This window comes from Mesoplodon densirostris, chromosome 8 (assembly GCF_025265405.1).
Source record: "Mesoplodon densirostris isolate mMesDen1 chromosome 8, mMesDen1 primary haplotype, whole genome shotgun sequence".
In the NCBI taxonomy this organism is placed as follows: Eukaryota; Metazoa; Chordata; class Mammalia; order Artiodactyla; family Ziphiidae; genus Mesoplodon; species Mesoplodon densirostris.
Genome location: NC_082668.1, coordinates 11,226,204 through 11,370,382, shown reverse-complemented (window position 1 = coordinate 11,370,382; position 144,179 = coordinate 11,226,204). Strand labels below are relative to the sequence as shown.

At 38.3% G+C, this 144,179-nt stretch overlaps 1 protein-coding gene across 1 annotated transcript; it reads right to left on the bottom strand.

Moving 5' to 3' along the window:
- Positions 1-29,138: 29,138 nt before the first annotated feature.
- On the bottom strand, positions 29,139-141,373 carry SPHKAP (SPHK1 interactor, AKAP domain containing). The gene is made up of 12 exons (XM_060105920.1): positions 141,198-141,373; positions 140,981-141,086; positions 105,929-106,036; positions 69,587-69,646; positions 67,270-67,404; positions 63,149-63,404; positions 57,435-61,203; positions 42,873-43,058; positions 40,949-41,035; positions 38,739-38,791; positions 38,467-38,651; positions 29,139-29,282 (listed from the first exon to the last, which is right to left on the bottom strand). Exons 1-12 carry the CDS (start codon positions 141,371-141,373, stop codon positions 29,139-29,141), a joined length of 5,265 nt encoding a protein of 1,754 aa, XP_059961903.1.
- Positions 141,374-144,179: the final 2,806 nt, after the last annotated feature.

The following is a 144,179-nucleotide window of genomic DNA, read 5'->3' as shown; positions in this document are numbered from 1 at the left end:
CAATGCTCTTTATACATGAAAGTCTTACATTGCCACTTAAAAACACATATATAATCTTTAAATTACAAGTGAATTTATTATCCTATGTTTTTCCACTGCTTCTGTTACTCTTAATTTACCTTTTTGGGTCTCAAAAGGGATGAGATTTGAAGTAAAAAAAAAAGCTATTTCGATGTTAAAAGACATATTCCTTTTCAAAAACAGGTTTGTAAACTGACTCAGAATTCCTACAATAATTTTAATTATCTTACCAAGACTATTTTATGTTTTGTTTAACTTCACTGTTATCTCGGTTTGGTCTGTAAGTAACAAAACACGTGGTTAAAACAAGGTTAGTTAGTCCCATAGCTGGCTATGCAGTGACATGATGACACAAGGACCCGGCATTTGGGGGCTTTCCCCTCTGCCATCCTTGTTGGCTTCTCTCCTATGTATTCTTCCTAGTTGCCAGATGGCTGACACTATTTTCTTAGTTTAAGTATCTTGCTATCTCTTTTAATTTCATCAAATCCAGAAGCAAATTTCTTACTTCTCTCCCTGTTATTTCCACATGCTATATACCATCTTAGCAGTTCTATTTCTGCTAACGATGGAATCATCTCTCGCTTTTTCTCTTTATTTTCTCTATCCACCCACCCAATCATAAACACTTTCTTCAATTAAAAAACAAATCCTAGCTGTCCAGTCTTACTGCCATTTTAATCTGTAATCTATAATCTCATTACCCCTGCACTAGAAACGGAAACAGTCTTCTACTTAATTATATTGGCTTCCTTTTGCTCTATCAGATTATTCCTTTCTAAAATAAACAGAAAAAATTCCAAATGTTTATATGTTTTACAGTTTACAAGACTTTTGCAAAACTCAGTTCATTTCTTGATGAGGAACAAAGTAGGAATAATTAGAACCTAAATTTAGAGCTGATAACACATGTTTAGGAGAGGGGAAAGGTGGCTTGCCCCAAAATCATATGATAATAATTGAATAATGACAGGAAAACATTCTCTTACTATAACATAAAATATGAACTAGAAAGGGAGTTGTATTTGATGCTCTTGAAATTAGAAAATCTCTCAAAAACTTTCTCATAAAAATTTATGGCTTGATGTTTTATGATTTTGGTTTGGTTATACGAGGGTAGTCTATGTTTGGGAATGCCACTTTTAGGATTCCCCTTCCCTTTTAGGGTAAATCCAATGGAATTTCACAGGCCTCTGAGGTCAAGTCATCATAACATCTAGAAGACTCTACCAGGGAGTTGGTATAACTTTGAGTCTTTTACCCCTTTTTATTCCCCTCCCACACCTTCTTCTCCTTCCCTCTTAAACACCCTGGTATTTATAAGGAATCCCCAGGGTGGATACTGGCTTAGAACATGGAGCAGGATTAATAAAGTTGTGTGTGTTTGTGTGTGTGTGAGTATGCATGTCGGGGGCTCCTTAAATTCTGCAAGGCAAGGCAAAACCATCAGTTTCTCTCTATTCCTAAATTTCCTCCTGAGTCTGGAGTTTTAGGCTGTATTACGTAGAACTGAAAAATGAGTTTATCTGCAGTATGCAAGAGATGGAAATCCTAGAAAAGTTATATGGAAGCTGTAAATACAATTAGGACAAAGACTTATCTATTCTACCTTTTGGGAAATGTTGGCTGAATCTCTTTGAACAAAAGTTGCCTTTGCTATTTTCTTGGGACTGTGAGATCTAATCAAGTAATCACCACCACAAGTCAGATGACCTTGTATTTTACTGAGAAATGAAGAACACACTTTCTACTGCTCTCACTAGTGAAAAGTAGGAAATGCTGAGTTTTAAAAGTGTACACACTTTTATTCTCTTATCTCAGCAGGTGGCGGTGTTTATCTTTTGGCTAATAAGTTCTTTTAGCTGCAAATGAAAAGTATAAAAAGTAAACTTTTTATTCTTCATTCTTTACAGATCAGGTTATATGGGGATATATAACAATGCTCAGAGTGTGGTGTGGCTTAAAGCTTAGGACCATGTTTGCATATCTGAGGCAAATGACATAGCTCATTGATCCTGATGCAGTGTAGGGACATTTTTCCATATATTTATGAGAACACAAACCAGTACTAATAAATAAAAGATAGTTCTATTTTTTTCTCTATAGATCCCTCTATTGGAAACCAAGTTATAATTATTTATTTTATAATGACACAATCTATCAAGGAATCCAACATTCAATTATGACTTTTGATAGTAATACTTGATCTATTGTTTTAGGTTTTAATAAACTTGATTGTAATTTCAGTGGGTTAAGAGCCTAAGGATTGTGAATACTTTGAATTTTATTATTTTAATGTAATTGTACATCAAAAGGGTCAAACTGGTTTGGCATTTGGTTATCAAAGACAAAAAAGTCTGAGACTAAATTAACAGAGGCTAATTATTAATGATGGGAAACCATCTGCTGTCACTTTCATTTCAGAAGGAGTTCCAAGTTTCAAAGGAGAGTCAGTTTCACAGAGTAGAAAGATGAAATACTGAGATAGTCTCTGGTTGACAAGTGCTCTATTAAGGTGGCAGCTTTGGAAATGGGGTGACTGTCTAATTGGTCTTCAGGTATGTCTGGCAGCCCTTGGCTAGCTGCAAAGGCGACAAGAAAGCGGTCTGGGGACATGTCCAAGGAAAGAAGGATTACTCAGTGATGCGGGTGGAGGGTTTTCTGTGGTGGCCACTTCCTGGAAGATGTTGGGGGAGCAGGTGATTTGTTGCCATTTCACTGTCATAAAGGTTCTTATTTGGTGGGGTGAGTGGCTGCCATTCGAGCCAGTTTCTCATGAGTGACAGTATTTTGGTGATTAAAAACATAGACTGCAATCAAAATGCCTGTTTTAATATCCTGCTCAACCACTTCTTGGATGTGGGACCTTGAGAATTCAAACACTCCTTGACTCAGCTTTCTCATCTAGAAAATGGGACTAATAATAGTGTGTGAGGAGTTTGTGAGGATTAAATAAGTTAATAGACACATAAAGAACCTGATACATCATGAACATTTAATTAATGGGTAGCTAATATTATCTGTAAACACTGCTTCAGTGACTTGGATTTAAAGGACTTAAGAGTTGAGAAAGAATTTGCATATTCAAGGCAAATTTTCTTATGAATTTATTATGGTTTGGAGCATCTCTGCAATAGATATAAAAATCTTCCAATTTACCTTCTCCTAGGAAACTGATGGGGAATAAAATAAATGCAGCAAATATTTTGAGTGTTCATCTCTCATAAATTCTTATGGATTCAGGAATGAGAATAAAGTTTTAGTTCAGCTTGATAAACATGTATTGGTCATGGCTCTGAATTAGCCCAGTTTTTCAGTATTTTTCCCTCTTTGCAAAGCTGTAAACTTCTAAGTGAAGTTTCATCCAGCATTCACAGCCATAGGAATCACTGTTGAGGAGGAAGAAGATGCAAATGCCATTAATTAAGTGGAATTTCTAAATTCTTCTTGAAACTCTCCTCTCAGTATTTGGCAAGATAAGACATTTGTATTAGAAAAATTAGAGGAAATTTATTAAATACTTCTTTCTTAAAAATATCTTAAAAGTGGAAATATTCTCCCAGGGTGTTCTGATATGCTTATTAAAATTTCAGTGATTCATACATATTGGAGGAGTTGACAAATGCCCCTAAATTTGAATTTTAATTACTCATAGTAATTTACTCAAAGAAGCCAGCGCCCCTTCATTAAGGGTGATCACAGACACACTTCCCACTGGCATCTCCAGTGCGTTGACCTGTAATATTTTGGGTGTGGGTTTATGCTGCACAGTGTAATGATTCCCTTGGAATTTTTGTGGTGTGGTTCCTGCTCTAGCACTTTTCTTCATCTTATACACCTTGTTATTTGCAACTATTTCTAGGACACACTCTCATCCTTAATTATGGAAATAGCAATTCAAGGGGGAATGCCTGAATTTCTGTTCAGTGAAGATGTGGTTTTTTCCCTGTTTTCCCAGAGGAGTGCATATCCCTGGAGTGGAGGATGACACTGGGTGTTTTCCCCCAGTCAGGGGAAGACTTCTTTTCTAGGCGTGCCTGGAGCAAAAGAACAGGTAAAAGAAGAAAAGAACAATTCTTCTCTAGGTTAGAAAATCTCCAGCATTAAGTAGAGTAGCAGTTATAGTTATTACCTCTTGGGTTATTACCATGAATAAACAATTAGTTTGAACCATATGAAATTTTGACAAATTTTGATTTACAAAAAGTAATTTCATATGGTTCAACCTAATAAATTGCTGTATATGTGCAGGTTAAGAGATTTTTTTTTGTCCAGGTGTGTCCTCAAACAGATCCTCGATAGTGGCCCACAACCATTGTTGCATCCTGGGGTCCTCCTGCAGAGGGCAGATGGTGGGATTAAAACAAAGGCTGATGATACCTTAACCTACATGGTCGTGGTACAGAAGACCCACTTAACATGGTGTGTGGCAAAGAGAGTGGACTTTGGAATAAGACAGTGTTCCACTTGTTATTCTCTTCTTATGAGCAAGTCATTTTACCTTTCTGAGTTTGTTTCCTCATCTATAAAATGGAAAGAAAATAATAGAATGAAATGAGATAATGCACATGGAGAAAAACTAGCCCAGGGCTTGTGGTATAGTTGGCAGTTAATAAGTGTCCTTGACCTTCCATTTCTCCTTTGAGAAATGCAATCAGTGCTGCCTTGTGTGATGGAAAAAGTGATCTTGCATGAATTGTCCTTGGTGAGAGCAAGGGCAGCCTCTCTGCCTTTGTGAAGGCCCTTTGCCCACATTGCAACACAGAGATTTCCCTTCTAAATGTGCTTCTCTCAGCCACTCACTCAGGTTTTACTGACTCCCTTGGGAGAAGCAGTTGGCCTATATTTAGAATAGCCTCAGCTGCTTTCTTAAGCATTTGAGCTAATGCTTACTTACAAGTATTAATCAAAAACATTTTAAAGCATTGGCTATAAGTCCACATTTTGTTTCAAACAATCTTTTAAATATCTCTAGGGTCTATTTACATTTGGTTTGAAGGAGAAAGATATAAATAGAAGTATATGAATCTATATATCTGAAAGCAAGCCTCTTTATAGGGAAGTCAGTTGCTACAAAATATACCTTATAATATATAGAAATAATTATTAGTAAATGAGTCATATTAGCGGGTTTTGCCTTCAATTTTGAACAGTCCAGTGAGGTAAGGATATCAGGTCAGGCATTCATATAGTTCACTGAGTAAAAACTGGAAGTTCCGATTTCTTGTTCTTATGTTCCAAGGCACCTATGTGTTGGCCTCAACCTACATTCCTGGCCTTAATCTTCCCTGCTCCCCGATACCCCGGGTGTTATGGACTGAATTGTGTCCTCCAAAAATGTGTATGTTGAAGTCCTAATCCACTTCAGAATGTAATCAGAATGTAATTGTATTTGGAGATAAAGCCTTTAAAGAGGTGATGAAGTTAAGGTTTTTAGGATTGTCCCTAATCCAATCTGACTGGTGTCCAAAGAGGAAATTTGGACACACAAAGAGATACCAATGCTGCTCATGCACAGAGAAAAGACCATGTGAGGACACAGCAAGAAGATGGTTATCTGCATGCTAATCTTGGGCTTCCAGCCTCCAGAACTGTGAGAAATAATTCTCTGTTATTTAAAACACCCAGTCTGTGATTTTTTTTGTGGTAGCCTGAGCAGACTGATACAGCGGATAACTAGACTACTCATCAGGTCTCATAGATGTGCCAGACTTTCCGTTCCCTGTGATTTTACTTTTACCTACTGTCTTAGCCCATTTGGTCTGCTATAAGAGAATACCATAGATTAGATGGCTTATAAACAACAGAAAATTATTTTTTAACAGTTTTAGAGTCTGGGAAGTCCAAGTTCAAGGCTCAGCAGATAAGGTATCTGGTGAAAACCTGCTTCCTGGTTCACAGATGGCTGTTTTCTTGCTGTGTCCTCGCAGGGCAGGAGGAGCAAGGGACCTCTTTGGGTTTGCTTTTATAGGGGCACTAATCTCATTAATAAGGGTTCTACCTTCATGATCTAATTACCTCTTGAAGGCCCTACTTCCTAATACCAATCACATTGGGGATTAGTTTTCAATACACGAATTTTGGGGAGACACAAACCTTCAGTCTACAGAAACTACCTACCCTAAACTTCCTCTTCCTGTATCTCTAGCTGGGAAATCCTCCCTCCAATGCTTCGTATATACCCCAGATATTATTTTTTTCTTGAATTATTCTTCCTACCCACCTTCACTCCTCCAAGGTAGAAAAGATCTTCCTCCCAATTCGACTCATGCATGTTTATTTTATAATTTTAAGTCATATTATTCTTGAAAATAAAGACCAGAGTTTCCAGAACATGTGCTGGAGATGAAAAAGATGAAGGGGCCATGGGATCATTGGAGGTAACTGTGGCTTGTTTTTAGGATGAAGGAGGCTTATGCCTGATTTTAGACTGGGGAAATGATTCTAGTGGAGAAAGAAAGGTTGAAAAATTAGGAGAAAGTTTGCTGGATCCAGGTATCAAAGGAGACAGAAGAAGTGGTCAAAGAACAGATAGAGGGAAGTGTTGACACTGAAAGGAGAACCAGCTCCTGTTCTGAGACTGAGGAGAAGATGTGGGAAAGAGAATGGTCTTGCTAACTTTGTAGTTTGTCATTTCTAAAATCATTGAGATTATGAGCTCCTGAGCCGCACTCCTGAATTCCTTCACCCATTATGCTGGATCTATGACCTGGATGGCTTTTAAATTTCATTCAGTCTTAGTGTTTTCATGTCTACAGTGGATACAATCATCACTGTCATCAAAGAATTAAAGGGATCACTCATGTAAAGCACATGTTAGCACAGAAACTAACAAAAGTGATAACAATAAATCTTATTACTGTTGTCAATGACAAAGACCAGCAAGGATATGCCTGTATTTGAACAATTTGGGATGATTGTTCCTTGGAGAGAGAAGACACTCCCATGGGGAAACATGGAGTGCTTCAGAAAAAGAATGTTAGAAAGGATTTATTATAAAATTTGGCCTGTGTTAGGTTCTTTTGGGAAGTGTTAAGGGACTTTTCTCTGGATTGGATGCTGTCAGGAAGTGGGGTAATTCTATGATTGGATATCTTCATAAATTTTATGCAAGGCTAAAGTTGTAATTGGTAAAGGAGCAGCTGTCATTCATATAACCTAGGAGAAGGGGACATTTGCTTTGCCACATTTTTGTGGCTCGAACAATGCTCATATTTTGTCTGTGTTCAGACAAAATAGAGTAGTTTGTTTTTTTTCATGAGCCACCCTGAACACAGAGTGGCCTTTTCCAATGTTGATGTTCTGTGAAGTTGTTTATGAGAACAACAAGGCCTGGCTGTGAGTGTCACGCAGTAGCAACACAAAGACCTAGCTGATTAATGCCTAAGGATCTTGGTTCCTGTAGGGCATCTGCTGAAAATGAGGTGCTTAGAGACTGAGATGGACATTGACAATTTCTTTTTTTTTTGGATAATCAATGAAGAGACTCACAAAGGGCTGGTGGGCAACACTGAAAGCCGAGGTCAGAGACGGTGGATTTGTTGTAGCCATTTGCATTGTGATTGTGTGATTCTCACCCTTGGTGCTCGGCCACACAACACAGGTATGCAGAAGGCACATCCTAAACTGGTCCTGGCCTGGGGTTTGCAGAAAGACCAGGACACAAGAACAGGAGTTCAAACTCAAGAGTGCAGGCGAAAATAATTGTGTTAGTTTGCTGTGAGGTATGGGCAATGCAATGAATAAAGACAGACGATGAAGAAATTAACCACCAAGAGAAGAGAAAACTGAAAGTCTTTTAGAGGACTTTCTTAGTAGAAGACCTTCTGGGTAGTGAGAAGATCTTTGGCTGTAAAGAGTCCAGGGTGTTGGAAATGAAGGGGTTGGGAAAAAAAGCAGAATGCCTGCACTTCAAAATAGACAAAGCAAACAGACTTTAAAGTCTCCTTGGGCCATTTTGGATTTGTCAGACTTTCTGATTCTTTCAAGACAGGATGCAGGCAAGGTGACAAGTACTCCTGGCACCATGACCCTCACCTTTCTCTCATCTGATAGATGATATTCTCTTATCTCCCATTTTTAGAATCTGTTCCACTTCACGTGAAGATGCTAACTTTTGGCACTGCCTCAGTGTTGCAGTTTGCAGCGTGGGCTATGAAGCAGCTTTGTCCTTGCCCCAGTGTTTCAGATATTTCTATGATGGAGCACTTTATTTTTGCCTCCTCTCCCCAGGGCTCTGGTACAAGTTCAAGGAGGAGAAAAATCTAGTAAGCACAGAGCCACAGTTTTTACAAAACTCTGTCTCCTCTATCAGAGACAAATTGTCTTTGGAATAAACCTCTAAGTCCTTGGAAGGCTGCCTCTTAGGACCTTAGTCATGCCTGGAAAGATCTCAAGCTGGTTCCACCACCAGAAGACAGGTCTCTTTTCAACTCTGAGCTTCTCCAGAATGTGGTGTAGTAGAGTGCTCTAAACAGTTAATGACTGATTGATTGTTGATGGATTAATAGAGTGAATGAAGACTGATATGGTCAATTGCTTTAACACTGATTTTCAAATGATGTTTGTGAACATTAGTTGTTCTTTAGAGGTTCTGTAAAGGCATCCATGGCAGTGAACAAGGAGCTGGGCACACAAAACCCTGTCTTCCACATCTTTGTGTAACCAGTCTGTTTTTTCATTAAAAAACAGACTCACATAGAGAACAGACTTGTGGTTGCCAAGGGGGAGGTGGGTGGGGGAGGGATGGACGTGGAGTTTGGGATTAGCAGATGCAAACTATTATATATAGGATGGCTAAACAACGAGCTCCTACTGTATAGCACAGGGAACTATATTTAATATCCTGTAATAAACCATAATGGAAAATAATTTTTAAAACCACTGTTTTTCTTCCTGATATTAGCCTACAAGTAAAGGGCATTTGGAAGAAGGTTTTCTTATCTTTAAGGGAGAGAGAGAGATCATCAGCTGAAAGAATAAAGTTCTGCATTTAATCATGGAAATCTGGTCATGATCTATTTTTCAAAGCTCATGTTCATCTGTTGCTTACATGATTTTTTTGTCTAGTCCAGCTCATCTAATGTGTCGGAGGATGCCATTTCCAGTCTTTATACTTCTGCTGCCCCAATCTCCAACCTGCAAAATCAGCTCATTGCACATCTTCCTTGCTCTCCATGGCGGGATGTTCTTGCTCCTTGGGCAGAATTCCACAGCCTTTATTATGCTTCATGTTCCACTCTTTATGTTGCCTGTTTTATTTCTCCAACCATATTGTTCATTCATTCAACAAGTGTTCATTAGTGCCTGTTATGCACCAAGCATGATGCTAGGTTCTGGGATTCATAATGAATAACACAGATACCTCTGTCTGTAGAATGTACAATTTAATGGGACTTGGGGAGTATATTAGTCAAAGTTCAACCAGAAGGAGATATATATTAAGAGATTTATTACAAGGAATTGGCTTATATGATTGTGGTAAGTCTGACATCCTCAGGGCAGGGCATAGGATGATCAGTGTGACACTCTCAGGCAAAAACTGAAGCTGCTGTTCACAGGCAGAATTTCTCCTTCTTCGGAGAAGCATCAGTTCTGCTCTTAGGGTCTTCTAACTGATTGAATCAGGCCCATTCAGATTATTTAGGATAATATTCCATACTCAAAGTCAGCTGATTATGTCTTTAATCACTTCTACAAAGTACCTTCATAGCAACTGCTACATAGTGTTTGATTAAATAGCTGGGGACTGTTGCCAAGCCAAGCTGACACATAAAACTGACTGACCATCATAGGAAAGAACAGGAAACAAATCACTGAAAGTATCATGATAAGATTCAGGAAGGAGAAAAAAATATTTCTATATTCCTTTGTCTAGCTGAAAGCTTAGATTTCAATTTAATATTTAATTTTAAGGCTGAACTTAAAAGACAACCTATCCCAGGAGCTTAATGCAACTATCAAATTCTTGAGTGTCACACTCAGGGTCTTTAAAAAATAGCAATCACTGGGCCCTCCTATGGACCAATTAAATCAGAATTTCTGGAGATTAGGGCCCTGGAACTGATGTTTTGAAAATGTCCTGCCAGGCAGTTCTACTATGTAGCCAGAGTTGAGAAAAACTGCTTTAAATAGATTTGACTTTTTTAGCTGTCCTGTTTTATATGTGTTTTGATATTGAAATGATCTTTTCATCACTTTTGGAAGTAAAAATAATAAATTAGAAAGAAATAATTATTTTAGTTAAAAAAATGGGTTCTTATTAAAGCCACTGAAATACTTGACATCACCTTCCTGGACTGCAAGCCTACTGAGGGCAAGTATTATGCATTAATCATTAATTAGAATTGATACCGGTGTGCTACAATGAAATAAAAACCCTCACTTCTCAGGAAGTTAATAAAACAGAGATTTATTTCTGTTTTATTTATGGGTCTAGGTGACTCTCCAGGCAGCTGTTCCCTTTGGATGGCTCATTAATAAGATCTAGTTGATTTGGTTTCCTATCTCTGCCTTGAGCCCAATAACTGGCATATAGTAAGGACATACTAAATATTCAGAGAGGTACTTCCCTGACGGTCCAGTGGTTAAGACTTCACCTTCCAGTGCAGGGGGTGCAGGTTCGATCCCTTGTCAGGGAGGCAAGATCCCACATGAGTTGCGGCCAAAAAAGCACAACATGAAAAACAGAAGCAATATTGTAACAAATTCAACAAAGACTTTAAAAATGGTTTGTAGAACTCACATACCACGTTTTCTTTGCTTTTCTATGTGTGTGTGTGCATGTGTGTGTGTGTAGTGGGTCAAATCCTTCTTTCTGGGCAGGTGTTTCTCAGCTCATTAGCTCTGCAGGTCTATAGCTCCACAGACTTGTGACTTCTGGGTTGCAGGAGCAGAGCTGGGACACCCACATCTGCAGCCATGAGAGCTTTGTAATTCCAACCACAATGACAGCATCAGTAGAGAAAAGCTCCTTTGATACCACAGAGTACCACTGACCCTTACCTCTTCAGAGCCAATAAAAAAGCAAAAGGACCTTTTAGAGATTACCCAGTTAAAAAGTCAGTTTGCAAATAACCTGGCCAAGTTCTGTGGAGAAACACTAATGCAGTTCCCTAGTCAGATAAATACCACTGGCCAGCGCTCTCCCAAGCAGGTCCCAGATCTGCATAGCTCTGAAGAATGGAGGCTTACCTGGGAAAGGGAAGATAGCCCTGAGGTCAGGGCCTCTCTAGAATCTTACCAGGGATCTGCAAGCTTCTGCAGGTCTCAAACCCAGGTGTGTGAGGTGTCATTTAATAGTATGTTTTCACTTCAAGATAAACTCTTTTTCCTTTGAAACTACCCATCCTATATGGAAATGCTGGTGCTGTAGATGTTTGTATACTCAGCCGAGTATCTGTTATCAAACACATTTTTCCTAAGCCTACATTAATAATTTCCAATATAAAAAAGCATTCTTCTTTGAGTTCAGAATTTCATTAATTGAGGGCATTTTGAGAGGGTAACTTGAAAAATGTATTTTTCAGTATTTAAAGTGTATTCTAATTCTAAACATAACACATTGATGCTGAATTATTATTTCTAGGGATGCCAGATAAGCACCACATGTGGTATTGCAGAGGTAAATTAAAGCACTATTGTTCTAGGAAGATTTGTTTTGTGAATTATGTTTTTACCAGTGATTATTAATAAATATGTCTGAACTGGTTAGAGTGGGAATATAGGAGAAAATTATATTCATATTTTGGCATTTATGTCATCTCTAAACAATAAAACTTTTTGATCAATTATGCTTACCACTTTGCATTAAAAAGAATCAGAGAATTACCTACTTTGAGGCTATGGAAGGATTATCTTTTCCATTGGTTATTAAATAAGAAAAAAATTATTAGTTAATTATCCCAAGTCTGTTTATATCAACTTTGGAATGGTGTGACCAAGTAAGTCACTGCTCCCAGCCTGGTGCATCAGTTTTCTAAAAATGGAGTGAAGAGAAGAAAGAGAACTTACATTTCCAATTGCTTTGAATTCTTATGCAATAGTGTTGTTGATTTTCTGAACAACTCTTGTCCAAATATTCCAGATCGTCTATCATCACAATCCTAATTGGATAAAACTGTGATCGGGATTCAGATACATTTTTAAGTTATTGGTAATAAGGGAAGGAAAAAATAAAGATATTTAAAATTGTTATTAAATATCTAATATGTGGCAAGTAATTTGTAAAGGTTCTTGCTTTTAGTCTTCACAGACTCCCTGGAATTTATGAAGCTAAATAACTGGCCCAAAACGACTCTGCTAGTAATGACAGAACAGGGTTTTTTTTTTTTTTTTTTTTTTTTTTTTTTTTTTTTTTTGCGGTATGCGGACCTCTCACTGTTGTGGCCTCCCCCGTTGCAGAGCACAGGCTCCGGACGCGCAGGCTCAGCGGCCATGGCTCACGGGCCCAGCCGCTCCGCGGCATATGGGATCCTCCCAGACCGGGGCACGAACCCGTATCCCCTGCATCGGCAGGAGGACTCTCAACCACTTGCGCCACCAGGGAGGCCCCCAGAACAGGGTTTTGAACACAAAAAGACCTGCTTAAAAATCTTGTACACTTTCCATTACACCATACTACCTCCATTAGTCAAGAATTACCCCTCAGTTTGAAATTTTATATATATGGCCTCTAGATGCTGAAAAAGGAGGTTTCAGATAGATAGATAGAGATATAGAAATAGAGATATCTCAAAAACCTCAGTGTTAAGAGTAATTGCTCAAATTCCACTGCATTTTAAAAAAATCTTATATAGAGCTTGCATTTATTATTTATTTATTTATTGGCCACACTGTGCAGCATGTGGGATCTTATCTCCCCAACCAGGGATCGAACCCACACTCCCTGAAGTGGAAGTGTGAAGTCTTAACGGCTGGACCGCCCGGGAAGTCTCTCTATTGCATTTTTAATCTTCATTTGAATCCTGAGTGCCCTCCATTTAAAAGTTATCCTAATTATTTCTAGGAGTCCCTGGAAGTGTTTCTTGCCGGCTGAATTTACTCATGGTGTTTTGTTCTGGACTGCCTTGAATATGTCCTTGAACTTGAGGGGAACCATCCACTCTGCAAATCTGCCTACTTGGTACCAATTAGTGAGGACAGGTCCAGAGCTCCCAAAGCTGCGAGGCCTGATGATGACAAATGGCCTTCTGCTTATAACCCCACGCATCACATAGTTCCCTGTGAAAACAGTTCCTTCAACTTTAATCTGCAGACTCACCCTCCACAGGCTTCGACATCTGATCATGGGGCTTAGTGTGTGGACAGATATCATACTACTCTCTGTTCTCTTTCTCAGTCCAGCTCATAAACCTCTTACTTCTTGCAGATCATCTTTACTGAAATCAGAGTACTGCTGAGAGGACTACTGCATCAGGAACTGTCGAACATGCCCCAATTTCTCCAGTACCTGTATATCTAATATATTATAAAGGAAAGGTTCAAACATGTTTGATTTTGGCAGCTTCTTGTTTAAAGAATACATTTGGAATGTTCAGTTATGAGTTTTAATCTTCCCAACTCCCACTCAATATTCCTATCCAGCTTTATGCATGTTATGTAACTTTTTTCTGTTCAAATTTTAGCATCTCCATCATCTGCAAACTTGTTAAAATGTAGAATTCTGGTCCTCACCCTAGGCCTACTGAACCAGAATCTGCATTCCTGTTGAAAATCCCACTATTTAACAAGGTACCAGATGAGTTGTATGTGTCTTAAAGTTTGAGAATTCTGACCTCTCTTAGCCTACCATCCCCTGAATTTATGATTTAGGTAATGCTGAGCTGGGTAGTTTGAACCAAACCACCACTGAAATAAATAAAAAGAACTGGATAAGATACAAAGTGAACTTAAGGCAGTCTGGACTGAAAAACTTAGAAGTCTGACAGAGCAAGAAACAAATGCTTAGTGAACAAGCTAGAAAAATGGAAAAATAAAAGCAAATAAGCCCATTTATCTTGATACATCTAGAGTAGTTAGACCTTAATAGTCAATCAACCCCTGATTAACTCTCTAGGCTCAGTTGTATTTCAACCCCTAAGTCAACCACTGGTGCCAATGAAATAGAAAGCAGTGATTGGTTTAGCCTAGGTCATATGCCAATCCCTGGAGGCTGGGCAGGTATTAGTTTCTCTTTAAACAAGCAGATACAAGGATGGAAATTGGGAGTCAATGGCATGGGAAAAATAGAGGCTAGAAGATCCACTATCAAGAATCCATGATGGGAGAATGTATGTTCCAAACAGAGAAAAGAGTTGGTGTAAGGTTCTCTAAGATCATGGATCACTTGTGGGGTAATGGAAAGGAACTGTTATGGCTGGAATAAATAGTGTCTAAAAATCCATGCCCACAAAACCACAGGAACCAGACCATAGCTGTGTCACACTGAAGGATGATTACATAACTGATTCATTATCAAATTTCTTTCAAAATAAAATAGAAACCTGTATTTTCATGGAGCTGAGATATGAGACTTGGAAAATATAGGGAATAGGAGAGTATAAATGCAGAAATGTTACATAAAAGTTTTATTAAAAAAACTTGGAGACTTATGCTCTCCAAGATCTTAGCAACTGTACTTCAAGCTAAAGTTGACTACCCTCAATTATGGGTTCTATTCATGGGCCCATGGACTTGACACTTGAAAGCTTCCCCTGAGAATCACCTGTCAAAGTATACTTTGCCCAGTTGAAAACTTGATTTGTAAATACTTTAGCCTGTTTGAACTCTGTCTCAGCAGACTTATATGTCATTTTCAAGCAGGCATCAATTGATGCGAACTTTGCGAAAGAGAATCAAGGATTCAGGAATTACATTGACACTGTACCTTGGATAGCGTCTTGCTGCTTACAAAGCGTGTTTGTGAGTGTTGTCAAATTGAATATTTACAACCTTGTAATGAATGTATATTGATGCTCATTTTATAGACAAATAAACTGAGGCTCAGAAAGGTTAGTGATTTTCCCAAAGATACACAGATGATCAGTGGCAAATGAGTCTCAAGCCTAGACTCCCTTATTCCAAATCCAGCACTCCTTTGGCTGTTGCCCTTTCCTATCATGAATAAAGCAGGCATTACCAGAAGCTTGTCATTTATTAAAGTATGACTTGAATCACAGAATCCATATCTTGCTTTAAGCAACTGGAATTTCAGCAATAATTTGCCTATAATCAGAATACTAGGATAATAGAAAATACAAGTAAGCTACTTTCAGAACAAATGCACATAAAACACCACCTTGCTTCGTTGGATCCTACCTCTTAGTTGTACATTCAAGACCTTCCAAATTTTGGCTCCAACCACTTCCAAATCATAAGTACTCTATTCACCCATCTCTGTGTCCTATATTGTCTTGGCTTTGAGACCCCATCCCATTGCCTACTCTCTTCCTTTTGCTTAAAATTATTTTCCCAATACCACTTCCATTTCTACCTTTCCAAATCTGATCTGGGATTTAAGGCACAGGCCACATGGAACCTCAAAGTCATTATTCTCCAGCTGAACCCTCAAGCTATCTCACTGTAACTCTATTCCTATCCAATGCTATCTCTCTTTCTCAAAATGTGTGGGTGAGTGTGATGATAGAAAGGCAGATGGGAGCATAAAAGTCCTCTGAAATTGTATTAGTCAGCTTGGGCTGTTGTACCAGAATACCATAGCCTGTGGGGCTTAAGCAACAAATATTTATTTCTCACAGTTCTGGAGGCTGAAAGTGTGATATCAAGGCACCAGCAGGTCTGATGTCTGGTGATGGGATGCTCTCTGGCTGGCAGATGGCCATCTTCTTGTTATATCTTCACATGGTTGAGTGCAGAGAGAGAGAGATTCTCTCTCATGTCTCCATTATAAAGACACTAATCTCATTCATGAAGGATTCATCCTCATGACCCAATTAGCTACCAAAAGACCTGCCTCCAAGTAGCATCACATTGGGGATTTAGGCTTCAACATATGAATTTTAGGAGAACAAATATTCAATATGTAGCATTTTGCCTCTAGCATCCCCAAATTTATGTCATTTTCTCATGGAAAAGATATCCATTCCATCCCAATAGACCCAGAAGTCCTAACTCATTTCAGCATCAACTTTAAAGTCAAAAGACTAATATCGCATCTAAGTATCATCAAAATCAGATATGAATGAGACTTGAGGTAAGATTCATCCTGAGGCAAAATTCCTCTCCAGCTGTGAACCTGTGAAACCAGACAAGTTGTATGGTTCTAAAACACAATGTTGGGACCTGTATAGTATAGACATTTCTGTTCCAAAAGGGAGAAGTAAAAAAGATCCTTTTTGAACAGGATCATGTTCAAATCATGGGTGTGATGGGTCCCAAGCAAGGTCAACACCTAACAAGGCAAGCTCCATGAGATACTAAGGCTCAAGAATGGTCCTCTTTGGCTTGATGCTCTACCTTCTAGACCCACTGGATAATGTAACCTGGGCAGTCACACAGGCCTCACATTTAGAAAGGACTTGCACTTGGTTTAAGACTCTGCTGTTGCAATCTTGACATTTTTAACGATTTTTGAACAAGGTGCCCTGCATTTTCATTTTGCACTGAGGCTTGCAAAATATGTAGCTCGTCCTGCTTCTTTGGTTTTAAATATTCCAACAAGTTGGTGGAAGGGAGGGAGAAGGAAAGGAACAGTCATCTCCTACTTAACTGGCCAATTTTGAAATCCTGTCTCTAGAAATGAGAAGAATTGATCTCTAGAAATGAGAAGAACATGGCTTCAGAGCTGTATTCCTCAAGCCACTTCAGCTATCCCCCTTTGTTCTTGGCTGCATGAATAATGGGTCATCAGCTTGTGCTTTTTTCCATGTCCCACTTGTGGGGAGGGTATTTTTCCTTCCCTTTCCTTGAAATCATGAGAGGGGGCAGCAAGATTAACCAAGATCACCCTGTAAGGAAGGGATTCTGATTTACTTACTTTTGATTGGCTGCCTGTTTGGAAAGCTGACTAGATGATTTTACCCTAAGCACATCTGAGTGAAGAAGAAAATTCCAGAAAAGACTCAGCTTAAATGAAAGAGGAAGAGGAACAGCTTCGGTGTAGATAAGATTCTTACTCTTTGGCATGATGAGTTCGCCTAAGTTTATTGCAGACATAGTGGTAGGTGACTGTGCTTGAGCTGTTTTGATGGTACCCTACCCATGGGGTTGTCTATTGGGTAAGAGGTATTGGGAACCAGGAGAAAGAGGCTTGGATGGGGGTCAGGGAGAGAGAGAGAGAGAGAGAGAGAGAGAGACCACATGGGGGAAGGCCACTGGCTACAGGGAGAAAAGGTAAAGCTGAAATTATAATTGTGTCTTCTATTCAGAGGCATATTCACAGTGGCCCCACAAGGCTCTCCAAAACACTCACACATGTATCCTATAGGGAAAGGAGATGTTTGCATTCCTGCCCCAAAAAGGGTATTATCAATAGGGTGATATTAACTAGAGAAACAATCATAGTCAACATAGAGTTGCAGCTGAACTTCCAGATAAAGAGAGAAACACTTGCCCTGCTTCCTCTCCATCCCCCAGTGCCCAGCATGGGCAAAGATAGAACCAGAAAAAGTAGGGGAGGAAGAACAAAAAAATAGCAGACATATCCCTTTTCTAAATTCAAGCTCCTCAGGTCAAAGCCTAGCTGGTGCTTAGCAGAAGGGAATAAGAGCTTTAAATCACACACAAGAGCCAGGCTACAAATTGGATTAGACTGGCTGGAGATTTTAGTAATGAAAGAGAACAGAAACTGTGGGATCTGCCTTAGATTTGTAATAGGATGGCAAAAAGATATTTGACAAAACACAGTTGGCTTAGTGGTTGAAGAAACTTAAAAATGCATCATGTTTTTGTTTGCCTCCTGTAATTCAGATTGTTTAATAAACCATTTACATTTGCATGTTGGCTGCCAGAAGCAACCAGGGAAATGCTTTCCTGTTCAATTTTTCTTGGGAGCTGGAGAAAGATAGAGAGAGAAAGAGAAAGAGAACCCTCTATACAATTGCTTCCCTTCAGTTTGGGCGATTTAGGTCCCAAATCTACCCTTGAACTGATAAGGATTCTAATAAGGGAAGGCTGGCCCCAATGGACTTAGTCCAGCTTGCATTCATCCAAGCCCTGGGATGGAATGTGTAGGAACATGAATTCCTGCATATAGTCAGGTAAGAAGGAGAGGAATGCTGCTGACTAGGCCACCAAAACTCTCCACTACATTGGGGTCACCACATGTGATAATCATCTGCTTCCATTTGACGATGACCCAGGTTGCCCTGAGCAGTGTGGACCAGTTTTCTTTGGGCTGCTCCATGCCAAGGATCTCCTCCATTCCTCACAGTCGGTGGAAGTTGCTCATGCCCAGATAAGGAAAGGACAGCTGTCACTTCCAGCATGTAATTGGTGACCAGTAGGACTGTACGCTGTGGTCACTTAATCATCCCTACCCTTCTCTTCATGGCCTGCCTTAAGAGAGATTCCTCTAACTCCCAGACCCATCATGAGTCAGCCTTGGCATCTGTTTCTTTGAAAACACTCTTATTTATTTTTTTCTTTTTTCTTGTCATCTTCCGGAGTCAAGCTCTAAAAACAGAATTAAAAATTCATCTCCCAGTGTGTCTCTGTGATGTTCATTCTTTCCATGCTGAAAATTTGGCTGGCACACAATTCCTCTGGGCTCCATTGGACAATTCTGCTCTTTAGTTCACTAACTTTTATTTTGAACAGATGAATGATATAGCATTATTTGTTGAGAATGTTTAATATAACAGTTTAAAAAGGTAACTATAACATAACATTTTAAAAATGCTTCTGAAAGCATTGTGAGAGAAGCCAAATACTTTTTTTTTCTTTTTGGTGGTTGAAGAGAAAATTTTATTACCATTTTAAACTTTTGGAAAACATCTTATAACCTGGTGTTTATCCAGATTGAGGACATCTTTACATTTTGCAGTAAATGACGTCTTTACCTGGAGGAAACTTGTGTGAATGATCTAGAAGTACAGTCTCCTTGCATGGGGTACTTTAAATAGTTAACCCAGATTCTTGAATAGTCATCAACTCCACTTTCCCAGTCTTAATTTCTGTCAATGTCAAGTAAGTAACAAGGAGTTTTGTTCATTTGTTCTTTCTTTATTTGGGGGGCATAATGGTAGCTGAGAAAATATATGATTGAACTAATAAAGGATGACTTGTGGTTTGTGACTCTGCTTCTTTTTCCCTCTGCCTTGTCTATCTTTTGACCTTTCTCACTTCTCATGCCTCCAGTTTATGCCAATTTAAAACCCTGCAGCAGAAGTTGAGTGCAGGCTCTGGAGTTAATCTGACTGGGACGAATTCTGCTCTACCCGTTTCTAGTTCTGTGACATTAAACTAGTTAATTCTTCTTTCCATGTTCCAGATTCTTCAATAATGAAATGATAATAACAATACCTACTTCATATGGCTGTTGAGGAGCTTAAATAAGTTAATATATGTAGAGCACTTAATGTGTGTCTGGCACATGGAGCAAATGCTTAGTAAATTTTAGTTGCTGTTGTTATTTTTCTTATTGTTCTTTGATACCTTGATTAGGTCCCCTCACACCTCTGAATCTCAATTTTCTCACCTGCAAAATTAGGGCCATAATTTTTTTCCATGCTCAAATGATTTACATGGACCTGAACAAGAAACAGAGAGGGAGGAGTCATTAGTAAAATGTTGGTGAATTAACACCGGGGAGCTTAATGCCAAGGCTGCCCTCTGTTTCGAGAATCATAAGTTGAGGCTCAGACTTCAGTCAGATGCTAGTGGATGTCTATCCTCCAACTCAAGGGCTTACCCAGACCTCCAGTGTTGAGTCTGGAAAATTTATTTTCTCCCAAGGATAAATTCATTTATTTTTAAATGTTATATATTCATTAGTCAGGGAGTTCTGAGGATGATGGTATTGCCCTTGACATTCTAAAAGAGGAAGCTCCATGCCTCAGGCAACAGTGTGCTTACGAGTCATCCACCCATGGGCTCCTGAAGGGCAAGTAAATATGGGGGTGTGGGGGGGGCGCAGCAAGAGCTGGAGACAGGTCAGAAAACGTCAGGGTGGAATGTACTGAGATCTTAGTTGAAAGTGGAAAAATACATAGTCTGAGAAACATGGGGATGAGAGGAAAAACTGTCCAAAGAATAGGGATATATTGGCTTCCATCAGACTTCTGCTCTTTTTTAAAAAAAATTAGTTTTAAAATTTTTGTTGACATAGAGTTGATTTACCATGTTGCGTTAGGTTCAGGCATACAGCAAAGTGATTCAGTTATACATATATATGTATATATATATATATTCTTTTTAATTCTTTTTATTTTTTTAAATTTTATTTTATTAAAAAAATATTTTTGGCTGTGCCACCTGGCTTGTGAGATTTTAGTTCCCCAACCAGGGATTGAACCCTGGCCCTCAGCAGTGAGAATGCAGAGTCCTACTGGACCTCCAGGGAATTCCCTATATATTCTTTTTCAGACTCTTTTCCATTATAGGTTATTGCAAGCTATTGAGGATAGTTCCCTGTACTATACAGTAGGTCCTTGTTCGTCATCTATTTTATATATGGTAGTGGTATATGTTAATCCCAAACTCCTAATTTATCTCTCCTCCCCTCTCACCACCATGCTATCCCCTTTGGTAACCATAAGTTTGTTTTCTGTGTCTGTGAGTCTATTTCTGTTTTGTAAATAATTCCGCTCTTTGGAGTAAAGTTAACTCTTCAACCCTGTTCTCACCATCACCCAGTAGAGGCATTTGTCAACATTGTGATGGTGACAGGTTAGCTCAGTCTGTCTCAGTTGCTGAGGTGTAGACAACAGCTGACTTTGTCACAACCTCCTTACTTAGTACAAAAATTACGTGTTTATATTGACCAGTGAGTAAATAAATGGTGAGGGAACATTTCAAGTGATAATATTCAACTTCTTTAAAAACTTGCAAATTTACCTAAAGAGGAACTTGGAACCTCTGGGGTTAAGCATGATCCAAACGGATACTTTCCATCACTCTTTAACTCTCACTCTACTTTTTAATTATGCTTTTCTGGCAGTTTTCACTGATGTTATATGTTCAATTAAATTTATTTTATATTGCTTTTTTTTTCTTTTTTTGCATACATGGGCCTCTCACTGTTGCAGCCTCTCCTGTTGCAGAGCACAGGCTCTGGACGTGCAGGCCCAGCGACCATGGCTCACGGGCCCAGCCACTACGTGGCATGTGGGATCTTCCCGCACCGGGACACGAACTCTTGTCCCCTGCATCGGCAGGTGGACTCTCAACCACTGCGCCACTAGGGAAGCCCTCTTTTTTTAAAAAAATTTTGGCTGCTTTGGGTCTTTGTTGCTGTGAGCCAGCTTTCTCTAGTTGCGGCGAGCAGGAGCTACTCTTTGTTGCGGTGCGTGGGCTTCTCATTGTGGTGGCTTCTCTTGTTGCAGAGCACGGGCTCTAGGGCGCACGGGCTTCAGTAGCTGTGGTGCGTGAGGGCTCAGTAATTGTGGCTCACAGGCTCTAGAGCACAGGCTCAGTAGTTGTGGTGCACAGGCTTAGTTGCTCTGCAGCATGTGGGATCTTCCCATACCAGGGATCAAACCCGTGTCCCCTGCATTGGCAGGGGGATTCTTAACCACTGCGTCACCAGGGAAGTCCCAATATATACTGTATTTTTATCATGGCTTGTCATCTGTAATCCTTGTTAGAATGGAAATTCTAAAATGCCAAGGAACTGGTCTTTCTCTGTTGCATTTCCTTGTGTCATGTCCAGTCCCAAATAAATGTTTGTGGAATGAACACCTAGCAGAATGCCAGACATTCTGCTGGATTTCTTTTCTTGGCTTTCTTTTCTGTGAGTTGGATGCTGGGTCTAGAAAGGCCTATGATGGAATGTCAAGAAATGCTTAGTTAGATAATAAGAGGCTGTTACGGGCATAAGAAGTTGCAGCTTATTATTTTTTCAGAGCTATGTATAGGAGTTCTGTTGTAACTGATACATTTTTTGAATTTTTTTATTATGGTAAAAAATATTAAATTTACTATCTTAACAATTGTAATTGGTACATTTTTAATGAAAAGTAATACATTACATCTGCTTTGAGTGGCAGGTGGTTAAAACTGTGATCACTGTTTTCAGCAAATTTACATGAAGGAAGAACAAATTCACATGATTTGATTGGGGGATTAACATCAGGCCTTCATCCCATAGGAGCTGAGGAGAAACTAGAAGCTCTTGGAGTTGAATGGAAACCTCTATAGGAGCCATGAATGGGGCCCAGGGTTTTCGCTGAAGCATGAAACAGCCAGTGTGAACATTTATCTTGTTGTGTATTAGCCATGACATATGTTATGTAAACTCAACTCTGTACTTCTGCTGGATTTAGAATTTTTGTACTTTAAAAGTAGTATATTTCTGGGGCTTCCCTGGTGGCACAGTGGTTGAGAGTTCACCTGCCAATGCAGGGGACACGGGTTCATGCCCCGGTCCGGGAAGATCCCACATGCCACAGAGCGGCTGGGCCCATGAGCCATGGCTGCTGAGCCTGCGCGTCCGGAGCCTGTGCTCTGCAATGGGAGAGGCTACAGTGGTGAGAGGCCCGCGTACCGAAAAAAAAAAAAATTAAAAGGAGATGCTGATGTCAAAAATTAAGAAAGAAGGAAATAAGTGAACTAATTCGGTGAAGCTTTATTAGACATTTCTGTGGGTTTCATGAAAGGTCAATATGTGGTCTACTGTCTTTTTCACTAAAAACGTTGCTAGGTTTAAATTAACTGTCCTGTTGTTTGAAAGAGTAGGCAAGAGTAACCTTCACAAATGGCATACGTGACCATGGAGAAGAATCCAGTGCACTGAAAACTAGAGGCCCTCGTGGTATCATCCATCTTTATTCTCTCTCAACAAATGGTGACTTGATTCATTCTGCTTCCCTCTGTAAGAAGGAAAACAGAATGTATGCTCCTACGTTATCTGTGCCACATGCTACTGTTTGCGATGTGACAGAGAAGGAAGGGCTGTGTGTGTATAAAGATCTGGGCCAGGGGTTCAGCTCAGACATAACACAATCTACCGTGAAACAATCTTTGCACCTGGGTTTTTTTGGTGCTCAGAGCATCATGCTAGAATCTGGAGTTCCTGCAACCTTCTGTACCAGAAACAGGCAGAGCAGGGAGTAAAGTAGAAAATGGGACAGAGTTCAACAAAGCAGTGGGAACCTTCCAAAGTCAAACAAATAATTGTTGATACGTATTTAATGAAAAGCCATTCTAAAGGACAGAAGGGGAAGAAATAAGAAGGAGATAGGAAAACTGAAAAGAAGTGAAACTGGATATGAGGCTTTGAAGGGGCATTTCTGAGGGGATTATTTCAGGAAATGAAAAACTTAAGTGGTCAAACGATTCTTGCAACAATAACAGTGGATTAGCATTTTGTTTGTTTGAGCACAGACACTATTTCTTGATAGGAAGGGAGGCCCAAAGATTCTTCCTCCTGTGCATTTTGTTCAGATCTCTCTGATCTCAATTGGCCTTCAAGTCTTGCTGATAATGCCCTGAATGTCACTTAAATTCATCCCAAAACCACAGAAGGAAAACAGTCTCCTTTCTGTGATCAAATGTTCTAATGCAACTAAAATAAAAGGCAAGTAGTTTTAGAAAGTTTCACTTGCATAAGTCCAAAAGTAATTTTATAAAAAGTTTTGAGACTCTTAATAAACCAGGTCTCTGGAAAACTAAGGAGAACGTTATAGTAAAATTGTGTTTCCTGAACAAATGATTAAACATCACTAGATGTAAACCAAAGCCTCAGTTACCCAAGGCCCGTTAGCTTTATCAGTTCAATTAGACATCTACCTTGGACAAGGCATTGTGATAGAGACTGACTAAATCCACAAGTGAGTTAAAGATGGCTCCATCCTCAAAGAACATACAATCATCTACGGAGACACAAGTATTCAACTTATCATGCTAGAAGGCATATGGCGATGTGCTAGTACAGGAAATGGTTAACCTAGGAGGCCTGGGTGCTCACACCCTGCACACCTCTTCCTAAAAGAGGTCTGTTTTCAGGTCTTGCCTTTGACTGGCTCCTAGGAGTTGAACTCTGAGCCTCGGACTCATGGACGCCCCCTTTGTTCACAAAGACCCTCCAAATTTCCATTCTTTGTCTCATAAATGATTAGCTGAAATATTTGCACCCACTGATCAACTACAGCAAAACGCTTGTTAACCACACTTTAGTTAAGTTTCTCCCCTTTCTCCAGGCTGTCGAAATTTAACCCATCTTCAGCTTGGTCCAGCATACAGCCTCTCCTTAAAGAACCCCTTTGGGAACAGGCTGAGCCCAAGATAACATGTTCTCTGATCTACTGTCCCATCATGCCTGCCACCTGCACTGGTTCACCTTGTTCATCTCACTTTCCACCCCTGGTTCTCTCTAGTCCTTTACTCTTCTCTGTGAAAGAAAACCGCTTTTTTGCCAACCCCGAGACACTCTTAGATCTCACAGCTGGAGCTTTCTTATCTTTACAATAGACACCAGTCCTCCTTCCTTCCTGCTGCAACAGTCCCTTTCCCCTTCTTGTAATAATCCTTTCCAATAAAGTCTCTCCTTATTAATGTCCAGAGTTTATTTATTTTTATTTTTATTTTATTTTATTTTTACATCTTTATTGGAGTATAATTGCTTTACAATGGTGTGTTAGTATTTCTTTTTATTTATTATTATTTTTGGCTGCGCCATGCGGCTTCCCCGACAAGGGATCAAACCCTTGTCCTCTGCAGTGGAAGTGCAGAGTCCCAACCACTGAACCACCAGGGAATTCCCAGTTTTATTTTTATTTGACATTGTCCTCTGGCTGACTGGAGAATTCTTTACCTAAGCATATCCACACCTTCTTATTAGTGAATAAAATAAAGTGCTCAGGAATCTCAATACTTTCTTTCTATAAAATCTAATAATTTTTGAGATTGAATATGTTTTTATTTATGTGGGCTGGTGTTTATAATGAGTGGTTTTGTTTGCAAGCATAATTATCCTATAGAAAAAAGAAAATATATTTGTTTTATTGTCTATGTTTCTGAATATCAGTACACACATGCTTATAGTCTCATACATAAATTAATCTCAATAAAATAATTTTGATTTTAAGAGATGTATTGTGATTTTTACCATATATAACTTTGTACTTGGAAAACCTCAGATTGTAATGAAAATATTGACACAATTGTTCAGCTATTTCTACGATATCTTCCAGTTTTCATATAGATATTAGGAAAACAGACTCCACTTTTGCCACTCATTGTTTTAAGCATTGTATGGATCATTTAAGTTCTCTGTATTTTAGTTCTCCCTTTTGGAAAATCACCATAAAATTGCAATTAATAAAACTGTTGAGAATAGTAGATGTGCTGTTATCCTTACTGTTAATTACCTGAATAATATTCCTTCTTCTCTTTTTTTGCTCTACAATATATCCTTGTTGTAATAAATTCTATCGAGTTCAAAGAGCACTGGTCCATTTACTTCTAAGACTGAAAATGTACCTCTAGTTTACTTGCATCTAGGTTGGTTCACCCCAGGTTTGTAGACTCCTTTTTGTCTTGTGACTTGTTCTCCTGTTGTTAAGACTTACTGTAAAGGCCACAGCCCATCAGTCTTGGGAGGGTAGGGGGAGAATGCCTGGTTTTCATGTTCCTACTGGGGTTCTCCACACTAGGGGCTACAGAGACCTCGTCCTTTACCCTAACTACTCCTAGAGCCTCAGGCTCTGCCTCTTCAAGGCATTATTTACACTAAAGGTCCTCAACCTGTGGTGATTTTGCCCTGCAGGAAATGCGATATTAGGAGACTTTTAGAGGCTAAACATCCTACAGTGCTCAGGACAGATCCCCACAACAAAGAATTATCCAGCCCCATATGCCAGTAGTGCTAAGATTGAGAAATGCTGATTTATGTAAATATTACTGATCCTAACTAATTTAGTCAAAGAATATTTTCTTTCTTTTTTTTTTTCATTTGTTAGTTCACTTTATTATTCATTCAACAAATACTTATTGAGTACTATGTGCCAAACACTCTTCCAAGTGCTTGGGCTAAACATTATTTACACAATGGACAAAATTAAATTTCTTCACCCACTCTGCCTAGGTGGCAGCGTGCCTCAGTACAGTGGGGTGAAATATTCTGCTAAGTGGTGTTCCTGCTATCAGCTTTGCGCAAGATAGCCCAATGTCCACAGAACAGAAAAAGTAAGTTTTAAAAGTCAAATTAAAAAAATATTAGTCCTTTGCTACCTTCACCTGTAACTTAGCCATCTACAAAGCTCCCAATAATTTGGCCCTTCTTAGCTCTTAGCCTTACTCTTTTTTTTTTAACATCTTTATTGGAGTATAATTGCTTTACAATAGTGTGTTAGTTTCTGCTTTATAACAAAGTGAATCAGCTATACATATATATATGTTCCCATATCTCCTCCCTCTTGCGTCTCCCTCTCACCCTCCCTATCCCACCCTTCTAGGTGGTCACAAAACACTGAGCTGATCTCCCTGTGCTATGCAGCTGCTTCCCACTAGCTATATATTTTACATTTGGTAGTGTATATATAGCCATGCCTCTGTCTCACTTCGTCCCAGCTTACCTTTCCCCCTCCCGGTGTCCTCAAGTCCATTCTCTGCATCTGCATCTTTATTCCTGTCCTGCCCCTAGGTTCTTCAGAACCATTTTTTTGTCTGTTTGTTTGTTTTAGATTACATATATATGTGTTAGCATAGGGTATTTGTTTTTCTCCTTCTGACTTACTTCACTCTGTATGACAGACTCTAGGTCCATCCACCTCATTACAAATAGCTCAATTTCATTTCTTTTTATGGCTGAGTAATATCCCATTGTATATATGTGCCACATCTTCTTTATCCATTCATCTGTCGATGGACACATAGGTTGCTTCCATGTCCTGGCTATTGTAAATAGAGCTGCAATGATGACTGTGGTACATGACTCTTTTTGAATTATGGTTTTCTCAAGGTAAATGTCCGGTAGTGAGATTTCTGGGTTGTATGGTAGTTCTATTTTTAGTTTTCTAAGGAACCTCCATACTGTTCTCCATAGTGGTTGTATCAATTTACATTCCCACCAACAGTGCAAGAGGGTTCCTGTTTCTCCACACCCTCTCCAGCATTTATTGTTTGTAGATTCTTTGATGATGGCCATTCAAAGAATATTTTCTTATTCAAAAATTGAAAGTGGAACTGTAACACGTGTCTAAGGGATAAATCTATCTTCACCCAATTACACTGTGACTATTTTTTTCTCTGAGGCGCTTAAGCTCTTGGAGAAAAAATGATCAACCATTTGGCAACAAAAATTTATTGATTAGTTTGCAACTTTAGGTACAACAAATATAATTTCATCACATGATTACAATCCAGTGTTTGTGCTTTGTAGGATAAGTAAACATTCATTTGAGCACAACAAAAATCTACACACAATATTCTGGGGTTGTGTAAAAAATAAACATACCCTTTTCCATTTAGTACCATGAAGAACTTTCAGTTTGAAACGGTGGATAAATGTTAAAATTTGACATTTGTTTGTGTCAAATTAAACATACAACCTAAATTTGGACTATTTTTTAATAATAAATGCCTAAAGAGTCCTGGAAAGGATTCCTGGGGTGGGTGGTAGGGAGGAAAAAGAGCTTCCAATGAAGCTTTCTTGACATTTCAAGAAATGTCAATTTCTTGTCAATGTGGATGACACACAAGGCCAGCATTGATGGTGTGGGGTCTTGTTCACATTTAAAATTACTTCACAATCTTAAAAATAGTGTAAGAGCATAGTATCTCAGGAAATCTTTAATAAACACTTTCTTTGATCAAGAAGATAAAAGCCAGTCTAGCTCATTTAGCTGAAGGGAAAGAAGACTTACTGGGGAGAAGTTAGATACCTTTATTTTTCAAAAGAGTAAATCCCTGTTTTTAAAATACTTAAATGTGATAATATTTTCTTTTTCTCAAATTAAATGCTAGTATCCTTAAATCAGGAAGTCTATGACCCTAACTGGTTATGTTGAATCCTGCATCCATCATTATAAATGTCATAAGACTAGCAAGTATGCCATACGGGTACTTTTATAATGAAACCACAGAGCTCGAGTCAATATATGACTTAAGACTATAATCTCTTCATATTTTATGAACTTCTAAGGCTAACTCAATATATTATTTAAGATAACAATCTCTTCATAATTTACAATAAAAATAAAATGAAAGTTTATATTTTATATAATTTAATATACAAGCAGATTTTATCTCAAAAGATGCTCTTTTGTTAGAAAGCTTCTTCCCTTTGCATAAGAGTTCTGTAATCATTTTACTCATGTAATATATAGAAGGAAACAAGACAACCTTTGATCTTTCTCTCTCTCAGCTGAACACCAATAGTTTTCTGATTAGCTAGGAACCCAGATATTATTGGGAGATGTGGAATATTTTTCAGTGGGCTGTAGTGGATAAATGAAATCACCTTTGTAGAGGACACTGATATATTCTTGCATTTCTGTTAATAACCACTGGTAACGGTCTGAAACTGGAAAGCTTTTATATCAAAGTTTTGGAAATGTCTTGCCCATATCTTAAGTATTTACCTGCGCTGACAGACCCCTTAATCTGCTCAAAAAAATAAAATAAACATTACAGCAGAGTTTATAAAATGATTTTGACCAGTGACTTTGTTTCCAGTTGATTCACATAATTGGAGACATTACATCACATTTTATATTATTAAAAATATGTAAGTGCAACTTTCCTGGAGTTTGGGCCTAGTTATAAGTTTTTCATTTGGGCCCATTAAAATTTTTTCCAGCCATTCTAATACAAGCTCCTTTGAACTCACCCACCGGTTGTATTGATTTGTACAGACTGATATTTTGCTTTTCCTCAGATTTACTCTATGTGCAGCAGACTTGAACAGCAGATTTTTTCATAGCTCTGTTAATGTGATGTGATGTTTTGAGAAAGTTTAGAGCAAACCACTGTAATCTAAGCTGGAATGAAGGAAGGGGTACTCTAAAGGCATAGCCGCCTTATCCCAGTTCCAAGAGCCAGTCAAAGAGACTCGGGGTCCCATCCTTCTGCTCCTCACGCATTTTGTAGTACTGAACAACTGCATGAAAGATATCTCCCACTTTCCAGGCCTTCTGATGAACCAGCTGCACGACATCTAGAAACTAAAGTAAAGCACAGGGTTAGGCTCACATATCACAGAGGGTCCTCAAAGTTATATCGTTCAACCACTCTTCCAAAGCCAGTGGCTCTCCAGGTTATTTTTTAATATCTCTAGTGATAGCAGACTATATTCTAGGACAGTCTATTTTCTTTTTAGACAGTTCAGATTATTAGTGAGTTCTTTCAACTGAACTATAATGTTCCTCACAGCAGTTGCCATCCTTCGATTTGGGGAGACTACAAGGAATTCTTCTTTCCACAGTCTATCTTTTAGATATTTGAAGAGTTTCCTCAGATCTGCTTTTCTCTGGGTTGGACTCTCTCTAACAGGACTGTAGAGCATGGTTCCCAGTCCCTTCTATCGGTGTCACAGATAATTTCTCATTGGATGTATACATTTATGCCAAAAAAATTGTGTTACACTTTTGGGTAGGGTTATTTACTGGTTCCTCATTCCATCTTGAAAATTTCCCTCCCTCTTCATCAAACTTTGAGAGACACTGGCTTTCCACTGGAACAGGAAAAAGAAAGATTGAGGAAACATCCTAGATTCGTCACCTGGTTAATGGTACCAGCTTCAGTTGGCCACAATGTAGAAAGTTTATGATTACAGGTGAATTGTGAGTTGGAGCATTGGAAGGTGAGAAAAGCATTATAGATGGTTTCCTTCGTGAAACTGTGGGATGAAGCCCAGAATGAAGGCTTCTCAAACTCCTTAGTCAGATACGTATAAAGAAAAGTAATGATTATAGAGCCAAAACCTGCAGGAAGTATTTACTTTCATGCATGTAATCTCATTTAATTCTGTCAACAACCCTGTAAAGCAGGTATTTAAAGATGAAAAATTGTGGGTTTGTGAGATGAAAAGTTGGCAGTAGGATGCATGGTCTTCTAACACTCCAGCCCAAAGCTCTTTCTACTATTGCACCCCATGCATTTTGGTCGTAGGAGAATAAGCTATTGATATTTATTTGGAACACTGGGAGAAAGGATAAGCTGGGAATCTGGTATCATTTAAGGAGGAAGAAAAACCTATTTGTTAAAAAAAGATGAGGGCTGTAGTTTAGTTACTATTTCTTCAATGTTTCCTTCTAGGATTTCTTTCCTCTGCTCATTTCGCATTTGTTCATACTTTCAAGATCAGCCAGAAAATGGAATGCTAATTTTTGTCTGTGTGTGTGGTATGTGGGCCTCTCACTGTTGTGGTCTCTCCCGCTGTGGAGCACAGGCTCCGGACGGGCAGGCTCAGTGGCCATGGCTCACGGGCCCAGCCGCTCTGCGGCATGTGGGATCCTCCTGGACTGGGGCACAAACCCGTGTCCCCTGCATCGGCAGGCAGACTCTCAGCCACTGCGCCACCAGGGAAGCCCCGGAATGCTAATTTTTTTCTGGTCTTTTCCTCCCCCCTCTTCAGTTTGAATTTGCTAATTCATTTCAATTGCTGAGAAGTTGTCTTATAGAGAGCTACTATTAAATTATGTTTCTTCTCCCAGCTGTGATGGCACCGACTACTACACAGTTACAGAAATCAATGCTTTATTGTACTCACTCGCCTTGTGTTGGCTTAATCAGAATAAAGCAATTTTCTAGGCTGGAAAATAAAATGCTTAACTTTTAATACATGGAAACATAAACATCATCTAAAAGATGATGTAAAAAGGGAGACCAATGGGAAGCCGATGGCAACTCTATTACAGATAATAAATCTCCCAGGAAAGGACATCATCTTAGCCACCTCGTTATATCTAGTGCCTGCACCTAATAGGGGCTCAATAAATATTTGCAGAATGACAAAAGGAATGAAGAGCAAAATGTGAGTCAAATGCAGCAAATGCATTCAAAATGATAAAGAAGGCTATTTGAAATATGGAGTGACATCCAGAATCATTGAAGATGAACCTTGTCTAAATATTCATTCTTGAGTTTTATATAATGTATTTGCACATATATAGTTAAAAATTAGCATGCACATCTTGGGGCTTCTTACTCAATAATTTTCTACTGATAGGACACTCCAAAAAAATGATTGGGGGGCCATGGATCTAGGCAAAGGCCGGGCAGAGCCTAGTCTGGTGCAATGGTAGTAAGCAAGGAGGAGAGTCAAAGCTGGTCATGGGACAGGTGTCTCATCACACTGTGCCTGGGAGTCGGCATGTATATTGTGGGGGTAAGGCGCCTAGGACCTTTCTTTACTGGTCACTGTAACAGCCATGGAAGGTTAGTGCCAATCAGCTCCATCAGTCTCAGTGATAGAATTTCAGAGACTATTAGCTGTCTGTTTTCCCTCACAATTCTGCCTAGCTTTCTGTCTGTTAGATCTGAAATTTTAGACAGCTTAATCCTTTAGGTTAAGGCTTTGCTCAAAACACAAATACCCTCAGAAAGGGGAACATTACAGGAGGTTACTAGTAATTTACGGAGAGGCGTAAAAATAATTTTGTGAGCTGTTACTTGTTTCTTGGTGTGTATGAAAGATCCCAGGCAAGTTTTCTATTGGACAAAGTGGTAGAAACATAAGGCCTCAGGGAAAGGGGGAGAAAGGCTAGGATGTCTTTGCATGATTTGGTTAATCAGACTTTCCCAGCTCTTACTGGAGGTCTAGAAATTAGATGCTCCTAGTGGAGAAGACTTGAACATCAAGTTTCTGAGGTCTCACTGAGAGAGGCTCATAATTCATTGACTTCAAGATTTCCCTCCAGGGTCATCAGTGGTCTTAGGCTAGACTCATCCCTTGAGGGTATTTGCTCTTCCTTAACATGTCTTATAAAGAAGCAGTCAATATAAAGTAAACAGAAATAGAAAATTAGCCTTGGCACCTCTCTTTTTTCTTTCTATACATACTGGTTCACTGGACCACCATCTTATTCCCAACTTTTATCTCTCAAGTATTGCTCTGAGAAAGAATCAAAATTCTAGAGCTGATGTCAATATTGGCTAAACCTTTCCCAGAAGGCTGTCTGTTTCAGACCTTTCTGGAAGCCCAAGATTAGCTACTTTCCATCTATTTGGGGCTTGCTGAAGCAGGGTCCCCCACTGTGGTGATGACCATAAGATGTTGTTGACTGGCCAAAGTTGTCAAAGTGCCCCATCACCTAGGCCACTCTGTCAGTAGTTTGTCGAATGGTCACACACTAGAATCTGTCTCATGATTTCTAAATCCAGGCCAATATCCCAGTAAAGCAACTTTTAAAAATGATCTGGCCCCACTAAATATAGCATGTTTTTAGGCCATGATGACTTCATCTCAGACATCGAGACCTTGAACCATCTGTGGGGCTGATGAGCAGGGAAGGTCTTACACTTTCTTTTCTTTCTTCATTTAAAAAAAGTTCTAGACAAAAATGAAGCTAAGATTGTGAAGAAACCAGAAAAGGACATTTCTAGCTCATTACTACAGCCTTGAAAAACTGCATTCTATTTAGCAGCTCGTTCTAGATCTTTCACTGTATCTGTCCATGTTTTTGACTTGGGAATTTCATAATCAGCTTTAGTGTATCAGAGATCTGAGTTTTTCTTTCCAACGCACTGAAATATAAAAATCAAAAATTTTCATTTCCTGCTATTTCACAATCAATAATAATTAGCTTCCCTTCCTATGTATCATAGTTGGCATTTACTTGAACAAATGTTTTGTCTTAGGTAACTAGAAGAATTTCTGTCCTGTGATGGTATATCATTGGTAGACTCGTTTGAAGAAAAGTATCACATGGTAGATGCCTTGTATATTCTCAGGTGCATTTTCTAAATTAGACTAATTGTTTACCAAATCATATGGTGGGATCTATGGGAGTTGTTGCAAGTCATATGGGATTTTGAAAACATTCAACTTAGATTTCTGAAAGCAGATACCTTCTTTTGCTCCAAGGTGAATTCCACTTCATTAAGCACAAGTGAGCTGGTCTTTATATTGCTCCTGCAATTATGGCCTGTAGAGTTGTGATTCTCAGCCTTGGTTATACCCTAGAACTCCCAGGGACCTCGAGAAAACCCCAAAGCCTGGGTTTCATCCCAAGAGGAGAGTCTGATTTAATTGGCTCACGAACTGGGGTCTATAAAAGCTCTCCAGGTGATTCTAGCACACACTGAATTTGAGAGCAATGACAAAATATTCAGTTCAAGGCAGACAGTTTCTTACATTCACAAAGGAAGAGACAATATCTGTTATGGACTGAATGTTTGTGTCCCCCCCTTCCCCACTTCCATTCATATATTGAAGCCCTAAGACACAAATATGATGGCATTAAGAGGTGGGGCCTTTGGGAAATAACTAGATTTAGATAAGGTCATGGGGATGGGGCTCCCATGGTGGGATTTATGCTGTTATAAGAAGAGGAAGAGATGCCAGAGCTCTCTCTCTGCCACATGAGGGCACAGAGAGGAGGAAGCCCATCACCAGGAAATGCATCTGCTGGCACCTTGATCTCAGACTTCCTAACCTTCAGAACTGTGAGAAATAAATGTCTGCTGTTCAAGCCACTCTCTATGGTGTTTTGTTAGAACAGCCTGAGCTAAGACAATATCTAATTCTTCCTTATTTTTCCTTCCTTTGTCATGTATTTTTTTCAAAACTGAGACTTAAAATGTATTTTGGGGAAAGTTAGGTTAACAGTAAATGCCATCAACATATTCTCTGTCATTCTCTTCCCACTGCTTTGCATATGGAAAAGAATAAGAAATTAAAGGCGAGGCCACTCCTCTTCTGACTCCCACTTTCTTAGGAAGGTAAGTTTACATCTGTTTCCTCTTTGCACGTTCTGTTCTATGCACTGCCTTCAAGAAAAGGAAGTAATTCTCAAAATGAGCTTAAAGATGAGAAAGGCACCTGATTTATTGCGGGGCCAGTCATCAGCCCATTCTAGCTCACAGAAGCTCATTGAATTTAAACAGAAATAAAAGAGCTAGAGAAAATAATGCTTTGGCTTCAAAACAGCAGAGCAATTAGCTGGTTGATATCTATTTTTAAAAACAATTGCTCTCAAGATTCCCCCCCCCAATCCCTGCTTTGAATTAAGTAGATTAAATTTAATTGATGTCAAGGTCATTGTGAATTAAATTCACAAACTGTTTTAGATTTTCAGGTGTTGGAATTCTCAACAGTCTTTCCTCTGGAATTTAGCATACTTTAAAGCCACCTCAAATTCTGCCACTCCTTCAAGATATTTCTTATGGAAGGGAGTCTCAAATTTTGGTGTTCATTAACATCACTGTACTTGAGCAAAGCTGTTAAAAATGGATATCTCTGGGCCCCACTCTTAGAAAGTGAGTTCCAAGAAGGGGTCTAGGAATATGAATTGTAAATAAGTGTCCTAGGTGATTCTGTGCATTTGGATCCTGGTCACAGGGTGAGAAGTACTGTCTCAGTGTGCTTCTTATTTTCCTTGTCCAGAACAAGCTCCCATCACTTTCACGTTTGGTCTTTACAACCTGAGCCTCTTGGTTTATGTTCTCCCTACCTTGGGTCCTTCCTAGACTGGAATATGAACTCCAAAAGGGTAGGATATTTTGTCTCTTTTGTTCCCTGAGTCCCCAGAGCCTACAACAGAGGCTGGCATGTTGTACGTATTCGATAAACTTTTCATGAATGTTCCAAATGTACGACATTCAAGTGGACTTGGAATTTTAATGATTAGACAGAACACTAAAAGACAAAGCTTGAAAAGGTGTCATTTATCGGAGAGGAGTGACAGTACATTGGGCACCCAGAATGTTTGGAATTTGCCTTTTTAATAGAAATAAGGCTGGAGGTAGTTAGAAGCTGACATTAGGTGTTCTTCAACTCCAAAGCCAAGTTCACAGGCAGTGGTGGGAAGGATGAGCTGCTTCAGTGTTCATTCATGATATCCTCTGCTATTTTAGCTCATGCTTGAGACCACCATCAAGGGGGATGTGTTGGCTAAATTAGTTTATCCAAAAAATTCAGAATTTTCACAAATAGGGACTCAGAGTATGTATCTGTGAATGGTGTTTCATACTCTAGTGACAGTGGGGGAGTGTCATTGATGAACTTAACAGAGACATTTCTCTAATCCTCTCCAAGCCGATGAGGAGTTAATGAGACACTGCTGCTCTCAAGTGACACAGCCTCCTTGGTAGGAAGCCACAATCTCTCTTCCATACCACTTGAAAATGGCCACTTAACTTCCTGGCTAATTTAAAAACAATCAGAATGAGGTCTTCAAATGCGCTATCGATAAAAGAAAGGATGTCAAAATTTTGCATAAGGTTTTGCTTTTTTTCACAAGTTCTGTCATAGAACTGGGCACAGGCAGTGCCCTTTTATGGAGAAGCCACTATGTGGAGAGAACCCTAACTGACTCGGAAAAAAACTGTTAGAAGATTCAGTCCTTAAAATTACATTACTTGGAAATAACCTCCTTGAACTAATGCTAAATAGGAGTGAAACATCATTAATGTTTACCTTGATAACACTAGTGGAACATTTATATTCTCAGAAAAATAGTTATGAGCAAAGACAGGCATCCTCTTTGAGAACTGAACATCAGTGGGGATAAATAAATATCGTGTCAAAGCATCACGTACATAATTAAGGTGTTAATGACATATTCCTTGTCCTTTCATCTAAGGGGAATTTATGAGATATATATTCACACAGAGTGTTACATTGTCTCTTCAAAATGGTGGATTGTATAAAAATCTACTTCATTAAGAGACCATCTGAAAATGCACGAGGTAATGCTTTTATTCAGGGAGAGGCTCGAGATAAATTTGGAAACCAAACTGCCTTTCATTTTTCCAGGAAACTGAGAATGTACTCTGGCTGAGAATGTTCTTGTTCTCCTCCCCATGGCAGGGGGTCTTGGGATTGTGTATGGCAGGAGGGAGGGGTCAAAAGTGAAGTACTCTTTCACTGCATTCTTTGCACTAGGCAGGCTGGATGGTAAGGTAGAAGGAAAATTTATTAAATAACAAATCACTCATCACCTTGCAAATAAAGGTATGCCAAGCATAGGATCGTATCTAGATTCAGAGAGCGTAGAGCTGTAGGCAGTTCTAGGCCTGAAGAGAAATATGAATTACTGGCTGGAGAGAGAGGCTGAAGAGGAAGAGGGCATGGAAAATAAACTAGGTCTCCTTCTCGATTTTTTTCAGTAGCCAATCCCATTGGCTGGGGATGCAGAAATAGATACGCTCTTCTAATTACCATGTGCCTGAGCAAAAGGGTAGAGGCCCTTTAATTTCAGGCTGTAGGATTCTGGCAGTGAGGGTTAAAATGCAGTTACACATTTAAAAATGTCTAGATTGTAACTCAAAGGCAATCTAACTTGAGAGAGACACACTACTGACAGGTATCTGTGGAGAAAGTGGGGTTCTACCACTAGGCTCAAATATCACTATCTGAGGACTCTCTCATGGACTAGCTTCTGAGTACTGAGTTGCTCATCAGTAAAAAAGGGACAATAATATCCATTCTGCTCTTTTCACAGCGTTGTTGAGAAACAAGTATAATGACTATGTGGAAGTGACTATTAGACATTAAAAAAGGCACAGTGGGGGGCTTCCCTGGTGGCGCAGTGGTTGAGAGTCCGCCTGCCGATGCAGGGGACACGGGTTCGTGCCCCGGTCCGGGAAGATCCCACATGCCGCGGAGCAGCCGGGCCCGTGAGCCATGGCCACTGAGCTTGCGCGTCCGGAGCCTGTGCTCCGCAATGGGAGAGGCCACAACAGTGAGAGGCCCGCGTACCGCAAAAAAAAAAAAAAAAAAAAAAAAAAGGCACAGCGGCAGTGATAGGCAGTATCCTGAAGCAGCTTCCAAGATTTTCTGCCCTAATCCTCAGTACTATGAATAGAATGAGATAATTATGCCCTTATTATGTTATCTTAAATGGCAAAAGGGATTCTTCAGTTAATTTTGAGTCAATCAAAAGGGAGACTATCTGGTGAACCTAATCTAATCCAATGAACCCATTAAAAGCAGAGAGTTTTCTCTGGCTAGTGACAGAAGAAGTAAGAGAGACTGACAGCATGAGAGCATGAAGGGACTGTGTGGCAAGGAATTGGGCAGCTTCTAGAAGCTGAGAGTGGACCTCAGCCAATAGTCAACAAGGAAATGGGGACTTCAGTCCTACAACCACAAGGAACTCAGTTAGGACAACAACCCTAACAAGCTCGGAAGCACATTTCTCTCTACAGTTTCCAGATAAGTGCCCACCCAGCCAGGCTGACATGTTGATTTCTGCCTTGTAAATCCCTCAATAAAGAGCATGGAATTCACCCAAACTTCTGACAACAGAACTGGGTATTGTTGTTTTAAGTTAGTAAATTTGTGACAGTTTGTTACACAGAAATAGAAAACCAATATAACAACATTATTATTAATTTGAATTTTTTAAAAAACATACTTTTAAATTATGGAAAATTGAGCTTGAAGACATTGGTAGATGGATTCTTGCTTTAACCTTAATAACTGAGATTCTGTAACAGTAAGTGGTTGGTTTTAGAGAAAGGGAGTTAGAGTGAGAGTTGCTATTAATTTAGATGTTGGCTAGGGATCTATTTCTTAGCTTTATATTTCTAGGTGGAGAATAATAATGAGAAAGCCCATCCAATGCAAATCTGTCCCATAGGGAATTAAAAATGCCTTCTCTTTGACGTCATGCCATAGTTTAATTATCAGGGTGGCCTCACATTGCTGATTATTGGCTGAGGTCCACTCTCAGTTTCTAGAAGCTGCCCAATTTCTTGTCATGCAGTCCCTTCATGCTCTCATGCTGTCAGTCTGTCGTACTTCTGCCACTAGCCAGAGAAATCTCTCTGCTTTTAATGGGTTCATTGGATTAGATTAGGTTCACCAGATAGCCTCCCTTTTGATTGACTTAAAATTAACTGAAGAATCCTTTTTGCCTTTCCTTCTCTACTTTTTATTTAAATGAATGTTATGAAGAGGTTGGTTCCAGAGTGAGGAAACACACACAAAAATAAGACTCTTAGAAAAATATTCCGTCTCCTCAATTTACTTTCTCATCATCACCAACTAGCTAAGACAAACTGATGGTCAAAGAATTATCATGATTATATTTATGCAGGTGGAAGGTTTCAAAGTTCTAATCACAATTTTAAGGTGAAAAGTCAAGGAAAAAATTTAAATGGGTTAACTGGGCATTTACTGAGTTTTAAGCAGGGATAAAAAAATAAAGCATTATGATATACAAGCAGGAAACACGGTACCTTTTCGATTCTGTTTTCTTGAGATTTCTTAAAGTAGATAGTGGGGATCCCGAGTTCAGAGGCGGCTATCCACTGCAGAGTGGCTCGAAGCTCAGTGTCAGGACATTCTGGCTCCAGGTCAAAGTTGATCACCAGCAGGCTCCCCTGGCGGCTGGCCTTTCCCACTGGCATTCCAGAGGCACGTTCTGAATACAGACACAACTGCCTTATTATACTTTCCATACGAAGATCACAGGCAAATTTTGTCTCAAAATTATGGGAACGTGGCTTACCCTCTATGTTTTCTGCCTGTCCTTTAAGAATCTCGTTTTCTTCTACTAATTCACTTTGGGAGAAAACAACAATATATGGTTGGTAATGTTTAAGGAAGAGCAAGCTGTAAATGCTAGATGAGGTGATGGGTCTTATTGATCTAAAAGCTTCTGAAGTTTCATATATTTATTGTTTTGTGGAATAAAGTAAACAAATACTAGGGAAATGTCAACGTGGCTATTAAGTAGGACTACTGGGTCTGCAATGAATAACATTACCCCTAAAATAAAGGCTAGATAAACTGCATGATTTTAGTTGGGATAATTGGTGTGGGAGACTTTGAGAGATGCAAACTTTTCTTCTTCTCGACCTCCTTTCCATAAACCTTCACAGGTTTGAACAGTCAAGGAAGGATTTTGTAGGTAACTATATCAGATCTGAGGACTTATCCTTCTTCTGTATTTGCTTGTCATTTACAGAACCATATATTTCCATCTTGAGACAATGATATTTTTCTACACCATGATAACAACATAAACTGGCATTTTCATTTAGGAAAATATTTTTCTACATATACTTGGTTCTTTGACCTGAAATAAGGGAAAAGACAATCACAAAATTTAGAACTTAAGAAGGGTGACAAAATATCTCAATTAGTTGAAAATTTTCTTTTTCTTTCTTTTTACTGGGAAGATGTAGTAGGCTGGGGGTGGTTTAGAACTAGATACTCATAATGGAAGTGAGGATTTCATTAAATATAGTCATGTTCAACATCTGAAGTGCTTTCACATAGTGAGTACTTATTAGGGAGACTTGTAAATAGTGGGAGGACTCAGTTAATGCTTTTAAAATAAGAGTATATGACCCAACAGCTGAAAGGAAGTGACCATCTTGGGAAGCCCATGGTTGTTCTGTATTTTTGTCTTGTCTAGAAATTAAACTGCAGGTACTCTTAAAAATGTGTGTCTATGTGAGAGGATTCTCCCTTATATTCTCTGTTACTGCTAAGATCTGGCTAATTCCATTGTATTCCTGATGTCTAGAGAAAGTGAAATTGTTCTTTCATGAGCACCTAATTATTTGTAGAAGGATGGCCAATGTCCCAAGGGTCTAGATTTTCTGCTAGATCTCTATCCAAGTGACATAAGTGAAATGACATATAGTAGATACAATTTCTACTACTATGGAGCTGCAGGATGCTGATATGGGTACAGGTGATCTTGGTTTTCTCTATCTGTAGTCTGTGGGGTCCTAGGCTCATACTGGGGAGAAAGATGGACAAAATACCTAAACAAATGTTTCCTGTAGGAGAAAAATAAATTTACCCCAAAGTGTTTTTGTTTGTTTTGCCTCCTTTAGAAAACAAAACAAACCCAAGATAATGTTTATGTTCATCTCTACCTGTGAATGATGGCTGTGTTGAACAATAAAGAATGCACTGCAACCTTTAATCACTGAGAAATATTCCCGCAGGCAGGATACCTGATTAAATAGTGAAATAAAAATGATTTAGCTATAGATAATAATTGAAAAAATAGATCAGGGAGCAACTTTAGTCCTATACTTCATTTTCATTTTTCTGAAATTTCAGAAATCTCCAGATAATAAGTCATAATGGTCAAAAATAGGTTTCAATTCATTTAATTTTCCAGGACAATCACAAACTCTAGATATAGTCCTGACCTCATATTGCTCTCCCTTTATGCACCATATTTTATGACACACATATTGTACTTTTTCCCCTTGGTCTTTTAGAAGGTCCTCATCTTGTGGGGGGCATATGTAAAAATGACACATTCCACCATGGTGCCATTTGGTATTAGACTCATTAGTGGCAATAATCCCAGGTGTCTACAAGTAAAGGAAAAGCCTTTATATTCTATTGAACGATAGTCTTTGCTGGTTGGCATAGTACAATTTAAATGGATTTTTGTTTCTCTGTGTCCAAGTAGGTAAAATGACATATATGTCTGATTATATGGAAAAGCTTTATCCAAAACGATTATATTAGAGGGGGCAGATTTGAAATCCAGAAGGCAGGTGGTGGGAAGGTTGTGGCTACTGCAGGCCTGAGCTCTTACTCCAGGGACATGAAACCATACACGTCTGGGAACCTCAGCAGGACAGACATGATGAAACCAGTGGTCAGGAACAACCTGAATGATCAAAATGATTGCCAGATGGAATCGAGTAGTGGTCTCACAATCACTGCATCTCAGTGGCTACTTACTTAATCATGAGAGAAGATGGCATGCTTTCCTGATAAATGTCCAGGTCCATAATGCCAAGACTGCTAGTGGCACTACTGTTGCCATTGCTGACAAAGTAAAAGTTTACATATTAATGCCAGTCTCCACCACCTGGCCACACTGCTGACACTGATGTTCCACCATTCTAAGAGGTTCTTCCTTTGGTCCCCAGAAGAATACTGCTTAGTGTCTAGGACTCCTAAATTGATGTTTATTTCTGACCAAATCAGGTGAAAACACAACAAAAGGCATTTTTAGCTCAAGCCAATCATCATCATCATCATCATCATCATCATCAATGTTTCATAATTTCTGCAGTGGTCATACCTGGTGGATAAAACCTAGTGGGTGACAATCAGCATGACTCCTTTCTTCCCCATCCTAGTGACAGTAAGGATGTTTATCCATCAGCAAGAGTCTCCTTGAGTATACCTCCAGAGACTAAGATACTTCTGAGAATGCTGGCTGAGGGGGAAGATACGGGAATGCTTATCTGCCTGCTTCTTGGCTTTTGACAGAAACCAGCAATGCATGTTCTCTTTTCCCCTTGCCATTCAGGGGGTTTTTATCAGGGATATTCTATAGGATATGCATTTGTCTCATTTTTTTCCTGAGGGACTACAGAATTTACAAGTACAAAGTTGGGCAATGCCAAAGTTTTATAACTCCTTTATCTTAAAATCTTTGAGAAGGAGCAACACCTGATACTTTGTGTGTTGTAGAGAAGGAGGGATCACATGTTGCAACATTTTTGTAGGATGCACAATCAACATATTGTCTAGTTACTAGCCTGGAATTTGTTTACTGAAACACAGAAGAGTTGAGCCCATTTTTAGGTTCTGTCTGTACTTGCAAAATGGAATGCATCCAATTTCACCAAACTCAATATATTTCCTCATACCTTCTCTATTTTCCAATGACGTCTCTTCCATGTAAGGTTTTCAAAGCGTGAGTGCTGGGGTATCGTGTAATGGGACAGTCTTCCCTCAGGAGTTCCATGAATAAGCAACTAAATCCCCTCATTTCAAATTCCTGTCTTGGTTTTCGTGTGGGGTACTGAATGTACTCACTGATTGAAATCTGAGGTAATTGCTCTGGAGATAATTAACTGTATAAACTTATGCTAAGTCCAGAGATTCAAATTCTCTTTGCTTTTTATCTCTATAGGATAACATTTCCCACCAGTTTTTGAAATTTTAGATAAATCATTTAACATTGTGAAATTTCCCTAAGTCTAAACAGACTGAACTGTCAGAAGTAAAATTTTCAAGGAGCCATACAGCCAGATGCATCAGAAGCCCATTTTCCAATTGGCCTTTCTGGAAAATCCGTGGACTTGTTGACCCAGTATCAAATAAGATTTAGGGTAGAAACATGAAGATTCTTTTCATTCTCACCTCACAAAGGACTAGTTTTTAGTTTATGTCTCCTGATTGGCTCAGGTCCTCCCAAATCTGATCTCTCTTTAGCACCTCTCTAGCTTTTCTAGAGCAACAATACAGAGGGCAGGCAGAGAAAGGGGAGAAACAGTCAGGCCAAACAACACAACACAGTATGGAAACGCCTCATGTAAACCCAGCCTGTCTTGCATCTGAAATACAAATGAACCAGAAAGAAAGTATCAAACACACCAGGTGTAATATCAGCTCTTATTTAAAAACTCACAGTTGTCATCATTGAATGCACTAGCTGGAGCTTGCAGAGAAGGGAACACAGATGACTCTCAACCTTGGCCAAACTAATTGAAACCATAACTGGATATTAAGATAGCTCTCAGCACAAATTATGACTGGCAGTCTTTCCTTTTTGTGCTATTGGGGACCCTTTGCAGAGAATGATTAAAATGCATTTCTGGAATCTGTATTGAGACCTACTTCCCTGGTAAGTCATTTAAAGAGCAGGTACCTCATGGATCGCTCACTGAGCTGCAGGAAGCTGCTGGTGTCATCTGGGTTGTCTTCCTCATTGGCGAGCTGGGACCAACTGTCCGTGCTCTCTCCACTGCTGCCGGGAGGGTTGGAGAACTCATCGGGGGCTCTGCCTTCTGTTGAGACTTCAGCTTCTGGTACATCTCTGGCATCAAGGCTGTCACTGTAGATGGTAAGATATTACTAAGAGTGCAGGCACAAGACTGACCTTTTCAGGGGAACCTCACTGCATGCTCTGTTGAGCATGGATCTCTGCCATAGTGAGCAGGATGTCCTAGGACATAAATGGAATCCTTCTTTTAGGCTAATCTTCTGCTGATGCAGTAGGTCCCATTTTGCCTTTTCAGGATTACTCTCTACCAGCTTTCTTATTTCTTCACTCGATCTCTTTCTACTGACTCCCTCCGTTCATTTAAAAAACATGTTGAAGCAACCTGGCCTGCATACATAAGAATTATTGAAGGCCAGTGGTGTTTAAAATAAAGATACCCAGAGCATCCTTCCCCTGAGATTACGATTCAGGGGTTCTGCAGGAAGGCCCAGAAACCTGCATTTTAAACAACCACCCCACATGATTCTAATGCAAGTTGTATGTGGACCATGCTGGGAGAAAAACACCCAGCCCAGTTCTAGTGGTTTACCAAACTATTTTGCCTGTAAATGCCTCTATACATATTTTGCACTTGCAGCCACCTTTTTTTTTTTTTTTTACCACATTCTCTCCCTCTGAAACCTCTGATTTATATCAGCATCACTTTTCTGGATGAGCACCTTTTTATATCAAGCATTTAACCTTTGATCTAACAAGCTTTTTTCTTTGAAACCTTTCCTCGTTGGCTTCCCATGAATTTCTGCCTTTCTGGACACTCCAAGCCTGGAAGCTGGTTCTCTCTTTGTCCTTTAAACATAGTATAGCCAGCTCTGATTGATTCACTGCCCTCTTTTCCAGTCTGTCCCTAAGCAGTCTCATCTATTCTGCCTGTGAAAATAGCTTCCAAATCTGAGCTCCAGGCAGGGTACCTCTTCCTGATTCTGGGGCTCTTTTCCTCAGTTGGTCTTCGGAACATCTCCAATCTGTCTCACTAACATCTCAGAATCAATCTATATAAACCAAATTCTAATTGCCTTCCTATCCTCTTCCTGTATTTCTTATTTCATTGACTTTTCTGAGTGTCTGGGCTTAAAATCTTGCAGAAAACTTCTGATTTCTCCTTGACCTTTACATTCAATCATTTGCTATGTTTTTCAGTTCCATCTCTAAAGTTTCTCTCACATACTTATCTCTGTCTCTGTGCTCAGGTAGTTATGTTAATTTAGGTCTTTCTAAATTTCTAGAATTTAGATTTGGAAGGAACCTCACAGATTTCCTGTAGATTACGATGCTAAAGCCCAGTGAGGTGGAATGATTTACCTGTAGTTACAACAGGAGTTGGTACCAGACATCGCATCTCAAGTTTTGAGACTCCTGGGCACTGAACCTTGACTTCTTGCCTGGACTATATTGTGTCGGCCTCCTAACAGTTCAGCCACAACTATTCTTCCTCTTTCAAAACGTTCTTCACACATATGCCAGGTTAATGTTAATTAATGTTCTCAAGGTATATCTTTGGCCTTTCTTGTCAAAAACCTTCAAGAACTTCCTAAAGCTAAACTCTTTCTTCACGGTCTTCCCTTGCCTATCCAGTTTTATCTGTCTGACTCTAGTTCATTACTGAGTAAAACCAGACTCTCTGCTGCTCCTCAAATGTGCCACAAATTTCCTGCCTCTTCATCTTTGCCCCATTGCTTCCTCTGATCAAATGCTGGAGACCAGGGTGCTTTGAGCACTGTTCCTGCAGTCCAGTGCTGTAGCTTCCACTTCTACCACATGTCATCTATTCAACTTGGACAAGTTAATAAAATTTTCCAAGAAAAATAAGAATACTAACCTCATAATGGTTTTTGGAAGAAATAAGCTAGAAAATAAAATCATTTAATGCATTTATCTTAGTGCTTGGTATGTAAGTATACATTATTCTTTAATAGTAAATTATATAATTCATTAAGAATCATTAGTCTAATAACATTCTTTCCTGATCCTTGTTTCTTACCATTCCTTAGCCAAGATGATCTCACCTTATCCTTAATCTCCCTCACTAGGGCCATCTCTCTCTTGAATGATCAAAGCAATTTTTCTGTTTTCTTTCTTTTCGGTAGCACTTAATGCTTCCTAGTTTGCATTCTAGTGTATATACCATACATTATTAAGAGCTTTTATACTTTTTTATGTATTTGTAGTAGAGCTGTGAACACATTAAATATTTTTTAGATGAATATGTTATTGTTAAAATCGCCTAGCTTCAGAAGTAGAATGATATTCAAATTTAGGTAGTCCTACCTGTTAAGTCTTATGTGGAAAGATCTGAGAAAGATCTTTCTTGCAAGCTAACAGCATTCTGAATAAGTACAGTATTGAGGTGTGGCAGTTTCTATCACACTGTACTGCTAACACTTGGTGAAAGCAGGTTTTTAATAAGCTTGACTTTCCATTTGTTTGCCTGGCACAGTGACACACACTCACACACACACACACACACAAGTGCTCTGGATTAGAGATCAGACAATTTCTTTTCTCACAGAGCAGCTTGCATTCACTCTCTGTGCCCCAATTCCCTACTGCACACTGCACCTGTAGTGAGGTTTGCACCACAGGAGAGGAACCTCAAAGTTATCATGCCTGGACACATCTGCCTCTCTTTTTCTCCAGGGAGAGAAGGGAGAGAGAGAGAGAGACGATGGAGGAGAGAGCACTTTGCTCTAGATTATAAACACATTCAAATCTTTTCTGCGGAGAGGAGGAGATGTCACTACCCTGGAATGTAATTAAATAGCTCCAGGGAAATGAACCACTGTATCTCTTTAGAAGTCTCTATCTTCAGGGTTAGTATTTGATCAACCTTCAGTCCAGGTGCCAGTGCTCTTTGCTCAGGAAGCCAAATGTACAGAAATGTGAACAGATTCATGGAAACTTTTCTCCATAAGCTCATCAAAAACTAATAGCATAAAGAGAAGGACATTAATGTTTGCAGACAAAAAGCAAGAGTGTATTTCTCAGTTGACAATGAAAAATATGGTAACTCGGTGAGTGGAGACTGGAATGCTTTACTTGGCCCTTGTGCACTGGCTGTAGAGAGTAATGGCAGCTGCCAGTCCACACTGAGAGCTGTCCTCAGATTGGGAATTGCCTTGCCAGGGTTATACCCTATCCCAGTGAGCAACACAATGACCAGCTGACACAGAGATACAAAAGTCCACCCTTGCCTCAATTTGCACTAAACATGACAGACAATCCCAGCTTCAGGGCTTCCTATAGGATGCGCTGTGCCCTCAGGTGCAAACATATTTGGGGGAGACCATCTCCCTCTGTCCACTCTTGTCTTTCCTTCCTCCTTACCCATGTATGTACACTTTTCTCTGGGGAGCATTCCTTAACAAATTATATATATATTGGCCTGAACTCTCCTTCTCAAGGTCTGTTCCCAGGAAATACAACTTAAGACACTTGATCACTTTTATGCAAAACACTTGATCGGTTACAGAAAGATCTACATAATTTTCCTCAATCTTAGAATTAGTACTGTTATCCTTTCTCCAAAAATGGTTGTACTTTTTACAATATTTGTTAAAATGAGTTCTAGTATAGAGTGTAGAGTTTCAAATGTATATTTTTTGGGGTGTGATTAAATATCCCCTTGATATGTGAATAAATTACATAGGTAATATCACACCAAATCTTGTCCCTAAGATTCCTTTTCAAAGTATCTGTACAGGTGCTGTTTTGAGGTGTGGCTGTTTCTAGTGTGATCTGTTGCTAACATTTGGTGAAAAGAGATCCTTAATAAGCTTGATTTTTCTTTCAAAAATGTTGAGATTTTTATAAATTGAGCAGATAGAAAGGGGAATAATGGATGTAGCCAAAGGAACATTCACTGAATTTAACTAAATTCAAATGAAAGATAAGTTAGTTCACTGATGACAAATAGAAACAATATACATATTCCCCAAAGTGGAAATGAGACAAGTACTCAGCACAAAGGGGAGGGCTCCTAAACCATTTGTTTACTTGGCTAAAAAATAATTTCCTGGACTAATTCCTTACTGAATTAGGACCTTACGTTATTAAAAAAATTCATTATAGGATATTTCTTACTAAATCAGAAGTTAAATCTCAGTGATTGACATTAAACATCTAGCTTAAAAATGAATCTGTCAGTATATTTTATTTTATCTCAATTTCCCTCTCTATTTACAGTAAATCTCATATCCCATGTCACATAACTAGGGATTCAGAATGAATAGTGATTATATCTAAAACACTAGTTTCCATTTTCTTTTGAGAGAAATTTATAGGTTTGTTCATTTTTCCCAGACTGAACGAGGAGGAAACAGAAAATAAAAACAGACCACTCACAAGCATTGAATTTGAGACTGTGATTAAAAATCTTCCCACAAAAAAAAGCCCAGGACCAGATGGCTTCACAGGCGAATTCTACCAAACATTTAGAGAAGAGCTAACACCTATCCTTCTCAAATTCTTCCAAAATATAGCAGACGGAGGAACACTCCCAAACTCATTCTATGAGGCCACCATCACCCTGAATCCAAAACCAGACAAAGATGTCACAAAGAAAGAAAACTACAGGCCAATATCACTGATGAACATAGACGCAAAAATCCTCACCAAAATCCTAGCAAACAGAATCCAACAGCACATTAAAAGGATCATACAACATGATCAGGTGGGGTTTATCACAGGAATGCAAGGATTCTTCAATATATGAAAATCAATCAATGTGATAAACCATATTAATAAATTGAAGGAGAAAAACCATATGATCATCTCAATAGATGCAGAAAAAGCTTTCCATAAAATTCAACACCCATTTATGATAAAAACCCCCCAGAAAGCAGGCATAGAGGGAACTTACCTCAACATAATAAAGGCCATATATGAAAAACCCTCAGCCAACATTGTTCTCAATGGTGAAAAACTGAAACCATTTCCACTAAGATCAGGAACAAGACAAGGTTGTCCAGTCTCACCATTATTATTCAACATAGTTTTGGAAGTTTTAGCCACAGCAATCAGAGAAGAAGAAGAAATAAAAGGAATCCAAATCAGAAAAGAAGAAGTAAAGCTGTCCCTGTTTGCAGATGACACGATGCTATACATAGAGAATCCTAAAGATGCTACCAGAAAACTAGTAGAGCTAATCAATGAACTTGGTAAAGTAGCAGGATACAAAGTTAATGCACAGAAATCTCTTGCATTCCTATACACTAATGATGAAAAATCTGAAAGACAAATTAAGGAAACACTCCCATTTACCAGAAAGAATAATTTCCATTTAACAGAATTTAAATTTACCATTTAACAGAAAGAATAAAATACCTAGGAAAAAACCTACCTAAGGAGACAGAAGACCTGTATGCAGAAAATTATAAGACACTGATGAAAGAAATTAAAGATGGTACAAACAGATGGAGAGATATACCATGTTTTTGCATTGGAAGAATCAACACTGTGAAAATGACTATACTACCCAAGGCAATCAACAGATTCAATGCAATCCCTATCAAACTACTAATGACATTTTTCACAGAACTAGAACAAAAAAATTCACAATTTGTATGGTAACACAAAAGACCCCAAATAGCGAAAGCAATCTTGAGAAAGAAATATGGAGCTGGAGGAATCAGGCTCCCTGACTTCAGACTATACTACAAGGCTGCAGTAATCAAGACAGTAGAGTGCTGGCACAAAAACAGAAATATAGATCAATGGAACAGGATAGAATGCCCAGAGATAAATCCATGCACATATGGTCACCTTATCTTTGATAAAGGAGGCAAGAATATACAATGGAGAAAAGATAACCTCTTCAATAAGTGGTGATGGGAAAACTGGACTGTTACATGTAAAAGAATGAAATTAGAACACTCCCTAACACCTTACACAAAAATAAACTCAAAATGGATTAAAGACTTAATGTAAGACCAGACACTATCAAACTCTTAGAGGAAAACATAGGCAGAACACTCTATGACATAAATCACAACAAGATCCTTTTGACCCACCTCTTAGAACAATGGAAATAAAAACAAAAATAAACAAATGGGACCTAATGAAACTTAAAAGCTTTTGCACAGCAAAAGAAACCATAAACAAGATGGAAAGACAACCCTCAGAATGGGAGAAAATATTTGCAAATGAAGCAACTGACAAGGGAGTAATCTCCAGAATTTACAAGCAGCTCATGCAGCTCAATATCAAAAAAAAAAAAAAAACAAACAACCCAATCCAAAAATGTGCAGGAGACCTAAATAGGCATTTCTCCAGAGAAGATATAAGATTGCCAAAAAGCACATGAAAGAATGCGCTCAACATCGCTAATCATTAGAGAAATGCAAATCAAAACTACAATGAGGTGTCACCTCACACCGGTCAGAATGGCCATCATCAAAAAATCGACAAACAATAAATGCTGGAGAGGGTGTGGAGAAAAGGGAACCCTCTTGCACTGCTGGTGGGAATGTAAATCGATACAGCCATTATGGAGAACAGTTTGGAGGTTTCTTAAGAAACTAAAAATAGAACTACCATATGACCCAGCAATCCTACTACTGGGCATATACCCTGAGAAAACCATAATTCAGAGAGAGTCATGAACCACAGTGTTCATTGCAGCACTATTTACAATAGCCAGGACATTGAAGCAACCTAAGTGTCCATCAAGAGTTGAATGGATAAAGAAGATGTAGCACATATATACAGTGGAATATTACTCAGCCATAAAATAAACGAAATTGAGTTATTTGTAGTGAGGTGGATGGACCTAGAGTCTGTCATACAGAGTGAAGTCAGAAAGAGAAAAACAAATACCGTATGCTAACACATATATATGGAATGTAAAAAAAAAAAGTATTGAAGAATGTAGAGACAGGACAGGAATAAAGACACAGATGTAGAAAATGGACTTGAGGACACGGGAGGGGGAAGTGTAAGCTGGGACAAAGTGAGAGAGTGGCATAGGCTTACGTATACTACCAAATGTAAAATAGATAGCAAATAGGAAGCAGCCACATAGCACAGGGAGATCAGCTCAGTGCTTTGTGACCACCTAGAGGGAGTGTGGGAGGGAGATGCAAGAGGGAGGGGATATGGGGTATATGTATACATATAGCTGATTCACTTTGTTGTACAGCAGAAACTAACACACCATTGTAAAGCAATGATAGACCAATAAAGATGTTAAACAAATAAAAAATAATAAAAAGTAAAGGTAAATTTCTTTCCTAAACACTTTAGCTGTATACATAAATTTTTATATGGTATGTTTTCCTTTTCATTCAATTAAAAAATTATTTTAATTTCCCTTGTGACATTCTTTGACCAACTTATAGTTTAGAAATATTTTCAAATTTTTTGGGGGTGTGGATTTCCAAGGCATCTTTTTGTTATTGATCTTTATTTTAATTCCATGTGGTCAGACAACATATTCTATATGAGTTTAATTCTTTTTAAACTTATTAAGACTTTTTTTTAATGGCCTAATGGTCCATCTTGGTGAATGTTTCAAGTGTATTTGAAATAAATGTATATTTTGCCATTTGGTGGCATCCTTAGTACATGTTAATTAGGTCACGTTGATTGAGAATGTTACTCAAATCTTGTAGTGTATCCTTATTGACTTTCTGTCTATTATTCTATCAGTTACTGAGAGAAGAGTGTGAAATATCCAACTGTAACTGTGAATTTGTCTATTTCTCCTTCCAGCTCAATCGGATTTTGTTTCATATAGTTTGGAGTTCTATTATTTAGTTGATTGCATATATACATTTTCCATGTCTTCATGATGAATTGGCCCCTCTATCATTATAAAATATCCCTCTTTACTCCTGATAAAATTCCCCTGACAAAATTCCTTATCCTGAAGTTGATTCTATGTGATATTAATATAGCTACTCCATCATTTTTATGATATTTCTTTTTCCATTCTTTTACTTTTAACCTATCAGTTATTTTATATTGGAAACACATTTCTTTTTTTATTTTATTTATTTTTATTTATTTTTTTTTTGCGGTATGCGGGCCTCTCACTGTTGTGGCCTCCCCCGTTGCGGAGCACAGGCTCCGGACGCGCAGGCTCCGGACGCGCAGGCTCAGCGGCCATGGCTCACGGGCCCAGCCGCTCCGCGGCATATGGGATCCTCCCAGACCGGGGCACGAACCCGTATCCCCTGCATCGGCAGGCGGACTCTCAACCACTTGCGCCACCAGGGAGGCCCGGAAACACATTTCTTATAGATGATTTATGGTAGGGTTTTGCCTTTTTATTCAGCCTGACAATCTCTGCTTCTTACTGGAGTGTTTTGATCATTAAAAAATTAATGTAATTATCAATATGCCTGGGTTTAAATTATTATCTATTTCTATTGGTCCCATTTATTCTTTGTTACTTTTTCCCTCTTTTCCTGCATTTCTCTGGATTAACTAAGTAATTTCTACCATTCCATTTTATCTCCAGTATTGACTTATTGGCTTTTTGTTTTACTATTTTAGTAGTTATCTCAGGGTTTACAGTATGCATCATCAATTTGTTACAGTCAATTTTCAGATTACATTATACAAATTCACTTAGAAAGGAAGACTTTTACACTTCCATTTCCTCTTCCTATCCCTTGGGCCATAATTGACATATATTTCAGTCCCTCATGTCATAAAGCAATATTTTTTGTTTTAAATAATTATCTCTTAAAGAAATTTTAAAATTAACAAAATATTTTGTATTTACTATTTGTGGGATTCTTTGTTTCTGTGTGTACATCCAAGTTCCAATCAACATTATTTTCCTTCAGCCTAAGAACTTCCGCTAACACTTCTTATTGTGCAAATCTCCTATTGGCATATTCCCTAAAATTCTGTTGTATAAAAATTACTAGTTAGCTTTATTTTTTTAAATAGGCTTTATTTTTTTTCAAGCAGGTTTAGGTTAACAGTAAAGTTAAGCGGAAAGAACAGAGAGTTTCCATGTCCCCTGCCCACACACGTACATAATAGCCTCCGCCACTATCAACATCCTGTACCAGTGGTGCATTTGTCACAACTAATAAACTGAAATCAATGCACCATTTTCACCCACAGTCCACCATTTACATTAGGGTTCACTTTGGTGTTGTACATTTTATGGATTTGGACAAATGTATAATGACACGTATCCACCATTTTAGTATCATACAGAATAGATTCACTGCCTTAAAAATCCTCTGTGCTCTACCTATTCATCCTTTCCTCCGTCCTAAACCACTCACAGCCACTGATCTTTTCACTGGCTCCACAGTTTAGCCTTTCCCCAGAACATCATATAGTTGGAATCATACAATATGTAGCTTTTTCAGATTGGATCCTTTCACTTAATAATGTGCATTTAAGTTTCCCCTATGTCTTTTCATGGCTTAATAGCTTATTTATTTTTAGTGCTGGATAACATTCTATTGTCTTGATGTTCCAGAGTTTATTCATCTATTGAACTACTCAAGGAAGTCTTGGTTGTTTCCAAGTTTTGGCAATTATGAATAAGCCTGCCATGAAATCTTGTGTGCAGGTGTTTTGTGTGGACATACATTTTCAACTCATTTGGGTAAATACTAAGAATCATGATTGCTGGATCATATAGTAAGAGTATGTTTATTTTTGTAAGAAACAGCCAGACTGTAATCCACAGTAGCGGTACCATTTTTGCATTCCCACCAGCAATGACTGTGAGTCCCTGTTACTTCACATACTCACCAGCATTTTGTGTTGTCAGTGTTTTGGATTTGGGCCATTCTCATAGATGTGTAGTCGTACCTTATTTTTGTTTTAATTTGCAATTGCCTAATGACATATGATATTGAGCATCTTTTCATATGCTTATTTGCCATCTGTGTATCTTCTTTGATGGGGATTCTGTTCAAGTCTTTTGCCACTGTAAATTTTGAATGACAGTCCTTTGTCAGAGATGGGGAACATTTTCTCCCAGTCCACAGCTTATCTTCTGGTCTCCTTGACAGTGTCTTTCACCGACAAGAAGTTTCTAATTTTAATGAAGTCCTGTTTATCAATTATTTCTATAGGTCATATCTTTGGTGTTGTATCTAAAAAGTCATTGCCAAAACCAAGGTAACCTAAATTTTCTCTTACGTTCCTTTCTAGGAGTTGTATAGTTTTGTCTTTTACATGTAGGTCTATGATCTATTTTGAGTTAATTTTTGCTAATGGTGTTAGAGTTGTGTCTAGATTCATTCTTTGCATGTGGATGTCCAGTTGTTCCAGCACTGTTTGTTGAAAAAACTATCTATTTTCTATTGTATTGCCTTTGATCTTTTACCAAAGATCAGTTGACTATATCTGTGTGGGTCTATCTCTGAGCTCTGTATTCTGTTCCACTGACCTATTTATTTACCCTTTTACCAGTATCCCAGTCTTGATTACTGTAAGCTTTGTAGTAAGTCTTGATGTCAAGTAGTGTCAGCCTGATTTTGTTTTTCTCCTTTAATATTCTGGTTATTCTGGGTCTTCTGCCTCTCTGCATAAACTTTAGAATCATTTTATCAACATCCACAAAATAAGTTGCTGGGATTTTGAATGGGACTGCATTGAATCTATAGATCAGATTAGAAAGAATTGGCATCTTGGCAATGTTGAGTCTTCCCTATTTATGAATAGCCTTTATTTTTTACTAGGTAAAAAACACTAGGTTAGGAGTTTTTTTTTTCTTTCAGCACAGTAAATATGTCATTGTTTGTCTTTTAGTTTATATTTTTTTGCAGTAGAAAGCTGCAACTTTTATTTTTGTTCTCCAGTATGTAAGGTTTCTTCTTCCTTAGGCTGCTTTTAAGACAATTCCTTTATCACTGGTTTTTAATAATTTGATTGTGATGTACACTGATGTGGTTTTCTTTTGTCTGTTCTGCTTAGAGTTCATTGTACTTCCTGATTTATAAGTTTATCATTTTCATCAACTTTCATAATCATGTGTACCTTAAATTTTGAAGCATATTTATAATAGTTATTTAAAGTCTTTGTTGGTTAATTTCATCATCTCTGTAATTTCTAGATGTATTTATATTGAATAATTATTGTCTCAGTTATGGGTGACATTTTTCTGCTTCTTTGAGTGTGTAACATCTTTCAGCTTAAATGGACGTTAGGCTGAATATTTATATTGTTGAGTGCTGAATTTTGTTGTCTTTCTTTAAAGACGATTGGACTCATTCTAGGTTAAATTAGCTTCAGCTCAGCCTGATTCTTCAATGCTTCTCTTCAAGTTTTGTTAGGGCAAGTTTAGATCAGTTTTTATTTTTCAGGGATAGTTTAGCCCTAATTCTACAGTATGATTTCTTTCAGGGCCTCTGCTAAATCCTGCATATGTTTAACATGGTTTCTCCACTGTGGCTAGTTGGAACTAAACTTTTCCTAGTCCTGTGTGAGCTTGTGGCATTGTTTAGCTTACAGCTTTCTAGCTTCATGGGGTTTCACCTATACATGCATGGCTTAAGGTTCGGTAACAGACTCGAGGGGATCCCTCTACAGACTTCCGGAGTTCTTTCTCTGATAGTGTCCTCCAATCTCTGAATCTTCAACTGAGTGGCCACTGAGTTCTGCTCAGATTATTCCTCTTTGTACTTCTGTCTGAAAAGGGAATCCAGGCAGAAAGTTGGACTATTATAAAGATCACCATGTTTGTTTTCCTTATCTCAGAATGCTGCTTGTTGTGACATGTCTGACAAAAGTTGTTTCATATATTTTGTCCACTTTTCTAGTTATTTACAGAGGGAGAACAAGTTCAGCTTCAGTTACTCCATCATGGGTGGAAACAGTAGTCCTTTCACATTTATCTTTTGTTATAGTTTTCTCTACAGATATGCCATTAAAGTTTTGATTCCAATAATCTAATTTTAAATAATTATGTTTATATCTAGCAATGTTTAGTTTCAATGATTATACTTATCTCTTGTAGTAATTAACTGACTTTTAACTCTACCTCATTCTATTTTGATTGCAGTTTTTCCCACTCCTGTTTTGTATACCTTAATTTTTCAAATATTTAAAATATGTTATATTCTGTATCTGAGCATCCCCACATCTGTGATCTTTGCTAGCGATAATTCTACTTTGATATTTGTGAGTCTTGCTTATAGTGCCTTGATTCCTGTGTATCTTGAAATTTGAAGTTTTGTGTCTATATTTGATAGGCATCATCTATCAAGATCCTTTGAGACTTGGGATTAAATATCAAGAGATTTATTTTTGCCTCTGCCAAGGTCTCACAGTGCTGTTAACCTAAGATTGCTTTAAGGTAATTTACCAGTTTGTGCTTTCCTACATCATGCAGATGGTGCAAATTAGAACCCCAAATATGCATTAAGGCAAGCTGTGTTTATAAATGCTCAGGGGAATTTCTCTTCTACTCTGAGCTCTACTCAGAAAGATACGTTTTCTTATCATGTCCTTTTTCTGGTGGGTGGACTAGTTTCTAGCTAGAACACCATAATGCTAGAGATACAAGTCCTTCAATTCAATTCTTCATTTCGTTGGCACCCTTTCTCTCTTCCTTTAGGTCTCGTCTCAAATGCCAACATCCTGTCTTAAGTGGCCACTTCCCCCAAAAGGTAACTCTCTACCACATTACTCTTTTTATTCCCCTCTTATCACACTCTACATCACACACTTTTTCCAAAGGGTTTTTCCATGCATCTTGTCTGTCTCTCACACTGGTGTGTAGGAGCCATGGAAACAGACACTAAATCTCTATTTTCTTCTGTGCTTGCAGCCCCAAGGGCAGTGTGTATCACAGGTGAGCATGCAAATATTTGTTGGATGAATAATTATTTTTCTTGAAGCAAATATAAATGAATACACGACATAAAATATATTTCTAAAAAAGTTATGTTAGGTCAGTGAGTGCAACATGTGAATGCTCAAAATTCTCTGTTTGGTGTTTATACCTTGGGGTCTCAAATTATCAAAAAGTTAGGTAATTGCTTTTCAAAAATCTCAGAGAAGGTGGCTGAGTTAAGAACACATTGCTACTCACCAGTAGGATAATATTTGATCCCAAATCAAGAACTGGGTTATCTTAACTCACCCTTAAGCATTTTATAATTGATATAATTTGGTACCTGGACAAATGTGCTAGCCTAAAATACAATAGGTATTTCTATTTGGGCCTGCCATGATGAATTCTGAATTCTGTTTCAAATAACAAAAAAGTAAAAAAGTAAGAATGCAAGTTTTATTTCATCATGTTGTGATTTTATGAAGTTTTTTAGTAAGAATTATGAAAATGTCCCTCAGAGAATAGCCTAAAAATATCTTCAGGACATGACACCTCCCCACTTCCAAACAATCAAGAGTGCCTGTATCATTTCCCTCCCTCTTGTGTATAAGAGGGTAGGAAGTCTTTCACAGGGAATTGAGTTCCATGTTTAGCTATTTTGAGATGTCAAATCCCCTGATAACAACTCTGAGCTTAGAAAATGTGATCTAAATATAACTAATTTCTCCTTTTGCAAATCCTGAGAATTCTGTAGTTTTAATAAAATTCTCACACTGTTTATAACAGTTTTCTCTTGGGAAAAAGATCTCCTGGAATAAAGGCAACTATATACCTTAACCCCAAACAACACAACCATAAAGTAAACATTTATTGAGTGTTTGTAATGGCCTAGGCACTGAGGTAAGGGCTTGTGTACATTTCTTTATTTAAACCTTAAGAATCCTCTCATGATGTAATTATTACTATTATTCCCCCCAACAGGTGAGTAAACTGAGGCAGAGATCAGCAAAATTGCTTAGAGTGATGGTTTCAAGGTTATTTAGTGGAGATCATGTTCCATAACAATTCTTTATATTGCTCCACAAAGAAAAACGTATTCAATACTTAGTCCTTATGTTTTGGAAAAAGATTCAGCTCTCAAATTTCTAAGGCTGATGATGTTGTTTTGTACTTATGCTACCATGGTATACCATGCATCTAAAGGGCCAGCACTGTGGGACATGGTGTCCTTGCAAAGACCTTTAGAATAAGACAAAAAAGAAAAACTTGAGAGACCCTGGAGAAAAATGATACCAAAATATTTAATGTCAGATTCCAATATTAAAATTTATTTACATTTAACTGTCTTCAAATGGACAAGTTGATGTAATTTTCTTATTTTGCTTGAAAACTGCCATGAATTAATTTCAGAAGGTAGCATTCTATGGGAGATTAATTGTAATGGGGAGAATGATACCTTATTTCTTCTGTTATATACATAAATCGAACTTGTTTTAGAGATTTTAAACAAACACCTTCCATCTTTCTATTATAAGTGCATAGTAACCCAGGGAGGTCAATTATTATCTCAGAAATTCAATTCTTGCATCAGTAAGTCCCTGAGATTTAGAATAAATACTAATTAAGATGCAAACTCCAATCCCATGCACCTTATCTCGTCTAAGAGGTCATTGACTCACCTAGGGTTTTGGCAGGAACTCACAGTAGTGTCTCCACCCCTCGCCACATGTGGGACCTTTTCTTCTTTCAAACACTCTTCTGTTTCCTCTAGGGGGCTGCGTTTGGAAAGGATGTGTTCAGGTTCTCCAACACATTCTTCTCTCTGATCTGTTTCAATCTGAATTAAAGGCACTTCCCTTGAGCAAAGTGATCGCCTGGTGTGGCTTAGAAGGACAGCATCCTGGCACGAGGAAGTTTCCTTTCTAGAATCTAGACTGTTGTGATTTGCAAGAGGCGCAGCTTTGCTTGGAGATGACATTGGGGGACGTTTGCTTTCAGTAATGGCGTTTTTCCTCGGGTAATCAACAGACTCCTGAACAAGTAGAGCTGGCCCACTTTGTACTCTACTCGAAGCCAATCTGCTTGCACACTTCTCCACCTGCAAGGAAGAGCCACCGGAAGCAGGCTCAGCATCAGCTGCCCGGGTGTCGTCCACTATAATTTTGTTCTTCCGCATCAGGGCTTCGATTGAGTTTGCCCACGTCTCGTGAATTAACATGTTTGTGATCTGGTCGGCCCCACCTCTCCGATACAAGCAAGAGTCAGATTTACAGAGACCTGATGAGGAAGCACTACTGACCTGCTGTACGCTGAGGAAATCTTGCTGGCTGTTTTGAGCAAAGCCATCTAAGGAGTTGGCTTTGATAGGCACGTTCACCGTCAGCCTGGCGCCCAGGGATCTGCTGTTGGGCATGGATGACTGTCTGTAACACACCGGGGATCGCAGAGAAGGCGACAGCAAGCCAGTCGTCCAGTCCTGGCTGCTTCGTCCAGAGGAGGCGCCGTCTTTGCTCTCTCGTTCAATGTCCCTCAACATGTACCTATAGAACTCCTCGGTGATGCTCTCGGTGCTGGACTGCTTTGAGGGACAGCTTGGCCTCACACTGAGGTGGTCATTTTTCCGGCAGGCCTGTTGCATAGCTGAGTTCAGAATACTGCTGGCATTCTTGCCTGCATAGTAATCCAGCAGTAACTCAAAGCCTCTTCCTTCATTTTCCATCTGGTTCATCATGAACCTGGAAAACTCATCGGTGATGCTCTCACAGCTCGACTGCTTGGAGACGGAGCTGGCCCTGCTAACTGGCTGGCTTAGGGTACTCATTAAACCCAGGCTATTCACATACGCCCTGGCGTTAGAGTCCTCCTCTGGAATGCTCTCACAGCTGGAGGCCTTCAGCCGGTTCCACCTGTCTCCACTGAGTAACCGACTCCGAGGATAGCTCTGGGCTTGCCAGACACCGTCCACCATACAGAACTCTGTGAGGTTCATGATCTTGGCTGCCACTTCGTCTGCAAAAATATTTACAGAATCTGGGATGTCCTCAAGGTTCATCGACTCGTCCACAACCCTGTTCATCAGCTTCTCTTTAAGCTCCGGGTGCTCATCTGTTTTCCTCTTGATCTCGCTGAGTCGCGGTGGCTTGTGTTTCCTCACAGTGGCCCCACCAGCCTGGCTCTCTTTCTTCCTCTTCAAGGATCGGCAGGACACATTGGGCGTAACCAGAAACTCATTCTCTCTTTTCCATGCACAGAACCAGGGTTGTTTTCCTTTGGAGTTGTCAAGACAAATCGCTGCTATTTCAGTTGCCATGGAAACAATGGTCTCTGCTAATTCTTCTGCAAAGTCTGCAATGCAGTATATGTCTGGGTCTTTTGTCGGTAGCAGGGATTGAGCAGGAAGCAGCAAATCATTCCCTAACAAAGACAGGTTAACTTGAACTTCATTGTTTAGAGGTGAGGCAGCATTGTACTTTTCTTGAGCATTTCGATTGATGCTGTCCTCAACGTCTTGGGAACTGATGTACTTGTCAACTGTTGGTGTCATTTCTCCCTCTGAAGGGGCTCTGCATTCATTCTCATTGTGACTGGATTGTTGATGAGGGTTTTTTGTATCCTCTCCCACCATTCCTTTCAGATATATTTCCTTGGGGGATGTTTTAACAGACACTCTGGGAATACAGGACAATTCAGATTGCAGTGTGGGGCTCTGGAAGAGGCCTGGCTTCTCTGGGCTCTTGCTATGTTGCTTTGGATGATCATCATCTACAAGATCATTGATAACAAGACTGGTGCTATGCAGATTGCTAAGTGGATGGCTGCTGGAGTAGTCAGAGGCTTTTGTCCATGCTTGACACGTGGCCTGATCAGTTGGCTGGAAGTCTAGTTCTGTTTCCCTCCATCGGATGGTCTCCTTAGAAAGGATGGTGGGACATTCACCAAGCTGTACAAGGTGGCTCATCTTCTTGAAAGTGAAGCATATCACATTGAAGAGCAACCGATTTGTACTTTCCATTAAGGTGTCCAGGGTTTCAGATGAGTGCCTGCCATCGCTGGGGTCGATTATTTTATTTTTCTGGTGAACTTCATCAATGGAATGCTTCAGGATAACATTAGACAGGGTCTGTGCCAGTTCATTCCCAAGGACATTTTCTGAGCACAAGGTCTGAGGCTTTGAAACAGTTTCTGTGATTCTCCTATTCACTGATTCCATGAGGTCTCCAATGCTGCTGTACGCATTAGGTCTTGTTAAGACCAGAGTGGCCTCCTTGAGCAATGCCTCTGCAATGGCTTCATTCCCCAGCTCCATGTTCTTCCCGGTCACTGAACCACAAAGTGGGGGGACTGCTGCAGAAACCTCAGCTGCAGACAAGAAACCACTTGAAGCCATAGGGCACTTCACCTCTCCTGTTTCACCCAGGCCACAGACAGCAACAGCACTTGCCACCTGAGTCATGCCACACAGAGCAGATGGAAAGGAATATTTGCTGATGGAGTGTTCCTTGAATACTTGAGATGACTGAGTTTGCACCGGTTCATTTCCTCCCAGTGGATGGTTTGAAACCAGGGATTCTTGCTCCATTCTGAATCTTTCTGTGGCCTGTGGACTGGAAATGGTTCCAATCACAGTGGCTGCACAAGCTAATGCTAGTTCTAGAGCACTCTGGGGGTGTTTGCTGGAGTTCTCTCCAGAGAGGATGCCTGAAGTTTCAAGTAAGACTTCTGTCTTGGGCCATGAGGAGATACCTGGCTCAGGGCCAGCAACGCTGCCTTCTGGACTCTGAACAATGACAATTTTGGGGAGTTCATTCCAAGACCGAGGGACCACAATATCTTCTGTGGAGCAGCCACTGGGGAGCAGTGCACTTCCTAGAGAAACACTGACTGCAGATTCCTGGGGTAGCATAGGCTGAGACTGAGATAATCGAATAAATGCATCTTGCAGCACAGATTCTGCTAAATTCGTAGCATACTCCCCGGCTGTGGCTTCTCCATCTTTTATGGGAAGAATAGAGTTTGTGCCATCTTCATGGTCTCCTGGGTCTAAACTGCTGTCATGCTCAGAGAAAGTACCACATGCAGAAGGTCCATCTCTCTTAACCATCCTTAAGAAATAAGCATTGCCTGGAATACATAGTGCCTGTGATTTTCCCTCTTGACCTTTAAAATTTTCTGAATAATAATAATTTGTGTTTGGCTTATCATTTCCCACATCTTCACCTTTCCACTCTGATGGCTTGGTTGAGGGATCTAGACTCTGCAAACTTGTATCTTCTGCCACTTTTCCCAGAGATCCTTCTGTTTTAATCAATGGTGTATGATATTTGCTAACATATTTATCTTCCAAAGCATAAAGTAACTTTTCCTTTTTGTAATTCCATTCCTCCTGAGTGGCTTCCTTTGGCTTTTTATTTTCCAAAACATTGTCTGAGACATTTATATTTTCGTAACCTAGTGAAGAGAAAATGAGGGCCACTATTACTTTTTATTTATTTATTTATTTTCTTTTTTAAGACTTCATTTTTTAAAGAGCAGTTTTAGGTTAAAATTGAGACAATATACAGAGATTCCTCATATATCCCCTGCCTCCACATGTGTATAGATATTTCTATTATGAACTTCTCCCACAAGAGTTGTACATTTGTTACAATTGAAAAACCCATAATAACACATCAGAATCACCCAGAGTCCACAGTTACCTTAGGGTTCATTCTTGGTGTTGTTCATTCTATGGGTTTAGAGATGTATAATGGCATATATTCATCATTACGGTGTTGTACTAGTTTTACTGGCCAAAAAATCCTCTGTGCTCCACCAATTCATCCCTTCAACTACCATCTGCACCCCTGACAAACTCCTGGCAACCACTGATCTTTTTTTACTGTATCCATACTTTTGCTTTTTCCAGAATACAGGCTTTTCAGATTGGCTTATTTCATTTACTAATATGCATTTAATTTTCCTTCCTATCTTTTCATGAATAGCTTGTTTCTTTTAAGTGCTGTATAATATACCTGCTATTACATTTTAGATAGCAGGTTTCCATGAGTCTAAAATAGAATTTAATTCCTAAAGATGCCTTAAAGAATCAGGTATCTTTATTTTTTTAAATAGCATTTTGAATGTTTCTTTAAGAAAAATGAATCCGAAAAGTCTTTTGAGTTTCACTGTGGACTGCCACTCAACAAAATGGCTTTCAATGCGGGGTACAAATGCAAGTGCTAGCTAGAGTGTGGGAGGGCATTTGGGAGCTGAGGGCTGGTCACCATGTTTCAGGGAGAAAGTAACACAGATAATTGTGTCTTGAAGCTTCCCAGTGGGTACAGGAGCAGAAGGGAGGATGTTCAGGTCACCTAAATCATGGCCTTGTTGAAAGAGTTATCCTAAAGTTGGCACAGGATTTGTCCCAAGGACAGTGGCAACAACATCTGGGGTATCCCTTCCTCTGTGGGGAAGAGTAACCCATTGTTCACTGAGCTACAGATGTAGACATAGAGAATGGATCTGTGGACACGGAGGGGAAGAGGAGGGTAGGACAAATTGAGAGATTAGGGTTGACATATTACACTACCATGTGTAAAATAGATAGCTAGTGGGAACATGCTATAAAGAACAGGAAGCTCAGTTCGGTGCTCTGTGATGACTTAGAAGGGTGGGATGGGGTGGGTGAGAGGGAGGTCCAAGAGGGAGGGGACATATATATACATATAGCTGATTCACTTCATTGTACAGCAGAAACTAACACAACATTGTAAAGCAATTATACTCCGATTAAAAAAAAGAATGAATAAATGAAAGCTAAGCACTTTCCTGGGTTATTTCCTTCTGTGCTGACAAAAATAATGGTTAAATATAATAAATATGTATGGTTAAATAATATATATAACAAACATACAGTTAAATATAATAGTGCTAAGAGCACTGCTATACTCCCAAATTGTGGACAAGGAAACTGGGGCCCAAAAAGACTGGATAACTGGCCCCAGGTTTCACAGCCTCAAAGAGGCAGTGCTAGGATTCAGGTCAATCTAACTCAGTTTCAACTAATACATGGCTTTAATGGAAAACTTAGGGACGTTAACTTTCCTCCAAGTGATAGTCTCCATCTCTTGGTAGGCAGGAGGATTTTGTTTTAAAACACATAGATTTCCTTCAATATCCCTAAGGCATCTTTGGGGAGAATGGGGTCATCTAACCATTAAATCTGTTAAAGTACCTCCGTCAGCATCCTCACTAGTGTTTTCTTATTCTCTCTCCTTCTTTAAACTCCTTAAGTGAAGGTTGTGATGTGTCAGCCAAACTGATGTGGTCTGAAACTTTTCTGAAATTTAACCCAGACATTTTTATAGCATGACTAATTTCAGGATGCACATTCGTTTTATTGGAAAGTTCTCACCGTTCCTATATTCTTCCACATCACTTTCCTCCTCCAAGTGCTCGGATGCGGTAAGAAAGTCTTCTTCAATTGAAGACAAGGAACAGTTTGTGTCATCCTCCACTTTTAAGATGTTTGTTTCCAGGTGGAGCTGCCGCTCCTGCACCAGTTCCAGACCAATCAAAAATTTGTTGATTTCAAAGATGATGCAATTGGTACTGTTTGGTCTGTTCCCTCTTGCACACTGAACCAAGCAGATATCTGACAACCAAGGACACTAAAAGCAGAGAGAGAAAAAGGCATTTGTTAAAAGAGAAAATATAAATCCATTCCCTCTGACATTTCTTCTTCTATCAATCTCTCCTGTTAGAAGGAATGGGGACCTTTAAAATATTTGGAATATTTTCTGGGCTTTTATTGATGAACTGCTTGAAAAAAATTCAAGTAGTGCTTGGGAACACAAGGTACCCAGGAGAAATTTTGACTTAGTGGAAAATAGACTAATTATATCACATATTTTTGTTCTCTCCTGTCAAAGCAAAAATTGCCCTGGGCAACATTTACCAGGCACTGAAGACCTTATTCAAAGTTATTAAAATAGGAGAGAGAGACTAGAACTGAGTTGGACCACAACTCCACTGAAACAAAAGGCAATTGGGTTTTTAAGAGCTGGCATAGGAGGATTGACATCCATCTGTTTTTGGTAAAGAAAAGTAAACTTTCTTGTATCTTCATGGCTGGAAGTAGTCTTGCAAATTGGAGCAAAGTGCCCACAGAAGTTAGGCTCCCACCCTTCCACAGAAACAGGGACACTAGCTTCGCTGATGGTTACATTTCAGAGATGGGTCCTAGGTCCTTCAGAAAGACATTCTTCCATTGTAAAACTGGCAAAAGGCTTTTAAAACAATTTACATCTCAATGGGGCAGAGAAACAATTTATAATGATAAGTTTTCTAAAGTAAATGTTCTGAGAAAAGGGAGGTTTAGGGCCTGGAGTCAGGAGGAAGGCTGTCTAAAGTTTAAACAAACTGAGGGGAAAGTTAAGGCTGTCTTGGACACACTTCTTGATTAAATTGAATCCCAGGTTCTCAGATCAATATCTTTTTCTGCCTTGGTGATATTCAGTACAACCTCTGCCAGTATTTCAGATGGATAGCAAGTATTTTCTCAATTACAGTTAAACTTTATAATTTGTATTGCTCATTTGAAGAAGTGGCCAAAATGAGATTTAAAGAAATCCCCTGGAAGTGAACGAATTCTGTCTAAAGGATGGGCATATGGGGACAGCAGTGAAGGAGGTCAAATCATTGGCTGGTGTCCCACCGAGACCTGTTAATTCTGTTCAGTTCCAGGGTTACAGACCATCCCCCTATTCTCTGCTACACATTTTCACTCTTCATAGTGTTATTCATTAGAATAACAGTAAAAAAACTTTCAAATGCCCACGCACAGATTACTAGTAAATCACAGACATGTCTTTTGCATTACAAAAATGAAAACATTTTTGTAAGAGGAACAATATGCTGATTTATAGTAATTTTTAAGAGAAAATTATTTGAATGGAAACAACAGTTAGTGGACAAAAGGAAGGAAAATAAACTTATCTCAAATGGAATTCAAAATGTTTGGGAATATTTTATGTCTAAATGGGATTATTTAAAACATGCTGACTGTGGTTAGAGTTACTTAGGTCTCATCCTAGTTAACTTGACATTTTAGAATCCTTGAGTCTGAACGTGTGTGTGTGTGAGTGGTGAAGATGTGTATATGCAGAGGAACACATACACGTAGACATTTATGTTGTATCTCTGGAGTATATCTTTTTCTGACATAAATATCATTTATCAATCTCTTTGATTGCATATTATAATTAGAGTAATTCTAGGACAGATGATTATAAAATGAAAAATTCAGTAATTCTCTAAGGGTCCAGGGATCCCTAGGGGGCTCAGAAATAGAATTTATCTCTGTGTTTATGTGATTAGGTCTGTTCCCAAGGAAGGTGGTCCATAATCTTGCTTTTCAAAGTGTGGGTTGTGTACTAGCAGCCTCAGCATCGCATGGGAGCTTGTTACAAATGTATAATCTCAGACTCCACCCAGACCTCCTAAATCAGAATCTGCATTTTCAAGGAATCTTTTGGTGATTCCAACATGCATTAACATTTGAGAAGTATTGGTCTATACTTTTTATGAAATTCATGAAGGATCTGTGCTCCCCTAAATGGTGAGGACCCACTGCTATAGAGTAATGAGAGCTGGCTTGATTAATTTTCTTTCCACTGAATTCTGACATAATATACTAAAGTGAAATTTGATAGATACTTTCTGAGTGCCTATTATATGCAAGGTATGCTGGGAGGTACAAACATGAATCAAATAATTACTCTAGGGGATGGGGCATAACATACTCCCAGCAGATCCGACATGAATAAAAATAAAGTTGAACCATAAGAAGTTGTCAGATTTGCAGGTCAAAATTATTGCATATTGTCATTTCATATTATTTAGACTAAATATAAATAACAAAGTGAAATGGGGTAGGAATCAAAAGAAATGTTAACAAACAATATGAGCAGTTAAATAATACTTCAAGACAGACTTAGGGAAAGGTTGTTATTAAACATTCAATGTTACACCGCTGTGGTACCCTTAGGAAGAAAATGTATTTTCTTTTCAATCTTCTTGAAAGTAAATAAACATCCTGAGAGTCTTAGGTAAATGATGGCAAACAACAGAGCCTGTAAAATAATGGCAGATATTATTATATAATTTTTATGATAGTCTACTAGGTGTCTGCATATCTTATGATCTTTAATGCAAACAATTTTCTATGAGGTGGCTGGTGCTACTGCTCTGTTACAGATGAGAAATCAGAAGCACAGAAAGGCTAACTGATTCTTTCAAAGTCACAGAAATATAATGTGGAAGAGTCAGCAGTGCAATCCAGGTCTGCTGGACTCCAATTCCTGTGTTCTTTCCAAGTCTCCTCATGGAGAGTTTAATTAGAAATACTTACTAACAGGCCTGGTGCCAAAACCACTCTTAAAACTAAGCTTTGAAAATTGCTTTTGGTTATCATGGTTTTGCCTAGTATAAAGAGAGGGTACTTAGAGCTGTTTCTGTATTCTCTTTTCAAACAATTCATTTTCTCACTAAGGAAATGTGTTATTAGATTGACTGGGAAGAATTTTGTTCTAGGCTTGATGAGCAAATTGTAACAGGCTGTGTGTAGATTTTCGTTAAGTATCTGGAGTGAAGCAAGAAATAGTGGGTGGACCTCTGAATGTTTTGATATTTTGAAGGATTAAAGAATAAAAGAAGATTTAAAAACGTTCCAGAAAAACTAAAACACAAGGAAGAGCAATTTAGAGGAAAACAAATGCTCATTATTTTAAACTGTAGCTATCACTATCAACATATCTTATTTGAGAAAATTTGCGATCTTTTATACAGTATGTCTTTAGAAATCTTTTATGTGTTTTTCTGTAAATTGGTTAAACAATTTAAAGTTTTCTTCAGTGTTATAATGATATATCTAATAATAATGAACATTAGTAAATTGAATGATAATAATAGTATTTTAAATTCTCTTTATTTCCAGTAATATTCTTTTATTTTGGGAACTTCATTTTTGGGCCTAGGAAACTCCATTTCCATCTTTGGGGCTGCTATCCTATATTTATTAGCTTGGCTGGTTTGATATATCCTAAGAAATAAATAGTATCCAGAAAGAAGAAATTGTGCGATTCTAGGACCACAAAGTATGAATTAGAATTTTGCTATTGTTCCTGAAACAGAAGACAATTCTGTTTTTGATTATCCGGTAGACTTGTAGAAAACCAAGCTAACCAACCAATGCCTAGTGTGTCTGCTTTAGTTTAAGTGCAACTCAGCACCATAAACTTGAGAAGATAACATATGTCAGGAGTTGATGTAAGGGAAACTCTGTCAAGCTATGAGGGGCAATATTTAAGAGAAATACAAGTAAAGCCTATTCTTGTATACAAGGACATTTTTGATTCTTATGCTATGGGAGTCTATGTATAGCATCTATTTGGGCCTTGTACTGATTTGTGTCAAGAGCTGACCACAGATAACTTATTACTAGTGAATAGGTTATCAAGGGCTTATATTTCTTACCTGTGAAACTTCAAAATCGGCCTGGAGATTTCCAGATGTTAACCCACTTAGGAGGACAATTTCATTTTCTTTTGGCTTTTGGACGTTCATGGAGCTTATAAGTTTTGGAAGATCTGGTGAGACATTGACCAATTTCTGTACAACAAGAATCTTTATTAGCTTAGATGTTTTACTTTCACTTCCAAAATACTACCCCAAAATTATTTTACTTGCAAAAATAATATATTCAGTAACAATTCATAATATAGATTACTTAATCTATTAAGATTATTACTAGAAGAGATTATATAAAATTGAAGCATAAGGTTTAGATGAGGATAGAAAATTTCCTAAACATAAAGGTTTAAACATTTTTACTTCTAAGTTTTCCAAAGTAAACACTTAATGATTATTGTGACACCACAATTACACATGATAGTTTGGGAACTTTTTCCTTTAAATCCTTGAATATGAAACCCATGAACTAATAACCATGTGTTCTAATAAAGTCAATAATAATATTAATAATAAAATAATTACTAACATTGATTTTTCTGTATGTATTGATTACAAGGCATCATATTAAGGACTGTACATATGTTACATTACTATCTTCAATCACTGCAACACCCCTATATGGATTGTACCACTATTGTACCACCTTCCACATATAAGTAGCCTGAGATCCAGAGAAAATGAGATGAGTTCCTTGAACACCTTTATGTAGCTTAATCAGTTTATGTATACCCGTAGGTATAGCAGAAGGCGGTCTCAAATCACACCTAAGTTCGTTAAATACAATGTTCTTTTTTTTCTTTTTGCTTTAGCCTTTTATTGTGGTAGACATATATACTTAAGTTTCTTTTACATATCAAACAAAAGAATATCAAAACCTGAGAACACAAGCAGGGAATACTAAGAGATTCATACACAGCACAGATTAATTAGAAATACACATCTACATATGCATTTTATAGATTCTAAAAATGTGATTTTCATAATATTACCAAATTTCCATTTCACATATATTTAAAAATTAATATCTGTAATCTACTTGCATATTTAAATACCATAATAGCTGTCCCAAAGATCACTGCTGAAACAGTTTTGTTTCCATGAAGATCACATTAATCAGAGAAATGAGTAGGAAAAAATGCTGTTGTTATAATGCATCTTTTCTATGTCATAAAGTTTGATGGAAACGCAGGTTTTTTTTTTTTTTTTTTTTTTTTTTTTTTTTTTTGTGATGTGAGCCCTCTGTTGTGAGGTGGATCCTGCTGGGTTCCCATCCCCTTTGTGATGTGGGTCTTCTGGTGTGAGGTCACTCCTGCTTGGTTCCCATCCCCTTTGTGATGTGGGCCCTCTGGTGTGAAGTGGATCTTGCTGGGTTCCCGTCCCCTTTGGAAACGCTGTTCTTAAGATGTCAATTGTTTTGGTCCTTCCTGCTCTCTCTTTGATGTACTCTGCACCATAATTCCATCAAATGAAATTATATGTACAGTTTCTTTTGAAGATCTCTCCAGTACTACACAGATGAGTGATATTTTGGAGCTCAGTGGAAGTCAATAATAAATAATCTGTATAGGCAATTGAGCTGGAGAAACTTCAGGTGCAGCATTGTCAAGAAAAGAACATTGTGGGAGTAACTGTGTAACTGCAGGTCTACCATATAGTGATAATCAAGTGGCAAATGGTGTGCTATTATGCATTAAAGAGTGTTACACCAAATAGTGAAATCAAACCATCTTCAGCTTTGGGAATGAATCCTTCCCACTGTACACACAGGCTCTAGTTCCGAAGGATTGAGTGGGCCTTCAAGTTGTTGCATGTTGTCAAGGATTTACATCAGGATCTTACAACCTTGGATGAGCTTGGAATATTTAGCTGCTGCAGAGTGCAAAACGTTTGAGTCCCAGATGAGTGTAGGGCTAGGAAACTGAAGTTAGATATAAAACATTTGATGAAAGCAGCAGAAAGGAGCAAAGCAGAGGGAAGAGCTAGCTGGTATCAAGCGGGTTCTGCCAAAACCTTGGAAAAGTCATCACAGACAGAGTGTTTGAGAGTGGAGAAGGGGAGAGTAGAAAAGCCACTCCGAGGCACTGGCAGGCAGGAGAAAGCATCTGTCTACTGGGGAAAGCAAGTTTCACAAATATAAGGAGGGCAAACTGTGTAGGAAAGTGGCAGGAAAGGGATCTCAGGGAGATGGGCTGCGATGAAACCACCTAATTAAATAGTCTCCTACACAGTGAGCATCATTTAAGTGGAGTCATTTTAGTTCTCTCGTCAGTACAGCCAGTCCTTAAAGTGAGTTCCCAGAGAGCCCAGTTCCCAGTGCTACCTGCTGCAGGTGCTCTGAACTGCATGCATCCTTGTTCACATCCAGGTTCACAAAGCAGACCTGGGAAAGAGGGCAAATATTGTCAATTAAATGAAAGACATGACAGTCATTTTTGAAGAAAGCAGGAATTAGTTTGGGGCAAATGATTAGAGAGTCATACATATTTTGTGTAGTTGATCTGGCCTAGAAACAGCCATCTTACCTTTGGTCATCTTGCACCCAATTCCTACTCATAGTTCCAACTGATCCCACCAATGCCCTCTGTCTTTCATGGCCTGACAAACAAAACAAAGCCCCTTTGTACAGAACCAGTGTAACAGTCCCAAGAAAATCTTCAGGTTTATAAAGTGTTGTCAAATCTCATGAAATAGGAAAAAGACTTGCAATACTCTCAACCTCTGTTTATAATTGCAACAAACACTTCTTGCTATTTCCCTCTTCCCTCTTATTTCCTGCTCCCTTTCTCTATCCACTTTTCATGTCATGTACAATCAATGTATTTCTCTGTCTCATTGTTTTAGTTAATTTTAATGTATTTCATCTTGTTGTAGAGTTTGCCTCTTCTGTAGCTATCTTAAATAAGTGTTTGAATAAGTAAGAGTATGAAAACAACAGCTACAAGATTAAATAATAATTCAGAGCAACAGTAAAAGAATTGTACAATTTAAACACATCACATAGATTAAACAAACCACCGTGGGCATTCAGATGGGAACGGTGAGAAGAAAATTTTAAGAAAATTTGCAAAGAGACGAGATACGTTATTGAGAGATGAATAGGATTTTGGTGGGTAAGGAAAGAGACTGACATCCCTGGGAGGTCAGATAGTATGAATAATATTTGGAGGTAGGAAAGTGCAATGCCCTGTAAAGAAATAGGGAGAGAGTCTGGTTGCAGCAAAGTCCTGGAGAAAGAAAAGTGATAGAAATAAGGTCTTGGAAGGTTCATGTTAAATGAGGTCATGTAAATGAAGTTTTACAATATTTTACTAAAAATCATTCAAAGGTTTTTATTCCTAACATCGATTTGATCATACAAAACTGGAAGAGAACATTAATTATCTGGGTATTTATTCAGACGTTTAGACTTAAGTAGATGCCTGAAAGCATATGGGGGCTTCTGATTTCAGTTAGTCATTTGAGGTCATGGTTTCTTAGAGTCCATTCTTTTTCTTTTTGAGAGAAAAAGAACCATAATTGAAAGATTTTGGGAAAGGACTTAAAAACTAAAATGGTTATATACTGCTGAAGTGTAAAGATCTCTACTGTCTTCATCCCAAGTATTGGGAGATTTCTTCAAGTTTCCTGGGCTCAAAATATCTTTGCAGTGCATCCTACAGTATTTGCTTCTTAAGAATAACTTGATGGGCATTTGGGACAAGGAAGGGCATGAAATGCCACCCTCACTCTCATTCAGAGGTTCTCTTCTTTGGGGTTAATAAGATGGGTAAACAGGGAGGATTCAGGCCTTCCTTTCACAGACAATGCAAATGGAAGTATAAATAGTAGGTGATGCTTGGAAGGGGTTCATGATCTAGAGGAGTTTGAGAATATTCATATAATGATAGTTACTTTGCCCTTGGAAAATTGGTTCAATATCCATTAGTACTCAGGGACTTTACATGCAGCTGGGATGACAGTTATTGAATTGATTAGACAATTTTCCATTCACCTTAAAGAAAGGTGCATTACCTGGCCCCTGGGCATCACAAAGCTCTATTATCTTATTTCCCAGTGAGAGAGGGCAAAGCAGAGAGACCAAAGGAAACATCTATAATAACCATTTATCTGCCCTCCAATATTGTCTTTAGTTTCTGAAGATGAACAATTTTTTCATTAATTTTCTGCTACAATGTGAAACTCTACCTATATTTGGAGGAAACTGTCTATACCTTGCTAGCTGGGCCAAGACCAAAACAAAGCAAAACATAAACCAACCACTTGCTTATATTTAGTCTGTATATATTTCTGCATCTCGGTGGTAGGGGAGGTTTTTAGGGCCTGATGTACATCCAATTTTAGGAGACCTTCTTTTAGAAAAAGAATGATGAAATTCAAAATTCTAAATTAGATGTGAAAGTGAATATTTATTTATTTAGAAGGAGAAAAGAAATCACAAAAAATTCTCAAATTTAAAAAGACTGACAATAGAAAACCCAGAGATAAACCCACACACATATGGTCACCTTATCTTTGATAAAGGAGGCAAGAATATACAATGGAGAAAAGACAGCCTCTTCAATAAGTGGTGCTGGGAAAACTGGGCAGTTACATGTAAAAGAATGAAATTAGGACACTCCCTAACACCATACACAAAAATAAACTCAAAAAGGATTAAAGACCTAAATGTAAGGCCAGACACTATCAAACTCTTAGAGGAAAACATAGGCAGAACACTCTATGACATCAATCACAGCAAGATCCTTTTGGACCCACCTCCTAAAGTAATGGAAATAAAAACAAAAATAAACAAATGGGACCTAATGAAACTTAAAAGCTTTTGCACAGCAAAGGAAACTATAAACAAGACCAAAAGACAACCCTCAGAATGGGAGAGAATATTTGCCAATGAAGCAACTGACAAAGGATTAATCTCCAAATTTACAAGCAGCTCATGCAACTCAATAGCAAAAAAACAAACAACCCAATCCAAAAATGGGCAGAAGACATAAATAGACATTTCTCCAAAGAAGATATACAGTTTGCCAACAAACACATGAAAGAATGCTCGACATCACTAATCATTAGAGAAATGCAAATCAAAACTACAATGAGGTGTCACCTCACACCGGTCAGAATGGCCATCATCACAAAATCTACAAACAATAAATGCTGGAGAGGGTGTGGAGAAAAGGGAACCCTCTTGCACTGTTGGTGGGAATGTAAATTGATACAGCCACTGTGGAGAACAGTATGGAGGCTCCTTAAAAAACTAAAAATAGAACTACCATGTGATCCAGCAACCCCACTACTGGGCATATACCCAGAGAAAATTATAATTGAAAAGGACACATGCACCCCAGTGTTCATTGCAGCTCTATTTACAATAGCCTGGACAAGGAAACAACCTAAATGTCCATCAACAGAGGAATGGATAAAGAAGATGTGGTACATATATACAATGGAATACTACTCAGCCATAAAAAGGAACAAGACTGGGTCATTTGTAGAGACGTGAATGGACCTAGAGACTGTCATACAGTGAAGTAAGTCAGAAAGAGAAAAACAAATATCATATATTAACACATATATGTGGAATCTGAAAAAATTGGTATAGACGATCATATGTACAAAGCAGAAATAGAAACACAGATAGAGAGAATAAATTTATGGATACCAAGGGGGGAAAGGGGAAGGTGGGATGAATTGGGAGATTAGGATTGATGTATAAACACTATTGATGCTATGTATAAAATAGATAACTAATGAGAACCTACTGTATAGCACAGGGAACTCTATTCAATGCTCTGTGGTGACCTAAATGGGAAGGAAATCCACAAAAGAGGGGGTATATGTATACGTATAGCTGATTCACTTTGCTGTACGGTAGAAACTAACACAACATTGTAAAACAACTATACTCCAATAAAAAAAAAAGACCCTCATAAGGGCACTAATCCCATTCAGGAGGACTTCACTCTTATGACCTTATCAAACCCTAATCACCACCCAAAGGCCGCGTCTCCTGATGCCATCACACTGTGGTGGTAGGATTCCAACATATGAATTTCAGAAGGACACATTTATTCTATAACCTCATGTTTGTGTTTTGGAAAGACCACTATGTGGGTAGTTCCTTCTCCCTGAACTCTATGCCTCTCCTTAATTTTAATCTCAGATTAAAAATTGGTTTCATTTAATATCATTCCTTGTATATCTGCAGAGTTGCAGATGTAGGTCTACATGTCTGTTTTGTTCCTGCTGCCATTGCTTGATTCAGAACCTCATTCTCTATAACCAGGAGCAAAAGACTTTAATTAACATCCCCAGCTCTAGCTCCCTCAATTTTAGCCCACTCTGTGTCCTGCTCCTCCCAGACTAAGAAGCTTCCATTTCCCTTAATATCTAGAGAAATCTTAGTAAGTGGTATAAGTCATTCCATGCCCTAAGTGCTTATACATACATCATTATACATGCATTGTTACATTTTGCATCCTTTAATCTTCACTTATATTATACCATTATACGTGCATTATATCATTATACCATTTAATCCTCACCACCCCCAGACAACGTAGGTACTATCATTTCACTGCACTCTGCTTGTCAACCCTGCTCTCTAAGCTCCAGCCAAATGAGACCAATGGTGTTTGCTGAATATGCCCAGGGTTTTTTTTTTCCCTCTGCACCTATGCTCACACCTTTAGCACTACTGGGGTGGGGAGCTGTTACCTCTGCTGTGCTCTCTACCCCCTCATCAGAACATCCATTCAGACTTGAACTAATGTGCTACCTTCTTCAATACCTTTACTTGCAGATTTTCTGAAGTGCTGTGCTCCCCTTGGCATTTGTTCTTAAGAACTGCTATATAGCATTAGAATATTCATGTGAATAAATAAAGGGGTTTCTTTTAATAGTTCATCAATTCCTTATGAGAAGGGTCTGCTTATTTACTTTCTTTTTTTAATTCTTAAGTTTTTGTATGGTAAAATTTACACACAGTAAGGTTCACTTCTTTTGGGTGTACATGTCTATGCAGTTTTATACATACATAGAGTCTTGTAAACACTACAAGATATAGAACAATATAGACACCCCAAAGAATTCCCTTTTCTTTCATAAGCAGACCCTCTCCCCATCCTTAATCACTGAAATCACTGACCTGTTGTCTGTACCTATAGTTTTGCCTTTTCGAAAATGCCATGTAAGTGGGATTGCATAGTATATAACCATTTAAGACTAGGTTCTTTCACTCAGCAAGGTGCATTTGAAGTTTATCCACGTTGTGTGTATTTATTGTTTGTTCCTCTTTATTGCTGTGTAGTATTCCATTGTTTGGATGTATCACAGTGTACCTATTCACCTGTTTAGTCACTAACTACAGGTTTTTGTATGAACATAAGTTTTGATTCCACTTGGGCAAACACCTACGAATGGGATTACTTGGTTGTCTGGTAAGTGTATGTTTAACTTCTAAGAAGAGGCCAAACTGTTTTCCAGAGTGACTATAACATATTTTATTCCTTGCTTATTCACTTCTGCAATTTTTTAATGTGACTGAAAAAATGATCTTCTCCAAGCGTTTTCTAAACTGATTTATACAAGTGGCAAGACTGAACTGCCGTCATGATGTTGCAAAAGAAACTGCATGTGCTGGCTAGATATTCCAGCCAGTGAGTGCAAAGTCTGAGAGAGAAAAGAAAATTTTTTTCTTGTGAAAAAGAGAATCTGAAACATGGGCTCATTATTTGCTACTTTATCCTCCAATTCTTGTTGTTAGATGAGATGAAACTTAAAATACAGCAAAGAACATTCATTCAGGTGCTACTATATGGACTGGATGGTAAATTTTATTTTATAGAAACTGAGCAGGAACCACCCATCCCCTTGTCCCCTGCATCCTGTGTGTAGAAAACCTTTAGCCTTTTATGACTTCCCAGAGTTCCAAAGAGCAAATTTAATCAGAAAAGTGAGAAAATGCAGAAACAAAGGAAAACAGTCAAGCAAGACAAAATAATAATAGTTGAGTCATAAAACAAAGTCAAGGACCTTTAGTTCCTCCTCAAGGTCTATAGGTAATTTTCTGAGCATATCCTTGAGTTGTTTTGCAGATACTGAAACCCCACCAGGTGGAGGAAGTTAAATGCATGCTGACCACAAGCCTACTGACGTCAATGCTCTATACCACGTTAACACACTGAAGAATCAAAATCATATGATCATCTCAAAAGATGTGGAAAAAGCTTTTGATATTATTTAATATCTATTTATGATAAAAACTCTCAACAAAGTGGATATAGAGGGAACATACCTCAACGTAATAAAGACCATATATGGCAAACACACAGCCAACATTATACTCCATGATGGAAAAAGCTGAAAGCACTTCCTTTAGGATCAGGAAAGAAACAAGGATGCCCACTCTCACCACTTTAATTCAACATAGTATGAGACACTGGGATAAACTGCTCCCATCCAAGGTTTCTGTTTTCCTTTTTGATGATAAAAATAGTCCTTAGGAAGAAGGTTAATTAAATTTCTATGGGGCTTCAAACATTGATACTTAGACATAAATTAATTAGAAAAAGAGTTTTTAAAGCAATTTATACAGGTGTCCAGCTGAGACCTTCAGAGCTAATGCAGTAGCAGACAATTTCATTATACATCTTCTCACACAGACAATTGGTCTTCATAAAAATCCTACAAAGAAGAGGCTATTATGACTCCCACATGAGGAATCTGAGACCCAGAAAAGTTAAGTAACTTGTACAGTCACAGAGCTGCTGAGTGATAGCTAGGATTCATTCCCAAGCAGTCTGTCTTAGAGATCTGTGTCCTGCTATGTTTTTTAGCATAGTATTTACTATATGTTATATTATATATTATATAATATACTATGTTACATGTGTTGTGTTACATACTATATTATATATATAATATATATTTTACTATGCTGTTTTTAAAAGATGATGAATTGTATAGACTGTCAGCGGTTCTAATTTGATTAAGAATTGGATACATTTTCAGCACTTCATTCTAGTAGTCTAAGGTGGTCTTTTTTTTTTTTAAACCATGGCTTAGCGATTGGAATGTGATATTTACTTCCAGATCTTTAATATATTTGTGATTGAAGCCATGATGGTTGTTGTGAATTTTTCTCTTCAAGAGGCATCTCATGTCAACCTCAGTTGTGATTTGGTTAAATCCACAAAGAGCTTGAAGTAGGAACCAAGACGGATGGCAGCACTTGGGAAATGTGTTCCACAGGGAGAGGGTGACAGTTCTCAGGAAGTGCTCTGAGTTTGATGGGTGATTGAGAAAGGACCAGGAGAAGAAGAGACATTACCAAGATCAGCCCATGAGAGGGGAAAGCAGTGGTCTCATCTCTAAGAGTGGAGCACAGGTTAAAGCTTGTGACAGAGGCTCCATAAACCACACTGGCTTTGGGACCAAACTTGGACAACCTTTGGGGCATCTTGAAGTTCTCCATTTTCATGGGTGTGCTTCAAATATGATATATGTGGATATTCTTTTCTTAGTGTTAAAATTTCTCCATAACAACATAATAATAGGCGATAATAGCAGCATGCATGACAGACTCTACTGTTTCCAGGGATGTGCACCTAGGGATAACAAGACCATGGATAAGAGTTTAAGTCAATTAGCTTTATTATTGTGTCATTATTATTTATTAATATTATTATTTCTAGTTGGAGTCTCAATTTAACCCTTGACCTTGTAAACAGAAATTTACAATATGTGATTCAAACAAGGATTTTTGCTTGGCAATAGCTGTGATATTTGGGTCAAGGTATTTACACTCTGAGTATCCAAGACATGAATTTTTTGGAAAAGAGTATTAGCTGTAGCTTCTAGAAAAAAGAAAAAGAAAAGAAAAAAAATATTTTCCTTGAAAAACTAATGTATCTCATAGTGACCAAACCTAGACTCCGGCCTTATTAACCCTGGTATAATGAAAGTCACCCAATTCCTTTCACATGTTGCAAACTGGCACTTTCACTCCAGAATTAGACAATATAGCCTGGAAATGTGTTTAGTGTGCACTGGTAGTATTTTAAGTGAAATCAAGGTAACATGAAACAATTGAGTGATTTCTCATAAAAACTCTGGATTTCCAACCTCTAGAGAAACTCTGGGACAAAAGGTTTCATTTCCATATGACAGTCTTCCACAGATCCTTTTAAGTGTGGCAAGTCTTCCATCACTTCCTATTGTATCCTGAACAGTGAGATAGCATGGTAAATGCCATGTCATTGGTTTCTGCATGGTAATTTTTTTAAGAGCAGAGAAAATTATCTCTGTACCCATGTCTTTATTAAAAGTGGGAAAATAAAAATGCCAAGACTGTGAGTTTTAAGAAAAATGGTAGAGAGCCCATTTCTTTGTGAAAGTTAGTGCTAGATCCATGTTTGATATGCAGAGTATATCTGTGTTTAAAAGAAACAAAACAAAATGATAAAATAATATTATGAAACATCCATCATAAAGAACTACACAGGTATAAAAAATTATGCATGATGAAACAATTGGTGATCTGTTAAAATGGACTGAAATTTTAAAAGCATTTGTTTTGGATGTGAGCAAAATAACTGATGCTTCTGTGGAATTAGTTATGCATTAGGGGAAATAACTTGTCTGGGTAATTGCTTTTTACAGATGACAGGTTTATTAAATAGTCTATTGAGTGTAGCAGAAATCATGTGTTCTGAACAGAAACAAGTTTTACAAACAGAAGTCTTGCTGGAAATAATGTTGCTTGGCATGCTGAAGGACTGCTATTTTACTATATAATTTACATGGAAAAAGTTATTTGTGGCATCTGCTCAAAGCACAGATTGATTTCTATCTATCTATCTATCTATCTATCTATCTATCATCTGTCTATGTATCTATCTGTCTATGTAGTACCAACCAGTTAATTCTATTTGTTCTCGGTATTGATAATTTTGATTTTATGGAGAACTTTTGGATATAGTTCTCCTGATGGCATATTACCAGGAAATGAGCTACCTTACTGAGAGTTGAACAGCTTATTGTAGACTAGTCAAAACTGGTAAGACATTAGAAAACTAACATACTGGGTGGTAACCTTTTTCAAGAATGTAGAATTTTAGTTCATGTAGTACATTATGAACTAGTTTTTGTTTGTCTGTTTTGGTTAAAAAGTTAACACTAGATGACGTTATGAACATTGCAATTAACTCCATCAACTCAATAAGCTCCCATTGCTTGAGTCAAGATGAGATTTCTGGATGAACTGGACATGCAGTACTACACGGTTTTCATGGCTTCATATGACAAAGTGCTGAGGAGAAGTTTAACTGCTCAAAACATCGACTTATTCATGGGTTCATGACTCCGTTAAAGATTTGGCCATTTAAGTTGCCAGTACAACTCTTCCAATCACTGGATAGCTATCAAAATGCATGATTTCACTGCTCCAGTAATCCTGAAAGTAGGTATTTGCAGATGCCATTTGGGAAGGAATAACCTGGCCCACCTTTATATGCTAAAATAAGTTTCCCAAATGAAACAGAACCACATTCTTCACACCATGGTTTTGAAGGCTGATGTTTAAAAAGATTTCTCTGGTTGATGTTAAACTGCAAGTAAATTTAATTAATTTTGCTCAATTTCTCTTTCTTAATATTTCCAATTGTAAAGGAAGAATTGGATATTACTGAAATACAGAATAATAAAATCATAAGTACTGGAATCTAAAAATGATGACTTTGGGACACTGTAATTCTATTTTCCAAGATGGAATTACCTAAAGTATAAGAAGCACAGGTGTATCCAGCCTTGGCAGTACCTGTGTTTGGGAAGAGTTGTTTTCTATTATGGAAAGCAATAAAAGTAAATATCACACTCAGCTAGAGGAACCATGACTGAACTTGGTCTTGCACATTGTAAACTGAAATGTAAAGCCTGCCGTTGACATCTTGTGTAGAAGAAAAAGTTTCAGATTTTTAGTTTCAGATCAAGTTCTAGTAACTTACAATATAAAAATGTAGTAATGCGATGTTTCTATTTTTAGAGCATATAGTTAAAAGTTTTTGACTTTAAAGTTATTTTCAGTATCAATCCTGTTTGTATTATGTTAAGTATTTTTCTCTCCATTCAGTAAAAATGAATGGCAGATGATTCTATTTCTGGCAGATGCTGGCTTTCCTCCTGGTGTGTGTCACTCATTTACATTACCTGCCTCACCCCTGTAGGCATTTGAGTTTGTGTTCCCTGATACAGATGTTAATTAAAGCACAAAATCATGAAGAGAAAGAGTATGCAGAACAAGAAGAAAGGAGGGACCAACAGAGAACTCATTAAAATGCTCACATAGGGGCAGAGTAAGAGAACTGGGTCACCTGAGAATCAGGAAAATGTGGGACTACAGAGTTTGACAGAAGACACTGTTGGCAGAGGTGATCCGCCATGAGCCCTGAGCATCCTTGTATGCTCCTGCTGGCTACATCAAAAATGCAAGGGCCTGAACGTGCTTTCCCAGGGCCACTTCACAGCCTTGTGTTTGTAGAAAGCAATCTCAAAAGATGAAGTAATGTCTCCCTTCCCCACTGACAAAGAGTAAGCTTGCTTGTGGCTCACTATAAAATCAGCGGATTCTCCACGCTCAGCGTACCTTGGTTGTGATGCAAACTCACTGTGTGCATGGCATATACATGGGACCCACCTGTGTTGTCCCTGTGGTTCTTGGGAGGCAAGAAAAACTGACACAAACATACTGACTCTGGCTACTGCTGTGCTGTGAGTAATAAAGTACTTTTTCTCCGACCCAGAAATCTCATGTCTTTTCTAAGCATTCATTTAACAGTAACAGTCAGCTTGAAAGTAGGACAAAATCTCAGCTCTTTCACAGTCCTTACAGACACTCATTCAAGAAGGGAGGTACCAGCATTGCCAAGAGTTCAAGAAAGGTAAATACTGAAAATGGTCTATTGGTCCTTGATAAACTTGGCAAAGAACAGTATCCATGGAGTGCTGAGGTCTGAAAATATGAGTCTAAACTATTTCAAAAGTTTGGCTATAAATGGGAGTACAGAGGGTAAATGCCAAAAGAAGAAATAGGATCAAAGGAGAATTCTAATTTCTGGCAGTGATTTTTCAGTTATTTCATTTTGCCCCCCTCCCCTAATTTTGTTTGTGATTCCTGGTAAGACTGTTGATGGTTGTGCAAGTGTGTCCTGTAGTATAATTCCAAGGGGTACCATTTACTTTCTAGTTATAGCATAATTGTAGGGTTATTTTTTATTTTTTATTTACTTATTTTTTGCGGTACGTGGGCCTCTCACTGTTGCGGCCTCTCCCGTTGCGGAGCACAGGCTCCGGACGTGCAGGCTCAGCGGCCATGGCTCACGGGCCCAGCCGCTCCGCGGCATGTGGGATCTTCCCAGACCGGGGCACGAACCCGTGTCCCCTGCATCGGCAGGTGGACTCTCAACCACTGCGACACCAGGGAAGCCCAGTAGGGTTATTATAATAGCTCTCTGGAGAGAGGCAGTATATTGATTTGAGGAAGGAATGTTCTTTGGATCTGTGGCAAAGCTGCCTCAGGGGACACTCAGGAGGAATCTGTCCCTGAGTAAACCAACCCCAGACTATACAGATGACTACCTTACTTGCACTCAAAATTCTCACTGTGAGTCAGCTAAGTACCAGGATTAGTACTGGGTGACGATACATGGGTGTAGAAAGTACAGTTGCAGACCTCAAAGTTCCAGAAGCCTTTCAGGGAGAGACAGATAGATGCTGACTAAGCTGAGACATGAACAATGAAGAGCTATTAGCCACCAAAGTAGGGGAGAGAGGGTTTGGAGAAGTGTGAATAGTTTGTGTAAAGACTCTGAGTCAGAATGATGCATGCAGGAGGGGTTCAGGAGCAGAGAGGTGAAGCTTCAAATAGCATCCTTTATCCCAGGAGGCCCCTGCTGCTTAGGTTGGAAGGGCATAATTCACAACAGAACTTAAATATGCCTTTAGAGGCTAAGAACAAAACAAAAACCTGCAGTAGTACCAGAAAGAAGGAAACAAGTATGCTTTTTTTCCCTAGTCATTAGGCAATTAAATAAAAGCCAGAGAAGCTCCAAGTGGTTCCTTTTCATTTATCTCATGTTTTCCCTTGCATTTTGTCCTCAATTGATTTTCCAATGAAATATGGTTTATCCTACAGCTGAAATATGCCTGTGTCCAGAAACTTCAAAGACTGTGATCCCAGTGCTCACAGCTGACCTCGTCATCATCCAGAGGTCGCATCCTTTTTGCACCTTCCATTCTTGTATCTCTCCCGTGGGTCTCACCTTGACACAAGGTAATTCATTTCCTAGAAAATGATAATTTGTGTCTCTTGGAAGTTTATCCTTTTTAAAAAAGGTTATCCAAGGGGACTCTCTGTCCCCTTAAAACCACAGTCAACCTGTTTGAATCTGCCCATGCAAAGTTCCCCTTCACCTTCCAGAGAAAATACCTTCCAGGCCAGCTGGTGCCACCCTGAGTCCCACGTTGTGTGGAAGCAGTAGACTCAGATCCCAGGGCTGTGATGAGCACACCATTTCTAGTTTCTAGGTTGCACATTGCTCTGACAGGGACAAATCACACTCATTTCTGCACTCTTGCAAAAGAGAGCATGTTTCTTGGCGAGTAGAGCTGTCTGGAGCAACAGGTTGGTCCATTCTTCCATGATGAATCCTCATGATAACACAAACCAACCAGAGAAGATAATCTCTTACAATTCACCCCTTGTTTTTAGCACCCATTTAAACAAAGCCAGGAAATCGAAGGGATAATATTTCAGAGACTGTAAATGTGTTTTTGATATACTATCCTGCCTATTAAACACCTTTCATTTCTTTATTCATGTGTCCTGCTTCACTGAGCTTACTCCTTATTGCAAACATATCCAGGATTGCCCTTCTTCACCTAATTTGAAAATGCAGGGCCATGGATGTGATTTCAAAAGCACAAACCACAGAATGTGTGCTGAAAGACCCCACAACCTTGGCCTCAGGGCTGAAGATTCTTCTGCTTCTCTCTTTTAGCATGGGAGTTAAAAAACTAAGAAATGGGGGGAGTATTTGCCTTTTATATTTGTGCACTACCGAGGCTCAATTATTTGAATCCCGTTGACTCAAGGATACCTGTGGAAATATTGATGGACCTTCCCAATCACAGTAAAAATGGATCTATTCTTAAAATCATAATGAAATAAACTTGATCGAAGCTAAATATCCAGCTTACAAAGCTAAACATAGTTTACAAAATATAAAATTCTATACAACTGCACATGTGGAACTAGAAATCTGGGAGAGGGAAGGTACTTCACTACATATGCTCCAATTAAGTCATCTTGTCTTAGTGTTGATAGGCCTTCCTGGGGACTGAACCAGCCATCAGACAGGTAGACGTCAGAGAGACAGACCGTCATTCCGTCATCTGTCATGTAACTAAGTGATTTGATTCCAATCAGGGCTCCAGGCCTTCAAATTAACACTTAGACATTTATTCTTGTCTCTGTTTTGTATACTGGGAGACAGGTAAGGTTTCATTTGAAAAAAAAGAGTCTTGCTGCTTAAAAAATGACACTGAAATAGGGCACATTCAAAGACTGTATTTGAATTATTTACAAATATACGTGCTTAATCACTGAAATTGCAGAATGTGTTATTAAATATATAAGGAGACAGAAATCTGCATTTCTCTTTGGGACCAAACAAATTTTAAAAGTGTTAACTAAAGCAGGTTGGAATAGATTGACACTAATATTTTGAGCACCTTAAAATTTTAAGTTCAGAGGTTGTTCAGTTATCTTTAGAATATGTATGTTATTGTTTAGAGTTTCAAAGATTTTTCTTTCACTTGTAGCATTTCATATTTTATTCCTTGGTATTATTTATTTATCTATCTATTTATTTATTTATTTTTGGCTGTGTTGGGTTTTCATTTCTGTGCGAGGGCTTTCTCTAGTTGTGGCAAGTGGGGGCCACTCTTCATCGCAGTGCACAGGTCTCTCACTGTTGCGGCCTCTCTTGTTGCGGAGCACAGGCTCCAGACGCACAGGCTCAGTAGTTGTGGCTCATGGACCCAGTTGATCAGCGGCATGTGGGATCTTCCCAGACCAGGGCTCGAACCAATGTCCCCTGCATTGGCAGGCGGACTCTCAACCACTGTGTCACCAGGGAAGCCCCTTCCTTTGTATTTTAATAATACTAAGAGTTTCATTTTTGATGAAAATCAAATGCCAGATAATTAGGAAGCGATTGAGTTCTGGTTTTAAAATCATGGAACTAATACCTACCCTTCTCAAACTTTTCTAAAATATATCAGAGGATGAACACTCCCAAACTCATTCTATGAGGCCACCATCACCCTGATACCAAAACCAGACAAAGATGTCACAAAGAAAGAAAACTACAGGCCAATATCACTCATAAACATATATGCAAAAATCCTCAACAAAATACTAGCAAACAGAATCCAACAGCACATTAAAAGGATCATACACCATGATCAAGGTGGCTTTATCCAAAGAATGCAAGGATTCTCCAATATACGAAAATCAATCAATGTGATAAACCATATTAACAAATTAAAGGAGAAAAACCATATGATCATCTCAATAGATGCAGAAAAAGCTTTTGACAAAATTTAACACCCATTTACAATAAAAACCCTCCAGAAAGTAGGTATAGAGTAAACTTATCTCAAAATAATAAAGGCCATATATGACAAACCCAAAGCCAACATCATTCTCAATGGTGAAAAACTGAAACCATTTCCTCTAAGATCAGGAACAAGACAAGGTTGTCCACTCTCACCACTATAATTCAACATAGGTTTGGAAGTTTTAGCCACAGCAATCAGAGAAGAAAAAGAGATAAAAGGAATCCAAATCAGAAAAGAAGAAGTAAAGCTGTCACTGTTTGCAAGTGACGTGATCTATACATAGAGAATCCTAAAGATGCTACCAGAAAACTACTAGAGTTAATCAATGAATTTGGTAAAGTACCAGGATACAAAATTAATGCATAGAAATCTCTTGAATTCCTATATGCTAATGATGAAAAATCTGAAAGAGAAATTAAGGAAACACTCCCATTTACCACTGCAACAAAAAGAATAAAATACCTAGGAATAAATCTACTTAAGGAGACAAAAGACCTGTATGCAGAAAACTATAAGACAGTGATGAAAAAAATTGAAGATGATACAAACAGAGGGAGAGATGGACCATGTTCTTGGATTGGAAGAATCAACATTGCGAAAATGACTATACTACCCAAAGCAATCTACAGATTCAATGCTATCCCCGTCAAATTACCAAGGGCATTTTTCACAGAACTAGAACAAAAAAATTCACAATTTGTATGGAAATACAAAAGACCCTGAATAGCAAAAGCAATCTTGAGAAAGAAAAACAGAGCTGCAGGAATCAGGCTCCTGACTTCAGACTATACTACAAAGCTACAGTCATCAAGACAGTATGGTACTGGCACAAAAAACAGAAATATAGATCAATGGAACAGGATAGAAAGCCCATGCACATATGGTCATCTTATCTTTGATAAAGGAGGCAAGAATATGTAATGGAGAAAAGACAGCCTCTTCAATAAGTGCTGATGGGAAAACTGGACAGCTACATGTAAAAGAATGAAATGAGAACACTCCCTAACACCATACACACACAAAAAAACCTCAAAATGGATTAAAGACCTAAATGTAAGGCCAGACACTATCAAACTCTTAGAGGAAAACATAGGCAGAACACTCTGTGACATAAATCACAGCAAAATCTTTTTGACCCACCTCCTAGAGAAATGGAAATAAAAACAAAAATAAACACATGGGACCTAATGAAACTTCAAAGCTTTTGCACAACAAAGGAAACCATAAGCAAGACAAAAAGACAACCTTCAGATGGGAGAAAATATTTGCAAATGAAGCAACTGACAAAAGATTAATCTCCAGAATATACAAGCAGATCATGCAGCTCAATATCACAAAAACAAACAACCTAATCCAAAAATGGGCAAAAGACCTAAATAGACATTTCTCCAACGAAGATATACAAATTGCTAACAAACACATGAAAGAATGCTCAACATCACTAATCATTAGAGAAATGCAAATTAGAACTACAATGAGGTATCACCTCACACCAGTCAGAATGGCCATCATCAAGAAAATCGACAGGGCTTCCCTGGTGGCACAGTGGTTGAGAATCTGTCTGCCAATGCAGGGGACACGGGTTTGAGCCTTGGTCTGGGAGGATCCCACATGCCGTGGAGCAACTGGGCCCATGAGCCACAATTACTGAGCCTGAGCGTCTGGAGCCTGTGCTCTGCAACAAGAGAGACCGCGATAGTGAGAGAGAGGTCTGCACACCGTGATGAAGGGTGCCTCCCCCTTGCCACAACTAGTGAAAGCCCTCACACAGAAACGAAGACCCAACACAGCCATAAATAAATAAATAAATAAATTAATTAAAAAAATTGACAAACAATAAATGCTGAAGAGGGTGTGGAGAAAAGGGAAACCTCTTGCACTTTTGGTGGGAATGTAAATTTATATAACCACTATGGAGAACAGTATGGAGGTTCCTTAACATCTAAAAGTAGAATTACCAAATGACCCAGCAATCCCACTACTGGGCATATACCTTGAGAAAGCCATAATTCAAAAAGAGACATGTACCACAATGTTCATTGCAGCACTATTTACAATAGCCAGGACATGGAAGTAACCTAAGTGTCCATCGACAGATGAATAGATAAAGAAATTGTGGCACATATATACAGTGGAATATTAGCCATAAAAAGAAATGAAATTGAGTTATTTGTAGTGAGGTGGATGGGCCTGGAGTCTGTCATACAGAGTGAAGTAAGTCAGAAAGAGAAAATCAAATACCGTATGCTAACACATATATATGGAATCTAAAAAACAAAAAAAGTTCTGAAGAACCTAGGAGCAGGACAGGAATAAATGCACAGATGTAGAGAATGGACTTGAGGACACAGGGAAGGAGAAAGGTAAGCTGGGACGAAGTGAGAGAATAGGAAGGACATATATACGCTATCAAATGTAAAATAGCTAGCTAGTGGGAAGAAGCTGCATAACTCAGGGAGGTCAGCCCAGTGCTTTGTGACCACCTAGAGGGGTGGGATAGAGAGGTTGGGAGGGGGATGCAAGAGGGAGGAGATATGGGGATATATGTGTATGTATAGCTGATTCACTTTGTCATAAAGCAGAAACTAACACACCATATTAAAGCAATTATACTCCAATAAAGATGTTTTTAAAAAAATCATGGAACTCCTATAGTCCTGTCTTTCAAAAATGCACTAGGATCTTTCTTTAATATAAATATTAAACCTGGTTTATGATTATATGTATTTACTTTTGGTCATATTTCTGCACTTGACTAGAATTCTCTTTCCTGCCTTCTTTGTTCAGTTAAAGTTTTCCTATTTTTCATGCTATAACTTAAAGACAAAATCACATTTTCTCAGAAATCTACTTTGGATGTTTAGTTATTTCCATCACCTTCTCTGACCAGAAATAACTCTTGCCTATCCTGTGATCCCACCTTCCTTCATCTATATCTTTAGTGCTAAGATATCACACTGAAGTAGAGTTGAGAAAATCTAAACTTTCCCCCAGCTCTGTGGAGTGCCTGGTAGACATGACTTACTTAGCTTTATTTAATTTATTTTAAAAATGTTTTAATTTATGTTCTATAGGTAACATAGTCATTATAATAAATGAAACAAAAAAATAATAAGAGGTATGTAAGGGTAAAACTGATCATTTCTACCGTCTCTCACCTCTTCCTCCAATACCCACCAGTGTGGTAATCAATTTTACTAGCTTAATGTATGTCCTTCTACATTTCTCCAAGCAAATCTTTATCTATGTATCTACATGTCTAAAGATACAGATCTCTCTCCATCTCTATCTCTACATTATCTTTATCTATCAATATGTATATGTATGTACATACAGATATAAGGATTTTGTTTTGCAACAATAGAATTTAACTATAAATGTTATAACATGCTTTGTCTCATGGACACCCATATATCTAACTTTATATATATATATTTTCTAGTGTTGCATACACACTCTAGAGTTTTCAATAAACACGATCATAATACATGCTGGGTTTTCCATCTGCAACATGTAAAGTGTATTTTTGCAGGGAGGTAATATGCTGAGGCAAAGTGCAATCTCTATTATATTCTTTTCCTTTCTACTGAATTTACCCTACTCCTTTCACTGTCATTTCCGTGTGAAATCCCTATTCTTTGATCTTAGGATGAGAACTTAGCATATAACATATATTCGTGTGTGTGTGTGTGTGTGTGTGTGTATTTATGTAAGGGGGATTTGGACATTGCTTTATAAAAATGAGATCATATTATAAACCTTTCTTTGCATTTGTCTTTTCTCATTCAACAATACATTTTGGTAATCACTCCCAGCATAGTGATAAAGCCCTAGCTCGTTCTTCAAAATGACTGCATTCTAGCCTGTGAGCCTGGGTAGCATAATTTATCCAACCATTCTCTCATTAATGGGAATTTTCTTCCAGGTTTGTTGGTTTGTTTCTTTCTCTTGTTGCCACTATGAAGAAATGCCATATTAAAGATTCTCATTTTCAGTTACTTTTATGGGTTCAATACAAAAAATGGGATTTTGGGGTTGAACAGCACATATGTAATATAAATTTTAACAAATGTTTTGGTTTACTATTTAAATGGGTTAGAACAATTTAAATATCCATCAGCAATATGTGAGAGCATCCCTTTCCTTGCATACATCTCAGTAATATATGTATATTGCTCTTTTAAACTTTTGCTTTTATCATTAAGTATCATAAATTGGAACATGCTTCCTTGGTGAAGTGCATGGTCTCCCTTGTTCTTTTTTTTTTTTTCCCTTTACAGTCTGCTTTTTAATGGAAGAATTCAGCTCACATACACTTAGTTTGCCATTTCATCTTTTATTAATCTTTCCAGTAGCTTGGTGAATCTTCAATCTGTAGATTCAGGTCTTTCTAAAATTCAGGTAAAGATTTCTTATTTAATTATTTAATTATTGTTTTCCTTTCATGTTCTTTTTTCTCCTTCAGAAGCTTCTGTCATTCTCATGTTAGATTTCCTAGGTCTCTTGTATGCTTTTATATTCTAAAATTAGTGATTTGAGACATTTCTTTTGCTTTATCTCCTAGACTACAAATTTGAATCTCTATAGTGACTGTCTTCCATTCAACCTAACTCTTGAATGTTTAGCTATAAATGTTGGTTTTCAGTTTTAAGAATTCATTTTTGTGTTGTTAGTAGGTTTCTTTAAGTGCTCTGTACTTGAAGCCCAAGCCAGTCTAGAAACCCCAGCATCTGCCCCCATCAACAGAGACAGCTCTGTTGGAGTGAGAGTTGGGTGAGAAAGCTACATGGTACTCCTTAAACTACCTCTTCCAGGAATATTCTGATTTTTATTCATCGTTAGATTGTCAGTCCCTTGCATTATACCTAGTATAGAGAAAGTACCTTATTGACATGTATTAAATTTATTTAAAACAATTTCCTAATGTTTAATTACCATAACCATCAGAGTTCTTGTTTATAAACAACTGAAATGGATTTTGGCTAACATGAACAGAAAAATATTTATTGCATGGATATTAGTAACTCATAGAACCAGAAGGAAGAAGTTCTGATGAATCAAGCCCGGAAAATAGACAGGAGCCACAGGAAGCTAAATGGCTGGATCCACTCCATGGGATGACTGATTAGGTGCTATTGCCACTGTCACATTGGTAGTTGTGACTTGCACTATTGCCACTCAATACTGAGTGTCACAAGCACAGAATGAGTTCTGAACTGCCACCACCTTGTGTCCCAGTTGTGACCAGAAATGTGTGATTGCCTAAGCTTCAGTCAGATGCTTGTGCATTTGCTGGAGAGTGAGTACCTCTCTGTCCTTTTCACCTTCTAAAGGAACTGAACACAATAGATTCCCTAAATATAGGAAGAAATTTCATATGTTAAGCTGCCAAAGAATCTCCAATAGCAGTGTGATAGTTAATTTTATGTGTCAACTTGACTGAACCATGAGAGCTAGTTAAATTTTATTTCTGGATGTGTCTGTGAGGGTGTTTCTGGAAGGGATTAGCAACTTTCAAGTATATGATACAGTATTGTTAACTATATTCATCATGATGTATATTAGATCTCCAGAATTTATTCATCTTATATCTGGAAATTGGTACCCTTTGACCATCTTCACCCATCTCCCCACCTCTAGGAACTACAAGTTTATTCTCTGTTTCTATTTTTTTGTGTGTGTGTGTTTTTTTTTTAGATTCTACAAATAAGTGAGATCACACAGTATTTACCTTTTCTGTCTGTCTTATTTCACTGAGCATAATTCCCTCAAGTTTTATTTAGGTTATTGCAGATGGAAGGATTTCCTTGTTTTATTATGGCTTAATAATGTTCTATTTTATATACACACACATACACAAACACACAACATACATTTTCTTTATTGATTTACCTATTGATGGACACATAGGTTGTTTCCATGTGTTGGTTGTTGTAAATAGTGCTGCAGTGGACCTGGGGGTCACATATTCTTCAAGATACTAATTTCATTTCCTTTGAATATATATATATATATATATATATATATATATATATATATCATGACCATGATATTTATATGACCATGACCATGACCATGGCTTTTGTGACTGCTGGTACGTTGTGATTAACAGGCTACAGTAAAATGGGATGGCAAATTAATGTTTACAGAACTAAAAATACAATTAGTAATTACAGCTTTGAGAAAAACAAAAGCTAGATTTATGCAGGAAGCAATATTGTTCTCCTAAAAGATGCCAGATTACTCTTCAGAGGGAAAAGAAAAGGCAATATTTCTGTCTGATTCTCAGATGTAAGTCAGGAGAAAATGTTATGAAACATGTAATTTCTTAGGACACTTCGAGTAGTTAAATTGGAAACCACTAAGAAGTAAGGCACGAAAAGGCTACACTAAAATGAAACAAGAATAAGCGAGTTTGCGGGAAACAGTCATAGAAATGTCATTTTGATAAAAATTTCAAAACATTTCATGGTTTTAAGTAATGGGAAGCAGAGATCAATGAATTAAAGTCTTGATGGTGAAAAGTAATATCCTTCAAATACTTGATATATAACAGACCTGAGAGACTCCTCAGATAGAACAGAAATAGTCTTGTTTTTATCCATACTAAACCAATAATGCAAAGAAGCAGTATTTATCTTGCAAAAGTCTTTGCTGCATTTACTCACCTCTTCTGTGGTGGTGGGGAAGCAGCCGTAGACAATACATAAAAGAATGGATGCGACTGTGTCCCAATAAAATTATTTACAAAAACAGACAGTGGGCCAGATTTGGCTTGAGAACTGTATTTTGTCAATTGCTTCTCTAGAAAATTAAGGATATGAAACCATAAGACTTTACTTTCCCAGTTAATTGTTGCTTGGCAAATGTAATTGGAAGACCTGATTTCAGGCAATAACTCCGTCACTTTATGTTCCTGGACAAACACTTAACCTTTCAACACTCACGCACCTCTCTTTAGTTATAATACCTACTCTGGCTATTTCATAGGATTTCTGTAAAAACTCAGTGAAATATTATTATTTGCCCATTTCATCTTGCATGGGCAGCGTGTATTATTAATGGCTTCCTGGCATTGATAATTAGTATTAAAAATTAAAAAAAATTAAAGAAGAGATGACGTTTATAATAGTAGGACTACAAATAAAAAGGCAAGTAAATGTCTGCACAGCTGATTTGAAAGGGGTTTAAAGCCTGTATGAATTTTTCCCATAACCATCAACACACTAAGAAAATGTCAGTCTTTGACCTATGGGGGTGGGATAGGGAGGATGGGAGGGAGGCTCAAGAGGGAGGGGATATGGGGACATGTGTATGCATATGGCTGATTCGCTTTGTTGTACAACAGAAAATAACACAGTATAGTGAAGCAATTATACTCCAATAAAGATCTATTAAAAAATTTAAAAATAACTAAAATAAAATAAAAAGAGAAAACATCAGTCTGTTAGCATCACATTTTAAAAATATTCATACATAAATATTATTAATTATAAGCTACTCATATTTTTGGTTTTGTTTTCACACAAATGATGTGATGTAAATTTTCATGCACCATAGGAATTCATATTTTTGTGTCATCTGAAATGTCTTGTGGGGCTTCATTTTAGGCAGTTTCTAAAATGTTCACCATTGATTAGTTGTGAAAAGTGCTTTCATAAACTAAAAACCCAAGTGGACTTTGCCTAAGCAAATCAATTCTCCCTTCAGTTTCCAGGCACATGAACAGTCCAATTCTTTGCTTTCCTACTTTCGAATAACTTCTCTTTAGATCAAAGAGATCTCTGTCCATATGAAGAGTGAGAAAGTGTTGTGATGGATAGAGGAAAGAGGGCATCTTTAAGACAAACTTACTGAAGGAAAAAAAAAATAGTTAGTAAAATTGAGTTGTCATAAGAATAGCTCAAAGCCTGTGACACTGATTGATGAATTCCCTTTGTAGTTACTAACGTAAACCAAATATACACCCCTAGTTCTTTGCCTCTTAAGAAATTCAGACAGAATGTGCTTTCACAGACTAAAACATTAGAACAACAACACTCTGCTGAGTTAACAGAACACCACACTGAAGGTGAGTGTAAAAAAATAAAGGTAAGAAAATTATGCTGCTTTCACTAATCAAGCAAAATATCACTTTCTTCCAACACTGGACTGTCAAGAACAATGAATAAACATTTGAAAAGAGGCTTCAAAATTGGAAGGAACCTTTGAGGTCACATAGGCCAAGTCACTTGAGAATTTGTTGTGATAAGTAAAGTATGGCCCTTAATTTTAATATCAGTTTTTTTTTAGCCTGCACCAGCCTCATATTATTAATGTTATTAGATGAAAATTGCAGTGACCAGAGAATTTTCTTTGATACAGATATATCTATCCATGAATTTCTGGTTGAAAATATACAAAATTCTGGTGATTTCAAGGATACATGACTAAATTCTCTTGTAGGTTGATAATATAATTTATTGGAACAAATGAGTGACATAAATAGACAACTGGGTTTGCTATGCAGTTAGTACTAGAGAGAATGACTCAGTTTTAGCTATTTGACATTTATCATCCTTTGCCAGACCTCATTTAATGTCTAAGTAGCTTCCAGTCAACAACTATATTGTGAATCAATTCATGCAGTATTAAGTGGAACATTTTACAATCTATTTTGTGGGCTGATGATGAAATTATATTCCTTAAAGTTGAAAAATCAATGCTATTTAACAAGTTTTTAATGGCTAGCTTGACCTTGAGTGACACCTTTTAAATGTTTTCAGAATAAAATCAACAAAAACATCTCCTGAAGTTGGACTCCATAGATGATAAGAAACTCGTATTTTTCCCTGAGGAAAATCTTGGCTCTCTCCCCAAACATTCACTTGCCAACTTTACACAAAAATGAGATGCTCTTCCTTAGGGACATTAGATGCCTTAACTTTCATAAAGAATGTCAGCTCTACCCTCAACAAGGCTGAATGTTAAAGGATATAAAACAACCTTTAATTGGCTACATGAAACACCTCCCTGGGTCACAAATTCAAACACCTCCAAGGGCCAGGCAGGTAACATAGAAATGGTAGTGAGTTCCAGGTCTGGGATGACAGCATGAAGAGCTCTGTGGACCAACTCCCCAGTGAAAGAAGCAAAGCTGGAAAAAAAACCTATAAAAACAAATGTTTTAATTCTCTAGAAATTGTCCTAAGAACATACAGAAAATGAAATATTTTTAAGAAAATCTACTAAAACTCAGAACAGAGAGAGAGAGTCTGTGGCATTTACACCACACCCCACTTTCTCCTTTACCCTGCCTCTCCTTCCACAGTTCAACTTGATAGAGGCTCCGTTTGGGCCTCCTCTCCCCTCAGCTCCCAAACAAGGGTTACTGTATCTCACTGAGAGTCAGAAACTGCTGGCATTTCTCATCCCCTCCAACTCCAAATAGAAGAGGTTAAATTCCCGGTGAGTGAAACCAAGAAGTTGGGGGGCTTATTTCCTCTACCTGGGCCCTGCCCAGGCGCTACTCACATGTAGAAGGCTGAGAATACTAGGTCCATGAACACCCTCACTCTAGCTTCTTGTAGAGTAGAGGTTCTAACTGGGAGAGGAAAGCCAAGAATATCAGAGGCTACTGCCCCAACCAGTCCCTGAGTGGCCACTTAGAGAGTCTGCCCAGAAGGAGAGGTAGTCTATAAGAAAAGAGAGCTCAGAAGCTTTCCCCCAAAGAACTGAGATTATTTAAGACAGTGTCTGGGGAAGTTCAAGCCTAAGGGCATCCTCAAAAAAATAGCTTCTATTAATTAAGAGCAACAAGTTAAACCTTAAGTCAGCTAGTTTACTAGAGAGAACTAGAAAGAGAGATATCTAAGAAGAACCCTCATAGGGTCAGAACAAAATTCAGAACTGATTTCAGAAAGTATACCTGCTCAAATTTAATTGCATCAGACTGCTGAGCAATTTATACTCCAGGGCATTTTTAGAAGCAATAGAGTAATCAACTGGCAAATAGTGGAGTCTGACAGGTAAGAAAGTAATACCAAATTAAACAGGCAGGCAGCTTAAAAGAAAGATCAGAGAAAGAGACAGTCAAAGAGAGACCTGCTAGGACGAGTGTCATCCTAGGTGACTGTGCAGAGGCCCAAGGCTGTGAATCTCTGAGGAGTGACACCAAAGACTTCACACTATGAGAAGGAAATAAACTTCACTAAGTAAATCCAGTCAAATAAAAAAAGAAAAACAACAACAAAATAAGCCTAGGAGAGTGGGGCAGTATCCAGAGTTTCTATGACATATTGTTTAAAATGTCCAGTTTTCTGTGCTTTTTAAGATGCAGAGAATTTTTGCACATATTTTTATATACCTCAGAAATTCTGGTAGAGTAGTTTGCACATCATAAGACCCAATGAATGCCAGCTCGAGCAGTAAGTGTAGGCACTGTCACTTGAGGTGACCAAAGGCTATGTTGCTTTAGTTGATGGTACAGACACACCAAACTTTAATGACATTTATACCTATGAATGATATAACTAGCTATATCTTAGATATAATCTGACAATATCTTATATACAAAATGTGACAAAGCTAAGGATCTTGGAACTTTTCAATAACTTAGTGTCTTCAGCATAGCTTAGTAATAAAAATCTTTTATGCCTCAAATAAAATAATCCTACAATAAAGAAATAGTACATTTTATTCCTTTTTAATAAAATTATTATATTTTATATGGTGGTATCTATCAGAATATTGAAAAAGTGCTGTACTCACTGTGCTAGGAGCTGGTGGATTTGGGCTTTAGACCTGGCCTTGCTATTAAGTTAATTTGTGGCTTTAAGCAATCTTCCTCCTTATTGTTATTTTGTTTTCTCACCTGAAAAGTGAATAGAGTGAGCAATATATCTTCCCAGGTTTATTCCAGCTCTTGGGTTCTGCAATTTCACCAGTGGAACTTTAGTCACTTAGTTTGGCAGAATAGGAGAACTCTAGTACATTCTGTTTGTTTAACATGTGATGTAAATACACTCACCAAGAGCTATTTTATTTTGGTGCTACCACTAGGCTCTGTCAAATCCATACTGTGATTGTGTTCCCAGTGTCAAATAGTACCAATGTCAAAGTGCTTCATCATTGGTCTGTCATTAGCATAGTACTTTAAAAACTAGGATAACAGTGGTGAATCATATTCATATTTCCTTGGAATTCATCTTCATTCAATTAAAAATTAGAGTCATGGTCTTGAATTAGATACTGAATTGACTCAGCAGTCCCTGGAGGAATTATATGACGCTGAGGGTGGTAGTAGGGGACTGGTAATGTAATTGTTTGTACCACTGGAATCTTAAAGTAAGTCTAGGAATTTGATGCTACAAAGGAATTCAGGAGAAAAAGATACCAAGATATCAGTGGCCTTTTAAGGTTGCTAAGGACTTCTTTGTTTTTTTGATTTTTGCTTTCTGTGTTTGCTTTAGATTTTTGCACATTAATTTTTAGAAGAAACATGTGGGGCATTAAACAATAAAATAGTGACAGTGGGGCTGAAAAGGCACAGCCAGAACTGAAAAATAAAAGCAACTTTTGATAACCAATTGGAAATGAAGCGTGAGGGAGAAAAATAAGATGAATGTGATTCGGAGGACTATAGCTTGGGAAAATGTGTAGATTACAAAACTATCAATAGAAATTTTGGGAGGAGGAACATATTTTTGGAATATACCCAAGTTATGTTGACTATGGCTATTTTTGAGATTTTCAGGTGCGTGTATCTAACAGGCACTTAGAAATAAGTCTGTAGTCCTGAGATGGTGGTCATTGGTATACAGATGTGGCTGAAGCCATGAGGTAAGGATGAATGATCCAGTGAGAGCTGTGAGCAAGAAAGGACAGGCTTTTGCAAAGACCTTTGGGAAAAGCCACATTTAAGTGCAAGGTTGTGGGGAGCAGAAGTCCAGGAATAAGACAAAGAAGAAATGATCCTAGAGGTAAGGAAATAATTAAAAGAGAGTATGAAGTTCCTGAAGCTATGGAAAAAATAGCCAGTCTTCAGAAGCTGGGTGGGGTATATGTTTAGTTAGTTCTGCTCAAAGCTAAGGAACATAAGCAGTGACAACACGTTAGTGGATTTGCTGTCACAAATAAGAGCAATTTTAGCAGAAATATAAGATAGCCAGATAGTAGCCAGATAGTAGAGACAATACACTTTTTGTTAGTTTTTAAGTCTGGTGGTCAAGAGAAGAAGGAACATAGGGTGAATGGTTTCACAGGGAGATAGGGTCAAAGGAAGTGTTTTGTTTGTTTTAATATTTGCTTTTTAAAGAGGATTAGGAGTAACATAAGTATTTATAAGGAAGGGGAGAAGTATATATGTAAATATATGTGTACATGTAAGAATGCTGTGGTGGAGAGTACTTTCATTAAGAATGATGACATTTGTTCTCTTTTAAGACAAAGCAATTTTGAAAGAATACAATATTGAAGTAATTGACAAACTAGCTATCAGTTCCCAGTGAAGTCAGTAATGCAGGAAATTATAGTAAGTCCCCCAGGAATTAATCTGAAAGAAATAATGCAATATTGTTTCCCCAATTGTCCTAAATAAGTAATGATTAAAAGTTGACAGAAAAGTTGAAATGACTGTTTTGTATAAACACAGATTGACTGAAAAGTCTGTAAGAATTTTTGAGGCAGCAGGCTGGTTCCAGGGCAACCTGGGGTACAGAAACAGAATGGGCAAAGGGACATAGGTGTTTGAAGAAGGGCAAGTATTCTAATGAACCCAGGGAAAGGGTGGTGAGAGAAATTGAGGGCTGACTGAGAGGTAAATTTGGAAAGGGCAGATGGTGGAGGATCTTGAACTGGATGTTTGGGTGCAAATGTACTTACAGGATTGATTTTTATCTTTTGGACCATTCTTTCTTTGTTAGGTCTTCATGGAGTCAATTGCTTACTTACCAGAACAACATTTCAACAGAAATATATATATATATATATAATGTGTATATAGTGTATATATGTAATGTGTATTTATATATATAATATATTTCAATAGAATACACACTATATATTTATATACACATATAAATAAATTGGTATAATTCATGTCCACTGTCCTTTATATTCCCAGTTAGGTAAGACTGTATTTTCTAAATCATCCTCTGAGAATCAGGCCACAGAGGGTGGTATTGTCTGCTTGTGGAGAGTGGTAACATTTTGGACAAGCTAATTCAGGTAGTGAGAAAGGAAGTTCTAGTAATGTACTTGGTCCTGGACTCATACAGTTTTTGAGCTGGAAAGCACTTGAGAGATTGTTTAGTGACAGGGATCCTAAATTCAAATGCACATAGAAGTTAGCAGGTAACAAGAATGAGGCCAGGTGGACACAAGATGAAATGACAGATGTCAGAAACGAGTCCCACCAGCTGATTCCATCTGATACGGGTGGTCTGTTTTGAAAGAAAATTTTAGTGCTGGCCAACATTTAGAAATCAGATTTCATGTAGAAAACTAGATTTCTGACTTATTTTGAAATATTAGAAGATCTTCAACCCAAGACCTGTATTAGCATTTGGAATCAAGGTGAATTGACATGCCTGCTCTTTTTAGCTTGTGGGGAAAAGTGTGGAAGGAAATAACCAGTGTCAAGAGTAGATCCATTAACTAGTAGAGTTAGGGAGCTTTTCTTTCTTATTGCTTTCAAATGTTCTGTTATGAAATTGCATTATATTTGATAAAAGAAAGAAAATAAGTTAAAAGTAAAAATAATACATCTCAGTCTAAAAATTGGTTGCCTGGGATGTCCAAGTGGTACTGAATTCTGTTTGGTGGTAGAAGCAATGGCCATAAATTAATTGATCTTGACCTACAGGCAGGTGTCCTGAACCGGCTTTGACTGTCTCATGAACCTTTCACTTTCAGTCCTTCCTCCTGGTGCACATGGCCTTTGATGAGAGCAACAAGAGGACTGGGATCTTTTGGGGGAAGCAGAGGCTGTTTCCTTTCCATGTCTGTGCAAGAGTGAGGTGGCAGCTCAGGTTGAAACACATGAATAGGAGGTACCTTAGGGGAGACTAGAGCTTAAAATTTCAGAAACTTGAGAGCAGCAGTTGCAACTGGCTGTGATGCTGCCCCTTGCCCACCTTCCCCAGCCAGGGGAAGTTGGTGATACCTGGAGACATTTTTGGTTGTTACAACCGGAGAGTAGGTGCTACTGGCATCTAGTGGGTAGAGGCCAGGGATGTTGCTAAATAGCCTACGATGAACAGGAAAGCCCCTGTGATAAAGAATTATCCAGCTTAATATGGCAATGGTACTGAAGGTTGAGAGACCCTCCCTAGAAGAATTCATTCCTGGGTACTTAGCCAAACTACCCTACCTACTGCTGACAGACTGTCTGCTTAACTGATTGTATACTATTAAATCAAGCCTGAGACATAACTTAGCAATGGGCAAAGTTTCCTTCACTCCTTTCAGTCAATTCAGATGCTTCTGGAAAGTACATTGAATGACTCCAGATAATCCAATTAAATTCCACCAACATCACAGATGCTATGGACCAGCTGACATGCCAGGTACTGTCTGGAATATACAGTGAGGGCTGTCTCTGGCCTTAAAAAGAGTGTAATATCCAAGGATGGAAGGGCAGGAATTCTGCTTGTAGCACTTTCTCATTTCCTAATAAAGGCCTAGGGTGAGCTTGTCTCATTGTTATAAAAGAGAGAAATTGTTCTCCAGAGGCTTGGAACTGAAAACAGACATCCTATGGTGGGCATTAGCCAGGCCCACTTTTGTATTTCTTCCTCTTATTTATTTATTTGTTTGTTTTTAAACTTGTCTCTAAGTTGTGAAAAAAAATTAACGCTATTACTTCTAACTAGTTTTCCTGGTACTTTGGAAAAATTGATTAAGAAAGACAAGTTAAACCAAACACATAATTCTGCTAAAAAAATATCGAAATTATGTAGTCAATATCCTTGAAGCTTAAAGGTATTTTAATGAGAAACACTGTTTATTGCTGTTGGTTTTTCTTGACTGATTGGCTTTCAACTCAAAGGAAATTTACTGTAATTGCAGAAATTGTATGAAAATTGAAACCCAAACCAAATCTGAGCTATTATAATGATGCATTCTTCTGTCAAAAGGAATTTTAAAAAATTTGAGGAATGGTTTGAACACCCAGGTTTAAAATTACACTCAGGTCTATTCATCTGTCTGTATATTTAGTGGCAAAAATACCACTATTATGTACTTGAAACTCGGCTTACATGCTTAACAAATAATCTCTTGCTTTTGAGGGGACCCCGAAGATAGAGATCCCTGTATGTGCACTTATCAGAACACCCCAGCTCTCAGTTATAAGCTCCTTTCTTCATCCACACATTCTTCCTGGTGTGACTGATCTTCTCTACTTTCTGAGGGTCACTCTGAAGACCCTCAAATCTCTTACCTCTCTCTCCCTGATCTTGCCAAAAACTCCCATTTGTAATACAACTATCAGGCTGGATTTCCACTTGGATGAGTAAGAGACACCCAGCATCACCCCCTCCTCCTACCTCCAACCGATTCCCCACCTCCCCAGTCTTCCCCATCACAGTAAATGAAACTTCCATCCACCTAGGAGCTTACACCAAAATCGTAGAAGTTATCCTTGACTTATCTTTCCTTCATTCAATTCATTAACCTGTCCTTTTTTTTTTAAACATCTTTATTGGAGTATAATTGCTTTCTAATGTTGTGTTAGTTTCTGTTGTACAACAAAGTGAATCAGCTATACATATACATATATCCCCATATCCCCTCCCTCTTGCATCTCCCTCCCACCCTCCCTATCCCACCCTCTAGGTGGTCACAAAGCACTGAGCTGATCTCCCTGTGCTATGCGGCTGCTTCCCACTAGCTATCTATTTTACATTTGGTGGTGCATATATGTCCATGCCACTCTCTCGCTTTGTCACAGCTTACCCTTCCCCCTCCCCATGTCCTCAAGTTCATTCTCTACGTCTGTGTCTTTATTCCTGTCCTGCCCCTAGGTTCATTAGAACCACTTTTTTTGTTTGTTTGTTTGTTTAGATTCCATATATATGTGTTAGCATACGGTATTTGTTTTTCTCTTTCTGACTTACTTCACTCTGTATGACAGACTCTAGGTCCATCCACCTCACTACAAATAACTCAATTTTGTTTCTTTTTATGGCTGAGTAACATTGTATAAATGTGTCACATCTTCTTTATCCATTCATCTGTCGACGGACACTTAGGTTGCTTGCTTCCATGTCCTGTCTATTGTAAATAGTGCTGCAATGAACATTGCGGTACATGACTCTTTTTGAATTATGGTTTTCTCTGGTTATATACCAAGTAGTGGGATTGCTGGGTCATATGGTAGCTCTATTTTTAGTTTTTTAAGGGACCTCCATAACTGTTCTCTATAGTGGCTGTATCAATTTACATTCCCACCACCAGTGCAAGAGGGTTCCCTTTTCTCCACACCGTCTCCAGCATTTATTGTTTCTAGATTTTTTGATGATGGCCATTCTGACTGGTGTGAGATGATACCTCACTGTAGTTTTGATTTGCATTTCTCTAATGATTGGTGATGTTAAGCATCCTTTCATGTGCCTCTTGGCAATCTGTATATCTTCTTTGGAGAAATGTCTATTTATGTCTTCTGCCCATTTTTGGATTGGGTTTTTGTTTTTTTGATATTGAGCTTCATGAGCTGCTTGTAAATTTTGGAGATTAATCCTTTGTCAGTTGCTTCATTTGCAAATACTTTCTCCCATTCTGAGGGTTGTCTTCACCTTGTTTATGGTTTCTTTTGCTGTGCAAAAGCTTTTAAATTTCATTAGGTCCCATTTGTTTATTTTTGTTTTTATTTCCATTTCTCTAGGAGGTGGGTCAAAAAGGATCTTGCTGTGATTTATGTCATAGAGTGTTCTGCCTATGTTTTCCTCTAAGAACATGTCCTGTTTAATATACAATATGTACAGTTTTGAAGCATATTTTAAATTAATAATTATGTTGTGAGCTTTTATTTCTATTATGAATTATTGGAAGTCTCAATCCACTTATTTAATGCTTAGAAATACATTATAATTCCTTGAGGCAGTAAACAAAGTCAGTGATCTTAATTTTTATTATGTAACATTTTACCTACAACTTATAAGATAGAATTTGGACTCAATTTTCAATCAAAATAAACTTATAAAATGTTTCTCTTTAATAGTTTCAGGATCTAAGACATTGATAAATATTATGGACTAGGTCTAACACCTACCTCCAAATTACTACTGTATTATTTGGCCACACACTTTAAGTTCAGCCCTTAAATTATTTATCAAAATCTCCTTCTCAGTTTTATTGATCATTTTTCTAGGTTTTGGTTTCTTACATATGACTTTCGTGGATATAGAGCCACCTAGTTTCTCTGGTGGCAGACTCTTTTCTCTACCATCCTTCTGTGTCATGCTTCCCAATAAAGTGTCCTTTCTAATTTATTGGCTTCTAGAAGCTTGGGAATGTTCAGTGGAACTCTCATTTGACTGAGACTCAAAAGTTTTCTCTGGGACTCTTGGATTTTTAAAATGTGTCTGGAGCTAATGCCCAAGGTGAGATGAGGTCACATGGACCAGCTCTACTGCCCCAGTGCAGTCTTGCTTTGTCTCTTTTATCTAGAGCTTCTGTTTTGTTTAGTCTGGCTGACTCTGCCACCATTGTTTGATTTTTCACTTTTATGCAGGCAGCATTTAGCTTCTCTTTGAAAATCGTTGAATAAATATTTAAAGAATATTGCTTAGATTGTACATTGTAATTCCTTGAGGCAGTAAACAAAGTCAATGAACTGAATTAGTAGCCTAAACAAGGGTTTCTGCAACTCTGGGTTCAACCTGAGTTTAAAATATTTACATTTCACACTGAAGTATGTAGAGATAAAGGGGCATCATGCCATTCTCAAAAGTTTTAGTAAAGAATCATATATGTATGTTTACACACAGAGGTATCAATAAATGCATGCACAAAGGAGAGGGTAAAGCTAATGCAGTAAAATTTTAGCATTTAGGGAATCTGGGAATTCTTTGTCCTCTTCATGCAATTTTTCTGTAAGTCTAAAGAATTAAAAAATAAGTATAAAAGTAGATTTTTTTAGAAAAAAATATTAAAAGTTATTTGAAAACTTGATAAATATCTGAACTAGATAATGTAAATGTCTCTTCACAGTTCTATAATTATATATTTCCTTAATCATGTAAATCTAGATTTTTCCATAGACCAACTTCTCAAGTGGGGTGTTTGTCTCTTCTTTAACTTTTCTATTAAGTTTCAGAATAGACTAGGTCCAGATATATTTGGAGAAATAATATAAAATAAAAAGCAGTCATTCAAGATATCATTTGTCATTGTTGCCACTGGGTTGCATTCGCATCAGAGACTCACTGAACAGCTGTCAAATATCTTCGTAGTTTTACAATATCATGTATGGAATGTTGAAGGTTGCTTGAGAATCTGATTCATTTATTTACAAATTTATGGCAAATGTAACACATTTTCAAATGCCATGATTCATCGATTAAAATGCAGTCTAGAGGCTATAATTTACTTGCGGGATGATGATAGACAAAAGTCTTAAAATGATCAGTAAGGAAAGAGTCCGACTGTAACTATGAATAGCAACTATACTCCAATTTAAAAAAAAAAAAGAAAACTATATGTTCAATTTCTTTTGTAAATATGTCTGTTCAAATTTAAAAAAAAGAGAAAGAATGTGAATTGTCAAGGTAATTTAATGAAGCATTAAACCAAAAGATGGTCCTTGAAATATAAAAAATTAAATTCTAGTGAAGAGGAATAGGGGCTTAAAAAGTAATTAAATTAGTTTTTAATTTAAAAAAGTCAAGGGTCCTGAAAAGTCCAAATCCTACCACTCATGTTAAGGGCCTCTACTAAGATAATGCTTCTGCTGTTGGGTTTGAACATTGGCTTCCAATTTCATTTTCCTCCTCCACATTTCCCTTTTAAACAATTACGTTAAAAAAAGAACACAGTGAAGGTTGGTATATGATTTTTTTTCTCAGAATGGCAAATCAGAAATAAAATAAAATTGTATAGTTTGATTGGAGAACTCTATTTACAAAAACAAAACCACAGTTTTCATATTTGATATCTTTTGGAAAAAATTTAAGGGTAAATTTCAGGGGCCTTCTGAGTCAGACTTCATGTTTGGCTGGCCTATAGTATTTCTTTTTTAAAAATTTTTTATAGGAGTATAGTTGATTTACAATGTGTTAGTTTCTGCTATACAACAAAGTGAATCAGTTATACATATACATATATCCACTCTTTTTTAGATTCTTTTCCCATATAGGTCATTACAGAGTGCCCATTTCTGACAGCTTCAAACTGCTCTTCACTAAGACACCGCATTTTACCTGTGAAATGAAAGCAGTTCTTTATTGAGATAATGACCAAAACTTATTTTTGAAGCTTGTTTGATGCTTGAGAACAAACAGCTGTACTGACCCATGCCCATAACACCCTGAAGGGTTTCTATGCCTGAGACTGTCCCTCAATAAAAATTCTAGATGAACATCTTGAATTCAGAAAACATTGGTCCTTGGAGGCACTTAATTCTAAGAAACTGCAAATCCAGATACTTGGAGTTCAGTATGATGGATACCAAGCCAATCAAAGTTGGATATAAAAAAGTTGACTACTAAGTTTGATCAGGAAGAAATGAGTTAAAGAAGCAACAATGAACATAGAGTGGGGTACCCCAGAGTTATGAATAGAGTATAAAGCAATAAAATATGGGACAGCTTTGCTACAAGTTCCTCAGAATCTGTTGTGATTATTTGTTAATAGATTTAGATTTGGGATTATTTCATTAGACTAATTTTTTAAATTAAACTTTAATCAAGATATTATTTTAAAGTACAGTTCTATTTTTTAATTTAAATTACAACTCCATTGTTATCTTTTTGTGGATAATTTGTTTTGAAAAGGAATTAAGTACTTTTTCCCTGACCATTTTAGTGACTCCTTCCTTGTGTATGGCTATTTTGATCAAGAGATCCTTGTCCTGTCAAGCATTGCTGTTGATCAACTCTATTTTTCTCTGGATAATATCTTCCCCTCAGCAATGTCCAGCTCTGGATTCTGTTTCTTCTCCTCACCCTAGAAATCTGTGCCAAGTAAGAAAGAGAGAAAGGACTCATAAACTAAGAAAAAGTAACTACAAGATACTTTTTGAGAGATTAGGGTTCATTTTTCATAGGGATTCTGAAATTTTTTTACAGTTTAGAGTCATGGACAATTTTTAACACTTGTGTCAGTTTCATTTATTATAAACTCTTGCAGGAAAACTAATCTTCCAGTATGCCTTTTACTTGTGTTTAGATTTTTCCCCTTTGGGGAAGTATAGAAAGAACCAGAACGGCAGTATGAATCAGTTAGCTCAAGCTCACTGATGTCATCTGAAACTATAAAGGGACAAAGAATTAAGAAATAAGGTCATACAGTTTTAAGTCCAAATTTGAGTTCATTGGGATTGGGGGGGTTGTGAGTAGAGTTTTCTTATACTTAGGAAGATCCAATGGTAATCTTAAATTTGGCTATAAATTTACCATTTCTAATTGTAGATCTGAAATATAGATTCCAAAAATATAAAGTTTAGAAAAGACCTCTTTGCCCTTTATTACTCAATTTTTAGTGCCCCAACTTCGGTGCCTTCTCCAAATGGCAGACTCCTTAATACAGGAGCTGCTTGGATGACAACTTTGACTTAAGTGTAGATGCTGATAGCTTTTACTCTCCATTTCTCTTCCTTTTACAATTCAAAGCTGTGTAATTAGAGATCCATATCAGCAAATGCCTGAATTTTGCACCTCATCTCAGAATTGAATTTGCAAAGAAGGTATCACTGTTAAATTACTTGCCACCTAAATCCTTTTTCGTTTTTCGCCAAAGATTTTTAGCCAACAACTGGTTTTCTGGATAAGGGATTAAAAAGTCCCCAAAATAGCAGGATCAAAATCATTTTGCCTAAACAAAAAGATTGAATTATGTCTGTTGAATGGACTCTGCTTTCCTTGTGCTATGAGACTCTGCAGTGTGAAATGTTTTACATCCTCTGTCTGCCAGTTCTGGTTCTGCTCATTATATGTAAAAAGCTCCTCCATACCATTTTCAGCTTCCTTTTTTTTTCTTTTAACAGAAATGCTGGCATGCAACTTACCTCCAGGAATAGCTCAGAGCTGATGCTGTCAACTTAGTCATGAGAATTACTATTCTCTCCTCTTTGGAAATATTCTCCCCCAGTCTCTATAATCATGAGCCCATAAGAGCTAGGTGATTGCAGTTAAAATGAAACATATAGTTTTGTAGAACATATAGGAAGCAGACTATTTCATATAGGAAGGAGAAATCACGTTGTTGATTTCTCGTATCAACAATACGCCCTTACATTCTAAGCCACAAGAAATATTTATCTATAAGGACGTCTCTTCCCTTGAAAAGGAGGATTTTATACGTAAAGCTCAGATCCAGTATATGATATTAAAAAGCATGCCTGTATATTTCTTATGTTGAAAATGTTTTCAAATAATGACTATAACTTATAAGAATGGTAGAATATTTTTATACAGTTTTCATGTTGAAAAATACCTACTAGTAGGAGTTATAAAATATATTAAAAAGAATCCAAGAGCACTCTTGAACAGGCTTTTATTTCTCATCATACGATGCTATTTCTGAATCTTTTACACCGTCAGTTTTGAAAATGAAAACATCGTTTTTTCCTTTTCAGAGAAATGATAAGATTAATTTACCTGTTGAGATGAGCAAAGCAGAAGAAACATGAGTTTCTGCCTGTTATTTTGTTAACACTGTATAAACCAGTTATGTATTTTCAAAAACATGCTTTCCAAATCTTGTACCTAATGATTATGTCTTTGGTATGAGTACATATGCCCGACTCCCCACTTTCTCAGCCTGCATCCCCAGAGTTGTGTTTACTTACAGAAGCACAGTTTTCAGACTTGTCTTCCACAAAACCAATTTGGCAGGGTGTCCTCTGATTCTGAAGCCAGTAGTCTGTAGATTCCAGCAGGCTGTTGCTGCGGAGAACCTGAAGGAACCAAGACAAACTTCTCAGTGTTATTGGCAAGATTTTCTATTTAAACAAGGAACTCTTTTCTGAAGAATCTGTAAGTGTTTTGTTTGCCTCAGAGCATCTGGATATTAGAAAAAACTTCCAGGATAACAGCACCTCTAGAGTGTGTAAAATATTCAACCAAGAATCCACTTTAGAGGGATACATTGAAGTGAATACTGTTGTTTTTTTCTCTCATCTAATTCAACATCTGGAAACTTCAGTATACCTGTGACTTTTACATAATTTGCAGTCAAGTGATTTTTTTGGGGTATGGTTCAATTGGCAATGGGGAATCAAACTTCATTTAAGTGTTGGAACTCTTTTACATTCTACAATATGAAAATTTTCCATTAAAAAATGTAGTTTCTCCATTTGGCACAATACTGTTACCGAAATTATGATTCTTTAGTTCTTCAGCTTTGCTAATATATCTGTGAAATAGGGCACAGTTCTTCTAGAACACTTAGGATACTATATTAAATTTTAAAATTATTAGGAATAAGTAAGTGTCTTACAACAACCCTTTCCCTTGTAGAAGGAGTATGCTAAAGCAAAATCAATTTCAATACATAAATGAACAACACTGTGATTTACAAATGCCTTGTTTCTGGGCTTTGATTTTAAAGCAATGAAGAAAAATTGCACTTCTGAGCCAAAACATTTTGAAGATGCAATCTCATAAACAAACAAATGACTCAACTTCTGATGTGTCTTAACTCTATTCAAATATTGTATATGATTTTTCTCATCTTATATAAGATTTCCAATGCTCTCTTGGTACCCTCTGCTTTATTAGGGTACATGTCTGCTACTATTTGACAACTACCTTCACTTAAGTAATATAACACATTTAATCAGTTTTGGTTAATGCCACAAAAATAGAATGACACTTCAATTACATTTCATTTGCACAGTGAAGGATTGTCTTTTTTTCTATAAAGATTAAAGTACATTAATTTTTGTCTCTGCATGTTGAATTAACCAAATATGTCTAACACATTTTTCTATAACATTTTTGTTTCAGCTAAGTGATATTATTACTTTTTAAATATTTTTCCCACTCAATGCTTATTATTCCTGGAGATGACAAATTTTCATCCTTTTACAGAACAGTACAAAGAGACACTTTGATGAGAAGGTAATTGAATGACGAAATTCAGTTATCACTGCAGACTCAAGTTGGCAATGGAAGCTCTCAGGTCTCTTCAAGATTTTATCTAAACTGTGGTTCTTAAAGTGTGAGCTGAGACCCCCTAGGGGTCACTGAGATCTTTCAGAGAGTCCAGCAGTCAAACTATGCTTATTATAATACAAAGATTTTATTCACCCTTTTCATTCAAATCATCTCATGAGTACTCAGTGGAGTTCTCCAGGGTCCACACGAGGTGTGATGGTGTAATAGGCTGACTGCAGAAGCAAATAGGAGAGTCTAGCTGTCTTCTTTTAAGTCAGATATTAAGAAGATTTGCTAAAAATGTAAGATGAAATTATTTTTCTCACTAAAGTGTTTTGTTTTGGAAAACATAGATATTTCCATAAAAATATGTATGTTAACATGTAATGTGTTTGTTATTTTTTAAAAATTATGTTAAAATAATAAATTATGGTTATTTATATTGTTACTGTTATTTTAAAATTACACATATTTAGAATTTTCTTAACTTTTTTCTATGAATTATAACTTTATATAACTTCTTTAAGTTTCAGTATTTTCATTTCTTTCTATGTGGCCTCAGACTTCATCAAAATATGCTGAAAATACAATTTAGTATATAGCAAAAGCTGTTTTTTATAATTTTTATTTTATATTGAAGAATAGTTGATTAACAATGCTGTGTTAGTTTCAGGTGTACAGCAAAGTGATTCAGTTTACATGTATCTATTCTTTTTCAAATTATTTTCCCATTTATGTTATTACAGAGTATTGATATGTCAACCCCAAACTCCCAATTTATCCTTCCCTGCCACCTTTCCCCTTTGGTAACCATAAGTTTGTTCTCTAAGTCTGTGAGTCTGTTTCTGTTTTGCAAATAAGTTTATTTGTATCATTTTTTTTGATTCTGCAAGTAAGTCAGACAAAGACAAATATCATATGATATCGTTTACATGTGGAAATTTTCTTTGCTTTAATTTATAATATGGAAAATATCAATAAGTGTAAACCCTACAATCAGAAGCTTCATGAGGTCTCCCAACATTTTTAGAGTGCAAAGGAATTTTGATTCCAAAAAAATACAATTGAGAACCATTGATCTAGACTAACTTTATTTAAAGAAGAAAAAGCTTCTCAGTCCACCTCCTCCACTGCCATTCACTTTTACTTTCAGCATATTTAGAATAGAATTTAAGAGACTGGACATTAGTGATCTAACTGTGTTGAAATCTAAACCTGGTCATTAGTAGCAGGAAGACCTTGGGTGGTTGCCTAAAATCCTGAGTCTAGGTTTCTACACCCATGAATGGAGAGAGTAACACCCACCTGGTGGTGGAATCATTGGGGCATTCAGTGAGATGACAAGTGTCAAACACTTCAGCATGCAAGATGACAAGTCATCCTCTCAATACATGGCTCTCATTTTTACTATTTGATACGAACTTCAAAGGAAAATAGAAAATTGGAAGCTTTTGCCTGAAATGAGTGGATTGAAAACATTTCAGATGTATGAAGACAAATTTTCTTCAGCAAATATTCTGACCTAAGGTGTAACTTCAGTTCAACATTTTGTAGTATTAATGGTTGCAGCGACTAGTTTTTGCGTGCTTAGAATGTGCTGGGAAATGTGTTAAATTTTTCATATATTTATTTACTTATTTATTACTTTTAAATTTAATCCTTAGTGCAATACTATAAGGTAGGAATTAAAGAGAAGGATCTTCATGGCAATTGTCATTTTGCAGATGAAGACCTTGAGGTTCAGCGAGATTTGAGTTCCTGCCCCAAGCTGCTCAGAGCTGGACTTTGAATTCAGTTTTGAAGATACCAAGTCTGTGAGTGAAATCATTTAACAATGTTGCCTTGCATAACCCCTACAGATGGGTGTGATTTGGGGTATGTTTCTGAAGCGTTATGTACCTCTAATTTTTGTAAACATAACTATGTTTACTCTGTATCATAATAATGTTAGAGATTTAAAATGGAAGCATCAAATGAACATACCAGTTAAGAATAGTTTGCAATGCAGCTTAATAACTCCTCTGACTAAAAATCCGTTCTTAGCCATTTCAAAGCTCACTCCACAGAAATTAGACCCTGGACTTTTTCTGTATTCTAACGTATTCTAACATATTCAAGGCACATGTATCATGGTTGCAACAAACTGTGTGTCAACAAGAGAAAACAACTGCCACTTAGAGGAGCTTATGAATTATTCCTGTCTTAAGTCAGCCCTAAGAGGGGGGCAGAGTTCAGACACAATTCACTTAGGTCTTCCAGAAAAGTGGTGGGCTGGACTGGCATATTTTCCAGGTGAAACACAGAGAGTCAGAGATGGAAATGCCGAAAGACATCAGCCTGACATTTCCACACTGCAAGATTCCCAAGGCCATGAAAAAGACTGTCTCATGATGAGGCTGACTGAGAGAATTGTCAGCTACCTAACAGATTTCTCCTGTGTTGAACTTCTCTGACATAGGGAAATAGCACAGAAAGATTCATTTGTTGAGTCTTCTACTATAAGGGCATTTTTTGCACCTATTTTAAACATAAATAATAACAAAACTTATACAAAGATCTTGTTCTGCCCTATCCTAAGGTGGGGGGGAAGTCGACAGCTTTATGGACCTGCTTACTCAGTGGAAAATGCTAGAAAGACTTCTCACTTAGCTATTCCATATCATTTGGATCCTGAGTGTCTTCTCAAAGGTCCATCTTTGCTTTAGAGGAAACAGAAATGTCAGAGCGAGGAAGTGAAATTTAAAGTGCCACCTACATCTTTCAATTGCTTAAGAACAAATGTTTTGAGGAGAACATCTTTCATGAGAATATTCATTCACGGTGTAATTTTAAAATGTGAATTTTATTCATCATAATTTAAAAAATAGGGCCTCCCTGGTGGCGCAGTGGTTGGGAGTCCGCCTGCCGATGCAGGGGACGCGGGTTCGTGCCCCGATCCCGGAGGATCCCACGTGCCGCGGAGCGGCTGGGCCCGCGAGCCATGGCCGTGGGGCCTGTGTGTCCGGAGCCTGTGCTCCGCAACGGGAGAGGCCACAGCAGTGAGAGGCCCGCGTACTGCAAAAAAAAAATAAAATAAAAAAATAAAAAAATAAATAAATAAATAAAAAATAGTTTATTCGATCTTATCAATAATTAAAATACATTTCATTGATATTTAGAGATTATTATTTAATACTTATATTTGTTCATTATTGACCAAAAAATAATACATTTAATTGAGAGCTCTCTGGACTAAGGCCCTAATAGATGTTATCTGAATTAAACTTCTAGATTTATAAGGTAGAATTTGAGGGCTAATATGTGAAATGCACTTAAAACAGTGCTTGGCATATAGCAAGTGCTCAATAAACATTTGCTATTATAAAAATTATTATTCTGTTTGCCCAGACTTAGAGGGGTCAATAATTTTCTTGTTAGTGGAGAGCTAGCATTTGAGCCAGGCTCTCTGGTCCCAAAGCCCCCATTAGGCATGGCTCCATTGCAAGCTGGTAAAATTATATAATTTCTCATCCTTGGATTCTACCAAACATATGTCTATGTATTTATCCATCTCTCCCTCATGGGCCTGGTCTGGGTGATCAGGAGCTTTGAGCTCCATTCCTGACCCTACTGTCTGTGTGGTCAGGCTACCCACCAGCTCCCAGCCTCAGTTTGTCCTTTGTATACAATTAAATCATGTGATCTGAGGGGCCACTCTACATGGAACATCAGTAATTCTCTGCCTTCCTCCTCCTTTCATTCCTTCTGCTGTTCCAATTCCCAAATACATTAAGAGCCAAATAAGCAAAGAAAATAAAAATGCAGGCTTCAATAAACCACTTAGAATCATATGTTAAGCAATTTTAACCCGTGAAAAGCTTTTGGTGTAATGGTTTAGCCAAGTCATTAGAAAAAGAAGAATGCTTGAAAGAAGAATATGTGCTTGAGAATTTAATGATTTTGAAGCTTTATGAATACAATCTCCCTGCTTAGACAGTCACTTTCTGATGGTGGGGAGGGAAAGAGAAAAACTCACCAGGCTCTCAATGGTTCATTCATTTATCTGCTATTTTTAGCTGCAGGTTCAGTTATTTCAGATGAAGAGCTAATAACAAACATGCTGTGCATTCGCTAGTTTGAAATAACAATGGCACATTTTCTCTTAAAATTTCATGAGTGTCCTAAGCAATGAAGAAAGATTGTTCTGCTCTCTTGTACAGTGACTTTCCTTTTTTATATAGAGAACCAAGTTGTAGGAATTTAGTATTGATATGGCATGGGGAGGGGAAAATGGACTCCTGGTAACCTGGACACAGCTCTAAACATTGCTGGGCAGAAAAAAAAAAAGTAGTAATTAGATTGGAGAAGACAGTAATTTAAGGTTAGTCACAGGTTTGGAGGCAGAGCTGATATTCTCTTCCATCTCATCACTTACTGAGTGATCTTGGGCGAGTCATTTAGCTTCTGCAGGACTTAGTTTTTGTATTTATTACAGGAGGATGATTACAGGCACTTCAAAAAGTTATTCCAAGGCTCAAATAAGAGAAGGTTCATGAAGGACTACCCTCTTAACAGAGTAGGCAATTGATAGGTGATGGCTTTTATTATAAGAATGCAGTAAAATTTAGACAACACATTTTCTTGATCTCCACACAGCACCTGGCAGTTTCTTTTTATTTGTATTTGTGGTGCTCCATTTTTATTTTACCCCTCTTGCTTCTCCCATTTCCTCCTTCACTCAATATTCGGTCAACAGAGGTTCACTGAACTCTTTTGATGTTTGACACTGGGAATATTAAGATGAACAAAATGACTGCTGTGCCTTGGAAATTAAACTCTAAGAGGGGAGAACAAGCGTTGACAGGCTCGTGATAGAGAAAGCAGGTGCTTTGATCAGGACGATCTGTGTCAGAGATCACCCAGGATGGAGTAGCCAGTTCAACCTGCAGAAGGTTGAGACAGTGCACTTGACCCTCATGTCAAGTTGAAAGATGCATCTGAGTTGTCTGGGGATGTTGGAGAAGGTTGGGAGAACATGTCTCTCTTTCTAAGTAGCTTTCCTCTCTGATGCCCTAAAAGGGAGTATCCCCTCTGCATAGGGCCTCAGCGTGTTGCTCTTTCCACCCCTCACAACCCTTTTCATCAGAGATCTTACTGACTCCCAGGGTACTAATTCCCGCCTGGGAGGATGACTCACTGGTCTACGACTTCATCTTTGACCTTTCCCTAGAGCTTGGCTTTTCACAGTTCTATCTGTTAGTTATTTTTCTTGGATCTCCTGTTGTCACCTTGGACTCTTTGTGTCTGAACCCAAACCTTTCCCTCCCCAATTCTGGCCCTTAAAAGAAAGCTGACTCCCTGACTTCTGTATTTGCAGTTAATGGAAGAACAATTCTCTCTTACCCTGGCTTGAAATGTCTGTGCCATCTGGAACACCTCTTTATCTGTTTCTAGTCTTATATTCTGCTCTAATTTTTTCTTTAATTCACTTAACATTTAAGTACATGCTATAGACTAGTCTCTGGGTAATACAATAGTGAATAATGCAGACTCGATCTCCACATTTATGGAACTTAAAATCTGGCATGGAAACCCAGCAGTAAATAAAGGAGCACTGAAATACACTTTTTTTGTTTGTTTTGTTTTATAACAAATATAATCAGTTATACACATACATATGTTTCCATATCCCCTCCCTTTTGCGTCTCCCTCCCACCCTCCCTATCCCACCCCTCCAGGCGGTCACAAAGCACCGAGCTGATCTCCCTGTGCTATGCGGCTGCTTCCCACTAGCTATCTACCTTACGTTTGGTAGTGTATATATGTCCATGCCGCTCTTTCACTTTGTCACAGCTTACCCTTCCCCCTCCCCATATCCTCAAGTCCATTCTCTAGTAGGTCTGTGTCTTTATTCCTATCTTACCCCTATGTTCTTCATGACATTTTTTTTTCTTAAATTCCATATATATGTGTTAGCATACAGTATTTGTCTTTCTCTTTCTGACTTACTTCACTCTGTATGACAGACTCTAGGTCCATCCACCTCATTACAAATAGCTCAATTTCATTTCTTTTTATGGCTGAGTAATATTCCATTGTATATATGTGCCACATCTTCTTTATCCATTCATCCGATGATGGACACTTAGGTTGTTTCCATCTCCGGGCTATTGTAAATAGGGCTGCTATGAACATTTTGGTACATGTCTCTTTTTGAATTATGGTTTTCTCAGGGTATATGCCCAGTAGTGGGATTGCTGGGTCATATGGTACTTCTATTTGTAGTTTTTTTTTTTTTTTTTTTTAGGTATGTGGGCCTCTCACTGTTGTGGCCTCTCCCGTTGCGGAGCACAGGCTCCGGACGCGCAGGCTCAACGGCCATGGCTCACGGGCCCAGCCACTCCGTGGCATGTGGGATCTTCCCGGACCGGAGCACGAACACGTGTCCCCTGCATCGGCAGGCGAACTCTCAACCACTGCGCAACCAGGGAAGCCCTATTTGTAGTTTTTTAAGGAACCTCCATACCATTCTCCATAGCGGCTGTACTAATTCACATTCCCACCAGCAGTGCAAGAGTGTTCCCTTTTTTCCACACCCTCTCCAGCATTGATTGTTTCTAGATTTTTTGATGATGGCCATTCTGACTGGTGTGAGATGATATCTCACTGTAGTTTTGATTTGCATTTCTCTAATGAGTAAAGATGTTGAGCATCCTTTCATGTGTTTGTTGGCAGTCTGTATATCTTCTGTGGAGAAATGTCTATTTAGGTCTTCTGCCCATTTTTGGATTGGGTTGTTTGTTTTTTTGTTATTGAGCTGCATGAGCTGCTTATAAATTTTGGAGATTAATCCTTTGTCAGTTGCTTCATTTGCAAATATTTTCTCCCATTCTGAGGGTTGTCTTTTGGTCTTGTTTATGGTTTCCTTTGCTGTGCAAAAGCTTTGAAGTTTCATTAGGTCCCATGTGTTTATTTTTGTCATTATTTCCATTTCTCTAGGAGGTGGGTCAAAAAGGATCTTGCTGTGATTTATGTCATAGAGTGTTCTGCCTATGTTTTCCTCTAAGAGTTTGATAGTGTCTCGCCTTACATTTAGGTCTTTAATCATTTTGAGCTTATTTTTGTGTGTGGTGTTAGGGAGTGATCTAATCTCATACTTTTACATGTCCTTATCCAGTTTTCCCAGAACCACTTATTGAAGAGACTGTCCTTTCTCCACTGTACATTCCTGCCTCCTTTATCAAAGATAAGGTGACCATATGTCCGTGGGTTTAACTCTGGGCTTTCTATCCTGTTCCATTGATCTATATTTCTGTTTTTGTGCCAGTACCATACTGTCTTGATTACTATAGCTTTGTAGTATAGTCTGAAGTCAGGGAGCCTGATTCCTCCAGCTCCATTTTTCGTTCTCAAGATTGCTTTGGCTATTCGGGGTCTTTTGTGTTTCCATACAAATTGTGAAATTTTTTGTTCTAGTTCTGTGTAAAATGCCAGTGGTAGTTTGATAAGGATTGCATTGAATCTGTAGATTGCTTTGGGTAGTAGAGTCATTTTCACAATGTTGAGTCTTCCAATCCAAGAACATGGTACATCTCTCCATCTATTTGTATCATCTTTAATTTCTTTCATCAGTGTCTTATAATTTTCTGCATACAGGTCTTTTGTCTCCTTAGGTAGGTTTATTCCTAGATATTTTATTCTTTTTGTTGCAATGGTAAATGGGAGTGTTTCCTTGATTTCACTTTCAGATTTTTCATCATTAGTATATAGGAATGCCAGAGATTTCTGTGCATTAATTTTGTATCCTGCTACTTTACCAAATTCATTGATTAACTCTAGTAGTTTTCTGGTAGCATCTTTAGGATTCTCTATGTATAGTATCATGTCATCTGCAAACAGTGACAGCTTTACTTCTTCTTTTCCGATTTGGATTCCTTTTATTTCCTTTTCTTCTCTGATTGCTGTGGCTAAAACTTCCAAAACTAGGTTGAATAAGAGTGGTGAGAGTGGGCAACCTTGTCTTGTTCCTGATCTTAGTGGAAATGGTTTCAGTTTTTCACCATTGAGGACGATGCTGGCTGTCGTTTGTCATATATGGCCTTTATTATGTTGAGGAAAGTTCCCTCTATGCCTACTTTCTGCAGGGTTTTTATCATAAATGGGTGTTGAATTTTGTCGAAAGCTTCCTCTGCATCTATTGAGATGATCATATGGTTTTTCTCCTTCAATTTGTTAATATGGTGTATCACGTTGATTGATTTGCGTATATTGAAGAATCCTTGCATTCCTGGAATAAACCCCACTTGATCATGCTGTATGATCCTTTTAATGTGCTGTTGGATTCTGTTTGCTAGTATTTTGTTGAGGATTTTTGCATCTATGTTCATCAGTGATATTGGCCTGTAGTTTTCTTTCTTTGTGACATCCTTGTCTGGTTTTGGTATCAAGGTGATGGTGGCCTCGTAGAATGAGTTTGGGAGTGTTCCTCCCTCTGCTATATTTTGGAAGAGTTTGAGAAGGATAGGTGTTAGCTCTTCTCTAAATGCTTGATAGAATTCGCCTGTGAAGCCATCTGGTCCTGGGCTTTTGTTTGTTGGAAGATTTTTTATCACAGTTTCAATTTCAGTGCTTGTGATTGGTCTGTTCATATTTCCTATTTCTTCCTGATTCAGTCTTGGCAGGTTGTGCATTTCTAAGAATTTGTCCATTTCTTCCAGGTTGTCCATTTTATTGGCATAGAGTTGCTTATAGTAATCTCTCATGATCTTTTGTATTTCTGCAGTTTCAGTTGTTACTTCTCCTTTTTCATTTCTAATTCTATTGATTTGAGTCTTCTCCCTTTTTTTCTTGATGAGTCTGGCTAATGGTTTATCAATTTTGTTTATCTTCTCAAAGAACCAGCTTTTAGTTTTATTGATCTTTGCTATCGTTTCCTTCATTTCTTTTTCATTTATTTCTGATATGATCTTTATGATTTCTTTCCTTCTGCTAACTTTGGGGGTTTTTTGTTCTTCTTTCTCTAATTGCTTTAGGTGCAGGATCAGGTTGTTTACTCATGATATTTCCTGTTTCTTAAGGTGGGATTGTATTGCTGTAAACTTCCCTCTTAGAACTGCTTTTGCTGCATCCCATAGGTTTTGGGTCGTCGTGTCTCCATTGTCATTCGTTTCTAGGTATTTTGTAATTTCTTCTTTGATTTCTTCAGTGATCACTTCGTTATTAAGTAGTGTATTGTTTAGCCTCCATATGTTTGTATTTTTTACAGCTCTTTTCCTGTAATTGATATCTAGTCTCATAGCATTGTGGTCGGAAAAGATACTAGATACAATTTCAATTTTCTTAAATTTACCAAGGCTTGATTTGTGACCCAAGATATGATCTATCCTGGAGAATGTTCCATGAGCACTTGAGAAAAATGTGTATTCTGTTGTTTTTGGATGAAATGTCCTATAAATATCAACTAAGTCCATCTTGTTTAATGTATCATTTAAAGCTTGTGTTTCCTTATTTATTTTCATTTTGGATGATCTGTCCATTGGTGAAAGTGGGGTGTTAAAGTCCCCTACTATGATTGTGTTACTGTCGATTTCTCCTTTTATGGCTGTTAGTATTTGCCTTATGTATTGAGGTGCTCCTATGTTTGGTGCATAAATATTTACAATTGTTAAATCTTCTTGGATTGATCCCTTTATCATTATGTAGTGTCCTTCTTTGTCTTTTCTAGTAGTCTTTATTTTAAAGTCTATTTTTTCTGATATGAGAATTGCTACTCCAGCTTTCTTTTGGTTTCCATTTGCATGGAATATCTTTTTCCATCCCCTTACTTTCAGTCTGTATGTGTCTCTAGGTCTGAAGTGGGTCTCTTGTAGACAGCATATATATGGGTCTTGTTTTTGTATCCATTCAGCCAATCTGTATCTTTTGGTGGGAGCATTTAGTCCATTTACATTTAAGGTAATTATTGATATGTATGTTCCTGTTCCCATTTTCTTAATTGTTTTGGGTTCGTTATTGTAGGTCTTTTACTTCTGTTGTGTTTCTTGCCTAGAGAAGTTCCTTTAGCATTTGTTGTAAAGCTGGTTTGGTGGTGCTGAACTCTCTCAGCTTTTGCTTGTCTGTAAACGTTTTAATTTCTCCATCAAATCTGAATGAGATCCTTGCTGGGTAGAGTAATCTTGGTTGCAGGTTTCTCTCCTTCATCACTTTCATTATGTCCTGCCACTCCCTTCTGGCTTGTAGAGTTTCTGCTGAGAGATCAGCTGTTATCCTGATGGGGATTCCCTTGTGTGTTATTTGTTGTTTTTGCCTTGCTGCTTTTAATATGATTTCTTTGTGTTTAATTTTTGACAGTTTGATTAATATGTGTCTTGGTGTATTTCTCCTTGGATTTATTCTGTATGGGACTCTCTGTGCCTCCTGGACTTGATTAACTATTTCCTTTCCCATATTAGGGAAGTTTTCAACTGTAATCCCTTCAAATATTTTCTCAGTCCCTTTCTTTTTCTCTTCTTCTTCTGGAACCCCTATAATTTGAACGTTGGTGCGTTTAATGTTGTCCCAGAGGTCTCTGAGACTGTCCTCTGTTCTTTTCATTCTTTTTTCTTTATTTTGCTCTGCAGCAGTTATTTCCACTATTTTATCTTCCACCTCACTTATCCGTTCTTCTGCCTCAGTTATTCTGCTATTGATCCCATCTAGAGTATTTTTTATTTCATGTATTGTGTTTTTAATCGATGCTTGATTCATCTTTAGTTCTTCTAGGTCCTTGTTAACTGTTTCTTGCATTTTGTCTATTCTATTTCCAAGATTTTGGATCTGGGAAATAGAATCTTGGATCATCTTTACCATCATTATTCTGAATTCTTTTTCAGGTAGACTGCCTATTACCTCTTCATTTGTTAGATCTGGTGGGTTTTTATCTTGCTCCTTCTCCTGCTGTGTGTTTTTCTGTCTTCTCATTTTGCTTATGTTACTGTGTTTGGGGGTCTCCTTTTTGCAGGCTGCAGGTTCGTAGTTCCCGTTGTTTTTGGTGTCTGTCCCCAGTGGCTAAGGTTGTTTTAGTGGGTTGTGTAGGCTGCCTGGTGGGGGGGACTAGTGCCTGTGTTCTGGTGGATGAGGCTGGATCTTGTCTTTCTGGTGGGCAGGTCCACGTCTGGTGGTGTGTTTTGGGGTGTCTGCGGACTTTTTATGATTTTAGGCCACCTCTCTGCTAATGGGCGGCATTGTGTTCCTGTCTTGCTAGTTGTTTGGCTTAGGGTGTCCAGCACTGTAGCTTGCTGGTCGTTGAGTGAAGCTGGGTGCTGGTGTTGAGATGGAGATCTCTGGAAGATTTTCGCCGTTTGATATTATGTGGAGCTGGGAGGTCTCTTGTGGACCAGTGTCCTGAAGTTGGCTCTCCCACCTCAGAGGCACAGCACTGATTCCGGGCTCCTCATTTTGGGATGATGTGTTGTCTATTCATGTATTCCACAGATGCAGGGTACATCAAATTGATTGTGGAGCTTTAATCCGCTGCTTCTGAGGCTGCTGAGAAAGGTTTCCCTTTCTCTTCTTTGTTCTCACAGCTCCTGGGTCTCAGCTTTGGATCTGGCCCCGCCTCTGCGTGTAGGTCGCCGGAGGGCGTCTGTTCTTCGCTCAGACAGGACAGGGTTAAAGGAGCAGCCTCTTCGGGGACTCTGGCTCACTCAGGCTGGGCGGGAGGGAGGGGCACGGAGTGCGGGGCGAGCCTGCAGCGGCAGAGGTCGGCGTGACGTTGCACCAGCCCGAGGTTCGCCATGCGTTCTCCCAGGGAAGCCGCCCCTGGATCCCGGGACCCCGGCAGTGGCGGGCTGCACAGACTCCTGGAAGGGCGCTGTGGGCAGTGACCTGCGCCCGCACACAGGCTTCTTGGCGGCGGCAGCAGCAGCCCCAGCGTCCCACGCCCGTCACTGGGCTGCGCGCTTTCAGTCGCGACTCGCGCCCATCTGTGGAGCCCCTTTAAGCAGCGCTCTTAATCCCCTCTCCTCGCGCACCAGGAAACCAAGAGGGAAGAAAAAGTCTCTTGCCTCTTCGGCAGCTCCAGAGTTTTCCCGGACTCCCTCCCAGCTAGCTGTGGCACATTAGCCCCCTTCAGGCTGAGTTCTCGCCGCCAGCCCCAGTCCTCTCCCTGCGCTCTGACCGAAGCCCGAGCCTCAGCTTCCAGCGCTGCGCGCCCCGGCGGGCGAGCAGACAAGCCTCTCGGGCTGGTGAGTGCCGCTCGGCACCGATCCTCTGTGTGGGGATCTCTCCGCTTTGCCCTACCCAGGTATGTGGGGGGTTTCTTGCCTTTTGGGAGGTCTGGGGTCTTTTGCCAGCGTTCAGTAGGTGTTCTGTAGGAGTTGTTCCACATGTAGCTGTATTTCTGGTGTATCCATGGGGAGGAAGGTGATCTCCACGTCTTACTCTTCCGCCATCTTACCCGGAAGTGAAATACACTTTTAATTATAAATCGTGGTAGGTAGTATAAAGAAATTCAACATGGTGCAGTAATAGAGAATAAAAGAGATGGGATGATACTTGGGAAAGGCAATTAGGGAAGGCTGGACACCCACAGGGTCCTTAAGATTTACAATTGTTAATGTTGTCATGGTCTGTCTCTTCTATCTCCTTCAACCCTTGCCTCTCAAATCCATGTAGCTTACTGAAACCAGAATCAGAGGTAAGTACTAGGCTTTGAAGTCAAACCTGGTTTCAAATTCCAGGTTTTCCATTAATTAACTATGCAGCCTAAGGCAGTCACTTAACCTCTTTGAGACTCAGTTTTTCCACCTACAAAATGAGGTCGGTGTTGCACTCACAATGAAGAATTTTTTAGTAGACATTAGAAATACTAAACACACACAGTATCTGACTACTTTAGGTGTTCACAAACAGTGAAGAGTGAATAATAAATAGCTATTATTATCACAAATATGATTACTGATGTTATGTAATTCTCTCCCAAGACCTTAACCTCAGTTGATTAATTGACCCAATAAACATTAGCGTTGTACCATCTATTCCTACTGGAAACCTGACCAGGTCCTAGGGAACAAGGAAGGATATATTTGCTTAGTGAGCCCCAAATTTTATAGGCTTATTGTCAAACTATGGCTTGGTATTCAAGACAGAACCTAATTCAGCTCTCACCTGTTAATCATTTCATGAATATGTATTAAGCTCCAAAGTTCAGGATACTGAACTATGCCCAGTTTAGGTGTTTTCCAGGCTTTGTCTCCAATACTTTCCCTGCCCACACCCTCTGCTAGAATCTCCCACTTACTAAAAGAGCTCCACCTCCTAGTCTTTATAATACACATGCTTTTCCTCATATCTTTCCACCAGCTCCCTGAAATTTTCCCCAGAAGTTCCTTCACAGCTATCAAGATATAATTGAAACCAACCCCTTTTCCCTATCAAATGTTTCTTCTTCATGATGAAAACAATTTTTTATCTCAGAATTTTGGAATGTGCATGCATGTCTTGTCCCTCCCATTAGATGATATGAGTATTATTTCTGCAAGGCTTTTGTTTTCCTCAGAGATTTTATGGAAAGGTTACAAAGAATTTTTATGTTGAGCAAGATTCCCATTTTCTACTTCTGTACTATCAAATATTGTCAAATTTTATTTTCTGATAATTGTAAGTACAATGATGTTAAGAAGCATCAAAGCCCTTAAAGAGAAAAATTTCAAACACAAAATGCTACATTGGCCTAATGTATGTATCGTGATTAATGATGGAATGGTGCTTAAAATTAAGTGAATAATGTCATCAGAACAATGAACTCATTCTTCAAAAGCAGAGATTTATCGTTCTCCCACCCCCAAACAGGTAGACTCAGAGAAGATTTGATGTGTTGGGATTTTGAGACATTGACTCTCTCAGCTTTTGGAGAGAATCTGGGTTGGCCATTCCAGGGCAAGCACCTCTGGCCATCTGCTTATTCAAGAGTTCCAAACAAATATTATTTTAAAAAATATGTATAATAATGTGGAAAAGATTTGGAAACACTGTCTAAAGTAATCATCCTTTCAAATGTTGCACACAATTTTCATGAATGTGTGTTGGAGATGAGGAAAGAAAAAACAAGAGCAGCAATAAAATGAAGGAAGCCAGAAAAGTCCATTAATAGAGTCCTGGGCATCCCTCAGAGAAGAATCTCCAGGCCCCTATTGCTGTTCTAGCTGTTTTCTAGGAAACTCAATTAAATTTTTCTTACACAAAGAGATTGTAATGTGAGCAGGGCAATTAGATTTGCACAGTGAGTGGTAAAGATGGCAGAGAGTTGATGAGAATGATGTTAGGGAAGAACGAAGGCAGCTATTCATCAGATATTATTACCTATTTGCTCTGCAATAAACAGTGGCATCTCTACTGCTGGTAACATTTTCTTCATAGAGATATCACATCCCTATAAAATTCACCCTTTTATCAATTACAGGAAAAAATCTGTAAAAAATACAAACACATGGAGGCTAAATAATATGCTGCTAAATAACCAAGAGATCACTGAAGAAATCAAAGAGGAAATCAGAAAATACCTAGAAAAAAATGACAATGAAAATACGATGACCCAAAATCTATGGGATGCAACAAAAGCAGTTCTGAGAAGGAAGTTTATAACAATACAGTCCTACCTCAAGAAACAAGAAATATCTCAAATAAACAACCTAACCTTACATGTAAAGCAATCAGAGAAAGAAGAACAAAAAAAACCCCCAAAGTTAGCAGAAGGAAAGAAATCATAAAAATCAGATCAGAAATAAGTGAAAGAAACAATAGTAAAGATCAATAGGTGTCCCCGGAGGAAGATGGCGGAAGAGTAAGACGCGGAGATCACCTTCCTCCCCACAGATATATCAGAAATTCATCTACACGTGGAACAACTCCTACAGAACACCTACTGAACGCTGACAGAAGACCTCAGACCCCCTAAAAGGCAAGAAACTCCCCACATACCTGGGTAGGGCAAAAGAAAAAAAGAATAAACAGAGACAATAGGATAGGGACGGGACCTGCACCAGTGGGAGGGAGCCGTGAAGGAGGGAAGGTTTCTACACACTACAAGCCCCTTCGCGGGCGGAGACTGCAGGTGGTGGAGGGGGAAAGCTTCGGAGTAGCGGAGGAGAGCACAGCAACAGGGGTGTGGAGGGCAAAGTGGAGAGATTCCGGCACAGAGGATCGGTGCCCTCAGGCACACACCAGCCCGAGAGGCTTGTCTGCTCGGCCGCCGTGGCGGGCGGGGCTGGGAGCTGAGGCTTGGGTATCGGCTTTCAGTCGGAGCGCAGGGAGAGGACTGGGGCTGGCGGCAGGAAGAGAGCCTGAAGGGGTTAGTGCACCACGGCTAGCCCGGAGGGAGTCCGGGGAAAGGGTCTGGAGTTGCTGAAGAGGCAAGAGTCTTTTTTCACTTTCACTTTTGTTTCCTGGTGTGCGAGGAGAGGGCATTAAAAGGGCTGCTTAGGGAAGCGCCGGAGACAGGCGCGAGCCACGGGTAAGGCGTGGACCTCGGAGACGGGCGTGGGCCGCCGCGGCCGCGGCCGCCGCCGCCGCCGCCGCCGCCGCCCACCGCCCGCCGCAGCCCGCCGCCGCTGCGGCCCGCCGCCGCCGCCGCCGCCGCCCGCCGCCGCCGCAGCCGCGGGGCCTGTGTGCGAGCGCGGGTCACTGTCCGCCCCGCCTTCCGGGGGACCTGTGCACCCCGCCACTGCCGGGGTCCCGAGACCCGGGGACGGCTTTCCCGGGAAAGCGCACGGAGCGCCACGGGCTGCTGCAACGTCACACCGGCCTCTGCCGCCGCAGGCCCGCCCCACACTGCGCGCCCCTCCCTCCCCTCTGCATGAGTGAGCCAGAGCCCCCGAATCAGCGGCTCCTTTAAACCCGTCCTGTCTGAGCGAAGAACGGACGCCCTCCGGCGACCTACGCACAGAGACGGGGCCAGGTCCAAGGCTGAGACCCGGGAGCTGTGAGAGCAGAGTCAGGGAAATCTCTCTGTGCAGCCTCGGAGGCAGCGGATTAAAGCTCCACGGTCCATTTGATGTGCCCTGCGTCTGTGGAGTGCATGAATGGACAGCGAATCATCCCAAATTGAGGAAGTGGACTTTGAGGACAAGATTTAAGACTTTCCCCCCTTTTCCTCTTTTTACAACGAATTATTCCAAAGTAAGGAGGTGGACTTAGAGAGCAAGATTTCAGACTTCTTGCCCTTTTCCTCTTTTTACAACGAATTATCCCAAATTGAGGAGGTGGGCTTGGAGAGCAAGATTTTTGATTTTTCCCCCTGCTCTCCTTTTGTGAATGTGTATGTGTAATCTTCTGTGTAAGATTCTCTCTGTATAGCTTTGCTTCCACCATATGTCCCAGGGTTCTATCGGTCCGTTTTTTTTTTTTTTTTTTTTTCAATAATTACTTTCTAATTTTAACAACGCTACTATATTTCATACTTTATTCTATTTTACTTTACCTGCTCTTTCTTTTTTTCCTACCTTCCCTTCCTCCCTCCCTCCCTCCGCTCTTCCTTTCCTTCTTTCTTTTTCTTTCCTCCCTCCCTCCCACCCTTCTTCTTTCCACTTTCTTTTTCTTTCCTTCCTCCCTCCCTCCCTCCTGTCTTTCTTTCTTTCTTTCCTTCCTCCCTCCCTCCCTCCCTTCTTCCATTCACTCTTCCTTTTGCTTTCATTGCTCCCGCCCTCCCTCCTTTCTTTCCTTCTTTCTTTCCATCCTTCCTCACTCCCTCCCTCCTTTCTTTCTTTCTTCCTTCCTTCCTTCCTTTCTTCCCTTCTTCCTTTCTTTCCCTCTCTCTTTCTTTCTTCTACTAATTCTTTCTTTCTGCTTTTTCTACCTGTTATTCTGAGCCGGGTGGATGAAAGGCTCTTGGTGCTGCAGCCAGGAGCCAGTGCTGTGCCTCTGAAGTGGGAGAGCCAACTTCAGGACATGGGTCCACAAGAGACCTCCCAGCTCCACATAATATCAAGCAGCGAAAATCTCCCAGAGATCTCCATCCCAACACCAGCACCCAGCTTCAGTCAACGACCAGCAAGCTACAGTGCTGGTCACCCTATGCCAAGCAACTAGCAAGGCAGGAACACAACCCCACCCATTAGCAGAGAAGCTACCTAAAAACATAATAAGGCCATAGGCACCCCAAAACACACCACCAGACGTGGACCTGTCCATCAGAAAGACAAGATCGAGTCTCAACCACCAGAACACAGGCATTAGTCCCCCCCACCAGGAAGCCTACACAACCTACTGAAACAACCTTAGCCACTGGGGTCAGACACGAAAAACAATGGGAACTACGAATCTGCAGCCTGCAAAAAGGAGACCCCAAACACAGTAACGTAAGCAAAATGAGAAGACAGAAAAACACACAGCAGGTGAAGGAGCAAGATAAAAACCTACCAGACCTAACAAATGAAGAGGTAATAGGCAGTCTACCTGAAAAAGAATTCAGAATAATGATGGTAAAGATGATCCAAAATCTTGGAAATAGAATAGACAAAATGCAAGAAACAGTTAACAAGGACCTAGAAGAACTAAAGATGAATCAAGCATCGATTAAAAACACAATACATGAAATAAAAAATACTCTAGATGGGATCAATAGCAGAATAACTGAGGCAGAAGAACGGATAAGTGAGGTGGAAGATAAAATAGTGGAAATAACTGCTGCAGAGCAAAATAAAGAAAAAAGAATGAAAAGAACAGAGGACAGTCTCAGAGACCTCTGGGACAACATTAAACGCACCAACGTTTGAATTATAGGGGTTCCAGAAGAAGAAGAGAAAAAGAAAGGGACTGAGAAAATATTTGAAGAGATTATAGTTGAAAACTTCCCTAATATGGGAAAGGAAATAGTTAATCAAGTCCAGGAGGCACAGAGAGTCCCATACAGAATAAATCCAAGGAGAAATACACCAAGACACATATTATCAAACTGTCAAAAATTAAACAGAAAGAAATCATATTAAAAGCAGCAAGGGAAAAACAACAAATAACATACAAGGGAATCCCCATCAGGTTAACAGCTGATCTCTCAGCAGAAACTCTACAAGCCAGAAGGGAGTGGCAGGACATAATGAAAGTGATGAAGGAGAGAAACCTGCAACCAAGATTACTCTACCCAGCAAGGATCTCATTCAGATTTGATGGAGAAATTAAAACGTTTACAGACAAGCAAAAGCTGAGAGAGTTCAGCACCACCAAACCAGCTTTACAACAAATGCTAAAGGAACTTCTCTAGGCAAGAAACACAACAGAAGTAATATACCTACAATAACGAACCCAAAGCAATTAAGGAAATGGGAACAGGAACATACATATCAATAATTACCTTAAATGTAAATGGACTAAATCCTCCCACCAAAAGACACAGAGTGGCTGAATGGATACAAAAACAAGACCCATATATATGCTGTCTACAAGAGACCCATTTCAGACCTAAAGACACATACAGATTGAAAGTAAGGGGATGGAAAAAGATATTCCATGCAAATGGAAATCAAAAGAAAGCTGGAGTAGCAATTCTTATATCAGACAAAATAGACTTTAAAATAAAGACTATTAGAAGAGACAAAGAAGGACACTACATAATGATCAAGGGATCGATCCAAGAAGAAGATATAACAATTGTAAATATTTTTGCACCCAACATAGGAGCACCTCAATACATAAGGCAAATACTAACAGCCATAAAAGGGGAAATCGACAGTAACACAATCATAGTAGGCGACTTTAACACCCCACTTTCACCAATGGACAGATCGTCCAAAATGAAAATATACAAGGAAACACAAGCTTTAAATGATACATTAAACAAGATGGACTTAGTTGATATTTATAAGACATTTCATCCAAAAACAACAGAATACATATTTTTCTCAAGTGCTCATGGAACATTCTCCAGGATAGATCATATCTTGGGTCACAAATCAAGCCTTGGTAAATTTAAGAAAATTGAAATTGTATCAGGTATCTTTTCCGACCACAATGCTATGAGACTAGACATCAATTACAGGAAAAGATCTGTAAAAAATACAAACACATGGAGGCTAAACAATACAGTACTCAATAACGAAGTGATCACTGAAGAAATCAAAGAGGAAATTAAAAAATACCTAGAAACAAATGACAATGGAGACACGACAACCCAAAACCTATGGGATGCAGCAAAAGCAGTTCTAAGGGGGAAGATTATAGCAATACAATCCCACCTTAAGAAACAGGAAACATTTCGAGTAAACAACCTGACCCTGCACGTAAAGCAATTAGAGAAAGAAGAACAAAAAACCCCCAAAGCTAGCAGAAGGAAAGAAATCATAAAGATCAGATCAGAAATAAATGAAAAAGAAATGAAGGAAAGGATAGCAAAGATCAACCAAACTAAAAGCTGGTTCTTTGAGAAGATAAACAAAATTGACAAACCATTAGCCAGACTCATCAAGAAAAGAAGGGAGAAGACTCAAATCAATAGAATTAGAAATGAAAAAGGAGAAGTAACAACTGACACTGCAGAAATACAAAAGATCATGAGAGATTACTACAAGCAACTCTATGCCAATAAAATGGACAACCTGGAAGAAATGGACAAATTCCTAGAAATGCACAACCTGCCAAGACTGAATCAGGAAGAAATAGAAAATATGAATAGACCAATCACAAGCACTGAAATTGAAACTGTGATTAAAAATCTTCCATCATTGGCTTCCCTGGTGGCGCAGTGGTTGAGAGTCCGCCCGCATATGCATGGGGCACGGGTTCGTGCCCTGAGGCCACAACAGTGAGAAACCCGCGCACCGCAAAAGAATAAATAAAAATCTTCCATCAAACAAAAGCCCAGGACCAGATGGCTTCACAGGCGAATTCTATCAAACATTTAGAGAAGAGCTCACACCCATCCTTCTCAAACTCTTCCAAACAATTTCAGAGGAAGGAACACTCCCAAACTCATTCTACGAGGCCACCATCACCTTGATACCAAAACCAGGCAAGGATGTCACAAAGAAAGAAAACTACAGGCCAATATCACTGATGAACATAGATGCAAAAATCCTCAACAAAATACTAGCAAACAGAATCCAACAGCACATTAAAAGGATCATACACCATGATCAAGTGGGGTTTATTCCAGGAATGCAAGGATTCTTCAATATACGCAAATCAATCAATGTGATACACCATATTAACAAGTTGAAGGAGAAAAACCATATGATCATCTCAATAGATGCAGAGAAAGCTTTCGACAAAATTCAACACCCATTTATGATAAAAACCCTGCAGAAAGTAGGCATAGAGGGATCTTTCCTCAACATAATAAAGGCCATATATGACAAACCAACAGCCAGCATCGTCCTCAATAGTGAAAAACTGAAACCATTTCCACTAAGATCAGGAACAAGACAAGGCTGCCCACTCTCACCACTCTTATTCAACCTAGTTTTGGAAGTTTTAGCCACAGCAATCAGAGAAGAAAAGGAAATAAAAGGAATCCAAATCGGAAAAGAAGAAGTAAAGCTGTCATTGTTTGCAGATGACATGATACTATACATAGAGAATCCTAAAGATGCTACCGAAAAACTTCTAGAGCTTATCAATGAATTTGGTAAAGTAGCAGGTTACAAAATTAATGTACAGAAATCTCTGGCATTCCTGTACACTAATGATGAAAAATCTGAAAATGAAATCAAGAAAACACTCCCATTTACCATTGCAACAAAAAGAATAAAATATCTAGGAATAAACCTACCTAAGGAGACAAAAGACCTGTATGCAGAAAATTATAAGACACTGATGAAATAAATTAAAGATGATACAAACAGATGGAGAGATATACCATGCTCCTGGATTGGAAGAATCAATATTGTGAAAATGACTCTACTACCCAAAGCAATCTACAGATTCAATGCAATCCCTATCAAACTACCACTGGCATTTTTCACAGAACTAGAACAAAAAATTTCAAAATTTGTTTGGAAAAACAAAAGACCCCGAATAGCCAAAGCAATCTTGAGAACGAAGAAAGGAGCTGGAGGAATCAGGCTCCCTGACTTCAGACTATACTACAAAGCTACAGTAATTAAGACAGTGTGGTACTGGCATAAAAACAGAAAGATAGATCAGTGGATCAGGATAGAAAGCCCAGAGATAAACCCACGCACATATGGCCAACTTATCTTTGATAAAGGAGGCAGGAATGTACAGTGGAGAAAGGACAGCCTCTTCAATAAGTGGTGCTGGGAAAACTGGACAGGGACATGTAAAAGTATGAGATTAGATCATTCCCTAACACCATACACAAAAATAAGCTCAAAATGGATTAAAGACTTAAATGTAAGGCCAGAAACTATCAAACTCTTAGAGGAAAACATAGGTAGAACACTCTATGACATAAATCACAGCAAGATCCTTTTGGACCCACCTCCTAGAGAAATGGAAATAAAAACAAAGATAAACACATGGGACCTAATGAAACTTCAAAGCTTTTGCACAGCAAAGGAAACCATAAACAAGACCAAAAGAAAACCCTCAGAATGGGAGAAAATATTTGCAAATGAAGCAACTGACAAAGGATTAATCTCCAAAATTTATAAGCAGCTCATGCAGCTCAATAGCAAAAAAACAAACAACCCAATCCAAAAATGGGCAGAAGACTTAAATAGGCATTTCTCCAAAGAAGATATACAGACTGCCAACAAACACATGAAAGAATGCTCAACATCATTAATCATTAGAGAAATGCAAATCAAAACTACAATGAGATATCATCTCACACCAGTCAGAATGGCCATCATCAAGAAATCTAGAAACAATAAATGCTGGAGAGGGTGTGGAGAAAAGGGAACACTCTTGCACTGCTGGTGGGAATGTGAATTGGTACAGCCACTATGGAGAACAGTATGGAGGTTCCTTAAAAAACTAAAAATAGAACTACCATATGATCCAGCAATCCCACTACTAGGCATATACCCTGAGAAAACCATAATTCAAAAAGAGACATGTACCAAAATGTTCATTGCAGCTCTATTCACAATAGCCCGGAGCTGGAAACAACCTAAGTGTCCATCATCGGATGAATGGATAAAGAAGATGTGGCACATATATACAATGGAATATTACTCAGCCATAAAAAGAAACGAAACTGAGCTATTTGTAATTAGGTGGATAGACCTAGAGTCTGTCATACAGAGTGAAGTAAGTCAGAAAGAGATAGACAAATACCGTATGCTAACACATATATATGGAATATAAGAAAAAAAATGTCATGAAGAACCTAGGGGTAAAACGGGAATAAAGACACAGACCTACTTGAGAATGGACTTGAGGATATGGGGAGGGGGAAGGGTAAGCTGTGACAAAGCGAAAGAGAGGCATGGACATATATACACTACCAAACGTAGGGTAGACAGATAGTCGGAAGCAGCCGCAGAGCACAGGGAGATCAGCTCGGTGCTTTGTGACTGCCTGGAGGGGAGGGATGGGGAGGGTGGGAGGGAGGGAGATGCATGAGGGAGGGGATGTGGGAACAGATGTATATGTATGACTGATTCACTTTGTTATAAAGCAGAAACTAATAAAAAAAACATAAAAAAAGATCAATAAAACTAAAAGCTGGTTCTTTGAGAAGGTAAAGAAAATTGACAAACCATTAGACATATTCATCAAGAAAAAGAGGGAGAAGACTCAAATCAACAGAATTAGAAATGAAAAAGTAACATTTTTCATTTCCTTTTCAAAAGTAACTACTGACACTGCAGAAATACAAAGGATCATAAGCGATTACTACCAGCAACTATATGCTGATAAAATGGACAACCTGGAAGAAATGGGCAAATTCTTAGAGAATCACAACCTTCTGAGACTGAACCAGGAAGAAATATAAAATATAAACAGACCAATCACAAGCACTGAAATTGAGACTGGGATTAAAAATCTTCCAGCAAACAAAAGCCCAAGACCAGATGGTTTCACAGATGAATAGTATCAAACATTTAGAGAAGAGCTACCACCTATCATTCTCAAACTCTTCCAAAATATAGCAGAGGGAGGATCACTCCCAAACTCATTCTACAAGGCTGTCATCACCCGGATACCAAAACCAGAAAAATATTTCACAAAAAAACAAAACTACAGGCCGATATCACTGAGGAACATAGATGCAAAAGTCCTCAACAAAATATTAGCAAACAGAATCCAACAGCAAATGAAAAAGATCATACACCATGATCAAGTGGGGTTTATCCAAGGAATGCAAGGATTCTTCAATATATGAAAATCAATGTGATAAACCATATTAACAAATTGAAGGAGAAAAACCATATGATCATCTCAATAGATGCAGAAAAATCTTTTGACAAAATTCAACACTGATTTATGATAAAAACTCTTCAGAAAGTAGGCATAGAGGGGACCTACTTCAAAATAATAAAGGCCATATATGACAAACCCACAGCCAACATCGTTCTCAATGGTGAAAAACTGAAACCATTTCCTCTAAGATCAGGAACAAGACAAGGTTGCCCACTTTCACCACTACTATTCAACATAGTTTTGGAAGTTTTAGCCACAGCAATTAGAGAAGAAAAAGAAATAAAAGGAATCCAAATCAGAAAAGAAGAAGTAAAACTGTCACTGTTTGCAGATGACATGATACTATACATAAAATTTTAAGTTTTTATTTTGCTTGAGTGAGATTACTAGGTAGTGTGGTAACTCAATAAGAAACTGATAAACTGTCTTGTAAAGTGGATTTGCCATTTTCATTCCCATCAGCAGTGTATGAGAGTTCAAGTTGTTCTACATCCTTGTCAGTGCCTGGTGTTGTCAGTTTTTTCTTTCAAATTAATTTTAGTCATTCTACTTGGTGCACAGTGGTACTTCATCGAGGCTTATTTTCCTCTTATTTTTTAAAGATTTTTTTTTCCTTTTTAAGATTCTTTTATTTAAAATTTAATTGGATTCTATATTGGTACAAATCACATTCATAAAGCAATAAAGCATTAATTAGACTCTATATTTGATGCTAACTTCGGAATACCATTTCCAAGAGAAGGATAACACCATCCATATTAAGTTTTCATTCCATCATTCATTCATTCAATGGCTGATTGTTGAGCACCTGCTGTTTTTACTAGGTGTTGCTTATTTACTGCATGATGAGGGGTGGACAAAACAAAAATAATGACAAAGCAAACAGTTTTGTTCTCATCCTGTTGAGGGAGAACAAACCATAATCGAATAAATTTTCCATATTTATTTATGTTCTGATAATGAAGATCACTGTGAAAACTACTGTGACTACTGTGAAGACAAAGCCATAGAAAGGGATAAAAATTAAGAGATGTATTTTGGAAAGTACTTTCTGGCCTCTCTGAGGGTGACATTGAGCAGAAATCTGAATGAATCAAAGTGCCAGTCACACAAGCACCCGAGGGAAGAGCATCTCAGGCAGAGATTACCAGCAAAAAAAAAAAAAAAGCTCAAAGCAGAAATGTTTTTGTTGATTTTGAAGAAGAGCAAAGAGCCCATAATGGCTGGTGCAGAGTGAGTGGTAGGGGAAGTGATGAGAAAGAACTTTTTATCTTTCACTGGAAAGAAATCCATGGCTGAGCTGAGCCAGATATTCTTTAATGTCATGAAGCACTCTAAGATTCTACAAAATGTTTAATTATAATTTTTGGGTGTTTAGTCACTGGCTTAAATAATGCTTAATTATTAGCTTAAATTTTTATAATAGCTTAAATCCTACCCCCTGCCACACACTGAACTAGAAGTCAAAAGATTTTGTGTAATTTTACACTCTTATTTTATGTTGATTTAATCTGTGCCTTAGCGAACTTTTTGGAGAACTCTGTAATCTTTTGTTTTCCACTCTGGGATATGATACCTTTTCATTACCTCACAGTGAAACTCTATTGCTTATTTAAAGCACACTGAACTCCTTAAAAGAGACAAGGAAACAAATTGGAAATGAACTTATTTTGTGGAGGGAAAAAAGTGACATAGAAAACTCAGTGGTTTCGTCTCAGTTTCTCAGAAGGTTGAATTAAATGTTAAGATAACATTTTCCTTTTAATGATGATTCTTCTGGCTGACTGCCTGAGGTTTTGTGTATTTAGCCTCCTTTGAAAAAAGGGGGAAACTGTTTCCAAAGTATGAATAATCATGTTTGATTATTCATAGTACATATTCTGCAATATGATCATCTGGTTGGATGTGAAACATTCTTGCATTACACGACTGACACCTAGTACAGTTTGGAAATCTTGTAATTGATTATTACAAAAGTATTGGAAAACAATGGAGTTCTTTTAAGGCCTTGGAACTAGTAATTCTCCACTGTCAAGGAGCAGATCAAAGGCATAGATGGTTTGGAAGTTTGGGAAAGAAATGCTTAGCAGCGGATCTGCAATTCTTTCTCTCTTTACTGTGGAGAACAGTGGGACGGAATACCCCCAGAGAAGAAAGAAGGTGACATTCTCATATCTCGTTATAAACATACTAACCTCTAGATAAACTGTACGTTTATAAAGAGAGAGTCCTTATCTATGGGATGCTCTTAGCAATCCTGGTCAAACTAAGCTTGCCTCTGGGAAATAAATATGAAATATACTGATTTATAAATATCTCTGACAAATGTCACACATGCAAGTAACTGAGTATAAAATGGAAATGTTTCACGAACAAAAGGGCTCTCTTCTTTGAAATTAATGTCCCCATGTATGTAATCTGGAGACTTTGTATATTAACCAGGCACAGAGTTTATCCTAATGTAACAAGAAATGAACTAGGTAGACAGTTTTAGATCTCTCCCTGCTTTTCTCGTGCCACACAATTACTCTGTCCTGGAAGCTCCAGTGTATTTCAATGCAATCACAAGAAAGGTATAAGAGCACACAGGGCAATTCAGCAGTATCAAGCCACGCTTGTTTACTTCTGCCACATCACACTTCAGCCAGTCAGCTGTCTGAAGGATGCTTTGAAAGTTGATCAGAGCTTTCTCCACATGAAAATGAAAACCAAGTTTGAGTCTCAAGTATAAATTACAGGAGTTTCAAACACAGATATACTCAGGAAATGCAATTACAGTATAATTTATGAATGGTTTGATTTAAAGAGAGTCAAATTAGACATAAATGGAGGACAGCTGATTAATTGCTATTTAATTCCTATTTAGATGCAGTATAATGCTGTCATGTTCATATGACCAGTGATGGAAATGTGATTTTTAATGTTAGGAGAAGCAAAATATAAGAAAAAACGTACATGTAAGAAAACACACGATGTGTATCTAGACCTACCATTGACTTTGTATGATTTTTCTGCAAAGTGTAAGTAGCACAGATTTTGCTGTTCATCAAAGAGATAGCGGATTTAGCCACGTATCCCTTGAGTACCGATGTGTGCCTTTGGCCTTTGGCAATTATAAGAAAGTGGCAATTCTCATTTCTTGACTCTTCTTTGGAAGAAGCTGCTGGGAACAACTACCTTCTAAGATGTCAGCATATGGACACAAAATTTGCTAAGGTTCACACCTGCTTCTTGGATGCTTCTCATTCTGGAGAGTGTGAGCCCTCATCTGGATCTTTTAGGGCAGGTGTCCTTCTCAAAATGTAGAGATAAGCCTGGTAAATGTGGGCATGCACATGACAGGGCTCATTTTCAGAGATTCATGAGCCAGAAGGCCCCTATGGAGGACTCTTCAAGATTATCTGAGCCAAATCTTTCCATCCTATTCTGGGAGAATTGAAAAGTGGGAAATTTGATCAGAAGGGTGAGCCTGGCCAGATACAGGGAAGGTGGATGCTGTTAGGACTGGTGGGGAACATGGTGTTTACTGCAGGCTACAAGGCTGAGAGGGTTGTTTACATGGGGAATGAAGGGAAAGAGAGGAGAATCTTAAGGCTAGTGATGGAACCCTGGGATGGTAAGATATTTTTTTTTGGAGCACAGGTTCCGGACGCTCAGGCTCAGCGGCCATGGCTCATGGGCCCAGCCGCTCTGCAGCACGTGGGATCTTCCCAGACTGGGGCACGAACCCGTGTCCCCTGAATCGGCAGGTGGACTCTCAACCACTGCACCACCAGGGAAGCCCATGGTAAGATATTTTAAAGGCCCACAGAGAGAAAAGAGAGTTTTGAATGCCAGATTAGATATTTAAAAAAATTTAGACCCCTCCCAGTTTTGGATAGAGATATTGAATACCTACTATAAAGGTTTGGTGTAATTGCAATAATTCAGGAAAAAAGATCACTTGCCTAGTTTCAATAGTGCAACATCACCTTCAATTCCACAAAATGTTTTAAGCTATTCTGGGTTTTCAGAGTCCTACTTTTTGGTTTAAAAAAAAAGAAAGAAAGAAAAGAAAAGGCACCGCAAAATCCTTCCAGGAGTTCTTCACACACAGCAAAAAGGACGCTCAAGGAACGGAGCTGTAGAGAACAGAATAAGACTAGCATATTGGAGTCTCAAGTACTCTATATAGCAATTGTTGGCAGGAAAGAGAGGTGGTGTGGAGTCCTGAATAGAAGTCCTGACTTTTGAAGTAAGAAGCTGAATCATATTCAAACTGCAAAGTGAGCCATAATTGCTGGGTTTCAACAAAGTTTCCCATGTAAGATTACCGAATTGACATTTTCCAAAGAATAAACTCGCCATGTAGTACATATAGCCCCACCTCTCTAAAGTTCAGTGTGGACCAGGCTGCTTTAAAGGCAAGAGAAGACATTCATCATTTCGACCTGCTTTTGGTGAAGGCAGAGGAAATTAGTCCCCACCAGAGCCCTCATCATTTTGTTCTGACCTCAGTGCAACCTTGAAGCCTCCTGGATGTCAGTGTGGCTCAGCACATGAGGAAGTTTCCTTAGGAAGTCAGCGAAATGGCCCACAGAGGGAATTCTATGGCTGGCTCTTTAGATGCAGCTTGGCTGAATCTGAACCTGTGAACTCACTACCTTGTCTCCTAGCTCTTCTTCCTAATAACCTCAATGACACCACCACTCATGGACGTCTTGGTTCAAATAGTCAGTGTTCGTGGTTCTGTTCAACTCTCAATGTCATGGAGACCTGTTGACCTTGACTTCCAAATGTGTCTTATCAGAGTTCATTTTTCCCTCCTCCCACTACCTGTATACAGGTTCTGCCTCTCTGTTCCCTGCTTCCCTATCCACATCAGCTATGCTTCTCCTGGCATCCCAGACTCCACTCTCCCTTTGCTCTAAGGAATTATCTTTAGAACTACTATATTAACCATCTTCAAATATCACTTTTAGTAAGACAACTATTTCTTTTTTTTTAAAGGCCGTTTTACTGCTGGACAATGTACACTTTTCTTTTTAAAAAATTTATATATATGTATTATATATACATATTATATAATAGATACATATTTTTTCCCCCAGCACCGCGCGGCATGTAGGATCCTAGCTCCGTGACCAGGGATCGAACCTGTGACCCTGCATTGGAAGTGCAGAGTCTTAACCACTAGACCACCAGGGAAGTTCATACTGTCTAATTCTTTTCTTAAAAATCTCCCTGTTTCTTCAATGCCTCTGATTACTCCAGCAGGAGGGCAATAAAACAAGACACCTAGCAGTTTAACAAAATTTGGATAGGCCATTCTCTGGTATCAAAATCTGAGCCTGAAAATCACTACCAGGTTGCTTGATCAGAAGAGAGTATTTATAGAACTCTGAGTAGTTTACACTCCAGAGGGAAAAGCCTTGTGTCTTCCTTCTATAGAAAGGTGACTATGGCTCAATTATGCTGGCTTTGTTTTAAATTTTATTTATTTAGTTATATATTTTTAAAAACCCTTCCTTCCTTTAAAGAAACAGTTTCTACAAATACAGAATATTATAGCTATTTTCCATCATGTAATTCCTAGAATTAATACTGGGGTTTTTGGCCAAGAGCAGTACAATTCTGACTAATAAAAATGTCTTTAGAGATATGGATCAGATTCTGAAAAAGCTTCTCAGTTTGTATGCCCATGCCTGCACACATTAATTGAATTGCTTTTGTTAATTACATGTCATCAAAATGATATGGGCTTAGATGAGAATGTATATTACAGAGTAGGATGAAACATCAAGGGGCATCCATTCTGTTCTTCAGATGTATCTGTGCCACTGTGGACAGCAAATTTAAGTCAGTTTAAAGGAGGTTAGTCACACCAAAGAATGCTCTTGAAACTTCAGAGAGCTGATAAGATGTCATATTACGATCAAACTGTGCCTCTGGGAACCTGAAATGTTATCAGCCTGCTGCCTTTGATAAGTCAAAGTTTAAGGTGGATTTAATTAACGTGGCATAAAAAGAGAAGGATATTTGAGGTATTGATTCTTCTCCAACAATTCTTTCCTCACATGAATCCTATTCAGAGACCTGGTTCCACTATATCCCAAGTTACAAATCTTCAGTCCATCAAGTAAAGCATGCATTGAAAATGTCCAGCTATTGTGGAAGTATGGCATTGACTATAATGCTTTCAAACTAGAGGAAAGTCTAACCTACACTCAACACAGTGAAGGCACAATGCATGCTACGTCCAGATTAGTTTTTAAATTTTACTTACATAAATTTTGCCCTTGTGTAAAGATTATTTCCTTGGAACTAGTAATTATTGAGCACCAACTATGTGCTAAGGACTTACACAAAACTTTCTGTATATAAACATCACACTAACCCTAAGACATCCGACTCAGAGAAGTTACATCACACAGTAAAAAGAGAAACCTGGAATTTAACTCAGGACTTTGGATTCCAAGTCCAGCTTTGTTACACAACATTTCACTACCTTCCTTTAGATAACAGATTTTGATTTATTATAGAGACAATATAAGGACCTTTCACTTAGTGTTTAACAGACATAAAAGGATAACATTTATAATAATTTAGCTCATTTAAAGGAAAGTCCCTATGATTCAGTTTCACAAAGGTGGTTACATTTGTCTTGTAAGGAAGAATTGTCCTATGAGAGGAGGAAACATCAGGGAATGTCCGTGTGAGATACAATTTTAAGAGATACCACGGAGGGCTCCAATGTTCCCTCTCCACCAGCAGCTCTCTTTCTTTTTCTCAATTTTTTTCTGGCAATATTTGGAATTCTACCATTTAAATGCATTATTTTACATACATTAAAACTTTCCCTGGGTCTTGGTGCTCATTAAATTAGGGTGACATAGGGGTTAGCTTACATCCCAACTTGGATGGATTGATGCTTTGTGATGAATGGAATTCTGAAATCATGCCCAGGCTCAATAAGCTCAGTTGTCAATGTCAGTTAAGGGAGGGGGCAATCGAACTAGTTTAGCAGTAGTAGTAGTTAAGTAAAAAAAGATTTTATTTTTGCAGTCACTATTTTATTGTGATTGCAATTTTATTGCTTTATTTTAAGCAATCACCAACACCTCAGTGTGAATTTATCTGAAAACTTTCTTAGCACTTAGAGGAAGGGGAGAAGGAAGAGAAAGAATAATTCTGAAGCTAGAGCTGGTATAATGGTATAACATTGTGCATACCAGGGAACTTTTGAGAGCAAAAGGGGAGTCTATCCACAAAATTCCAGGAGAGTATATATAGGCTGTGACTAGATGATATGGTAATCTTAGCTTTGGGGAAAGACTTACTGATAAAAACATATATTAAGGAGTTACTAAGTCCTTCAAATAAGACCACCAAAGTCTTTTTCCTGATGATATGGCTTTTTCACAGCTATGGTGTTTAGTGACCATTTTTCCCTAACAAGAAAATTGTGCCCGGGTAGGATTAACAAAAACCTTAGAGATTCATTGTGAATCATACATCACATGAAATACATTAGGTCAATTTGCAATTTTTCAGAGGCTGATTATTCAACCAATGCATTATCTTCTGGACCCTGTTTTATTTCTTCCACTGATTAATTTAACAATATACCAGTTTGGATAAGAAGGTTTGATGGGAAAGAAGATGAAGCTATTACATGAAATGAGTTTGGGGAATTACCAATAGACTTCAGTTATCCAAATTACTCTTATAGAAGGTTGACTGACTGTGAAGAGTGGTGATTCAGCTGGACAGCCTTGCTATTTCTAAGACAGAACTGTCCTTATTCTTTTTGTCACTTTTGTACAGAATATACATTATAGTGAATTTGTGAACATATAGATTCTCACTTCCCCAATCCCATTATCTGTGATTAATGAAATTAAAAATATAATCATGATCACTTAAATCAGCTTGCAGTAATATATAATAATAAAATAAAGGAATAAAGTCTCAATATTCATGCCTTTCACTGAGGGCCCGTGTTCCTGATACAAAGAAAAGAAGAAACACTGGTGAGCTACTTTTCTGAAGGCAAGGAAAACAACTATAGCCCACATGGTGTATGACACATGGTATATATGGTTACTAAATTGTCTTAAAATACAATTAGTATGTAAGCTTAAGAGAATATTTAAAATGAAAGGAACGTGCTATGAATATTAAAAAAATATTGCCATACTCAACGGTATTGACTTCTCCTGCATTAATTTGTAACAATCTTTCTGAAATTTAGTTGGATAATGTCTTTACTCATTCAAATCTTAATCATACTTCAAAGTCCAAATTAAGATGCACTTGTCTATCTTGAGATACGCCTGTGTAGTTACCTTACATAATTATTTAACTTATTAATTATTGTTTGACTTTTCACATGAGAAGCCAGTATTATCTCCCACACTAGACTGTAAATTCTTCCAGACCAGGGGACATTTGTGATCTATCCTTGTATCTTTCCTCAGGATGTAACAAAATTTTAAAAGCATTTGGGTTGGACTGTATGGAATTACCCATATTTGATCATTTTTGATCCATAAAACAGTTTCATATGGTTCAACCTAATACTAGTTGCTCTAGAAATAATTGTGGAATGAGTAGAATTATATTTAAACCTTTAAATTCATATATATACATGAAGTCATTTAGAATAGATGACTGAATTTTTATTTTACTTTTCCTAGTAGCTGCCCAGTCCCAAACAGCTCTATTAGTTCATTAGCTTCCAGACATGATTTTTAAAAAATGAATATGACTACCTATTTTCTAGGGAAATAAGCATAATTGAGATAACAGATCATCTCAGCATGGTAATGCCAATATTGAATTTTTTTTCTGGCACTGCTTACTTGTTGATAAAATCATTCTTTAGAATAATATTCATTGTAGGTAATCATTATTTTGAGTGCTTACAATATGCCAGGCACTGTTCTAAACATTTCACGTCTATAAACTCATTGAATCTGCACCTCAGCCCTGTGAAGTGGGTAATATTATCTTTTTCCAGATGAGCAAATTGAGGCATGAAGAGGTAATTTGCTTGAAATCACACAACTAGTAATTATAGAACTGGGTGTCAAATTCAGGCAGTCTGGCTTCAATCTTTCTTTTAAATGCCACTGGAATTCTAATCAATAGAAATAAAGTTATTTAAAAATTAGAATAAATTAAAAATCATTTAGCCTTATGAAAGATATAGCATCCGGTGAAGACTTTATAATTTAGAGTTACAGAGTTGAAGACACCATACCTAGGGCTTGAAAACCTGCTGCTTCAGTTCTTTCATAAGCAATTCAAAATCATTTTGAATTATACTGCCTCAGTTTTCTACATTAAAAACTGGAATTCATAGCACTGAGTCCTCTATAAGAATTTCATGAGGATCATATAACACATGATAATAAGAATCCTTAATTAATCAGGCAGGTATATTTTTATATTTGGTTATGAATATATGCATGAAAATATTTTATAAAATTATGTTTAATGCTACTTTTTTAATAATCAATATATGTTTTCTAATGAAGATATTTGTTTTCTTTGGTACTTAAAATCTATACAAAATCACACAAGCAGAGAATACATAAGGCTGCTTAACTGGGTACAGTAATCTATAAATTGAAATATATATACATATATAATGCACATTATGTATACATAATTATATATACGTATACAATATGATTAGTAAAAGAATTTATCTTAATTTATAGCTATAAGTACTTTTTATAATTGAACTTTGTTTTAACAATAAATGAACTAATCCAGTGTGATTTCCTCTAAGTTTTCATGAAAAGGAACACACTTTCCTCTTGAATTCAGCATCAAATAGTGATAAAAGCATTAGATGAGGAATTGGGCATTTGGCTTTAAATTTCTGGGCCTGAAGTTGGATTGGCTGGAAAAATCGGACAATTAAATTAGATGATTTTATGTTGTTCAAATGACAACTTTCTGCAAGTGTCTTAAAGCAAGATTTGTTTATCAGTTCTAAAATCTATACTCCAGGAAATGCAATTCTGTTCCTAATAAAATAACCAGGCATACCCTTCCCTTTAAGAAAATAGCAAAAGGAGAAGAGCCATGAATTTTTCTTAGCTATAGACTTAGAAGCTTAATATAATAAGTTGGGCCATTCAAAACCCGTGAAGATTTTTCTGCAAGGAGATCCAAGAAGCCGTTATCCATGACTATGTTTGGAAAGAGTTACTAGAAAAAGTTGGAGGTGTGGTGAAGCACTGGAGGCTTAGAATTTTAAAATCAGACCTTTCTGAAATGCTTGAGTTTTCCGATCATCTCCATGAATTAGATTTTTGGATGTCATCAGGGGGTTGTCCTGGGGAGCAAATTGTGGGTGATTTTGTGGTGTGTTTTTGTTGCTGTTTCTGCTTTAGAAGAAGTGCTTGAAAAGTCAAACTAAAGTAGTGTTCAAGTTCAATCGGTGAGAAGAGAGCGGTGTTAGGCAGTGTTACCTTCTTACACGCAGTGATGGAGCTACCCAAGCTACTTCCCGAGCTGCCGTTGGCGCTGCCCTGCTGCAGTTCCGGAACCTCATACATCAGGAGTGACTCCAACTCGCTGTTTGTGCCCCAAAACACAAAAGAGAACACATTCTGGTGAATCATCTCCATATTCAGAAAGAAAGAAGCATGATGTGGTTTTATGGAAAATCATCTTTTCAGATCTTACTGAACACTGAAAACCCTCCTGCTGACATTGATGTTTGCTTCTTTGTTGGTTTCACTTTTGTAACTGGTGGAACCGCTATGACCTATTCCGTTGTGAATATAAAATTGCGACCCATCACCTTCCAGTGTAGGTGGATGGACACATTGCATCTGCATGACTTCTAGCAGGGTTGACATCTTTCCTTAAGTAAGCAGGTTTAAAACCCAAGCAATATCCTTTCAATTTTCACATTAATTCTGCTTGGCCAAAATGGACACATAAAAAATACTCATTTTATTTTTTAAAATGAGAGAAAAACATAATTTTAACTGGGAGGCAGGGTGGTACCATGAAGCGAACATAAACTTTAGAAAACACAGGTCATCTCTTTATCATCTCTGTGGCTGGAGATGGTATCTTAACTTCTCTGTCTCCATAATTCTAGACTTATATCCTTTTCCCCTATTTCTGTCAAATCTTGGTGGGCTTGACTATATACAGGGCTGTATAAATATTTTTAAAATTTTGAAATTATTTCTGCAGCCTCAAGATGTGATATAAATTGAAATTATTTTTAGAAAATATTTTTAGAATATATAGAAATATTAAGATTCAGAGGATTTTTTTGTATTTAAATTAAGCTAAATATTTTTCTTCTGAAAATATGCAAATTTGGGTTTAAAAAATGTGCTGTTATCTCAAGTCTACACATTTTATTTTCATGGTTGTTTGCCACATAGAACAGGTACAATTCATTAAAATACATTTTTTGGAATACTGTCTAATGATTCCTTATGTAATTATCAACCCAAAATATAGAATTTTTTTCTTAAGAGAAGCACAATAGAAAATCAGTTAAATAAACAATGTATTTCTGAATAACATATAACCCTCATGCTTTAAGTTCTGAATTAGTCAACTTTCACTGCATTGCAATTAACCATAAGTCAAATATTGCATGTATGTAGTCTGTTTGTATTTCTATTATTAATTACTATGAATAACATTTTTACATGACTGCTGATGGTGCTATGTAACAGATCAGAAATTTGGGTAAAAATTTCAAAGAATAATTCAAGCAAAATCTGCTTTATTTTAAACTTTCTGTATTATTTTCTGAGAAATTGCCACCTTGAGGAATAGAATGAGTATAATTTAAATGAAAAGATAGCACCCATGTTATTTTTGATGAACTGGGGAAAGGTTGCAAAAGGAAGGAAGGAATGAAGGAAAGGAAGGAAGGCAAGGGGAGGGAGGGAGGGGGAAAGGATGAAAAACTAACTGGATCCAGATACTGGCTATAACTTCTTAGCCAGGATACTGCCTAGCTTTTCAGGGTCTGTCTCTTCTTTTATAGATGACATGTTTGGAGTAAAGTCTGTGGTCCCTGTTAGCTATGGACATCACTTTCAAAATATCATAGAGAGTCTGAGTTTTCAGCCGTATTTTTACAGGCTTCCCACACGTGGGGTTATAGCTTTTTACACTATTAAGTGTGATTCTCCCTCAAATGCAACTGCAGATGTCCCTCTGAATGCTTTCTTGGCCACAGGACAGTTTGGCTTTTACACAAACACCAAACAGGTGAGGTCCCAAATCCTTTTCACGTGGAAGACAGGACCACAGACCCAGCTAACTTTCGGCTGTAATAACTTGGCCCATAAGTCAGAGAAATTGTATGTTATTTCTTCTAGGAGCCAAAGCTCCGTCTGCAGGAGTTCAGGCTGAAGAGTCTACAAAGCTACATGTCCTGTTTGCTACTGTGTCCCTTAGGCAGCTCTGGTGAGCTGGTGTATCACTTCCATCCAGGCCACCAAAGGACTTAGGTTCAGTGTTAGGACACCTCCCATGTCTCTTTGCAGGGTTATTGGTTCTGCGAGTGGGAAGTAGGCAGACTGAGAAGTAAGGTGGAGACAAACCTGATATAAAACAGAGTAGAAACAGAGCTTCAACAATCTGTGATCATTCTAAAGGGGGATCACATCTAACTTAGGGAGAGTAGGTCCAAAATCAGGGAGTAATGGGAACATCGGGAAAAGTAAAAGATCACCCATGGAAGTTCCTTGTTTTCCCATGAATCACACTGTATATGACTGCAAGTAGCCATGGGTGCTATAGTAATTATTATGCACATAAAACTTTAACTGCTGAGCTAATCTAGTGGGAAGAAGAAATGACAAGTCTACCCACATGTATCCTGAAAGCCCTTCTGCCTCTGAGATGATTGTGAGATCCTGGTCGGAGATGAAGGTGAGGAAGGAAATTTGAAACTGTTGCTTGCCTGTAAGGCTCACTTCATTTGTTCTAAGGCTAAGCATGTATAGCATTAAATATATATATATATATATATATATATATATATATATATATATATATATATTTGTTTATTGTTATAAGAACTAAATGAGGCAATAGAGTCACATAGTGGGACTAAAATCTGTGCATTACTTCACAATAACTGTGAGGCAACTCCTTGCACCAAAGCCAATGCATCTTTCACTCTCCTGAAATGTTATGAATCAATTTATTGACACCTATATCCAAAATATATCTAGAGAGCCATATCCTTTCTTTTTTTTTTTTTTTTTTTTTTTTGCGATACGCAGGCCTCTCCCGTTGTGGAGCACAGGCTCCGGATGCGCAGGCTCAGCGGCCATGGCTCACGGGCCCAGCCGCTCTGCAGCATGTGGGATCTTCCCGGACCGGGGCACGAACCCGTGTCCCCTGCATCGGCAGGCGGACTCTCACCACTGCGCCTCCAGGGAGGCCCCTAGAGAGGCATATCTTTTAAATCATGTGACATGGATGTAAATTTCCAGTAGGTGGCTACAACACAGCCCAATCTGTTCCCATGTCTTTGGAATGGAAATGGAATTTTTAGAGTATTTGCAAAAATGTTGTCTCTAGAGAAGCAGAACATTTGATGCTACAGGATGAGGCAGAGATGGCAAGAACATGAAACTCATGCATTTATTAAAATGAGTTCAAACTGATATTAAAAGA

Bases quoted from the DNA above. Each gene is read 5' to 3' on its own strand.
- SPHKAP (XM_060105920.1), bottom strand. From the start codon at position 141,373: ATGTCAACCCTGCTAGAAGTCATGCAGATGCAATGTGTCCATCCACCT. The intron at 141,087-141,197 runs GTAAGATCTGAA...GGGCACAAACAG, and splicing joins AGGAGGGTTTTCAGTGTTCA to CGAGTTGGAGTCACTCCTGA. The intron at 29,283-38,466 runs GTACCGTGTTTC...GCTTTACTTTAG, and splicing joins AAGAAAACAGAATCGAAAAG to TTTCTAGATGTCGTGCAGCT.